We start from the raw sequence: 144,179 nt of genomic DNA, 5'->3' as shown, positions 1-144,179 counted from the left end.
CGGCTACAGCTCCAGTTGGACCCCTAGTCTGGGAACCTCCATATACCACGGGTGCTGCCCTAAAAAAATAACAAATAATAATAATAATAATTTTTCTTTGTTTTTGACAACCCTGGTCAAAACCATAGGAGACAGCATGTTACATTATTTCAGAGGTCAGGGAAAACTATCCTTCACACTCCACCACCAAGCAATTAATAAAAAGTCAGCTCTACTTGCTCAGTGAGGTAGAGAATTTCACAGGAAAAATGAATCACTTGTTTAGACTGGTGTGTTTCATTAACATCGAAAAAAATGACTATTCAATGGCAAATAATGACTATTCTTTGCCACCAATAACTCAAGAGGAATCAGTGTATTCATCCTTACTTACAGTGGAAACATTCTAGGTATAAGTATAAGGCATAGGTAAAGGGAAATCTTAAAGATAAAAAGATAAAAAATAATTTTCTGTGAAATTTTTTTGTACTATTTGTACATTTTGGGGAAAATCTAATTTCCCTTATTTTCTTACCATTATTTTCTTAGATATATAATTAATATTAAAATAAGTAAATGGTGGAAATAAATAGCAATAAAATCATAAGAAGGGTAATTTGACCAAAACAAAGCTATGGAGCAAAAAATCTGAGACCATGAAAAACAAAGTTTTTATTATCATACAAGGTTTCCAAAAATATTGTGTGTTCCTCTTTTTTTTATCAGTAGCCTCCATTCTGATGAAATTTTTGTTTTTCTTGGCCAGGGACATTTTGAAGTAGGAAATATTTGTTTATAACTACAAAGCACATTCTGTTAATCATTGTCAGGACAACCTCATTAATAAAAACACAGTTGCAGCCAAAGTAGCTCAAATGAAAATGTTTTCAAATTAATTTTTATATTTGTGCACATATTCATTTGAGCTATTTTGGTTGCAACAGCATTTTTGGGATTGCCAAGGTGGCAAGGGGAGGAAGTGGGATGGATGGGGAATTTGAGGTTGGTAGATGTAAATTATCACATTTAGAATGGATAGCAATGAGGTCCTACTGTACAGCACAGAAAACTATATACATTCTCTCAGGACAGAACATGATGGAAAATAGTATGAGAAAAAGAATGTATACATATGTATGACTATGCTGTACAGCAGAAATTGACACAACACTGTAAATCAACTATACACTAATAAAAATAAAATTAAATTAAAAATAAAATTCAAAAAAATCTGTTATAATAGAATCTATTCATTCCATTAAGAGTTTTTTTCCAAACTTGATGAAATAAGTACACATTATAGAAAGATAACCAATAAGATTGACCAGGTGAAATACATACTGACACAAATCCAGTTTATTTCAAAAGAATTGGCATGAATCAATTGCCCATAATAGAACAATATTGCACTTGAGTATATTGAAATATATATATATTTGAGACCAGTTAGGAAGCAATGCCTACCTTAGAAACTAGGCATCCTCTACATTATATATTTACTTCAAAATTTCATCTTTAGAATAACTAAAAGTCAATTATTAATAATGAAAATAAAAATACTCATAAAATATTTCAAATTTTCAACTTGGTTGATATGAAAGAATTCAAGCATAAATTAAATATCCATTAAAAAGGAATTTATTATAATTTTGATGATATTAAAGTAGTCTTGTATTAATCTTCTGAGGTATATTTTCATAATTGACTCATGCTTTTCTGTTTTGACAGCTTACAAATGATTAGAATTGATTCCTTCTGAGACTCATCAGATCATTTCCTATAAAATCCATACCTGTCTGTCTATTTGTGAAAAAGGTACAATAAAGAAAACATCTGTCACAACAGTTGCTTAACATTTAGAGACATCAGTCCACCCACATTCACTCTGCAGAAGTCCACACAGAGTGCAGATGGTTGTGTTTGGGTAGAGAAGCCAAATAGAGGGTGAAGATGCCCATGTGTCACCTGTGCTGACAGAAAGAAAACAAAGGATGAAAATACAGTAAGCATGTTCTCCCTAGGTAAGATCTCAGTATGTTAATCACCCCTCAGAAGAAAATTAAAAAGAGGAGAATTTTGAAGAAATGCTCTGTGTGATATTTTTTTTAAATTTCTACCACTGATAGTTCAAATCAAGAAAGAACTAGAAAGATTTGTTTTTAAAAATGCATTTAGAATTGGAAAACTGAGCTGTTTCAGTTGAATGATTTCCTTGCACATTGAACTTTTTATATTGACATTTAAGCTTCTGTTTTATGATTTCCTCCCACTTATAGAACAAGACCTCTTGAAACCCACTCCTCGGATCTCAGAGATTGAAAGAAGCAGGTGCTGAACCTTAGTTTTTCCCCTGAACAAGAAAAATGGTCTGTGATAGAAACTGTGGGCTCATCACTGGTGCTGTCATTGGTGCAGTCTTGGCTGTGCTTGGAGGTATTCTGATACCAGTTGGAGACATGCTTATTGAGAAGAAAGTTAAAAAGGTACAAATAGTATTGAGAATATTTCTTGTCATTCTATTCATTCTATCTTCTGTCGCTATTGGCTTAGAGTGCCTCTTTCATATTTCATTGTAACTAGCAATTTTGTGTCTCCAACACAAAGGCTGGAGAAGGAAATGCTCAGAATATGATGTATCATCTGTATGAATGCACTGCCATGTTAAGTTTAAACATCCAAGTTCTCATTTAAAAAAAAAACTATCATAGCTATAAGTAGAAATAATTGCTTTTAATTATGTCCAAAGATTATGTTGATATGCTTGTTTTGGTATACATATATACCATTTTCATTGAAAGATTCCTTAAATTATACAGCAGTTTATAATTTTCTATCATTTCACATATATAATTTAAAGTCCCATAATGACTTTTTTTTCTTTCTACATCTATATTGCCATTTCCTTTCCATGCCAGTAACCACTAGTTTTTCTATATCTGTGAGTCTGCTTATATTTTGTTGCATTCACTTGTTTGTTGTCCTTCTTAAATTCTGCATGTATTTGCTCTCATACACTATTTGTCTTCCCATATCTGACTTATTTCCCTTATCACAGTGCCCTCCAAGTCCATCCATGTACTACAAATGGCAAATTTTGATTGTTTTTTTACACCTTGGTAGTATTCCATTATATATATATACCACACCTTCTTTATGCATTTAAATGTTGATGTTCATTTATGTTGCTTCCTTACCTTAGTAATTGTAAATAATACACCTAAGGATATCGAGGTGCATATAACTTTTTAATTTAGTGCTTTTGTTTACTTTGGTATATACTTAGAAGTGAAATTGCTGGGTCATAGAGTAGCTCTATTTTTAGTTAGTTGAGTAACCTCCACACTGTTTTCCACAGTGGTTTCACCAAACCATATTCAAACTATAACAGTGTTCAAGGGTTCCTTCTTATCCACATTCTTGCCAACACTTGTTATTTGTGTTCATATTGATGATAGCCCCTTATGACAGTTGTGAGGTGACAGCTCATTGTGTTTTTGATTTGCATTTTTCTGATGATTGGCAATGTTGAACATCTTCTCATGTGGCTGTTGGCCATCTGCATTACCTCTTTGAAAAAAAAATCTATTCATTTCTTCTGATTATTTTTAATCAGGTTGTTTGATGTGGAGATGTATGAGATATTTATATATTTTTTACTAACCCCTTATTGATGATCATATCATTTACAAATATTTTCTCCCATGTGCATTGGAAAAGCATGTATTTTCTCCTGCTTTTAGATGGACTGACCTATAAGTATCAATCAAGTCCATCTGATGTGTCATTTAAGGCCTGTGTTTCCTTATTAATTCTCTGTCTGGATTATCTGTCCATTGATCTAAGTGGGGTGTTAAAATCCCCAACTATTATTATTTTACTGTCAATTTCTCCTTTTGTGTATGTTGATATTTGCCTTATATATTGAGGTCCTCCTATGCTGAGTGCATATATATATTAACAAGTATTATATTATCTTCTTGGATTGATCCCTTAATCATTATGGAATATTCTTGTCTCTCATAATAGTACTGATGTTTTAAATTTTTTTTATTAAAGTATAGTTGATTTACAATGTGCCAATTTCTGCTGTACAGCAAAGTCATATATATGTGGGGGAGTATACACACATATATATGTATAATATATTTACCCCCACACACACATACATTCCTTTCCTTATATTATCTTTCATTATGGTCTATCCCAAGAGACTGGATATAGTTCCCTGTGCTATACAGTAGGACCTCACTGCTTGTCCATTCTAAATGAAATAGCTTGTATCTACTAAGCCCAAACTCTCAGTCCATCCTACTCCCTCCCAACTCCCCCTTGGCAACCACATGACTGTTCTCTGTGTCTATAAGGAACAGTTTTGGTTTTAAAGTATATTTTATGTGATATTGTGTTGCTACTCCAGCTTTCTTATGATTTTCATTTGCATAGAATACCTTTTTCCATCCCCTCACTTTCATGATATGTGTGTCTAGGTCTATAGTGAATCTCTTGTAGGCAGCATACATATGGAACTAGTTTTTTGTTTGTTTGTTTCTTTTCTTTTTTCAGCCACATCTGTGGAATATGGATGTTCCCCAGGCCAAGGATCAAATCCTAGCTGCACCTGTGACCTATACCACAGCTGTCATAACACTGGATCCTTAACCCACTGTGCCAGGCTAGGGTTTGAACCCGCACCTCAGCAGCAACCTGAGCCACAAGAGAGACAACCTCAGATCCTTAACCCACTGTGTCATCATGAGAATTCCATACAGAACTGCTTTTGTATTCATTCAGCTACTATATGTCTTTTGGTTGGAGAATTAGTCCATTTTTCTTTAAGGTAAACATGTTCTTATTGTCATTTAGCTAACTGTTTTGGATTTGTTTTTGTAAGACTTCTCCACCCCCTTCTTCTTCTTTTGTTGTCTGATTTTTTGATTTGATGACTATCTGTAGTGGGTTTGTTTGGGGTTTTTTTTGTCTTTTTGCCTTTTCTAGGACTGCTCCCACGGCATATGGAGATTTGCAGGCTAGTGGTCAAATCAGAGCCATAGCCACCAGCCTACACCAGAGCCACAGCAACGTGGGATCCAAGACACATCTGCGACCTACACCACAGCCCATGGCAACGCCGGATTCTCAACCCACTGAGCAGGACCAAGGATTGAACCCACAACCTCATGGTTCCTAGTCGGATTCTTTTAACCACTGTGCCACGACGGGAATTCCAAGTGTTTTATTTTTGATGTATATCTATTACAGATTTTTGGTTTGTGGTTACCATGAGGTTTGAGTATAGTAGTGTGTGTATATATATACACACACACACACACAATGTATATATACATATACATATATATATATATATATGGTTGTCTTAAGCTGTTGATCTCAATTTCAAATGCATTTTTTAAAAAACTTGCATTTGTAATCTCCTCCTCAATGATGACTTTTTTGGTATCATATTTTATATCTAATTGTATTCTCGATCTCTTAAATGCCTATTTTTAATTGCATTGAATTATGTCCAAAAGTTGTGTTGATAGCTGCACACTGAGAAAAGTAAAATAATATTTCATATACATAACTTGAAATATGATTGTATTTAATCTGACACAGGAAAATGTGTCACAGGATTTTACAGCTTGCCCACGGTCAGCCTTAAAATCAACCTACAGACAGACATGTATGCAATACCACACACTTATTCTCTTCACACACTTATTCTCTTTGTAAAAAGTTAACTGAAAGCGATTGCTATGTAATTTGTTCAAAACATTTTTCTTGCAAGTATGCAACAAAGTTTCAAAGGTTCTCATGAACAAGGTTCCTAGCTTAGACCTTTTGTTGACTAACTGAAACTTTTAATTCCCACAAGTGCCTACATTTACTACAAAGAAATAACACAAACTTGTTCTCTTTTTCATAGGAAGTTGTCCTTGAAGAAGGTACAATTGCTTTTAAAAATTGGGTTGAAACAGGCACAGAAGTTTACAGACAGTTTTGGATCTTTGATGTGCAGAATCCAGAGGAAGTAGCAGTTAATAGCAGCAAAATTAAAGTTAAGCAAAGAGGTCCTTATACATACAGGTGAGAAAGTCCCCACAAATAAGTGTATCTTTCTTGATCATATGCATTTCTGATAAAGCTTCCTGTTGACAAATGCCATTGTATTGAAATGTACATATTATTTTCTTGTCACTATTATAGATTGAAATATTTTTTGTGCCTATCTAAAATCCTAATCTGGTTTTAATAATTATATGAAAGGCAGATTTTACTATAAATTTACCAGCATTGGTTAAAGGTGCTCTCGGACCAGCAACATCGACATTATCTAAGAACTAGGTAACAATGCAAATTCTCAGGCCCCGTCTTAGACCAAATAAATCTGAAACTCTATTTAGAACCCAGCAATGAGTTTTACAAATATCCTGGGGAATTTCAGTATTTACTAAATTTTAAGAATCACATAATTAGATATATTTTATGTAATTGCAATACCTGCTAAAGATCTCTTCCAGCTGTTTGCAGCTTTTGTGTGTAATTATGTTTACTCAGTAGTTTCATTCTTATATTTTCTGCAGAACTGAGACCTAAGTTATATTTTTATTTTACATGTCTTAATAGTTTAATAGATTTTTGAACACAATCTTAAGCAATAGAAATAGAAGAAAGTAATCACCCAGAAGTTTTCATTTCGTAAATTTAAAACAAAACAAAACAAAAAAACTGATACCAGAGGATGGGAAGGGTTTTACCATGTTCACATAGACCCAGGAACTGGAAACTCTTAGGACTGTTGATTTTCTCCTACCTAAATTATAGACCATGTGCCTTTTCTAACAATGTAAGAAAAGGGGAGATTGAGATACTAAAAATACTAAACTTAATTGTTAGGAATATATTAATGGTGTCCACATGACAAAAGAGTTAAGTCCTGCTATATTATTTTTTATAGAAACGTGGCTTTCTCTCAAGAATAATTCTAACTAGTTATATACCAGGATCAAGTATTATCATGCAATATCATATTTGCAGTGATCTCTTAAAATTCATAATTTTACAGTCTCATATGTTTTCTAATTTATAATTACATAATTTCTTTCCTCTCCATGCATTATGTTTGTAGATTGACAACTCACACTCAAATACAATGAAGTATCAGTAGCTGTGAAGGTAATGCCTGCTGCCAGAGCACATGATGTACAAGCTGCAGAGGCCTTGGTGCCTATTATGTCCTCGTAATTATCCCCAAGTTCCCTGTCTCCAGGCACATATCTGTGACGATTCACAATTCTGTTAAATAAGACTTGGTTTTCATTGTTACCAAAAAAAAACGCTACCATGGAAAATATTTTTATTTTTTTTCATGGTCTTAAGGTTCTTATGTTATTAACAAAAGCCTATATGAATATCTTGTTCCAAAAAATGTAGCTATAATGTATACTTATAAATATATAGAATTTTCATGTGACCTAATAAGAATCAAAGTAAAATAGACTCCAGACAAGATGGCGGAGGAGTAGGGGGACACGCTCACCCTCTCCCACAAACACAACAAAAAAAGCACATCTACAGAATAAATGACTCGCACAGAACAGCAACCAATCGCTGGCAGAAGAACCTAAACTCCAATAACGGCAAGAAGTTCGTGACATTACTGGGCAGAACAGGAGAAAAGAAGAGAGTGAGAGAAGGTGAATCTGAGCGGGACGGGCACTCCCAAAAGGGAGAGGAGAAAAGGATCCCGCAGAGGAGAAAAGGATCCCGCACCCTGGAAAGTCACCTACACGGGGGAAAGATCAAACGAACCGGAGCAATCTCAAGATGCAGAGAAGAGTGTAGCAGTAAGTTGGAGTATGGAAAAGCCGATCAAGAACCGAACGGACCATCTGAACTACAGGCACAGTCACCAAAAATTGAGACGCCTGGGTGGGGGCTGGGCACTGAGACCTTGCCTCCAAAGGTTAGTCCCCGAGAAAGGGCCGGGGGACGCCTGGGTGGGGGCTGGGCACCGAGACCTCGGCTCCAGAGATTAGTCCCCGGGCTGGGGGGGCGGGGCGGAGCGGAAACTGCTTGGGAGGTCTAGAAACCATTTGACGGGGCAGAGACTGCCTGGGAGACTAGAAAACAAAGCTGTCGCAGAGGAAGGGAACAATACTCTAGGGGCAGGGAAGTGGAAAGCTGCCTCAGAGGGAACCTGGGAGAAGAGCCTGGTCTGCGCCCGTGCTGGGGAGGGGAGAGAAGAAGGGGTGGGTCCCCATAGAATACCCCCCATGCCACAGCAAGCTTACCGGCCCACTAGCTAGCTGAAAGCTGTGCTTCCCAGTGCATCACCTCTCCCCACACCCGCCACCCCCTATGCTCTCACTGGACCTGGGGCTGCCTGCCATCCAGGAGGGCTGGCCTCAACAATTGCCTGAAGGCTACCACCGCAGGGGCTGTCCCTGCACAGGCCTGCTTGCCCTTTGGAGGGGCTACACCTCCGCAGATCAGCACCAAACACCGCCAGCCCCCGAGAAAAGGCCTGTAGCCCAGAAAAGCTAGAACAAGCCTAGCCAGGCCGTGAATAGATCTGCCTAATTCTCAGACGGTTTTTCTGAGTCAGGCTGCCCTGGGGAGGAGCCCCTTGGATCTCCAACAGCCCTGCTACCCGCCCAATCCCCCAGGGGGTGCCCTAGTGGATCAGCTGCATAGCACTGCCAGCTCCAGGCAGGACCCCCTACAGCCCAGAAAAGCTGCAACAAGCTCGGCCGAGTCGGGAAAAGATCTCAGATGGTCTTTCTGAGTCGGGCTGCCCCGGGGAGGAGCCTCTTGGGTTTCCAGTGGCCCTGCTACCCGCCCAAGTCCACAGGGGGTGCCCCACTCCCGCGGAATAGCTGCTCACCACCACCAGCCCCCTGGAAGAGGCCCTGCAGCCCAGAAAAGCTGCAACAAGCTTGGCCTGACTGTGAAAAGATCCGCCTACATTCTCAGGCTGTCCTTCTGAGTTGGGCTGCCCTAGGGAAGAGCCTCTTAGGTTCTCAGTGACCCAGATAGCTGCTCAAGCCCCCAGGGGGTGATGCACTCCTGAGGAACAGCTGCCCAACACCGCCAATCCCCTGCAAGAACCCCACAGCCTAAAAACACCAGAGCAAGCTCTGCATGACCAAGTGAAATCTGCTACCATCGTGGTGTGGAACTCCCAGTCCTGTCTGCCCTCAGGAAGTCCTCCTTTGCTTCAGAGAGACCCTGTTAGCCCCATCAACACTCCAGAAAAGCCACACTGCCTCAAAAAACATTGACCAACAACGCCAGCCCTCAGGAAATATTCCACAGCAGTGACAAGGCAAACACTGCCCGATAACGACTCCCTCAGGAGAAAGAAAACAACAAGCAAGATGAAGAAGCTGAGAAACCACCCCCAGTCAAACCAACAGGAGAACTCACCTAAAACAGTCAACAATGAAACTGATCTCTGCAGTCTGACAGACCTGGAGTTCAAAAGAGAAATAGTGAAAATACTGAAGGAATTCAGAGAAGATATGAACAGTAATGCAGATACCCTCAGAAAGGAACTAGAAAATATAAGGAGGAGCCAAGAAAAACTAGAACATTCATTTGCAGAGATGCAAACCGAACTAAGGGCAGTAAAAACCAGAATGAATAATGCAGAAGAATGAATCAGTGATATGGAAGATAGAATAATGGAAATCACTCAATCTGGTCAACAGACAGAAAGCCAAATCAAAAAACTGGAAAGCAATATAAGAGACCTATGGGATAATATAAAGTGGGCCAATCTACGCATAATAGGAATTCCAGAAGGAGTAGAAAAAGATAAGGAGATGGAAAATATATTTGAAGAAATTATCGATAGAAATTTCCCAAATCTAAAGGATACTGGGTTCAAGATACAAGAAGCACAGAGGGCCCCAAACAAACTGAACCCAAACAGACCCACACCAAGACACATCATAATAAAAATGGCAAAAGTTAGTGATACAGAGAGGATCCTAAAGGCAGCAAGAGAAAAACAGAATGTTACCTACAAGGGAACCCCCATAAGAATATCAGCTGATTTCTCTACAGAAACACTACAGGCCAGGAGGGAATGGCAAGAGATATTTAAAGTGCTAAAAGGAAAAAATATGCAACCTAGAATACTCTATCCAGCAAGAATATCATTTAAAATAGAAGGGGAAATAAAAATTTTTTCCAACAAACAAAAAAAGAATACAGCAACACAAAACCCAGGTTAAAGGAAATATTGAAAGGGCTTCTCTAAACCAAAAAGAAAGGAAGGAAAGGGAAGAAAAAAGAAAAGAAACAAAAAAAAGAAGAAGAGGAAGAACTAGGACTGAGGAAACCGCAGTAAGAGAGCAGTCACTCAAATAAGCCAGCATACAGATTTAATCATGAACATGTTTCAAACAAAATAAACTTAAAAAGAAAAAAATAAAAAAGAGTCATCAAAACCATAAAATGTGGGCAAGGGATGTCAGGAGGTAAATAACCCTTTTTGTTTGTTGGGATGTTTCTCTTCTTAATTTTAATATAGTAATGAAGTGTTTGAACTTACAGGACCATCAGGCTAAAACACACAATTATGGGAAGGGGTTAGCATACTTAAAAAACAGGGCAACCACAAGCCAAAACCAAATATTGCATTTGCAAAAAATGGAAAAAAAAAAAAAACACTCAAGCAGATAATAACAGGAGACCATCCAACAAAAAAAAAGAAAGGAAGAATGGAGAACCATAGAATCAACTGGAACACGAGGTTCAAATGGCAATAAATAATCATCTATCAATTATCACCTTAAATGTCAATGGACTGAATGCCCCAATCAAAAGACACAGAGTGGCTGAGTGGATAAAAAGGCAAAAACCTTCAATATGCTGCCTACAAGAAACTCACCTTAGGACAAAAGATACATATAGATTGAAAGTGAAAGGGTGGGGAAAAATATTTCACGCCAATAGACATGACAGAAAAGCAGGAGTCGCAATGCTCATATCAGACAAAATAGAGTTTAAAACAAAAGACAGAAAGAAAGACAAAGAAGGACACTATTTAATCATTAAGGGATCCATCCAAGGAGAGGATGTTACTATCATCAACATATATGCCCCAAATATAGGAGCACCCAGATACATACAACAAATATTAACAGACATAAAGGGAGATATTGATGAGAATACAATCATAGTAGGAGACCTAAATACCCCCCTCACATCAATGGACAGATCCTCTAGACAGAAAACCAATAAAGCAACAGAGATCCTAAAGGAAACAATAGAAAAGTTAGACTTAATTGATATCTTCAGGACACTACATCCAAAAAAAGCAGAATACACATTCTTCTCAAATGCTCATGGAACATTCTCAAGAATCGACCACATATTGGGACACAAAGCGAATCTCAATAAATTTAGGAGCATAGAAATTATCTCAAGTATCTTCTCTGACCACAATGCCATGAAATTAGAAACCAACCATGGGAAAAGGAAAGAGAAAAAACCTACTACATGGAGACTGAACAACATGCTACTAAAAAACCAATGGGTCAATGAGGAAATCAAGAAGGAAATTAAAAACTACCTTGAAACAAATAATAATGAAGACACAACCTCTCAAAATCTATGGGATGCTGTAAAAGCAGTGCTCAGAGGGAAATTTATAGCAATCCAGGCCTTTCTCAAAAAAGAAGAAAGATCCCAAATTGACAACTTAACCTTCCACCTAAATGAACTAGGAAAAGAAGAACAAAAAAGTCCTAAAGTCAGCAGAAGGAAGGAAATTATAAAGACCAAAGAAGAAATCAATAAAATAGAGACTCAAAAAACAATAGAGAAAATTAATAAAACCAAGAGCTGGTTCTTTGAAAAGGTGAACAAAATTGACAAACCCCTGGCCAGACGCACTAAAAAGAGGAGAGAAAGAACCCAAATAACCAAAATTATAAATGAAAAAGGAGAAATCACAACGGATACAGCAGAAATACAAAAAACCATAAGAGAATACTATGAACAACTATATGGCAACAAGTTGGACAATCTGGAAGAAATGGACAATTTTCTAGAATCTTACAGCCTGCCAAAACTGAATCAAGCAGAAACAGACCAACTGAACAGACCGATCACTAGAAATGAAATTGAAGAGGTCATAAAATCACTCCCTACAAATAAAAGTCCAGGACCAGATGGCTTCACAGGTGAATTTTATCAAACATATAAAGAGGAATTGGTGCCCATCCTCCTTAAACTCTTTCAAAAGGTTGAAGAGGAAGGAATACTCCCATAGACATTCTATGAGGCCACCATCACCCTCATTCCAAAACCAGACAGAGATACCACCAAAAAAGAAAACTATCACCCAATATCATTGATGAATATAGATGCAAAAATTCTCAACAAAATCTTAGCCAACCGAATCCAACAACATATCAAAAAAATTATACACCAAGACCAGGTTGGGTTCATCCCAGGTTCACAAGGATGGTTCAACATACGCAAATCAATCAGCATCATACACCACATTAACAAAAAAAAAGTCAAAAATCATATGATCATCTCAATAGACGCAGAAAAAGCATTTGACAAAGTCCAACATCCATTCATGATCAAGACCCTCGCCAAAGTGGGTATAGAGGGAACATTCCTGAATATAATCAAAGCCATTTATGATAAACCCACAGCAAATATAATCCTCAATGGGGAAAAACTGAAAGCCTTCTCACTCAAATCTGGAACAAGACAGGGATGCCCACTCTCACCACTGCTCTTCAACATAGTTTTGGAAGTCTTAGCCACAGCAATTAGACAAACAAAAGAAATAAAAGGCATCCATATAGGAAGAGAAGAGATCAAACTGTCACTGTATGCAGATGACATGATACTATACATAGAAAACCCTAAGGACTCAACCCTAAAACTACTTGAACTGTTTAATAAATTCAGCAAAGTAGCAGGATATAAGATTAACATTCAGAAAGCAGTCACATTTCTGTATACCAGCAATGAAACATTAGAAAAGGAATACAAAAATATAATACCTTTTAAAATTGTACCTCACAAAATCAAATACCTCGGAATACACCTGACCAAAGAGGTAAAGGACCTATATGCCGAGAACTATAAAACTTTAATCAAAGAAATCAAAGAAGATGTAAAGAAATGGAAAGATATTCCATGTTCCTGGATTGGGAAAATCAATATTGTAAAAATGGCCATACTACCCAAAGCAATCTACAGATTCAATGCAATCCCTAGCAAATTACCCATGACATTGTTCACAGAACTAGAACAAACAATCCAAACATTTATATGGAACAACAAAAGACCCAGAATCGCCAAAGCAATCCTGAGAAACAAAAACCAAGCAGGAGGCATAACTCTCCCAGACATCAAGAAATACTACAAAGCCGCAGTCATCAAAACAGTGTGGTACTGGTATCAAAACAGACAGACAGACCAATGGAAGAGAATAGAGAATCCGGAAATAAACCCTGACACCTATGGTCAATTAATCTTTGACAAGGGAGGCAAGAACATAAAATGGGAAAAAGAAAGTCTATTCAGCAAGCATTGCTGGGAAACCTGGACAGCTGCATGCAAAGCAATGAAACTAGAACACACCCTCACACTATGCACAAAAATAAACTCAAAATGGCTGAAAGACTTAAATATACGACAGGACACCATCAAACTCCTAGAAGAAAACACAGGCAAAACACTCTCTGACATCAACATCATGAATATTTTCTCAGGTCAGTCTCCCAAAGCAACAGAAATAAAAGCAAAAATAAACCCATGGGACCTAATCAAACTGACAAGCTTATGCACAGCAAAGGAAACCAAAAAGAAAACAAAAAGACAACTTACAGAATGGGAGAAAATAGTTTCAAATGATGCAACCGACAAGGGCTTAATCTCTAGAATATATAAACAACTTATACAACCCAACAGCAAAAAAAGCCAATCACCCAATGGAAAAATGGGCAAAAGACCTGAATAGACATTTCTCCAAAGAAGATATACAGATGGCCAACAAACACATGAAAAAATGCTCAACATCGCTGATTATAAGAGAAATGCAAATCAAAACTACCATGAGATACCACCTCACACCAGTCAGAATGGCCATCATTAATAAATCCACAAATAACAAGTGCTGGAGGGGCTGTGGAGAAAAGGGAACCCTCCTGCACTGCTGGTGGGAATGGAAACTGGTACAGCCACTATGGAGAACAGTTTGGAGATACCTTAGAAATCTATACATAGAACTTCCATATGACCCCACAATCCCACTCTTGGGCATCTATCCGGACAAAACTCTACTTAAAAGAGACACGTGCACCCGCATGTTCATTGCAGCACTATTCACAATAGCCAAGACATGGAAACAACCCAAATGTCCATCGACAGAGGATTGGATTCGGAAGAGGTGGTATATATACACAATGGAATACTACTCAGCCATAAAAAAGAATGACATAATGCCATTTGTAGCAACATGGATGGAGCTAGAGAATCTCACACTGAGTGAAATGAGCCAGAAAGACAAAGACAAATACCATATGATATCACTTATAACTGGAATCTAATATCCAGCACAAATGAACATCTCCTTAGAAAAGAAAATCATGGACTTGGAGAAGAGACTTGTGGCTGCCTGATGGGAGGGGAGGGAGTGGGAGGGATCGGGAGCTTGGGCTTATCAGACACAATTTAGAATAGATTTACAAGGAGATCCTGCTGAATAGCATTGAGAAATTTGTCTAGATACTCATATTGCAACAGAAGAAAGGGTACGGGGAAAAATGTAATTGTAATGTATACATGTAAGGATAACCTGACCCCCTTGCTGCACAGTGGGAAAATAAAAAAAAAAAAAAGTTAAATAATTTAAATATCATACCCTATAATAAGTGAATACATATGAGAAAAAAGAATAGTTATTAGAATTTGAGAACATCATGGTTTTGGGTTTTTTGTTTGTGAAGGGTTGTTTTTACTTTTAAGTGTATTAATTGGGGTATGAGAAAACATCAGCATAATATTGAATCCTATCTTAGTCCTGCTCTGATAGGTGACAACTATTACAAATTTTATCCTTAGGGAGTTCCTGTCAGGGCTTAGTGGTAATGAACCTGACTCGTATCCATGAGGATGCAGGTTTGATCTCTGGGCTCGCTCAGTGGGTTACGGATCCAGCATTGCAGTGAGCTGCAGTGTAGATCACAGACGTGCCTCAGATCTGGCATTCCCCTGGCTGTTGTGTAGGCTGGCAGCTGCACTTCTATTTGACCCCTAGCCTGGGAATTTCCATATGCCAAAGATGCTGTCCTAAAAAGACAAAAGGCAAAATTATTCTCAGATGGTTTAACCTATAGCTCTAAGGGATGAAAGTGGATGCAGTAGATATAATTAATTTATTTGAAAAAGCAAAGAGGGGACCATTGAAGAAGAGAAGTTGGATCTGCAGCTAAACAATAAACTACATAACAGTGTTAAAGGGAAATTTAATCAACTACTAGTCATCTTGTCTCATGATGTCACCAAAACAGAGAGTATCTAATCAGATAGATGCCTTAAATAATGGGAAAACAACTTTTCAGAAAAAGTTACTAGTTTGAGAGTTTTCACATGTTGAAGGGAACCTACCTCCCCATGAATTATACCCCGAATTCAGTTGAAATTAGAAGTGGAGGAGGATGTCCCTCCTCAAACAGAACAACAGGCTTGTTTGGCTTTTGACTGTTAAATTGACCTTGATGGAACTTTGATTGAAAGGGTATGACATAGGTCAAAGCATAAAAATGCCTGGATTGAGATCTTAATAGTATATATTCCAGCCTGCACCATCCCTATGAAGACTTAGTAATTCCTTCAGAATATCCTCAGATCCAGTATAATTTTTTTTTTTTTTTGGTTATTGTGCTTTGCAGGAGTACACAGAAAGCCATCTGAGGTGAAATCTGAGGCAAATTGCTCACTTTGACCTTATTAAGTAACATTTTCTAAAACCCATATAGGAGTTCCCGTCGTGGCGCAGTGGTTAACGAATCTGACTAGGAACCATGAGGTTGCGGGTTCGGTCCCTGCCCTTGCTCAGTGGGTTAACGATCTGGCGTTGCCGTGAGCTGTGGTGTAGGCTGCAGACGCAGCTCGGATCCCGCGTTGCTGTGGCTCTGGCATAGGCCAGTGGCTACAGCTCCAATTGGACCCGTAGCCTGGGAACCTCCACATGCCGTGGGAGCAGCCCAAGAAATAGCAAAAAAAGACCAAAAAAAATAAATAAATAAATAACAAATAAAACCCATATATATATTCTAATTTTTAAATAAAAAAATTATATGATTATGTTCTCTTTATAAGTATATTCTAAACTCAGGCCTCAATTTAAAGGATTTCTCTCCTAGTAAGTGCCATCTACTGGTATAGTTTTGTAAGTACAATGTAAGTAAATTAGAATTGGGTCACAATTATTTTGCCATTATCTCAATTATTATATATTCATAAATGTTCCTGAAAATAAAAGCATTTTAATTTTAAATTTTAATAATATGTAATCTAATTTTAACATACAATTATCTAAGAGAAAATAGTAATTGACTAGTAATAAACTGTACAGTGTGCTGTTTCAGATTTTTATATTCTTTGAATGCCTACCATACTCAGTGATAAAGCTTTGAAGAAATTATACTGAAAGTAAAATATATTTCTATATATGTGTGAATCGTCTTTTGAGATTATGTGAGCCATTAATTAATTTATTCATTTTAAAAAACTGTGTTGAGAACTTACCAAGTAATGGTTGCTGTGGCTGGGGAAAACAAAATACTCATAATCTACTCTACAGGAATTTATATTTTTATTATACCTGATTGAAATATGTCACCTTTTTGGTTTGTTTTGTTTTTTACATTTCAATCCCATGCATTTTTTGGTCTTTAATTAAATAATTGCAACTATCTATTAAAACCTGAAATGCAAATATATGACAGAGCAATGTCTACCTTATTTCATCTCAGTAAATATCTCATACTTGGAAGAGTTTTTTTTTTTCCATAATAATCACCCATCACCACATTCCTAATAGTAGGTGGTACTTTGGCTAAGCAGTTAGAGCCAGGAGCTTAGAATTAATAAGTATATAAAATATGGGAGCGGGATGGAGGGAAATTTATCTGTAAAGCAGAAATTATATTCTAGTAGTTATCTTAATTCTTATTAAAATACTGGAAATTATGGAAAAGCTAGTGTTGGAAAGGCTGTGTACTTTGAACAGTCTTTCTAATATAAGAAAACATGCTCTTACTATTCCCTCTCTACCCTCTCCACCTGACAATCAGGATAAAAGTTAAACATTTGCATATGGGATGCAACACTTTTATCTTTGCGATCTTGCCTATTTTAGTTGTCTTATTTCCAACACTCTCCTTACTCAGAGTCTTTTAACCAACCATACTGAAACATTTGCATTTCTAAAATTACACCATGTTTTTACTTCTTACTTCATTGCTAATTTCTACCCTATTTTGTCTAACTAAACTCCTGTTTGTCATCACACCACTTATATGGAATTGTATTTTGTCCATTATCCCCATCATAACCATCTCAAGCCTGGGTTTGTACCTGTTTTTGTGTTTTCCCACAGACTCTGTGAAAACTCCAATAATAGCACTTATTCCTTCTCCCCTGCTACATAAATTTAAGACCCCTCCCTTTTCTAGTTAGCTAGAGACCCAGCATTGGCTTATTTATCTTTTTAATCTACTTAACATAATTTCTGATATACTAAACATATTCAAAAATTATTAGTTGTAGGAATAAACAACATTTGAGACTTAATATTCACTTGAAACAATTATTTTGAATTTTATTTACTTCTGTTTTTCAGAGTTCGTTATCTAGCCAAGAAAAATATAGTCCAGGACCCTAAGACCCACACAGTCTCTTTCCTACAGCCCAAAGGTGCCATCTTTGAACCTTCACTGTCAGTTGGAACAGAAAATGATACTTTCACTGTTCTCAATCTGGCTGTAGCAGTGAGTATACAAACAGCAAAATCATTTGTTTTGATATACTCTAGAATCCATTGTAAGTAATCTCATGATTATAATATCAATAGATATCCTTTGTCATTTTTGAAAAATGTGTTCTTCTCTCATTATTATGATTTATGGTCATTTGAAAAGATGACAAAATCATACAACAATCAACTGAATTAGAACATCACTTAAAGTGTATTATTAAAATGTCGGATTTAACTTAAATTCTTCTTCATATGGCTCACACTGAGGCAGAGAAATGTATTTATTCAGAGATGAAAAAACATTGCACCCTTACTCCTGGCAAGATTTGGCAGTATTTTAAAGATACAATAAAAAGTTGTTTTAAATAAACTTAATTCTCGTATTTAGTTATTTGTTAAAAATCTGATACTGCAATTGTTGTCTTAAACAGAAATTTTTTTGTAGGCCGCACCCCATCTCTATCCAAGTGCATTTATTCAGCTGATACTCAATGTATTTATAAAAAGGTCAAAGTCGTCTATGTTTCAAAAGAGAACTTTGAAAGAGCTACTGTGGGGCTATACAGATCCATTCTTGAATTTGATTCCATACTCCACTCCTACCACAGTTGGTATGTTTTATCCTGTGAGTACCAAATATGAATGTTGATATTGTTACACTTAAATTGGGTAAATAAAATGGCATTGGCAATTCATAAATTTATAATTTAGTGTGTTAAACCTCTTTCTGATCTAGGACTACATCCTCTAATTTTTTAAAACTCTCTACTTCACATGGATTTAACTTTTCTAGTTCAGAAAATTTGCTTACCTGAAATTAACAATTAAATTTAAAATTAAGAAATTGAAATTTAATCAAGTATCCATTCTCATAAATAAATATGCAGTTGTCTAAAATAAGTTGTAAGCTGGTAAAGCTTTGAACACTGTTTTTGGTTTTCATTTCCCATCTTAAAAAAGTCAAGTTTAATGTAATATTTTTATATATTTATATTAAATATATTCATCATATATTCATCATGTCATTACTCCTTCTCTAGACCTCTTAATTTGTTTTAATGCAAATGTGTTTTAATGTAAATTTAAAAGTTAGCCAAAATTGCACACAACGATATTGATACAACAGCAATGGCATATTTTCATAGAATTATTTAATATGAACTTTGAGTAAACAACAAATGTCATGAAGTGATGGCTTGGAGATGAAGGAAATGAGAACTTGGTGATGTATTTAGTTATAACAATGTTTTGAATTATAAATAGGACAAGGTGACTACTGAACTGAAAATCTGACTATTATTTCACTTTGTATTTTATGAGATATTAGTTATATTCTCAAATTCACAGTTGCTATTTTACCCTAGATGGTTTTTAGGATTGCAAGGTTATTCACCAATTAAATACAAACAGAGAAAGCCTTAAGGGATAATAAATTAAGTTACTATACTTATCTCAAATACTCTTAATTCCTTGCTTGGGTAATACTGGTTTTAATTTTGTATCCCAAATCTTTAGTAACCACTTATTATGCATCATAATATAGAGGATTCTTCTAGAAATCTGTCATTGTTCTCTTAGGTTTTTTTCACTATTTCTTCACCTCAGTTATATAGGAAGAGTAATCAAAATGGCCTTTCTGGCTTAGTCATGACAAGGAGTTAGACCATGCCAGCTTCTGATATTAGTTTTATTCCTTTGTCTCAGCATTTAGCCTTATTTCTAAGTGCTCTGTCTTTTCTAAAGGTTAAAGACCAATGATTTTAAAACTTTATTGTAGATACATTTCAAATCATACAAATTAACTATGAACTACTAGTAATCTAGAAATTCAGAAATGAATTAATTACATATTTTATAACTTGGAAAATATGGCTCATACTAGAAGTAATTTTTTCTTGTACATATCTTTTCAGCACCACAATACTTCAGATGGAGTTTATAAAGTTTTCAGTGGAAAGAATGATGCAAGCAAAGTTGCCATAATTGACTCATATAAAGGCAAAAAGTAAGTTTCCAAAGCAAGTGTGTCTATCTCTTACTAGGGTACTCTAAGGCAGGCAAGAAACTTATTGAACAAGTGGTAAAGCGCAGGCACCAACCTATGGAACAGACCTGCCTATATCCATGACAGTGCTTTCATGACTTTCCCCTTCCAAATTTTCTTGAAATAATTTTCTGCATTGATAAGTCAGCTTGTATAAACATTAATAATACAAAAATGCAATTTGCATTTTAAGTGCTAAAACTACCTATTTTAGAATCTGAAAATAAAGAGCATGCATCCTGTGAGGTAGTAATAGAATGAGATATGTTCATATAAACATTATTTCCTTTTATTCCTTATCTCCTGCATGTTCATCTGGAGTGTATCTAATTTACCATATGCTTAAAATAGGAAGAACTCCAATAAATATCAAGGGAGAAAGCTTTTCCTCCTCAAGTAAAATGTATTTTAGATCAGGTATTTCCTGACAAAGAAAAAGGTAATCAAAATGCAAAAAGATGAAATGTTTTAAGTAACCACTGCTTCAACCTGCATCCCTACCTAAAATTTTGCATAAAACAGTCAAATGCTCACTGTGTAGTCCTTTTCCTCTAGAGTCCATAGTCGCATACTTTCTAAATAAGAGTCTAATAGAGGAAAACCAGCACTTCTAAATGCTCATTTCAGGGTTACTAGGAGTTTCTAAGTGCAGTAAGAATTTCACATTGGTTTAAGATTATAACGAAATTAATTGAACTGATCATAGCAAGACTGATCATGATTAACAGCTTATTCTGTTTAAAAAGAAGTAACACCTTGGAGTTCCCGTCGTGGTGCAGTGGTTAATGAATCCGACTAGGAACCATGAGGTTGCGGGTTCAATCCCTGGCCTTGCTCAGTGGGTTGAGAATCCGGCGTTGCCATGGGCTGTGGTGTAGGTCGCAGACGCGACTCGGATCCCGCGTTGCTGTGGCTCTGGCATAGGCTGGCAGCTACAGCTCCGACTCGACCCCTAGCCTGAGAATCTCCATGTGCTGCGGGAGCGGCCCAAGAAGTGGCAAAAAGACAAAAAAAAAAAAAAGCAACACCATGCCTTGACATATTATTGGATGGCACGTTAGGACAAACCCATTTTTCCACACCAAATAATAGATCAGAGTGCAGAGAAAATATTACAACTGTTTTTGTTGCTTACAGATATATAAATATATCCTATTAAGATACCAGTGTGTAAGTTTATGAACTGTGTCCTGCTTTAACGTCAGTTCATGCAAGAGTTAAAAGAGGGGGAGTATAAATTGATTGTCCGTATGTTTACATTCTCTATTTTTTTTGTAGTTGTTTGTGTGTGTGTGTGTGTCTTTTTAGGGCCGCACCCGTGGCATGTGGAGGTTCCCAGGATAGAGGTCTAATTGTAGCCGCTGGCCTATGCCAGAGCCACAGCAATGTGGGATCGAGCCTCATCTGTGACCTATACCAGCAGTTCATGAAGTGACAGATCCTTAACCCACCGAGCAAGGCTAGGGATCCAACCCTCAACCTTATGGTTTCTAGTCAGATTTGTTAACCACTGAGCCATGATGGGAGCTCCTCCATTCTCTATTGATTAAGCATCTGCTTCTCTTTGTTTCTTCTTCTATAGACCCCCTTTCTCCCTCGTACTGAGTATACATCACTTTTCCATTTAATATTTTCCTTCCATTCAGTTTGAACATTAAGTATACTACTAAATAATCCATTATTCCCATTGGGAAAACTATTTTCCCCAAAAAAATATAAATTTCTGTGGGGGAGGGGGATTGGTTTTATGGTTTTGTTTTGTTTTTTTATCTTTTTAGGGCTGCACCCATGGCACATGGAGGTCCCCATGCTAGGGGTTGAATCAGAGCCACAGCTGCTGGCCTATGCCACAGCCACTGCAACACAGGATCCGAGCTGATTCTGTAACCTACACACAGCTCATGGCAATGCCAGATCCTTAACCCCTGAGCAAGGCCAGAGATCAAACCTGTGTCCTCATAGATGCTAGTCAGATGTTTCCACTGAGCCATGTTGGGAACTCCCTAAATTTCTGGTAAATACTTCTCAATCTTCTTTTTGCAAAACTCTGTTCTACATTATTCCTAACTAATAACATTTGGCAGTTTTTATTTTTTAATCTGGCCACTTCATAGTATCAGGCATTTCATTTATCTCAACAAAATGAAAACTTCAACTAAACACGGATCAAATGCTTGAGAACATATCTTAAACTTAGCATTTGTCACATCTAGTCTAATCAATATTGTTTTAGAAGAAGTACTGAATCATAACAAAGTAACATAAGAATGTGTTCTTGGATTGAGAATGTTCATTTTCTTTCTTTTTTTTTCTTTTTCTTTTTTTTTTTTTTTTTTTAATTCTTAAGGAATCTCCCTTATTGGCCAAGCTATTGTGGCATGATTAATGGTACAGGTAAGGGCATTTGTTTTGTGGTAATAATCATAGTGAAACCACCTCCTTTCTTCCACAAATATACCGCCATACTTACAATATTCTGAGGGTTGAGAGTATGTTTACTAATCTTTATATCCCTACAACATAATTCAAAGTCTCTACCTGGGGTGTAAATGTCTACCTGATGTGATGGGATTTCTGAAGATTAACTATTAAGGATTAGCCTTACTGCATTCCTGGGGAAACATTTGCCTGGAAAATCTTAATGAACTCCTTCTTGGCTACAGAAAGGGATAGAAAATCTTAAAGTAGAAGTTACTGTTCACATGTTTTGTAAATACAGCACAGATAATAAGCTGTAACTAAAAGAATCAAAAATCAAGATAATTATAAAGGGTAAAGACATACCTCCAAGTGAGATTTTAAGCTGAAGTAGAATCAGAGAACTTGCAAGAAGAGCCTTCTATTTTAAATATGATGGTCAGAAGGAGAGAGAAAAGTACAGCACAGTAACAAAAACAGGGTTACAGATGTACTAACTATGAAAAATGTACACAAAAGTGAACATTCTGAGTTAGAGCTGAGAAGAAAGTACTATGAATTTAGATTTACAGTGTGGTTAGATCTGGCTTATTATTCTTCTTGATTAAAAGCAAAGCACACATATGCCTATCAGTTTAAGAATTAAGACTATAAAATGCAATGAGAATGGAATTCCATGAGGTAATTAAAATTAGAAGTCTGCTTTTAGTTACTAAAAAGCAGAAGCAGAGCATAATGTTTACAAAGCTGGTGAGGCAGTACCTCACCAAGTAATTATAATGAAGGGAAAGTGATAAAATCAAGATGAAGAAGTGTTAAATACAAAGTTACATAAATTGTAGGAAATAAAAAGGAAACATAGGGAAACTTTACTTCTCCAAAGGTATTGCTGAGCTTTGCATGTTTAAATTTTGTTAACATACTCTTATAGAAAAAAATAGAAAAACCACTATTGACTTTGGTTTCTAACACTTTTGAGTCAGAGGAGTGGGTGAAGAAATTCGTATCTAAGAAGTACATTATGCAAATAAACAGTCAGGTGTTCAAATACCATAACTCTAGCAATTTTATAAACATAAACTTCAGTGCTTAGATACAGAGAAAAATATACTGTTTCTCCGGAATGGTATTCTTTATGGGTTTAAAAAATATATGTAACAACTTTGTCCAAAACTAAGAAGTTGGAAAAAGGGAGGTAGAAGATTCATTAGCAACAATAATGTAAATATATGCATGTCAGACATGAAGGTAAAAATATCTAAGTGGAAAACAGAAAGTAAAACAAACTAGGAGCTGAGGACAGGCCAGGAAATCTAATGGAATCTCTGTGAGAGAGATTCTTGATTATGGCACTAAAAAAAGAAACTAATGAAATGTATAATGTCCATATGTGTTTTCATCATGTCTTGGATGTAACTTCTCTAACTTCCTCAATAAGTTTAAAGAGACATAAAATGAAAATATTGATTTAAGTTTGAATGTATTGAAAAGAAAAATAGTCCTGCTTGGATCGGCTCTGATACAGTCATGACTCATGGTAATTGCTGCTGGCATCATATAATCTTCAAGGTATTTCAGATAATGATTTTTAAAGCTTTTCAATGTATTCTTTTCCTTTAATGCCTAAGGTGTTGGGAAGGCTATTGTAGGCAATGTGCGTTCAAGGACCTCTCTGGGGACTTTAAGCTAATTTCCAATATCCCATTCTCTCAACATCAGGATTAACTGTGATCTTCTCTTACATATCCCTTATCACAAGAGTATAGTAAAATATAATAAGATTTGAGGGTTGGTGCACTTACCCAAGAAGAACATGTTATTCATAACAGAAGCATGGGTCTTACAGTTTTGAACAAATGCATTTAGTGATGGCTCATTTTGTTGGTATTAATGTGTAGAACAAAGGGAGGAATTATAAACTTATTTCTTCTTATGTCTAGTGTGTGGCAAGGATGAAAGCCATACTAGAGATTCAATAGACTTTTAGTTTGATTTCTTGAACCATGAGTTTAAATTCTGTTTAGTGAAAGTACTTCAGTATATGATTTAAAAAATATGAATCAGTCATTAGGGCAGATGGACACATCACTATTAAAAGTAAGGACAACACTTACAAAACAAGAGCTCTAAGTTATCCTCAAGGTAAGAAAAGTGTTATTCTACTAATGGGGTGGGAGATTTAAAACATCATGATCACAGTTTTAAGAAGTAATTCAGCCATTTCTTAAACTTTATTTTTAAGGAGTGGGAAAATTTAATATAAAACTGAGTATCAGTGAATGTGTATAGTATACAAACTTGAATGTGGTAGCTGCTAACCACATGTCACTATTAAGCACTTGGAACTGGGTTAGTACAAACTGAAATGTGTATGAGTATAGACACTGCATTTTGAGATTTTGTTTGTATATTGATTATGTCAAAATGATGATATTCTAGATATAATGGGTTAAATAAAATATACCTTATACTGGTTTCATTTTTAAAATGTGGCTAAAAAAAAAAAAAAAAGAGTTCCCATCGTGGTGTAGCGGAAAAGAATCTGACTAGGAATCATGAGGTTGCTGTCCTCACTAAGTTGGTGAAGTATCCAGCGTTGCTGTGAGCTGTGGTTGTAGGTTGCAGACGTGGCTTGGATCTAGTGTTGCTGTGGCTGTGGTGTAGGCCGGCAGCTACAGCTCTGATTGGACCCCTAGCCTAGGGACCTCCATATGCTATGGGTGCAGCCTTAAAAAAGGACAAAAAGACAAAAATAAATAAATAAATAAATAAATAAAATGTGGCTATGGGAGAATTTTGATATACATATATTTTACATATACTGTTTGCATTATATTTCTATTAACAATCCTAGAATTGAGATTTCTAGATTTGTCTAATTATACCTAAACCTAATCCCTTGCTACTGACTTTTAAACAGATGGAGCTTCATTTCCACCTTTCATTGAGAAGACCCGGGTATTGCGGTTCTTTGCATCTGAAATTTGCAGGTAATACAAACAGACAGATTTATTTCTGCAAGTCACAATTCTTTCTCCAAGTGACAAAACACAGACCTCAAAGCTCATTCTTACTAATCTTGTTATTTGATAAAAGTAAAGTATATTTAGGGACATTTTTCCTGATATATAAAGAATGACTACAATATGAAATTCCCTTGTTTATAAAGTTTTTTAAAAATTTGAAGGTTATGGAAAGATATTTTGCATAGTGAAAATCATTACCATCCTTGTCATTTTTTAAATGATTTTTATTTTTTACATTACATCTGGTTTACAGTGTTCTGTCCATTTTATGCTATACAGCAAGATGACCCAGTCACACATACATATATACATTTTTTTCTCACATTATCATGCTCCATCTATATATAGAGAGAGACTAGATATAGTTCCCAGTGCTATACAGCAGGATAATTGCTTATCCATTCCAAAGGCAATAGTTTCCATCTGTTACCCCAAGTTCCCAGTCCATCCACTCCCTCCCCCTCCCCTTGGCAACCACAAATCTGTTCTCCGTATCCATGATTTTCATTTTTGTAGAAAGGTTCCAGATATGTATATTAGATTTTAGATTCCAGATATAAGTGATATTTGATATTTGGCTTTCTCTTTCTGACTTACTTTGCTCAGTATGAGAGTCTCTAGTTCCATCCATGTTGCTGCAAATGGCATTATTTCCTTTTTTTTTTTTGGCCAAATAGTATTCCATTGTGTATATATATACCATATCTTCTTAATCCATTCATCTGTTGATGGACATTTAGGTTCTTTAAATGTCTTGGCTATTATGAATAGTGCTGCAATGAATATATGGGTGCATGTATCCTTTTCAAGGAAAGTTTTGTCTGGATATATGCCCAAGAGTGGGATTGCTGGGTCATATGCTAGTTCTATATTTAGTTTTCTAAGTTACCTCCATACTGTTTTCTATAGTGGCTGTACCCATTTATATTCCCACCAACAGTGTAGGAGGGTTCCCTTTTCTACACACCCTCTCCAGCATTTGTTATTTGTGGACTTATTAATGATGATCATTCTGACTGGTGTGAGGTGGTACCTCATTTTAGGTTTGATTTGCATTTCTCTAATAATCAGTGAGGCTGAGCATATTTTCATGAGATTCTTGGCCATCTGTATGTCTTCTTTGGAGAAATGTCCATTTGGATCTTTTGCCCATTTTTCCATTGTGTTGTTGGCTTTTTTGCTGTTGAGTTGGATGAGTTGTTTGTGTATTTTAGAGATTAAGCCCTTGTCAGTTGCATAGTTTGAAACTATTTTCTCCCATTCCTTAGGTTGTCCTTATTTTTTGGTTTCCTTTGCTGTCAAGCTTTTCAGTTTGATTAGGTCCCATTGGTTTATTTTTGCTTTAATTTAACTTGCCTTGGGAGACTGAGCTGAGAAAACATTTGTGCAGTTGATGTCAGAGAATGTTTTGCCTATGTTCTCTTCTAGGAGTTTGATGGTAACTTGTCTTACATTTAAGTCTTTAGGACATTCTGAGTTTATTTTTGTGCATGGTGTAAGGGTATGTTTCAGTTTCACTGATTTACATGCAGCTGTCCAGTTTTCCCAGCACCGCTTGAAGAGACTGTCTTTTCCCCATTTTATATTCTTGCCTCCTCTGTTGAAGATTAATTGACCATTGGTGTCTGGGTTTATTTCTAGTTTTTCTCTTCTGCTCCACTGGTCTGCTGGTCTGCTCTGATACTAATACCAAACTGTCTTGATTACTGTGGCTTTTTAATATTGCCTGAAGTCTGGGAGAGTTATGCCTTGTGCTTGGTTTTTGTTTCTCAGGATTGCTTTGGCAATTCTGGGTCTTTTCTGATTCCATATAAATTTTTGGATTCTTTGTTCTAATACTGTGGAAAATATCATGGTTAAATTGGTAGAGATTGCACTGAATTTTAGATTGCTTTAGGAATTATGGCCATTTTTACAATATGAATTTTTCCAACCCTGGAGCATGGAATATCTCCATTTCTTTTAATCCTCTTTAATTTCCTTGATTAATGTTTTCTTTTTATCAGCATATGTCTTTCACCTCCTTGGTCAGGTTTATTGCCAGGTATTTAATGTTTTGGGGTCCAATTTTAAAAGGTATGGTGTTTTTGTATTCCTTTTCTAATATTTCATCATTAGTATACAAAATGCAATTGATTTCTGAATGTTAATCTTATATCCTGCTACTTTGCTGAATTTGCTGATCAGTTCAAGCAGTCTCGTGTGGCGTCCTAAGGGTTTTCTATATATAGTATCATGTCATCTGCATACAGTGACAGTTTTACCTCTTCTCTTCCAATTTGGATGCCTTGTATTTCTTTTGTTTGTGTGATTTCTGTGGTCAGAACTTCCAATTCTATATTGATTAACAGTGGTGATAATGGGCATCCCTGTCTTGTTTCAGATTTTAATGGGAAGGCTTTCAGCTTTTCTCAATGAGTATTATATTTGCTGTGGGCTTGTCATGAATGGCTTTGATTATGTTATATTCCTTCTATACCCACTTTGGTGAGAGTTTTAATCATAAATGGATGTTGAACTTTGTCAAATGCTATTTCTGCATCTACTGAGATGATCGTGTGGTTTTTTACTTTTCTTTCGCTAATGCCGTGTATGATTTTGATTGATTTGCATATTTTTAACCATTCTTGTGAACCTAGGATGTATCCCACTTGGTCGTGGTGTATGATGTTTTTTAATATGTGTTGGATTCAGTTGGCTAAAATTTTGTTGAGAATTTTTGCATTTGTATTCTTCAAAGATATTGGCCTATAATTTTCTTGTTGGTAGTATCTTTGTCTGGTGTTGGAATTAGGATGATGTTGGCATCACAGAATGTCTTTGGGAGTGTTCCTTCTTTTTCAACCTTTTGGAAAAGTTTAAGGTGGGTGGGTATAAGTTGCTCCTTGTATGTTTGGTAGAATTCACCTGTGAAGCCATCTGGTCCTGGACTTTTAGTTGTAGAGAGTGTTTTTATTACATATTCAATTTCATTTTGAGGGATTGGTCGGTTCATTTGATCTATTTCTTCTGGATACAGTTTTGGCTGGCTATAAGTCTCCAGAAAGTAGTCCATTTCTTCTAAGTTGCCAAATTTGTTGGAATAAAATGCTTCATAGTATTCTCATATGATTTTTTGTATTTCTGCAGTATCCTTTGTGATTTCTCCTTTTTCATTTCTTATTTTAATTATTTAGGATTTTTCTCTCCTCTTCTTTGTGAGTCTGGCCAAAGGTTTGTCAGTTTTGTTTACCTTTGAAAAGAGCCAGCTCTTGGTTTTATTGATTTTTTCTATTGTTTTTTGAATGTCTATTTTATTGATTTCTTCTTTGATTTTATGATTTCATTCTTTCTGCTGACTTTAAGGTTTTTTTGGTTGTTGTTGTTTTTCTAATTCATTTAGGTGGTGAGTTAAGTTGTTGATATGAGATTTTTCTTCTTTTTGGAGGAAGGCCTGCATTACTATGAATTTCCCTCTGAGCACTGCTTTTGCAGCATTCTACAGATTTTGAGTGGTTGTGTCTTTATTATCTTTTGTATCAAGGTATTTTTTTAATTTCCTTCTTGATTTCCTCATTGACCCATTGGTTTTTTAGTAGTATATTGTCTAGTCTCCATGTAGTCAGTTTTTTCTCATTCTTTTCCTGTGGTTAATTTCTAGTTTCACGACATTGTGGTCGGAGAAGATACTTGAAATAACTTCTATACTCTTAAATTTGTTGAGGTTAGCTTTGGGCCCCAGTATGTGATCAATCCTTGTGACTGTTCCATGTGCACTCGAGAATAATATATTTTCTTATTTTTTTGGATGTAATGTCCTGAAAATGTTGATTAAGTCTAAATTTTCTAACATGTCCTTTAGGATCTCTGTTGCCTTATTAATTTTCTGTCTAGAGGATCTGTCCATTGATGTGACTGGGGTGTTAACGTCTCCTATTATGATTGTAGTCCCATCAGTTTCTCCTTTTATATCCATTAGCATTTGTTGTAGGTATATGGGTGCTCCTATATTAGGGGCATGTATATTGACGATTGTAATATCCTCTTCTTGAATGGATCCTTTTACCATCAAATAGTGTCCTTCTTTGTCTTTCTTTACGGCCTTCATGTTAAGTCCATTTTGTCTATTATGAGTATTGCAACTCTTGCTTTCCTGTCTTTTCCATTGGCATGAAATATCTTTTCCCATCCCTGCACGTTCATGCTATATGTGTCTTTTGGCCTAAGGTGAGTCTCTTGTAGACCGCAGATTTTAAGTTTTTGCTTTTTTATCCAATCTGCTGCTCTGTGTCTTTTGATTAGAGCATTCAGTCTATTGACATTTAAGGTAATTTTTGATAAATGTGTATTTGTTGCCATTTTAAACCTTGTTTTCCTGTTCATTCTATGTTTCTCCTTTGTTCCTTTATTTATTTTATTTGTTTTTTGTTGGATGATTTCCACTTATTTTATGCTTGTGTCCTCTTCTTTTTAGTTTTTATAAATGTAATGTTTGGCTTTGATTTGTCATTGCCGTGTTTTTTAAGTATATTAACCTCTTCCTATATCTTCTTGCTTTAACCTGACAGTCATATAGGCTCAGACACATTATTTAAAAATACATATATGTTCTAGATTTTCTTACTTTCCTTCCACACATTCTATGAGTTTGTGGTCCTTTTTTATATCTTCATATTTGTCCTCTTGCTGTTCCTTGTTTTTATCATCAATTTTACAGTAGTTTTTTTTTTTTCTTCCCCTTTTAGATCTGCATGCTAGCTTATTTAAGGGAATGCTTTCCAGTTGTGATTTACTCCATCCTATTTCTTCTTCTTTCTGTATTTAGAGAAGCCCTTTCAGTATTTCTCTTAGAATGGGTTTAATATTGCTGTACTCTTTTAGCTTTTTTTTGTTGGAGAGATTCATTATTTCACCTTCTATTTTAAATTATTTTCTTGCTGTATAGTGTATTCTAGGCTGCACATTTTTTCCTTTCAGAACTTTAAATATATCTTGCCACTCTGTTCTGGCCTGTAGTGTTTCTCTAGAGAATTCAGCTGATAGCTCTATGGGGGTTACCTTATAATTAACACTTTGTTTTTCTCTTGCTGCCTTTAGAATTCTCTCTTTATCATTAACTTTTGCCATTTTTATTATAATATGTCTTGGTGTGGGCCTATTTGGGTTCAGCTTGTTTGGGGCCCTCTGTGCTTCCTGTAACTTAATATCAGTTTGCTTTAGATTTGGAAAGTTTTCAGATATAATTTCTTCAAATATATTTTCAAACCCCTTTTCTTTTTCTTCTCCTCCTGGAATTCCTATTATGAATATATTGGCCTGCTTTACATTATCCCATATATCTTTTATGTTGCTTTCATATTTTTTCACTTGATTTTCTGTCTGCAGTCCTGATTGGGGGATTTCCACTATTCTATATTCCAAGTCGCCAGTTCATTCCTCTGCATCATTCATTCTGCTCTTTAGTGCCTTTAGCTTAGTTTGTGCCTCTACAAATGAATTTTCTAATTTTTCTATGTTTCTCCTTACATTTTTAGTTCCTTTCTAAAGTAATCTGCATTACTGTTTATATCCAATCTTAATTCCTTGATATTCAGCCTAATTCCTTCAATATTTTCACCATCTCCCTTTTGAAATCAGAGTCTGTCAGACTGCCAAGGTCTGTTTCATTGTTTGCTGCTCTAGGTGAATTCTTTTGTTATTTTAACTGGAAATGGTTCCTGAGCTTCTTCATCTTGCTTTTGTTTTTCTTTTTCTGTGAGTTTAGTGAAGGCAAACTGTAGTCTTGGAGGGCTATTTCTATGCAAGAGCACCCATTTGTATTTTGTGGGGGTTACTATTTATTTTTCTCATGGGAGTTGGGATATTTGCTCTTTCTTTGGTGTGAGCAGGCTGTTATCCTCAAGGTTTTGACTGTGTTTCCAAGGAGAAGGAGGCAATGGGTAGGGCTGGTAGTCAGTGCCTGGTTGCTGGGCTCTTAACAGAAGCAAGGACCTACAGGAAGGTAGTGCAGGCTGCTCCTTGTTGCAGGGCCCTGGAAAGTGGTAATGAGTCTTAGGCAGATTTATAAGATGTCCAGATCATTTGGAAGTGACATCAACGGGGCATGTGAGTTCCCAGGGGAGTAAGAGCAACAATAGGTAGTGTTTAGTAGCAATGCCTTCCTCTGTGGTTTCCTCTGAGGTGGCTGGGGGCCCAAGTGTTGCCTGTTAAGGGAACCCTAGTGATAGCGGTCCCCACTCACCTCTGGAGTCAGTGAGAACTGTGGTGATTTGCCCCTGCCAAGTGTAGACCACACAAAAAGCACCCTATCCCACTTAGGCCACACAGGAGGAGCTGCCACACTGCTCCTAGTTGTAGGGTCCTGGGAAGGGGCAGTGATCCAGCATGTGGACACTGCCCAGAGCATTTGGCAGTGGTAGCAGCAAGGTGGGTATGTTTTTAGGATACTGAGAGCAACAACTGGTGGTAATCAGTCATAATGCCCTCCTCTGTGGTACCCTCTGAGGTGATTGGGGCCACAGTGTTGCCTGTTCAAGGATCCTAGTGTCAGTGGGCCACACCCACCTGTGGAGCCAGTGATAACTATGGTGGTTTGTCCCCACCAGTTATCAGCCATACAAGAAGCACCCTGTCCTGCTTATCCCATAGATGCTGTCCTGTACCAGCTGCTTCTAGTTGTGGGGTCTTGGAAAGGGACAGCAATCAACCATTTGGGCACTGCCCAGAGTGTTTGGCAGTGGCAGCAGCAGGGCAGGTATGTTCTCAGGGGAGTGAGAGCAACAATGGGTGGTGCTGGGTTGCAGTGCCCTCTTTTTTGGCCAACTTGTGAGATGACTGGAGCCACAGGTGAAGCCTGCTCTCAGGCCTCTAGTGGTCTCAGTCCATGCCTCCCTCTAGTTTCTAAGATGACTGCTGTGGTTTGTCCTTGCTGCCTGTAGATCATGCAAGGGGCACACTGGTCCTTAGCCCCTCATGCTGTCTCCACACAGCCAACCCTAGTCCTCTCACCACAGCCTGAATCTCAGTGCCCAGCCCCCACCTCCACGTCTCAGGCTGTGGTTTCCTGGACAGTGGTGCAGATGATCTGTGTGGTTCTCACTCTACTTTGCCCTCCTCTGTCTAATTGCTGTGCCTTTTTGGCAACTTTGTGGTCCCTCCATCTCGGCTGATCTCCCCATTGGTTAGGTAGCTTCCCAGTGTGTAGGTTCCTTTTCTATTTCACAGCTCCCTCTCAGGAATGTTAGTCCCATCCTGATTCCCTTTCTTTCTCTCTTACTTTCTTTGTTTCTAACCAGTTATGTCAAGAGTTTACTGCCCTTTTTGGAGGTTTAAGTTCTTCTGCCACCATTCAGTAGATGTTCTGTGCAAATCGTTTTACATGTAGATGTGTTTTTTTGATGTGTTTATGGGAGAAGGTGAGTGTGGCATCTTACTCCTCTGCCATCTTGATCCTTCTCTCTTCTTTGTCATTTCAAAGCAAGAACTATTTTTCTTTTCTTTTACTAAACTAGAAGTATGTTTAGTAATAGTCAAGTCTAGAAGGGCATGCTCAATTTTTCTAAAGATGTCCAAAGAGGAAGACAGAGATGAATATTGCAGAGGAGAACATGGAAATCACCTCCATCCACAAATACATCAAAAACACACCTACATATGGAATAGTTCTCACAGAATACCTACTGAAAGTGACAGAAGATCTAATACAACAAAAGCTGAAAGAAATATCATTATGTAATTGGGTAGGACTAAAGGAAAAAAAGGAATTGAGATGGGACCAGTACCCCTGGGAGGGATTTGTGAAAGGTTCCCTTATCCTGGGAACCCCCTTCACATACTGGGAGATCTGGGCTAGTGAGGGTGTTTCAGAGGCTCATAGAAGAGTATAACAGCTGACTTGTGGTAAAGACAAGTCAGCTGTTACACTCCTCAGGACAGAGAGAGACCAGCACATACTCTCCTGCCACCTTGAACTTTCCAGCCAGAGATACTCATCTGCTAGCATGTAAGGAAGCTTAGTGCTGAAAGTTGGGCTTCATCAGACAAACCCAGGGATAGAACAAGATTTGTCTGTGCAGAGACAGCCCAAAGTGTTAATGTGTGGTCTGGGCCACAGGAGGATGCTTAAGTCCACCATCAGAGGCCCGCTGTCATTGTTCACAAAGGGAGAGGCTCTGCCATAGCTGCCTCATTCTCAATAAGCTAACAGCTCACTCACAGACTTTAATACCCCACTAACATCAATGGACAGATATTCCAAATAGAAAATCAATAAGGCAACACTGATCCTAAGTGATAAAATAGAAAAGTTAGACTTGATATTTTCAGATCATTACATCCAAAAAATCAGAATACACATTATTTTCAAGCTCTCATGGAACTTTCTCTGGAATAGACCACACACTAGGTCAAAAACAAGCCTCAACAAATTTAGGAGTTAGAAAACATTTGAAACATCTTTTCTGATCACAATGGCATAAAATTTAAAATCAACCACTGAAAGAAAAAGGAGAAAGAAATGATCACATGGAGACACACAAAAAGTCACTAAAACAAAATAGGTCAATGATGAAATCAAAAAGGAAATTTAAAAATATTCAAGACAACTGATTATGAAAACAGAACCAGGAGTTCCCAGTATGGTGTAGTGGGTTAAGATTCTGACTACAATGGCTCAGTTTGCTGAAGAGTTTCCGGTTCAATCCCTGGCTCAGCAATTAAAGGAACTGGCATTACTTCAGCTGTAGTGTAGGTTGCAGTTGTGGCTTATATTCAGTCCCTGGCTGAGAAACTTCCATATGTTATGGATACAGCCATAAAAGAAAAAGAAAGAAAATAGAACACAATCATACAAAACGTAAGGGATGCAACACAGTCCTAAGAGAGAAGTTCATAGAAATATAGGTCTTCTTCAAAAAACAAGAAAAATCTCAAATAAACAATCTAACTTACCACATAAAAGAATTGGAATAAAAGGAACAAAACCTAAAATCTGCAGAAGGAAGGAAATAATAAATATCAGATAGGAAAAAAGTAAAATACAGAAGAAAAGTAATAAAAAAATAATAAAACCAAGAACTGTTTTTGGATGAGTAAATAAATCAATAAATCCCTTCCCAAGCTCACCAAGAAGAGAGGATCCCATTAACCAAAATAAGGAAGATCTGAGGAAGAATAACAACTGACACAGAAGAAATATAAAAAAAATCATAAAAAATACCATGAATTATTAAATGCCAACAAACTGGACAACCTAGAAAAAATGAACATGCTTCTAGAAACATACAGCCCACTAAAACTGAATCCTGATAGATTCTGATAGATACATATTAGAAATAGATAATTTGAACAGCCTCATCACTAGATGTGAAATAGAATATATAAAAACAAACAAACAAAAAACAAACAAATAAACAAACAAACAAAAACCTTTAAAACAAAAGTACAGGACTGGATGGCTTCACTGGGAAATTCTAACAAGCATACAAAGAAGAATTTCTACTTATCCTTCTCAAGGTCTTCCAAACATTAAAGAGGAAGTAACACTCCCAAAGTCATTCTACAAAGTCACCATCACCCTGATACCAAAACCAGAGTAAGACACTGCAAAAAGGAAATTACAGGCCAGTATCTTTGATGAATATAGATGCAAAAATCCTCAGCAAAATATTAGCAAACCAAATACAACAACACACAAAAATGATCCTATACCATCATCAAATAGGATCCATTCCAGGATCACAGCATATGCAAATAATCAATGAAATAGACCATATCAAAAGAAGAAAGACAAAATCCAAATGATAATCTTAATAGATACAGGAAAGGCTTTTGATTAAATTCAACATCCATTCATGAAAAAAACTCTCACCAAAGTGGGTACAGATGGAGCCTATCTCAGCATAATAACAGATATTTATGACAAACTCAAAACCAACGTAATAATAGTCAGTGATAAAAATCAGAAAGTGTTCCCACTAAGTTCTGGAACAGGACAAGCATGCCCATTCTCATTATTTCTATTCAGCATAGTATTAATAGAAGTTCCTGCCACAGAAATCAGATAAGAAAAGGAAGAAAAGGTATTCAGTATAGATGACATGGCACTCTATATAGAGAACCTAAAGATAACACACGAAAACTAGTAAGACTAAAAAATGATTACAGCAATGTAGCAGAATACAAAATATACATAGGAAGTCTGTTGCATTTCACTATGCTAACAATGAAATATGAGGAAAAAAGTGAAATAAAATATTGCTTTTAAAATTGCATCCAAAAAATACTTAGGAGTAAACCTTACATAGGAGGTGAAAGACCTACACTGAAAACTATAAAACGTTGATAAAGGAAACTGAAGATGCATCAAAGAAATAGAAAGGCAGTCCATGCTCGTAGACTGGAAAAATTAATATTATTAAATACCACACTGCCCAAAGCAATTTACAGATTTAATGGGATTGATATCAAATTGCCCATGATGTTTTTTCACAGAACTAGAACAAATTATACTAAACTTTATATGGAACCACATAAGACTCAGAGTTGTAATACGGAAGAAAAAGAACAAATTGGAGGCACACCCCCCCCCCAGACCTCAGATAATACTACAAAGCTACAGTAATTTAAACAGTATGATATCAGCACAAAAGCAGATATACTTATCAATGGATCAGAAATAAACCAATATACCTATGGTCAATTACATCCTACAAAGAAAAGAGTTTCTTCAGCAAGTGGTACTGGGAAGCTGGACAGCCACATGTAAATCAATGAAGTCAGAACACTCCCTCATAAAATACACAAAAATAAACTCAAAGTGGCTTAAAGATCTAAATATAATTTATGACAACAGAAAACTAGGAGAGAATATAGGCAAAATATTCTCTCACAAATTGAAGCAATGTTTTCTTGGGTCAGTTTTCTAAGGCAAAAGAAACAAAAACAAAAATAAACAAATGGGACCTAATCAAACATAAGCTTTTGCACAAGGGAAACCAAAAACAAGACATAAAGAGAACCTACAGATTGAGAAAAACTATTCACGAATGCTGTAACCCACAAGGGCTTAATTTCCAAAATATGCAAACACTCATACAGCTCAATATCAAAAACACAAATAACCCAGTCACAAAACGGTCAGCAACTTCCCAGGGCCCTGCAACTAGGAGCAGCCTTAGCCACCATCCCACAGGTCCTTGCCCCTGTCAGGGGCCCAGAACCAGGCTCTGGCTATTAGCTCTTCCCATTGCCTCCATCTCACTGGAAGCATGCACAGCACCCCATTAAGGGGATAACAGCCTGCACATATGAGAAAAGAGACAGCAAGTATCCCCCCCCACCAAAAAAAGCAGCCCTCATGCCAAAAATAAATAATAAGCCCTCACAAAAATAAACAGGGGTACTCTTGCATATAAATAACCCTCCAAGAGAACAGGGTGTTTTTTTTTTTCCCCTAAACTCACAAAATAAGAAAAATATAAGCAAAATGAAGAAGCTTAGGAAAAATTTCCAGTTAAAAAAACAGGAGAATTTCCCTGAAAGAGCAAACAATGAAACAGACCTCTGCAGTCTAACAGACACTGAGTTCAAAAAGAAGATAAAGAAAATACTGAAGGAATTAAGAGCAGATATGAACAATAATACAGATTACTTTAGAAAGGAACTATAAAATATAAGAAGGGGCCAAGGAAAATTAGAAAAATAATTTGTGGAGATGCAAGCTGACTTAAAGGCACTGAAGAGCAAAATGAATAATACAGAGGAATGAATTAGTGTCTTGGAAGAGATAATAATAGAATAGAATCATCCAATCAGAACAGAACGTATACCTATCCTTCTTAAAGTCTTCCAAAGGTTGAAGAAAAAGGAATATTCCCAAAGACATTCTATGAAACCACTATCATGCTAATACAAAAACCAGGCAAAGATAGTACCAACAAAGAAAATTACAGGCTAGTGTGATCATCTATGTTTGATGAACATAGATGCAAATTTCTCAATAAAAAATTTAGCCAACCAAATCCAACAACATATTAAAAAAAACCATGTACCATGACCAAGCAGGATACATCCTAGGTTCACAAAGATGGTTCAACATAAGCAAATCAATCAGTGTCATACACTGCATTAGCAAAAGAAATGTCAAAAAACGTATGATCATCTTAATAGATGCGGATAAAGCATTTGACAGAAATCAACATCCGTTCATGATAAAAACTTTTACCAAAGGGGATACTGAGGGGACATAACATAAGATAATCAAAGTCATTTATAACAAACCTACAAACAATATAATACTCAAAGGAGAAAAGTTGAAAGCCTTCCCACTAAAAAGTGGAACAAGACACAGATGCCCATTCCCACTACTTTTATTACACAGAGTACTAAAAGTCCTAGCCATAGCAATCAAAGGAAATAAAAGGTGTCCAAATTGGAAGAGAAGAGGTAAAATGTCACTCCATGCAGATGACATGACGCTATATAGAGAAAACCTTAAGGACTCCACACAAAAACTGTTCATACTGATCAATGAATTCAGCAAAGTAGCAGGATACGAAATTAACATTCAGAAGTCAGTTGCATTTCTGTGCACTACCAATGAAATATTAGAAAAGAAATGCAAAAATACAATACCTCTTAAAATTGCACCCAAAAACATTACATACCTGGCAATAAACCTGAACAAGGAGGTGAAAGACTTATATGCTGAGAATGTTAATCAAGGAAATTAAAGATTCAAAGAAATGGAAAAATATTCTACACTCATGGGTTGGAAAAATTAATCTCATAAAAATGGCCGTACTACCCAAAGCAATCTACAGACTCAATGCAATCCCTATCAATTTACCTATGACATTTTTCACAGAACTAGAACAAACAATCCAAAAATTTATATGGAACCATAAAAGACTCAGAATTACCAAAGCGATCCTGAGGAACAAAAACCAAGCACAAGGCAGAACTCTCCCAGACCTCACACAATCTTACAAAGCTACAGTAATCAATCAAGTGTGATACAGTACCAAAACAGACATATAGACTAATGGAACAAAATAGAGAACCTAGAAATAAATCCAGACATATACAGTTAATTAATCTTCAACAAAAGAAGCAAGACTATAAAATGGGAAAAAGAATCTTTTCAGCAGGTGATGCAGGAAAAACTGGACAGGTGCCTGTAAATCAATGAAACTAGAATGCCCCATCACACCATGCCCAAAAATAAACTCAAAATGGCTTAAAGACTTAAAGATAAGCCGACACCATAAAACTCCTAGAAGAGAATATAGGCAAAACATTCTCTGACATCAACTGCACAAATGTTTTCTTAGGTCACTTTCCCAAAGCAATAGAAATAAAAACCAAAATATACCAAATGGATCTAATCAAACACACAAGCTTTTGCACAGAAAAGTAAACCATAAAAAAGACAACCTATGGAATGGGAGAAAATAGCTGCAGATGATGCAACTGATAAGGGCTTAATCTCTAAAATAAACAACTCATCCAATTCAACAGCAAAAACAAAACAAAACAAAAAACCAAACACCCAGTTGAAAAATAGGCAGAAGACCTGAATAGACATTTCTCCAAAGACATACAGATAGCCAATAGGCACATGAAAAAATTCTCAACCTCACGAATGATTAGAAAAATGCAAATCAAAACTGTAATCAGGTACCACCTCACACGAGTCAGAATGGTCATTAGCAAGTCTACAAATAACAAATGCTGAGAAGGTGTGGAAAAGAGGGAACTTTCCTACAGAGTTGGTGGGAATGTAAACTGGTACAACTACTTTGGAAAACAGTACAGAGATACCTTAGAAAACTAAATATAGAACTACCATAGGACCCAGAAATCCAATTCTGGGCATATATCCAGACAAAACCTTCATTCAAAAAGATACATGCACTCCTGTGTTCATTGCAGCACTATTCACAATAGCCAAGACCTGGAAACAACCTTAATGTCCATTGACAAATGAATGGATAAAGAAGACGTATATGTACACAATGGAGTACTACTCAGACCCAAAAAAAGAACAAACTAATGCCATTTGCAGAAACATGGATGGAACTAGATACTCTCATACTAAGTGAAGTAAGAAAGAGAAAGACAAATACCATATATCACTTATATCTGGAATCGAATATATGGCATAAATGAACCTATCTACAGAAAAGAAACATACTCATAGATATGGAGAACAGACTTGTGGTTGCCAAGAGGAAGGGGGAGGGAGTGGGATGGACTGGGAATTTGTGGCTAGTAGATGCAAACTATTGAATTTGGAATAGATAGGCAGTGAGATTCTGCTGAATAGCACAGGGAACCATATCCAAGTGGCAATTTGTTAAATGATGGAGGCTTAGGATCTGCACATCATAAACATTCTCATGCATCAGGCGAGTAGCCAGGATTGCCTCTCCAGGATTAAGTACTGGAGGACTGAATATTATTTTTATTTCATTTAACTGGACACAAATAAAGAATTTGAAGGCATCCTGAGATCCTGCTATATAGCACTGGGAACTATGTCTAGTCACTTATGGTGTAGCATGGTGGAGGATAATGTGAGAAAAAGAATGTATATATGTATGTCTGACTATCTCTTTGCTATACTGCAGAAAATTGACAGAACACTGTAAACTAGCTATAATGGAAAAAAATCACTTTAAAAAAAGAATTTGAAGGAGTCCTATAAAATATTTATATTTTCCTCTATATATTTATAGAGAAAACTAACTATGAGAAATGTCTTCAGTATAAATGTTCTATGGTGATTCAGAAGTACAAATTATTCTAGAAATTTTGAAAACCAAGATAAGAAGAGCTTCAACTCCAGTATTAGGTTCTGGTATGCCTTAAAATTTCACAAGATTTTTTTTTCTATAAATCAAGCAAGAATTCTATCAATATTATAACCAATGTTTCTATTTTAAGGCAATAATATACATTTAAAAATAAGAAGAATCTTCACAATGCAGTTTAGATTTCCAGAATGAAGCTCTATTTCATCTGTGTTTAGATCCTTCTATGCTGTATTTGGAGCTGAAGTTAACCTGAAAGGAATTCCTGTGTATAGATTTATTCTTCCATCCATGACTTTTGCATCTCCACTTCAAAATCCAGAAAATCGCTGTTTCTGCACAGAAAAAATTATCTCCAAAAATTGTACATTATATGGTGTGTTAGACATTAGCAAATGCAAAGAAGGTAAGTAAAAGTTTTTGATGACACAATCCATTACAGAATTTGCAATATTCTTTAAAATGTAAATTTCACCCAAGATTCATTTCCACCAGAAATTTTAAAGTGAGAAAGTAATAATGGCAGAAAATAAGGCTGGTATTAGATTTTTTTTGTCTTGACTTTTTAGGCTTTTGAGGTCCTAGTTATTTCAGTGTTATAAAACTTAGTTATTATTTGGTAAAACCATACTGATATCTCCCTATGCTACTTTGGAAAATGTCTCTTTAGGTCATTTGCCCATTTTTAAATTGGGTTATTTAAGTTTTTTTGAGTTGTATGAATTCCTTTCATATCTGGATGTTAATCAGCTTATGGGATAAGTGTTTTGTGAATATTTTCTCCTATTCCGTAAGTAGAATTTTCATTTTTTGATAGTTTCCTTTGCTGTGCAAAATCCGTGCACTCCTTTTATTTATTTATTTATTTATCTTTTTAGGGCCACACCTGTGATACATGTAAGTTCCCAGGCTGGAATCAGAGCTGCAGCTGCAGGCCTATACCACAGCCAGAGTAATGCCAGATCCAAGCCTCCTCTGTGAGCTGCACTACAGCTCACAGCAATGCTGGATCCTTAAGCCACTGTGCAAGGCCAGGGATCAAACCCACATCCTCAGAGATACCAGTCACATTTGTTTCCACTGAGCCAAAATGGGAATTCCCCCTGTGCTCCATTACGATTTAAGCTAAAATGAAATTAGTTTCCAGAAGACTTTGAGCATCCCAACTTATCCCTCTGACATTTTTCTTTTTATACCCTAGAAAGTGGTAAATAAAAATAAGTGTATTTCAGCATGTCTCTGAGATAAGAATTGACTCAATCATGAAATTTGTAGTCTATTTTATTTTGTTCATCTTCATATGGCAGTCGGTGTGAATAAAATAAGAACCTCTTAAATAAATTTAAGTCTCTAGACAATTACTGCCTGAAATGTGAATGTAAATTGTTATAATTTTGAGTTCAACAGATAAGCTTCATGTATTGAAAATGAACATGTGAAGATGTTCTCTTGTGGTTCAGCAGGTTAAGGATCCAGCATTAGCACTGCAGTGGCTTGGGTCACTGCTGTGATATGGGTTTGATCCCTGGCGCAGGGAACTCCCACATGCCATGGGTTTGGCCAAAGAAAAGAAAATGAACATGTAAGGAATGAAAAAGACATCAACTGACTAGTTCGCAGGATGATGCAGAAGTTTCTATTTTATTTTCATTCAGTAGCAGTCAGATGTTATAATTTTTCCTCACCATTATCCCCCAATTAATATTCAAAGCCAACTACACATTTATCTTGTTAATTTAAAAAGCTTTGTTTTCAAGGAACTTTTTCTAAGCAGTATGTGAAATGAGGAAAATGATTTATCTCACTTGTCTCTCAAAATTTGTTTTCAGGAAAACCCGTGTACATTTCACTCCCTCACTTTCTACATGCAAGTCCTGAAATTGCAAAAACAATTGAAGGCTTAAATCCAAATCAAGAAGAACATAGCACTTACTTAGATGTTGAACCTGTAAGTAAATACATTATTGATCTGACTGATTTAATATTGCTTTCTAAAATGAAGGAAAAATTAAGTTCTCCCCTTTTTGACAATCGTATTTACTGATCATATTTACTGCATCACAAATTTTTTGTTTTGCTTTGTTTTGTTTTGTTTGTCTTTTATAGCCGAACCTGTGGTATATGGAAGTTCCCAGGCTAGGGGTTGAATCAGAGATACAGCTGCCAGCCTACACCACAGCCACAGCAACACAGGATCCGAGCCACATGTAAGATCCACACCACAGCTCATGGCAACACCAGATCCTTAACCCACTGAGCAAGGCCAGCAATCAACAAACCTGCATCTTCATGGATCCTAGTTGACCCATGATGGGAATTCCCAATTGCATCACAATCTTGATAAATTACTCACTTTTATTTCAATAAAAATGACATTGCTTTTTTTCCCTATTGTTTCTTATGAAATGTCAAGGTAATTGTATTTTTGTTTTTCAGCATATGTAATTTTAAAAGGCATTTAAAAATTATTCATAGGTTAGGAAAAGCAATGATGGAAATGATTCTACTTGGCTTAAGATGATTTGGTATAAATTACAAGTTTATGCTTATTTTATACTTAACTGCAAGTATTACTTATTATAGGGAAACCTGTAGATGACAAGGGATTAAAAGAGATTTTCCGGGTATTTGTACGTTTGAGGAAAGACCTATTAGACTTAGTGTCAGGAAAAATCTATTAAATTTCCAATAGACCAACAGTTTCAACTTTTATATTATTGTTCTCCTTTTCTGAAGTTAAACAAAATGCCAGAATTTTAGCAGTTGTATTTCAGTTTAAATAATGATAGAAGTAGTATTATAATTATACTGAGGACACATGGGTTATGACTATATATATATATATATATATATATATATATATCCATGTATATATATATATACATATATCCACTATATATCCACTATATATATATATATATATATATATATCCATATATATCCATGTATAGTTCCAGATTTGAATTACTATATGAGCTCTAGGTTTCACTACTACTGTTAATTCCCAAAACCAGTTCATATAAATGTCGCAGCGCTAACTAACACCTTGGCATTAGGTGGGGCAAGGAATTGTGTGTGTGTGAATTTACATATGTGTATACAAGTGTAAAATGTAATTGTGGACCATTATGTATGTAATATGTCCAATTAAGTGTTTAATAAATTTAAAAAGTTTCAAGTAATACAGTTTCACCTTAAGTTCTGCATAATAGTAAAAATAAGATTTGCATATCATAAAAGAATGTTTAAGGAAGTTGCTAATTTTTTTAGTTTGTTCTCTTTTTAGATAACTGGATTCACTTTACGATTTGCACAACGGCTACAGATCAACTTACTGGTCAAGCCAGCAAGAATAATTGAGTGAGTCCCATAATCAGGTTCATTATGATTTTTAGTATTTGCTTGTCAGAAAGTGAGTATATGTATGAAATTAAGTGGAAAGAATATAAAATTTCAACTTCTCTTTGGCTAGATGTGATTAACTATTAAATCCTTGTAACTTTTATTTGTAATTTAGAATTATATCTATAGAAATGGATAAATGTGTAATGAAATGGTATTTACATATACTCTGGCATGAGTATTTGGTAGCATTTCTCATTTTACTATCCATGCAAATATTTCCATGACAACATTTTATAGAAATCATAATTTAGATTCCTAGGTATAATTTGTCAAAAGGGAAATATATCCTTAATAAAAGTCAATCTAATTAGAAATCTGTATCAGAAATATTTCTGAGTTGGAGTTCCCGTCATTACTCAGTGGTTAACGAAACCCACTAGTATCCATAAGGATGTGGGTTTGATCCCTGGCCTTGTTTAGTGGGTTAAGAATCTGGCATTGCCATGAGCTGTGGTGTAGGTGCAGATGCAGCTCAGATCTCACGTTGCTATGGCTGTGGTGTAGCCTGGCAGCTACAGCTCTGATTTGACCCCTCACCTGGGAACCTCCATATGCCGTGGGAGCGGCTCTAGAAAGACAAAAGAGAAAAAAAAAAAAAAAAGAGAGAGAGAGAGATTTATAAGAGCAAAAGATATCTGAGAAATAGCCAGATTAAACTTTAATTACAGGCAACAAAAATCAAAAAACTTAACCAAATTGTAAGAGCAACTAATTTCTGAACATTTATTTACAGTAGTAATTAACATTTATGTTATATATGTAACAAGTTAGTATATATTTTATAACTATTTTCAATATCTATTACAGGGCATTAAAAAATCTGAAGCAGAACTATATAGTACCTGTTCTTTGGCTTAATGAGGTTGGTATTTTTGTCTACTAATCACCAAAACCAATAAACTTCTTTGTATATAGAGAAGGCTTTTGATGTTTGAAAATTTAATATGCATGTATAGTATTGGAAGTTGTTTATGTTCCCATTACCTGAATTTATATATTATTAATTATATAATTATTTTGAGACAACAAAACTACACAGAAATATCAGGTTTGTATTAGTTTTCAATGTTTTTATTTCAGAAAAAGGGAGTATTATTTTCATAATATAACTATTATACACTCTTTCTTGTCATAGTACTTGTGTTAGGAAAGAGTCATGCATACATATAATTCCAAGTACCTCAGTGCGAATATTGTACTGCTAATAAAAGTAAATCAATCTTATAAAGACCAGGCAAGAGTAGTTGTAGGCAGTTTACCTCAGTGCCTGACAAGATATTTTGGGATAAATCATGAAATTGATTAGTCATGGAATTAGGGAATACACTGCATAAGTCTTTAGAGGAAGGAAACTATTGATCCTTGCCATTTCCCTTTGTCACCAGGAAACATATGTGGGGAAAGAGGAAAATATTTCAGTGCAATGATCATATAGATCAATAAAACCAGTGTATTGGAGAATGTTATATAACGTGACTAAAAGAAGGGCAATTATACTTTACTCACTAAATCTTCCACCTTAACCTTTATTATGTACTTTGACATGCAAAGGGAATTCCATTGGCTTGTCTTATAGATAAAGATGACTGACACCTGTAAGATGTTTCAAAATAAGAGTGATACTTAAGCGGAAGTTATGAGTATTTTATTACACTGAACTACCCAAATAATGCTATTTATTAAATTTTTTGTAGACTGGTACAATTAGTGATGAGAAGGCAGAAATGTTCAGAAAACAAGTGACTGAAAAAATAAACCTCCTTGGCCTAGTAGAAATGATTTTACTGAGTGTTGGTGTGGTGATGTTTATTGCTTTTATGATTTCATACTGCACATGCAGATCAAAGAAAGTAAATTAGGTAAGTATGGCAAAAATCATATACAACTTTAACATTAGTTTATATATTACTTGTTTTCATCTTATAAAAGGGTTATAAATTAGGATTCAAGTATGTTGGGGCATATCTAGGCAATACATACTCAAATTTTTGAGATAAATAATGTAATTAAACATAAATGAAGGCTGAATGAGTAATATGGCCTATCAATATCAAGCAGCTCACTACTTTACATCTTTATTCTGAGAGGAATGGGCTAAAAGATGAACTTGTCATCTTCGAAATTTAGAATGTTGCACAAAAGCTAACATGTACTAACTTTTGATTTCATGATTATTTCTAGCTTGTTAATTATTTTAAAAATCACAAATAACTAATTTAATATATCACTGCCTAGAAAAATTGATGTAAAATTGATATTGGTAGTTATTTGGGGAGACTGAAATTTATAAGGGAAAAGAAAATTAAAAGGGAAATTAAACTATAAATTAATGAGAACTAAAATATTCATAAATAATAGAGATAAAATAAGATAAAAATATGCTATTTGAAAATGAAGGCAACATATTAGTATAAAAATAGAGTTGCTTCATACAGACATGCTGCACAAAATCAGGGTGTGTACCCTTGATGTTTAATGTGAAGCTCTGTTGAATGATTATAATTCATAAGTTAAAATTGAATACAACAGTATAAGAAAATAGAAGAAAAGCAATGTCCAACACAGTAAAACCAAATTACTCAAAGTTTAGAGGAAAAATCAAGTAAAAGTAGACAGATCTGAATTTTGGCAAAACTATAGAGGTGGTTCAGGCCTCTGTGTTTTAAATATTAGCTCCTGTGCCCCCTTATACACAGAAGAATGAATGCCTGACTCTATCTTCCCTAAGTGGAAGCCTTTTTTTTTTTTTTTTAATAATCACAGGCATTAATATGGCCTGTGGTGAAGAATCTTCCACTTACCTATAGTTTCCATCAGTCCTCCCTTCCCAGGAACATCATAAATATATATATACAATCTAAATAAAAGCAATTTGCCTTCTATGAAAACAATCACAACTTCAAAACACATCCACGTGCTACACTTCCAGTCAGACTGTTGCCTGTAAGCTGGCATATGTAGAAATTCTGGAGGTGGCCATGATAATCGTTGAGCTTTCATTATGCATCAAAATCATGCTAAGTATTTTACATGAATTATTACAGGTAATTCCTAATATAATACAATTTTATGAGTTTCCAATAGGGATTCATCAGCATCCATTCCATCTTTTGGAGACATTTCAAAAAATTATAAATTTAAACAAAGCAAATTTGTCCATTTTTAAAGTGTGAAAGAGTTACATTGTAACCTGAGAAAATAAAGCAGAATTTTTGGAACTATGTATTTTTTTTGGAACTATGTATTTTTTTTGGATATGAGATTACAAGCTTATGTCTATGAAGGCAACTTGATCTTTTGTTCTGATCATTTCTGCCACTATTTATTCATAAAAGAAGACAGAACAAATCTGCCTACAATGTACTTGAACAGAATGTATTCAAAATGCTAACTAAATATATTCGTATTATAATAAAGGAAATATTATATCACCTTTAAGAACTGCCTACGCCCACTAACAAACAAGTTATGATTAAACAAAGTAATTCATATTCATTTGTATAACAGAAAAGATCAGCCACTGAAAAGTCAAATCAGAAGAGAAACCTTTCCTAGTGGGAAAATATGCCTTTCAAAATGATTTACAGTAGCGGTAAAAAAAAATTTCTGCTATTATTTTCAATTAAAATTACATAATTAGTTTAATCAGTGCTTCCTGAATCCTGAATATCAATTATCATGTGTCTATATGGGCCTAAATTAAATTTAAAATTTTCTACAATGTCTTTGTCAACAAGTATATTAGTTTGGCTTAACAGTTTAAGGAAAAGTTACTGCTCTTTACAAAATGATGTGTCTTTCTTTTCTTTACAAAATAGAGACCATTTTTCCTAAGTAGATTACTTGATTTACTAGATTTAGTAGAATCAAAAATAAGATTTCCTTAAAGAAGCCTCAGTTTTGAATACTGTAATAATTATGCCTTTGGGCAGATTTTTAAACAATTGAAAAATAAGGAGATGGATGTACAAAAAGGAATAAAGGAAAGATGGTGGAGCCAAGGTGTTGCTTTACTCAACAGATCACAAAGAGAATAAGCCAATAGTCCTTTTGAAAATAGTAGTTTATATACCTAAATGGAAGATAATCTAAAGGACAGCAAAGAATGCAAATGCTCATTCAGAGCAGATTTAATTAAATACCCCTCCTTGTGTGGCTCTAGGCAGCTCCTGAGGGCTGGGAAGCAGCCTTCCACGTATCCTTGAATGGGATAATTATTGCCTTAGCCATGAAGTTCATGAGAAAATTTCTCTGCAGCTTGAAAGATTTGGCAAGCTAATAGAAAACATGATATCCTCAATATATAGAATTTGAGTATTACCTGTTTTATTTTTCCACAGCTTTCTGATAAGTACTTACCTTTCTTCTATTTTCCAGGAAGCAAATGAGTCTTTACGTTTATGCACCAGCTACATCAGGACCTTTCTTAATATCCACCTACAAAATGAAGATGCAATATGCTTTATTTTTGCAAAATATACCTTATCATATAGTTGAAGAACAGGTGTCACTTTTTTTCTCTCACTGAGCAGTGGTACATTTTTAAAGGATTATTAAGATTAAAACTAAAATTCATAATTTGAAAAAGGGCACCTTTTAAAATTCAATTATGTACACAGTCAAATTGATTTCAGTTTCCACAGACCTCACTTGAGCATTATTATATTTATTTGGTACTACTTCACAAAATGGTTCTCTGGTGGAAAATCTGGCAGAAGGGTGGAGGTTCTAAACAAATCCTGAAACCTGAACTCTTTCCTTCCCCATCAATGGGAAAAAATCACTACCCTTATGAGTGTTCCTGAAACTCACAGACCCCAGGACTTCCAGTACATTGCATTTCATGAGCATCAATTATTTTGAAAGACATTTAAGAATGGAAAATAAATGATTGACCTATATACCATTTCTTGTGCATTATTGTTTCTTCCTCTATGGAATCCTTTGTACAACAACAGCAGCAATTGTAATCATGCACTTTTTACCAATATGGGTTTATTTTTCTGTCATTGATTATGCAAATGGGCATGTTTACGGGAGTATTTTCCAAGTTTTGCTGCTTTTCTGGAAGTGTGAGTAGATTTTGATCAGTTGCATACAATTTATGCTTAGCAATTTTAGAATGCTTTACTAGTAGTAAGAGATGTAAATGATAATAAAGAAACTATTGTGTGGAAGATTGCAATGAGTAGGATATTCATTAGTAGTTATTTGTTGTAATATTTCTTGCTTTCATAGTCACCTCAGAAAGACTGATTTCAATTAAAAGATGTCCTTTAAATTCCTGTGCTTTTCCTAGTTCCTGTTGTGTCACAAACCATTTACTTTAATTTTCTGTTTCAAGTAATCTATCTGAAGTTTCTTTACTTATGAATCTATATTTCATTTCTGAAATATTTCTTCCTGAAACATTCTTAAATTCAATTTTGACCACTTTTTCCTAAGCTAATATTTAAGCCAAGTTGGGAGGAAATGTAGAAAATATGATTAGTTTCATGCTTTACAGCAGTAGGACTTAAGTTCTAGACTGTAAAGGATCTTTCTATTTTTTAATATTTTTTAATAAAATATAGTAGATTTGCAATGTTGTGCCAATTACTGCTGCACAGCAAAGTGACCCAGTCATATATACATACACATATATATACACATATATATACACACATATATATATATACATACACACACCTTCTAGCTTTCTTTTTATAAGATGACATATTTTTAGGTAGTCCTGCTTTCTTTTTAGCACTTATGGCAGAGAACGCTATCCTCCTAAAATGGCTCCCTATAGAAAGGGAAGATGAACCACATTCTGTCTTGTGTCTTATACAGAGAAGTTTACAGGGCCAAGTATTAGTGACTGGTTGGTTTGGATAATAAATCAAGAATAATTTACTCTCCTCATGTTAGGTGCCAGGGTAAATACTGAAAACCCAACTCAAGATACTACCAGTTTTGAAGGATCTTTGGAAAACATGAAGATATTCAAACCTAGTGATGTAATGTCCTGTCATTTAATTGGTAGGGGAATAAAAGGGATCCTCCTAAGATATTGACATGTGAGATGCCAGATATCCTCTTCTGATATTTGAGAATACCTTCATTGCATTAGGATATTTGGGAACATGTTGATCTAAGAGAAATATAAAGGAAATTTCTTCAATCTTAAACTAAAGGATGAATGATGAAAAGTAGAAAGTATTCAAAAGGAGTAGATGAGAAATTATGTAACCTCAATATGATATTATTGTCAATGTCTCCATTTATAAATCTTCATATAAAATATATCTCATGGTATTTAGGTATCCGGTATTATGAATTATCTATGTTTAGTATTGTTTAAATACATATATATTATAGTCTTTATAATTTCTCACTGTATTTTCTCTAAATACTATAAAATTATGTAAAAAAAAGGGCAATCCATATACAAAAGTAAATGACATACATTAAAAACATGTAGAAAATGATTCTTTCTTTAAAAAATGAGAGATTATTATATGAAAAATGATATTGGACATGTGTGTATTTATGTCCACAAACACTGAAGTGGGAGTGAAGCACTTTAGGGACTGTATTAAGTGTGTGACTGTTTGCCCTGAAGAAAGTGTAATTGTACACACAGATGAATTCTATGCTTTATTCCATAGAAAAACCACACCATTTTGTAAAGACACACATTTTAATTCCCAACCAGTTTAATTACCACACAATTATAATTGTTCAAAGCTTCAGTTTGAAGATATATAACATCTGCAAAGGGGTTAATATCAGTTAGAGAATCTATGGCATCTTAAAACGGGTTAAGGCTTACTATTGCTGTCAAGTGCATAAAGAAGAAGAACAATGTGTATAGCTTTCAATTTTCAGGGGAAAAAAAGTAAAGAGGGAATTCTTTCAGAAAAAAAAAAACGAAAAAAAACATAGCTATAGGGAAATAGGTTATCCCTCAAACTTTACTCTTATGAAAATGCAGGAATCTGTCGTTCTTATCCTGTTATCAATTTCTCAGCCGCAGAGTAATTATCTTTTGAACTGCAGTTTGTTTCAGGTGTGTTCCAACTGTCAATTAAGTGTTTCTGGATGAAATACAATGTGTTAGAGACACTGCAGCTCTCTTTGTCTGCCTCTTCTGGCCCATCTACACCTCTAAATAACCACTTTACTTAAATCATCAGTGCCTCTTACATGTTTCTGCATATACTAACAGAATTACCTATGATAGTTTTTTTTCTGAGTTAATTGAAACAAAATGAGCTAATGTATTAAAAATGAATTAGTGTTTAACGTTGGTGTGAAATACATTCAGGCCTACTCTTTTGCTTTTGTGGCTCAGAGGTAGCTACATTTTTTTAAGTATTGGTGAAAGTTAATGCTTCAATAGAAAAATTATTTTAATTTTTTTATTTTGAATATGTTTGACTTCGATGCTATTTTTATATTGCTGCTATAACTATATATTAGCTATTTTTGCCTGTAGTTCTTTACATATTAAGTCCTATTTTCTTTTAACAATTATTCTCAGGTGCTAGTAAGTTTAAGTGCAGGTATTTCAGATATGCTCCTTTCTAAGCACACATGAAGGAATTCCCTCTGTGGCACAATGCAGAGGCTGTGGCATAGATCATAGCTATAGCTCAGATTCAAAGCCTGGCCTGGGAATTTCCATATGCCATGGGTATGGCCCTAAAAAATAAAAAATAAACACTCGTGAAGGAGAATTGTTAAATAGCTAGGACAAACATAAATGTTTTAAAGTTTTGGTTTTTTTTGTTTGTTTGTTTGTTTTGCCTTTTTTTAGGGCCACACCCAGGGCATATTGAAGTTCCTAGGCTAGGGGTTGAATCAGAGTTACAGCTGCCAGCCTACACCACAGCCACAGCATATCTTGTATCCTGCTACTTTGCTGAATTCGTTGATCAGTTCAAGTAGCTTTTGTGTGGAGTCCTTAGAGTTTTCTATATGCAGTATCACGTCATCTGCATAGAGTAACAATTTTACCTCTTCTCTTCCAATTTTGATACCTTTTATTTTTTTTGTTTGAGTGCTATGGCTAGGACTTTCAGCACTATGTTGAATAAAAATGGTGAGAGTGGGCATCCTTATATTTTTTTAATATGTGCACAGGGAGCACATGGCTGTAGAGAGTTGACCACATATCAATTATACAATTTTTTTTTTTTTTTGTCTTTTGTTGTTGTTGTTGCTATTTCTTGGGCCGCTCCCGCCGCATATGGAGGTTCCCAGGCTAGGGGTCAAATCGAAGCTGTAGCCACCGGCCTATGCCAGAGCCACCGCAACACGGGATCTGAGCCGCATCTGCAACCTACACCACAGCTCACAGCAACGCTGGATCGTTAACCCACTGAGCAAGGGCAGTGACCGAACCCGCAACAACCTCATGGTTCCTAGTCGGATTCGTTAACCACTGTGCCACGACGGGAACTCCCAATCATACAATTTTTAAATCACGTTTTCAGCTCTGCTAATCAGAGAATAACTAGGACAGATGAAACTAAATGTGGAAACTAGGGTGACTCATTGGATGTAAAGTAGAGCATTTGTTTGGAATTTTCTTGTAACACAGTTGGTTAAGGATCCTGCGCTGTCGCTGCAGTGGCTCAGGTCACTGCTGTGGCACAGGTTCGATGCTAGGCCCAAGAAGGTCCATATGCCGCAGGTGTGGCCAGAAAAGAAATAAAGTAGAACACTTTTTGAAAATATGAAGGGGTGAGAATACCAAGCAAACATGACGAGTAAATATGTAAGATATTACATTTATAGGAGGCAAGGCATTTGTCCCTTATCAGTATCACACAGAAAGAAAAAAACAAAAACCATGCTGTCCATCAGGTACCTTCTATTTTTTGGACTCCCTTTGTCCTATGTCAGATACCTCAGGGTTCAGGTATAGTGAGTTTTCCACCCTTTTTGAACACTGCCATAAGTTTTTAAAACTAATCCGTCTTTCTCCAAAGTTATCACTGTGATTTTAAATTTATTTTAAAATCATAGGGTTTGATCATCTAAAGTTCTCTGAGATTTTTTGTTCTAACCTCTAGGATAGTATCTGGAACTGTACTTGGAGGATACTATTACATCAAGGTAACATCCTTATATTGGACACCTATAGTTCTTATATTGGAATCAAAAACAAGTTTCTATTTAAAATAATTCAGCATGAAAAATACAAAGAACAGATTCATCAGGTTTGCTAAATAAAAAATACAAATAGTATATGCAATATAAGACTAAGATGGCACAAAGTTTCTTTCAACAACTGTTTGATAGCAATTGCCTGAAATCATTTCGTTGAGAATGACTTAGACTACTTGAGAATGATAAATAGACAATCCAAGATCTCTGTAAATCAGAGGCCATGAACAGTTAGCAAGGTCTATCATAAGAAATGATAAGAGAGAAAATCCCTGGACCCCTGCAGAAGGAAAACTCCCTAAAACTAACTATGAAATGGGTAAGTTAATGATTAGGTTTAATTATTGACATCATTAAATGGAATAAACATTCATGGTCAATGACTTTAATTCACTGTCATATTGGAGAAATATTTACAAACAAAAACTCTCAAAGTTCAGTATATACTGATAGTAGGGTTCACTTCTAAATGATAAAGCTCCATGTTTGTCTCACTTCTATATACAGGATGAATGAGATATTTATCATTGATGAAAATGTGATTAAGATACTAAAACAGGTATCAGAAAAGTTTTTCTTTAAAGACCAGGTAGAAAATATTGCAGTCTTTGTAGTCATATGGCCTCTGTGGCATTTGCCACTACTCAGTTCTGTCACTAAAGCACAAAAACAGTCATAGACAATACGCAACAAATTGGTATCATTGCATTTCAAGAAAAATTTATTAACAGAGAATGAACTAGAATTAACCCACATACCAGTTTGTAGATATATGTACCAGAAGGTGCTTAAAATTTGTAGATCTTGCTGTTGTGAGTAATCATTCTGAGTGGCTCAGTTAACCTGAAAGTTCCCTATAACACCACAATTATGCCTAGCTATCACAGCTATGGAAAGTATATATTGTGCAGAATTGGGGCTACATTAAAAAAAAAAAAAAAGATACTCTTCAGCTGACTGAATTGCTCTGCCACAAGAACAACGGAACTCTTGACTTTCAGGATTAGAGACACATGCTACCATGTGAATGAGGCTGCTCAGCTTGCTATTATGTAAATAATTAAATAAGAAGTATTAACCATATCTTAAATTGGTGAGGCCCTCCTTTCTAGTTCAAAACACATTTGCTCTCTGAGATATTTTTTATACTTGTTGGATGATAAAATTTTGATTTGTTTTACTTCCTATGAATAGACCTTTGCCAATTAAGGTTTCAATATTTCAAAACATTTTCTTTTTTTTTTTTGGTGGATCAAGATGGCAGAGGAGTAAGATGTCACACTCACCTTCTCCTACAAACACATCAAAAAAACACATGTACATGGAAAACAACTAACACAGAACATCTAATCAATGCTGTCAGAAGAACTTAAAACTCCAAAAAGGTCAAGAAACTCTTGACATAATTGGGTAGAAAAAAAGAGAGAGAGAGAGAGAAAAGGAATCAGGACAGTGAGAGTGAGCTGTGAAAGAGAAAAGGAACCCACATCCTGGGAAGCCACCTAACCAATGGGGAGATCAGCCGAGCTGGAGGGACCTCAAAGTCACCAAGAAAAGCACAGCAGCTGGACTGAGGAGGGCAAAGTAGAGTGAGAGCTGCACAGATCATCTGCACCACCACCCCTGACAGCACAGCCTGAGGTGTTCAGGTGGGGGCTGGGCACTGAGACTTAGGCTCTGGAAGTCAGTCCCAAGGAGAGGACTAAGGTTGGCTGTGTGGGGACAGCCTGAGAGGCTAAGGAGTGGTGTGCTACAGGCTGGGGAGTGGAAGGCCAAGGCAGAGGGAACCTGGGAGAAGGTCTGGGCCTGCAGGAGAACAAGGCACCAATGTTGGGGAGGGCAAGAGCAGGAGGGATGGACTGCCATAGGAATCTACCTGATGCACATGCAGGGTCTCAAAGGGCTGGGTGTCTCTGGTGCAGGCTACAGGTGGCCGGTGGCAAGAAGCCACTTTCTTGGCTATAGGAGACTGTGAGCTTCTTGTGCAGGCTGCAGGAGGTCAGGCACCTCTTATGTGGGCTAAGGTCAGCGGGGGCAAGGTGCGATGTGGTGCCTTTTGCATCATTTACAGGCGGCAAGGACAGACTGCAGCAGTTGTTTCAAGGCCAGAGGAGGACACTGCAACCAAGCACCACACACTGTTGCTCTCTCTCTGGAAACACACCCACATTGCAGCTGCCAAGGGCCAAGTGCTCCGGGCAGCACCCAGACGCTTGATCACTGTCCCTTCCCAAGAACTTACAACTAGGAACACCTGGTCCTGTGTGGGCTAAGAGGGACGGAGTGCTTCTTGTGTGGTCTGTAGGTGGCAAGGGTAAAGCACAGCAGTTATCTCTGACTCGAGAGGTGGGCATGGCCCACCGCCACTGGGAATAAATGAACAAGAACCACTTGCAGACCCAACCACCTCAGAAGGCACCACATAGGAGGACATTGCAATGGAACACCAACTGTTGTTGCTCTCGCTCCCCTGGGAGCACAGGCACCCTGTTGCTACCACTGCCAAAAACTCTGGACAGTAACCAGGTGTTTGATCACCATCCTTCCCCAAGAACCTACAACTAAGAGCAGCTGGTGCAGTACCTCCTATGGGGGGCTAAGTGGGACAAGGTGCTTCTTGTATGGTCTATAAGTGGCTGGAGCAAACCACCACAGTTATCTCTCAATCCAGAGGTGGGTGTGGCCCACCACCACTAGAGGTCATGAACAGGCACCACTTGCAGCCCCAGTCACCTCAGAGGGCACCACAGAGGAAGGCATTGTGATTGAACATGACTCGTTATTCTCGCTGTCCTGGGAGCACACTGGCCCTGCTGCTGCCACAGCTGAATTCTCCAGGCAGTACCCACATGCTTGATCTCTGTCACTTCACAGATCCTGCAACTATGAGCAGCCTGTGCAGCAGGCTAAGTATAGGCTAAGTGAGACAGGGTACTTCTTGTGTGGTCTGCAAGTGGCAGGGGCAAAACACCACAGTTATCATTGACTCCAAAGGTGGTCATGGCCTACCTCCACCAGGAGTCCCTGAACAGACACCACTTGAGGCTCCAATCACCTCAGAGGAAGGCCTTGCAATCAAACACTACCTGTTGTTGCTCCCCCTCCCCTGAGAACTCACACACCCTGCTGCTGCCACTGCCAAATTCTCCAAGTACCTTGTAAATCTGCCTAAGGCTCATTACCACTTCCCAGGATCCTGAAACTGGGAGTATCCTGCACACCTTCCTGCAGGTTCTTGCTGCTGTTAAGAGGCCAGAAACCAGGCACTGACTACCAGCCCTACCCATTGTCCCTTTCTTCCTGGAAACATACTCAGCAACCTGGGAATAACAGCCTGTTCACACTGAAAAAGACCCAGCTAATATTCAAACTCCCACACCAAAAATAAATAATGACTCCCCACAAAATACAAAGGGGTGCTATTGCATAGAAATAGCTCTCCAAGACTACACTTTGACTTCCCTAAACTCATTCCCAGTTAAAGGAAAAAGAGAATTCACCTGAAGCAGCAAACAATGAAACAGATCTCTGCAGTGTGATAGACATTGAGTTCAAAAGGGAGATAGTGAAAATACTGAAGGAATTAAGGCTAAATATGAAGGAATTAAGAGCGGATATGAACAGTAATGCAAATCCCTTTAGAAAGGAAGTAGAAAATATAAGGAGGAATATAGAAAAAATAGAAAATTCATTAGCAGAGATGCAAACTTAGCTAAAGGCACTTAAGGCCAGAATGTATAACACAGAGGAACGAATTCGTGACTTGTATATAGAATAATGGAAATCCTCCAATCAGGACTGCAGACAGAAAACCAAATGAAAAAACATGACAGCAATATAAGAGATCTATGGGATGATATAAAGTGGGCAAATCCATGCATAATAGGAATTCCAGGAGGAGAAGAAAAAGAAAAGGGGCTTGAAAATATATTTGAAAAAATTATGTCTGAAAACTTTCCAAATCTAAAGCAAACTGATATTAAGTTACAGGAAGCACAGAGGGCCCCAAACAAGCTGAACCCAAATAGGCCCACACCAAGACATATTATAATAAAAATGGCAAAAGTTAAAGAAAAAAAAGGGGATTCTAAAGGCAGCAAGAGAAAAACAAAGTGTTAATTATAAGGTAACCCCCATAGGGCTATCAGCTGAATTCTCTAGAGAAACACTACAGGCCAGAACAGAGTGGCAAGATATATTTAAAGTTCTGAAAGGAAAAAATGTGCAGCCTAGAATACACTATACAGCAAGAATATCATTTAAAATAGAAGGTGAAATAATCTCTCCAACAAAAAAAAGCTAAAAGAGTACAGCAATATTAAACCCATTCTAAAAGAACTATTGGAGGGCTTCTCTAAATATAAAAAAAAAAGTAAGAAGAAATAGGATGGAGGAAACCACAATTGGAAAGCAATCACTCAAATAAGCCAGCATACAGATCTAAAAGAGGAAAAAGAAAAAAAAAATACTACTGTAAAAGCAATTATAAATACAAGGAATAACAAAAGAACCAACAAAAAGATATTAAAAAAGAACTTCAACATCAGAGAATGTGGGGAAGGAAAGTAAGAAAATCTAGATGCTTTTTTTTTTATAATGTGTTTGAGCCGATATGACTATCAGGCTAAAGCAAGCAGATATAGGAAGGGGTTAACATACTTAAAAAACAGGGCAACCACAAATAAAACAAAATATTACATTCACAAAAAACTAAAAAGAAAAGTACTCAAGCAGAAAAAAAATAGAAATCATCCAACCAAAAAAAGAAAGAAAGGAGAAATATAGAATCAACTGGAAAACAAGGTTTAAAATGGCAACAAATACACATTTATAAAAAATTACTTTAAATGTCATGGACTGAATGCTCCAATCAAAAGACACAGAGTGGCAGATTGGATAAAAAAGCAAAAACCTACAATCTGCAGTCTACAAGAGACTCACCTTAGGCCAAAAGATACATGTAGATTGAAAGTGAAAGGATGGGAAAAGATATCTCATGCCAATGGACAAGAGAGGAAAGCAGGAGTTGTGATACTCATATCAGACAAAATAGACTTTAAAATGAAGGCCATAAAGAAAGACAAAGAAGGATACTACTTAATGGTAAAAGGATCTATTCAAGAAGAGGATATTAAAATCATCAATTTACATGCCCCTAATATAGGAGCACCCAGATACCTATGACAAATACTAACAGACATAAAAGGACAAATTGATGGGAATACAATCTTAGTAGGAGACTTTAACACCCCAGTCACATCAATGGACAGATGCCCTAGACAGAAAATAAATAAGGCAACAGAGATCCTAAAGGACATGATAGAAAATTTAGACTTAATCGACATTTTCAGGACGTTACATCCAAAAAAATCAGAATATACATTCCTTTTAAGTGCACAGGGAACAGTCTCAAGGATTGATAACAAAGCTAATGTCAACAAATTTAACAGTACAGAAATTATTTCAAGTATCTTCTCTGATCACAATGGCATGAAACTAGAAATTAACCACTGGAAAAGAAATGAGAAAAAACTGACTACATTGACATGAAACAACATGCTACTAAAAAACCAATGGGTCAATGAGGAAATCAAGGAAATTAAAAAATACCCTAAGACAAATAATGAAGACACAACCACTCTATGGGATGCCGCAAAAGCAGTGCTCAGAGGGAAGTTCATAGCAATACAGGCCTTCCTCCAAAAAGAAGAAAAATCTCAAACCAACAACTTAACCCACCACCTAAATGAATTAGAAGAACAACAGCAACAACAACAACAAAAACACCCAAAGTCAACAGAAGGAAGGAAATCATGAAGATCAGAGAGAAAATCAATAAAAGAGAGTTTCAAAAAACAATAGAAAAAAATCAATAAAACCAAGATCTGGTTTTGTGAAAATGTAAACAAAATTGGCAAACCTCTGGCCAGACTCACCAAGAAGACAGCGAAAAATCCCAAATAAACAAAATAAGAAATGAAAAAGGAGAAATCACAAAGGATTGCAGAAATACAGAAAAACAATAAGAGAATACTATGAACAACTACAGGCCAACAGATTTGACAACCTAGAAATAATGGACAACTTTCCAGAGACTTACAGCTTGCCAAAACTGAATCCAGAAGAAATAGATAAACTAACCAGAATGATCACTAGAAATAAAATGAATATGTCATAAAAACACTCTCTACAACTAAAAGTCCAGGACCAGGTGGCTTCACAGGCAAATTCTACCAAACATACAAAGAGCAACTTATACCCATTCTCCTTAAACTTTTCCAAAAGGTTGAAGAAGGAACACTCCCAAAGACACTCTATGATGCCACCATCACCCTAATTCCAAAACCAGACAAAGATACCAACAAAAAAGAAAACTACAGGCCAATATCTTTGATGAATATAAACACAAAAATTGTCAGAAAATATTAGCCAACTGAATCCAACAGCATATAAAAAAGATCATATGCCACAACCAAGTGGAATTCATCCCAGGTTCACAAGGATGGTTCAACACAGACCAATCATTCAACATCATACACGGCATTAACAAATGAAAAGTCAAAAACCACATGATCGTCTCAATAGATGCTGAAAAAGCATTTGACAAAGTCCAACATCTACTCATGATTAATAACCTTACCAAAGTGGGTATAGAGGGAACATACCTTAACATAATAAAAGCCATTTATGACAAACCCACAGCAAATATAATATTCAATGGAGAAAAGCTGAAGGCCTTCCCATTAAAATCTGAAACAAGATAATAATGCCCATTCTCACCACTGTTATTCGACATATTACTGGAAGTTCTAGCCACAGCATTCAGAAAAATAAAAGAAATGAAAAGTATCCAAATTTGAAAAGAAGAGCTAAAATTGTCACTGTATGCAGAGGACATGATACTAGGTATAGAAAACCTTAAGGACTCAAACACACACACACACACACAAAACTTGAATTGATCAACAAATTCAGGAAAATAGCAAGATATAAGATTAACATTCAGAAATCAGTTGCGTTTTGTATACTAACAATGAAATATTATAAAAGGAATACAAAACAATATCATTTAAAATCACACCCAAAAACTCAAATACCTGGGAATAAACCTGACCAGGAGGTGAAAGACTTATATGCTGAGAAGAAGAAAACATTAATCAAAGAAAATAAAGAGGATTCAAAGAAATGGAGATATTCCATGCTCCTGGGTTGGAAAAATTCATATTGTAAAAATGGCCATACTGCCCAAAGCAATCTACAGATTCAATGCAATCCCTATTAAATTAGAAGGACATTTTTTACAGTATAGAATAAACAATTCAAAAATTTATGTGGAATCAGAAAAGACCCAGAATTGCCAAAGCAATCCTAAGGAACAAAAACCAAGCATGAGGCATAACTCTCCCAGACTTCAGGCAATATTATAGAGCCACAGTAATCAGGACAGAGTGGTACTGGTACTAAAACAGAAATACAGACCAGTGGAACAGAATAGAGAATGCAGAAATAAACCGAGACACCTATGGTCAATTAACCTTCAACAAAGGAGGCAAGGGTATAAAATGGGAAAAAGTATCTTCAAGTGGTGCTGGGAAAACTGGACAGCTGCATGTAAATCAATGAAACTGAAACATAGCCTCACACCATGCACAAAAATAAACTCAAAATGTCCTAAAGACTTAAATGTAAGACAAGATACCATCAAACTCCTAGAAGAGAACATAGGCAAAACATTCTCTGACATCAACTGCACAAATGTTTTCTCAGCTCAGTCTCCCAAGGCAAGTTAAATTAAAGCAAAAATAAACCAATGGGACCTAATCAGACTGAAAAGCTTTTGCACAGAAAAGGAAACCATAACAAAAAATGACAACTTACAGAATGGGAGAAAATAGTTTCAAATGATACAACTGACAAGAGCTTAATCTCTAAAATATACAAACAACTCATCCAACTCAACAGCAAAAAAGTCAACAACACAATGGAAAAATGGGAAAAAGTCCCAAATAGACATTTCTCCAAAGAAGATATACAAATGGTCAACAAACACATGAAAATATGTTCAACATCCCTGATTATTAGAGAAATGCAAATCAAAACTAAAATGAGGTACCTCCTCACAACTGTCAGAATGGCCATCATTAGTAAGCCCACAAATAACCAATGCTGGAGAGGGTGTGTAGAAAAGGGAACACTCCTGCACTGCTGGTGGGAATGTAAATGGGTACAGCCACTATGGAAAACAGTATGGAGGTACCTCAGAAAACTAAACATAGAACTGGCATATGACCCAGCAATCCCACTCTTGGGCATATATCCAGACAGAACTTTCCTTGAAAAAGACACATGCACCTGTATGTTCATTGCAGCACTATTCACAACAGCCAAGACATGGAAACAACCTAAATGTCCATCAACAGATGAATGGACTAAGAAGATATATATACTGGTATATATACTGCATCAAAACATGTTTCTTTGAAAACTCCATCTTATCTTTCTTTACTTTATCCCATCTTCTTGCCTTACTTTATCCTGTCTTCCTGCTTGAGAAACAGTCATGGTGATGGTAAATGACTTAAGCTTAAGAACAAAGACCTAAAGGCATGGGTTATTTGCGGGGTCAGCTGAATGAGGACATAATACATTGGTCTAGGCACGCCGGACCTGGACAGATTGGCATGCCATTTGCACAAGCATGATATGTCCTCTAAAGAATAAGAGAAAGAGGAACCTCATAGCCAAGTGGTTTATGAGTGGTCGTTAGCAGAATACCCATTAGCAAAGAGAACCAAGGTGCAAACTTGGGCACACAGGGTTGCCGCAAAGAGGCATGCCCTTTGCGGAAGCACAGTGAGCATTCTCTGAAATGCTATGCATAGATAGCTAACTCAAATGCTAATGATTCTTACATGCCTAAAGTTTAGAGTAAAAGTTTAACCATCTACCAGCTAAGTGACTTTTAAAATAATAAAAGAACTTATAAAATAATTTAAAAACCCTATATCCTGCACCTACAACCCCCTTTTCACTTGACGTAATCCTCAAGAACACAATAAAAGCAGTGTGGTTTCTTGAGGCAGGGCTCTTGGTCCCTGAGATCTTGAGTCCCCCGGTTCCCACCTTTAGTTAAAATAAATGTCTCTGTGTCTTGTTTTATGTTAACTTTTTTCCTTAAGTTCTTCAGCCCCATCCTGCTGAGCTGGTCTCGGCAATATACATAATAGAATACAACTCAGCCATAAAAAAGAACAAATAATGCCATTTGCAGCAACATGGATGGAACTAGATACTCTCATACTAAGTGAAGTAAGTCAGAAAGAGAAAGATAAATACCATATGATATCACATATCTGGAATCTAACATACAGCACAAATAAAACTTTCCTTAGGAAAGAAACTCACAGTGTTGGAGAACAGACTTGTTCTCTGCCAAGGGGGAGTGGGAGGGAGTGGGGTGGACTGGGAATTTGGGGTCAATAGATGGAAACTATTGCCTTTGGAATGGATAAGCAATGAGATCCTGCTGTATAGCACTGGGAACTATATCTAGTCAGTCACTTATGATGGAGCATTATGGAGATAATGTGAGAAAATGAATGTATACATGTATGTGTGACTACGTCAATTTGCTCTATAGTAGAAAATTAACAGAACACTGTAAACCAACTACGATCGAAAAAAAAAATAATGAAATAATAATGCTTTCTAATCCCATATACAAAAGTAAACTCAAAATGGATTAAAGATCTAAATGTAAGTCTGGATACTTTAATACTCCTAGAAGAAAACATAGGCAGAAAACTCTTTAACATAAACCACAGCAATATCTCTCTCATTTTTTTTTCTTTTTTTGATCTTTTTAGGGTCATGCTCAGGGCATACGAAATTTCCAAGGCTAGGAGTTGAATTGGACCTGTAGCTGCCAGCCTACACCACAGCCACAGCTATGTGGGATCTGAGCCATGTCTGCAACCTACTCCACAGCTCACAGCAATGCCGGATCCTTAATCCACTGAGCAAGGCCAGGACTGAAAGTATGTCCTCATGGATACTAATTAGCTTCATTACTGCTGAGCCATGATGGGAAGTCCAGAAATATCTTTTTGCATTCATCTCCTAAAGTGATGGAAATCAAAATAAAATGAACAAATCAGACCTAATTATACACAAAAGCTTTTGCACAGCAAAAGAAACCATAAACAAAATGAAAAGACAACCTATGGAATGGGAGAAAATATTTGCAAATTATGTGACTGACAAAGGATTACTCTTCAAAATATGAAAAAACCTCAAACAGCTCAATATAAAACAAACAACCCAATCAAAAAATGGATAGAAAATCTAAATAGATATTTTTCCAAAGGTATACAAACGGCTAACAGACACATGAAAAGATGTACAATATTGCTAATTATTAGAGAAATGCATATCAAAACTATGATGAGATGTCACCTCACACCAGTCGGAATGGCTGTCACTGAAAATCTTCAAATAATAAATGCTGGAGAGGGTGCAGAGAAAAGGAAACCCTCCTATACTCTTGGTGGGAACGTAAATTGTTACAACCACTATGGAAAACAGTATGGGCATTGCTCAAAAAACTAAAAAACAAAGCTAAAATATCATCCAGCAATCCTACTCCTGGGCATACATTGAGACAAAACTGTAATTCAAAAAGATACATGTACCTCTATGTTCACTGCATCACTATTTATAATAGCCAAGACATAGAAGCAACATAAGTGTCCAATAACAGATGATTAGATAAAGAGTATGTGGTATATATACACAATGGAGTATTTCTCAGCCATAAAAAAGAATGAAATAATGCCATTTGCAGCAACATGGATGGACCTAGAGATGATCATACTAAGTGAAGAGAAATACAAATATCATGAGATAGCACATATGTGTGGAACCTAAAAAACTGATACAAATGAATTTATTTACACAACAGTAATAGATTCATGTACATAGAAAACAAACTTACAGTGACCGAAGGAGAAAGAGGAAGGGATAAATTAAGAGTTTGGGATTAAAATATATACACTACTATATGTAAAATATATAAGCAAGAACCTACTATACAGCACAGGGAACTATATTCCATATATTGTAATATTATATAATGGAATATTACCTAAAAAGTATATGCATACATATATATACACATATATAAATATAAAACTGAATCACTTTGTTGTATACCTGAGGCTCACACGGCATTGTAAATCAACTATATTTTAACAAACTAAAAAAAAAAAAATAAAAATGGGAAAAAAGAAAACAATAAATTGCCTAAGTCATAAAGAGATACATTTAAAGTGCTCAATATTACTAACTTTTTGTTCCATATGACACATTCCTCAACTACACAGCTAGCATTTTTAAGTGAATGTTAAACATTGCCTTAATTCTCTACTTGAACTTTCTGAAATTATTCTCTTAGTCTTACATGTGAGATGTCTTACTAATGACTGACTCTTTCTTTATATTCAATACATTCTTATTCTGTGGCAAACGCTATTCGTCATCTTACAATATTTAGATTAATTTATCATGACATTCAGGAGACATAAATCTGTTAATGTCATAACAATTTTGTTTACAATAAAAGCCGTGTTAACTGTAACACAGACATGAATAACAGACTTGTGGTTGCCAAAGAAGAGGGCAGAGGGAGTGGGATGGACTGGAAGTTTGGATTTAGTAGATGAAAACCATTACATTTAGAATGAATGGGCAATGATATCCTAATATATTGCATGGGGAACTATATCCAATCTCTTGTATAATTTGTTTTATCCCTTTAATCCTTGGAGGTAACTAACCATGGAGATGTACACATATTTATGCACATGCATAACACACATGATGAAAGACAGTACGAAAAAAACGTGATGAAAAATAGTACAAAAAAAGAATGTGTACATATATGTAGTATATATACTATACATACATATATAGACATAACATGTGTGTATATATGTATGTATGACTAGGTCACTTTTCTATATAGCACAAATGGGCACAACACTGTAAATCCACTACACTTTAATTTAAAAAAATGACTTCTTTCTCCTCCCCTTAGAGAATTAAGCTTTGCAAACAGTTCAAGTTGAGATGAAGTCTGCTAGTATTTTTAGAAGACCTATGAAATTCACATATTGATCTGGCCCTCCCCACATGAGAATTATCCACATATACAGAGGCACTCTCTCTTTAATCTCTTTTACACATAGCTCCTACCACCGCATCTATGAAACATATGGTAAGTTTATTTCATATCTTTAGAAACCTCCATTTTAACCTCTTAAATTTTCACTGGCATTACTCTATACTGTCATGTCTTTTGCAATATTATCTTTTTAGTTATGTATGAATATATTTGTTTTTATTCCTGTATGTGAAGCCTCTCCTTGCCAAATAAAGCAGGTATAACCTGACATTGATTTAACACTACTATGAATGAAGAAGGCAGCGATTTAAAAAAAAACATGTGTGTTATGCATGTGCATAAATATGTGCACATCTCTGTGGTTAGTTACGCTCAAGATTAAAGGGATAAAACAAATTGTACCTTATGGTTTTACATTTGTAAATAATGTTTTGAGATACTTTGCAACATATGTGTTTACAGGTCTTTAGAATGAATTTTGTTTTATTTAATCTCAAAATAATTCTATTACTTGCCACTTACAGAATATGTTCATCATGCATTCCTTGTTCGTTGTTTAGATATCGTTTTCTTTTCTAATATCAGGTTATTTAAAATTGTTATTAAATTTGCACCAATGTCTTCAAAAGAATATTTAAAGAAAGATATTGACCAAGATATCATTTTTTTAAAAAATAGAGTATAAGTTTTCAGTTCATCTATCTGGGGTTTTAATCTTTTTTTGGCACATTATTAGCTGTGTGGCCTCAACTAGTTGTCTAAAGAACATAGTAAAGCCGTATGATAGGTAAACAAGATAACATATGTGAAACACTTACTTTGACAATCAGCAGATAGTAAGCCCTGGATACATGCTAACTCTGTTACTGTATCATCGTCATAATTTATCTAGAATTGCAATGCATATGATACTAAAGTTGTTCTCATTTGCTCAACTGTAAACAGGGAATGACTCACTTAAAATTTTTTACCTAAAAAAAAATTTTTTATCTACTACGTAGGATCTGCATACAGCTTTACATTTTAGAATTTAAATCTACCACATGATTTGATCTTTAGCTTGAGCATATAGATAGACTCTGTTATTGTCTTGGACAAGAAAGGAAATCAGGAATATAATGAGTGTGTGCTCTCAGTTCACAAAACATACAAACAAAGTTGTGATAAGAAGTTGGGTCTTGTGATTCTTCTTTCAGAATTTTTTATTATGCGTATGTCAGATTACAAACCCTCAAGGAAAAAAGTGAAAAAATATACTATCACAAATAATTAAAAATCTAAGTGCCTATATAATTTTAAAAATAGCTCATATTTCACTCAATTAAATATTTACCAATAAAATAGATCTTTTTAAAAATTTAGAAGTTGAGTATAAACCAGTTTGATTAATATATGGAGACAGATATTTTGACACATTTTTGTATACATGAGAAATTTGGTAAAATTCTCCATACCAAAAAAAAAAAAAAAAAAAAAAAAAAAGACATGCTTTTGGCCCAGAAATTTCATTTTCTGCTGTTTACTAGTACCCAAGTGCATAAAGTCTATGAATATGAATTTTTAGTATTATTTTTCTAAGATCAGAGAAACAGACAAACTAAATTTCCATTAAACATGAGACTGATTATTTAAAAGACAATACTGCATTTATCATGGAGTATTTTTCAATAATGGACAAAAGAGAGTTTACACTATCCATGATATGAGAATATCTCTGAGGCATCTAATGTTAAAAGAGGCAACTCGTATAAAGTATGAGTCACTGTATTAGTCCATATGCATATGTATAGAAGTTTAAAATTCAAAAAAAAATTAAAAGGATTGGTACATACATACAATGGACAACTACTCAGCCATTAAAAAGAATGAAATAATGGCATTTGCAGCAACAAGGATGCCACTATAAATTCTAATGCTAAATGAAGGAAGTCAGAAAGAGAAGACAAACACCATGTGATATCATTTATATGTGGACACTAAAATATGGCATAAATGAACCTTTCTACAAAACAGGAATAGACTCATGAATATGGAGAGCAGACATGTAGTCACCAAAGGGGAGGAGGGAAGGAGTGGGATGGCCTGGGAGTTTGGGGTTAGTAGATGCAAACTATTACATTTAGAATGGATTAACAATAAGTTCCTACTGTACAGCACAAGGAACTATTCCAAACTCCTGGGAAAGATCGTAATGGAAAATAATACAAAAAAGAAATTTTATATATATATATATATGTGTGTGTGTGTGTGTGTGTGTGTGTGTGAGTCACTTTCCTATGCAGCAGAAATTGGGACAATGTGGTAAATCAATTATACTTTAATAAAAAATAAAATAAAATTCATAAAATTACTTAGGTGGGTAGTAGTGGGGACATACTAAACATAGGCCCCTTCTGAGGTATAGAATTGGTGGTGGAATGAGACCTCATTTTATAACTTTTTATAATTTTCAATAATTTTTACTTGTTGATATTACTTTAATAAATCCTCTAAAATAAAAAATTACCAGTGATCACCATAGCAATCATTTATTAAACAAATACTCTATGTCAGGCTCTGTGTTAAGTCCTTCATATTACCATGCTCCATCTTCATTAACAATTCTGAGAAGGAGCTATTTCCACTATGACTAAGAGAAGTAAGTAAGGTTGTTAGCCACATGTCATACACTTTCAGAAAGGATGAATTCCAAATTCTGACCTAAGTCCATTCACATCTATAACAAATGTTCCTCTCAAAGCAATGTATACTTATGGTATGAAAGAGCAGCATAGTAACCTCTCATTTTTGGTCATTCTTACTCCTTTCAAATATTATTTTGTTATAATCTTGAGGGTCTTCACTCATTCAGCTGATTATAGCTATGAGACTGCTCTGTGCTCTGGGGATACAGCAGTGAACTAAATAGATAAGAGCCTCCCCTCCCATGGAACCAACGTTCCAGCAGATGCAGAGACAGGACAAAAAAAAAGTCAAATATGTGTCTGGTGCTGATACGTAATCTGCAGTAACCAGAGCAGAGAATGGAAAAGGGGCAGGGGCCTGATGGGAAGGAACACATTTTGATGCCTTGTAAACAGGCCTCTGTCATGTGTTGCATACAGCTCACCTGTTATTAAGATTCTTTTATTTAGTTTTCTTCATGTTTTGATTAAGAAAATAAGAATAAGTAGTTACTATCTAATCCTCAGTCAATATAGTTAGCTCCTGCTAATATCAGGATTCCCTTTTGACTGATTCCAAACCCTGTTTGGTCTTTCAGAAAAAAAGTGTTCCCAAAGAACTGTGCCTCGCCGACATTAGTATATTGACAATTTTATCTTTTATTCTACTAATTTTGCCTAGTGCTATAGTGGATTTACATAAGGCAAGATATACCCTCCTAGAAAACCTACCCCTTCAAAATACTGCACATACGTCATCTTTTTAAAATGAAAACCCCAACATTCATTACTCAGAAATGGGTATAGATAGCATTTTTCTGTTTTATTGTTCCAGGTGAATATTTTTCTCAAAATATAAATATACGGTTGCAGATTTTATTTAGCTATGCGTTTTCTGGGTCTTGTGCACTAAGCTACTCAGGAACTGCTGTCTATGGGAATGAATGCTTAATAGCTTCCTCTGCCTCCAGACAGAGGATTCAGATGACATTAGGCCACTGATTAATAATGATCCAAGTAAGCTCAGTGTCAACTTAGGTATCTATTTTGCATGTATTTTTTTCTGAAATACCTTTAACAGTGTTCATATTTTCATTATAACTTAACTATCTTTCAAAATACATAAGATATGCTGTTTAAAATAGGTCCTATCTGAACTCCTGTATTGGTGAGCTATTTCTGAAGTGTCACACTGGAAGGTATGTGTATTGGTGTGCATATGTGAAAATTAAGGCTGAGAAGAAAATATGTCAAAGCAGCTTAACTACAAGAGATATCCTTAATCAAAATATTAATTGAATTAGCCTTTATACTACATTTTTACTAATGGAACAAAGATAAATGGTTACAATTATAAGGAAATCATCTTTTAAAATTAACTGAAATCATCATAAATTCTTAATTGAAAAACATAAATCATGAGATTACACAGTCTATTTTTACTTCATCATAATTTAGTGGTCTGATCCCAAAATTTTATAGCATTATAATTTCTAAATAAATGTCTCAGTCAAAATATACGAGGAAAAGAGCAATAGTTGGAAAAAAGTGTTTGCATTTCCTTCCTGTTGTATAGAACAGGCTGCAAATGAAAAGATTCAACATATGCCCAGAAGGGACAGCATAAGCAATCCATGAGCACTGGTTTAAATACAATCTAATGAATGGAATATATTTCTGCCTATTGTTTTCAATATCAGAATAATAAATTCTTGTCAAGTTTGTTATAATATGATCTACTCATTCCACTAAGAATTTCTCCTAATCTTTACGAAAGAACCTTATATTATATAAACATAACCAGACTGACTAGGTGAAATATATACTGTATATACTGCCACAACCTAGTTGATTTTTAAAGAATTCCCATGAGTCAGATGCCCATGGCAAAATGAACAACATTGCTCTTGAACATAGTGAAAAAAATATATGTGCGCGCACACACACACACACACACACACACACACACACACACGGAGACCAGTAAGGAAGCAATGCCTATCACAGAAACTAGGCACTGGCTATATTACATATCTTCTTTTCAACGTTAGATTATCTAAAAGTTATTAAAAATGAAATTGAAAATAAAGTACTCTTTTGTAAAATACTTCAGTGTTTTCAATGCTGTTTATAAGATAGGATTTAGGCATAAACTCAATATTCATGAAAATGGAATTTCCTTTAAATAGTGATTATAATCTTGATGATATTAGAGAGTAGTCTAGTTTTAATTTTCAGAGAATGTATTTTCCCAATTTATTCATATTTTTCTGTTTTGACAGATATCTTACAAATGATTAGAAGAATTGATTCCTTCTGAGACCTCATCAGATCATTTCCTGCAAAATCCTCATCTTGCTGTCTACTTGTGGAAAAGGTATAGTAAAGAAAACATCTGTCACCTTCTTAGAGCTTCACATTTAGAAGGAAAAGACATCCATCAACATTCAGTTTGTAGAAGAATTCCAGACAGGGTGCATATGGTTGTGTTTGGAGGGTGAAAATCCCAAGTGTCCCAGGCTGAGGGAAGGTAGACAGTGTGAGTACAGTTAGCATGTTCTTCTTCAATAAGGTTTCGGTTTGTTAATGATCACTAGGAAGAAAATTTTATAAAGGGGGATTTTGAAGAATGAAAAATGAACGTGACAATATTTATTATTTCTACCACTGCTAGGTAGTTCATAGCCAGAAAGGAGAAGACCTAGAAAGTTTTGTAAAGCAGAAAGAAAAGCATCTGTTTATTTATAACTGGACAAGTGATCTGCTTCAGCTGCGTGTTTTCTTTGTATTTGATCTTTTTTTATTTACATAATGGTTTTTATTTTTTTATTATAGCTGGTTTACTCAGTGTTCTGTCAATTTTCTACTGTACAGCATTGTGACCCAGTTCACATACATATACAGATTCTATTTTCTCACATTATAATGCTCCATCATAAGTGACTAGATATAGTTCCCAGTGCTATACAGTAGGATCTCATTGCTTATCCATTCCAAAGGCAATAGTCTGCATCTATTAACTCCAAGTTCCAAATCCATTCCTCTCCTTCCCCCTCCCCCTTTGCTTTTCCTACCGATGTTTAAGCTTCTATTTTATGATCTCCTTCTAATAACAGAAACATACCTCTTGGGAACCACCTTACTTAGACCACATAGTTTGAAAAAAGCAGGTGCTGAATCTTAGTTTTTCCATGAACAAGAAAAATGTGCTGTGACAGAAACTCTGGGCTCATTGCTGGTGCTGTGATTGGTGCATTCCTGGCCTTATTAGGAGGTATTCTAATGCCAGTTGGAGACATGCTTATTCAGAAGACAATTAAAAAGGCACAAGTAGCATCCAGAATTTTTCTAGTCATTCTGATTCATTCTATTTTCTCTCCTTTTTGGGCTTGGTGTTCCTCTTTTATATTTTATGGCAATTCTCAATTTTGTGTCTCGAACACAAGGGTTGTTATGAACAACTGAAACTGTATGATTGAGAAATGCTCAAAGTGTGATGTATATTCTGTATGAATGCGCTGTAATCTTAAATCTAATATCTAAGTTCTCATTAAAAAAAATTATTTTAGTTATGGGAGTTCCCATCGTGGCACAGTGGAAATGAATCCGACTAGGAACCATGAGGTTAAGGGTTCGATCCCTGGCCTCGCTCAGTGGGTTATGGATCTGGCATTGCTGTGAGCTGTGGTGTAGGTCACAGACGTGGCTCAGCTCCCCCCGTTGCTGTAGCTATGGTGTAGACCAGAGGCTACAGCTCGGATTAGACCCCTAGCCTGGGAACCTCCATATGCCATAGGCATGGCCCTAAAAAGGCAAAAGACAAAAGACAAAAGACAAAAAAAAAAAAAAAAACAACATTGTAATCATGCAAATTAGTGGAAATAATTGCTTTTAATTGTATTCAAAGTGTATGCTGATATGCTATTGAATAAAAAAATTAAGTGTATTTTGTTAGGATATCTCTTTCAAAGTAGTTGCACTTTTGATAATACTGAGAAAAGTAAATCGCATTTCATGTATATGCATATATAAAATGTAAATATAATTGTGTTTAATATTTATGTAGGTACATTGGCAAACTCTAGTTTTTTTTTTTGGTAAGCTGCTTTGTATAGTATGCACAATAGTATGATTGTCTTGTAAATGTTTCCTATTGAGGAAGTTTTATATTTGAATCTTAGAAAATACTTTGAGAAATGTTATGTACATATAAGTTGACTCCAGTTTTACCTTTGAAAAACTGACTATATATATATATAGACTTTGCACAACAAGCTAGAATATAGTTTTCACCCCAGTTCCTTCCGATTCCTCTGGAATTCCTTTTCCTGCCAAAACTGTTATCTGTCTTATCCATTTGATCATGTTTGACACATCTTTTCTTAGTAGGAATATAAAATAATTGTATATATTATGATCTAAATATTGTCTCCTTCCTTGGAATTTCCAGTTATCTTACTATTTTTAGTATAGTTCAGTCGAGACAGATGGGTGATTGTAAGGTAGGAGTTGTCTAACAGTGTGAAAGGGAATCAGCATTGTTCTACACCCTTTCTTCTCTATAAACTGTTTCTGTTCTGTATCTTCTGTGAAGATAAAACAGGGTCCAACAGACAGACTATAACTTATCTTTTGGAAAAATCTTCAGAATAAGGATGTACAATAATCTTCCAGTGCACAGCATTTTAGACAAAGATATTTTTTCTGATATGTAATTTATGTTCAGTAGCTGAATACTGATCATCTATTTTTATTATTATTATTCAACAATATTAGTGCATATAGACTGTTAGATTGCACAGGAGGTGTTAGCATCTATTTTAACTGTTGAATATTTATCTCCAAGTTCATAATAATTAATCTTGAGGAAATAAGAGTTCTAAGGCATCAACAGCTTGCTTTTGTACAGAGGCTAAGGGAGAATAAAATAAATTTTTTTTCATCAACATATACAAAATTTTATTAGGAAAAGCATATTTAAACAAAACATACAGACCTGAATTGAATTCTAGAATTGAATTCTAAAATGTGGAATATGGAACATAAATGTCATTTAGAAAGAGAATTTCTCAGAGTATTCAATAACTTCAGGATGAAGGTGAGACAAGTTGTATTTTGAAGTATAAAATTCTGAAAGTCTAAGAAAGGATGCAATAAAATTGTCAAAGATCTGATTACTACTATAGAAATGGGGTAGAAATGCAACTAAGTGTTGTGAAGAGGGAAAGAAGAATATAGAAAATGTGAGAAAAAATAATATTAACAAGAGAGATAGAAAGACAACGACATGTGTTTAGGTTTAGGAAGCTTTGGGCATCAGGCAGAATAACATTTAATTAATGGTATGATAGGTAAAAGTAGATGGTGTAAGTTTTCGGGTAGGTGTCAGATAGAACAAAATCTACATTTAGAGACTAATATCAAATATACTATATACTAATATACTGCATAACAATATCCTAATATACCATATCTTACATTAACATGCTAAATAATAAAGCATCTATTTAGTGTTGCTAAGAGATTCATATATACTAATCATTTAATCTTTACAAACATCTATGAGAAAATTCTATTATTTTGCCCATTTTACAGTCACAAGACTGTCAATCAAATTGCCAGTTCACCTGGCCAAAAGGAAGAAGAGTCAGTTTCCAAACCTAGGCAACCTGAAAGCAGAGAGTGAATGAGGTGCACAGTCTTGTACTCTGTAATTCTACAACACAAAGTATTGGAAAGTAAGGAGACCAAACCAGGAAACCCAGGAAAAAACTCTGTAGGACATAACCACTTTCAAGGAGAATTTAAAATGCTGTTGTAGTTTGACATAACAAAAGGCACTCTGGCCTGGTGTGGGGAGCACACAGAATTGAAGGGTGATGGGGTGCAGAATTGAAGGGACTGAATAGGAAGAGAGGAATAAAAATAACAAACTGCAAGATGTGTACCTGAGTTATTGATAGGAATCTGTATCTTAGGAGAAAAGGAGAGAGGTTTTATAAGTGTATATTTCAAAGGTCAGAGCTCAGAGAAATTTGATGATTACTATGGAGATTACAGATAAAAGCAAATAGACTTGCTTTCTAGAGAGTTTGAAGGTAGGAATAAAAGAGCAGAGAAATTACTAAAGGATTTGTGCATTCAGGGGTAGGTAGGAAAACAAAAACAGGAAAAGGAGAGCAATGATTTTATATAATGAAATGAAAACAAGAGTAAGTTTTTGGAAGTTAATGGGAGGTGGAACTCAAGGAAATAGAGAATAAGATAACTTCAGGCAGATGAAAATTAAGGAAATAAGAGAATATGGGCACTAATGATTAGGAAAGTATAATTTCAGTAGGATAATAAGCAGGAATGAAATAAATAGAGTGCTTTTTCTTGTTTTTGAAATGAGGGTTATCTGCAGTCTTGACACTGCATTGTAATCCAGCTGAATATTCACAGACTAAGACATCATTAGAATCCCTTCAGGGATCAGGGGTCATGGGTACTTTAAAGACTAAGGCTGATTTTGCTCTCAGAATTCCATAGAGCCACATAACCCTGTCCATTTCAATCACATAAAGATGCTGGAACTATTTTTATTTAAGTAAAACTATATCATTTTTATTTAGTTTACAAAAGTATTTTTTAAATGATATTGGCATATATACAGAGATATATACATATATCTATATATCTGGCATACAGTAGAAATATATATACTCCAGTAGAAGTATATATACTAATATATATGTCTGGAATGCGGTAGAAGTCAATCTCTGAATTACGTGTAAACACAAAGAGCCAAGTCTTACCTCTGCTTCGGAAGCATTTAGGTTATGCTAAAATAAATGCTGTTACTTTACAAGTGTATACAAGTTCTAGTTTACTATTGTTTATTTATTATTGAAATTCATTGTAGATTGCTCACATTATTTAACTAATAGCAAATTAGGAAAATCATTACTTGTATTCAAACACCATAAAAACTTGAACTGTGAAATTTTAAAAGATCAGAAAATCATCTCGTGTTGTAATCTAAATTTTTAAAGTATAGAATTGGGACTCTGTGATACCTACTGGTTCTAAAAGATGACACCTAATACCAGCATTTGAAAGGGCCGAAAATACCTTACAATTTACTTTGTATATACTTGGATGTATACATATACATACAAAAATACTAATTTCATGTATTTCAACATAATAATATTATTCTTATTTCCATATAATATATACAGTATGTATATATGTATTTATACATATAAATGAATTATATATTTACACATTTTCAAAGGGTGTTTTCTAAGGATTTATGACTTTTAAAGATTATAGCTGAAAACTCTCTTTCCAGTATTTTAGACTATGACTCCTAGTAGATTTGCGTGGAGCTAGCAGGTTTATGTAATCTTGCTAGAGAGACTAAAAGTCAGTGGCATGAACTGCTACAAATGTGGAATGTAGAAATTATCAAAGGACTTCAGAAAAAGGTCAAAGTTCAGGCACCATTTACAAAGGATAATTTACTACTTAACATTGTTAATATCACTTGATAAATATTTCATGAATATGGTATAACGCAGACCATTTTAAATGAATATTTATTTAATTTCCCTATGATATTAGATATACAATACCAAGAAGGGATTTGAAGATTTTTTTCCAATTAAAAGACTAATATTCAAACATGCCATCACTTTCTTCCCCCATTCTTGAAAAACATGAACTTTTAGTAGCAAAATAAAAGTTTTCTGATAAAATAAACTGAAATAATTATATTTGTGCATTAAAATTTTTAAATTAGAAGTCCATATTTAATACTAAGTTAATTTATATTCATGTAAATTTTATAATATATGCTTAGATATTTATAGATATGATAAAATAATTTATAGATTTTTATAGTTTCTAGATAGCTCTAAAAGAAACTCCTGAAGTGTAGGCTATTAAAAAATTGTAGTATTCTAAATTTAATGACAATGAGAACATGAAACTACCTAAATCAAATTGTAAATTTAAACAGCAGTATAAGATGAATTAAACACTCATATATTTGTATATTAATTCCCATAATAAAATCACTTAAAATGTTTTAAGAAGCAGCAGGTCAGCCTATGTAATCTTCTTCCTCCAGTCCAACTTTAATTTTCATGCCAAATAAAAAATCTCCCACTTTAGCTTCTTACTTAAACTCTTGGAAGCTAATTTCTGAGTTTCAGAAACAAATGTATTTCACCAAATTTTATTCTGAGGTAATTGATGACTTGATAACCTGAAACTAAAACCACTTTTGATGTTAGAGTAACTGTCACTGATACTTGAATTCACTTTTTCTCCCAGTATGCACATATATATATGTGCACAATGCTCACATATAGGAGAAAATTTTTTGAACGTGGGAAAACTGCTTGTAACTGATCCTAAGCATAACAAATTGTGGTAGTGAGTGGAGAGGATAAGGACTATTTTCAGTATGTTTCTGATTCTTAGGGGACTTGTGATTTCACTGGATGGAGAATAAATATAAAAATGATGAAATAGCAGAAAAAAGTGTCATAGGATTTTACATGAGTTATTGCCACATGACTGGTTTAGACAATTATCCTAGGAGAGAAGTAGTTAAAGAAATCTGGGAAGTAAATGAGATTAGAGTTCTTCCTCTAAAGGGAGGATAGAATTTGAATTTTAATAATAACCAACATCTATTGAATGCTTTCTCTGTGCTAACACTGTTCTAATTGTTTACATTTAGTAATTCCTATAACACCCCTAAGAGATAAATATGTAACTAAATGATGTTCCACTTTGATTTTCAAAAATACTAATGTCATGTATTTCAACCTAATAATATTATTCTTATTATCCCCATATTATAGATACGGAAACTGAAGTACAAAGAAATTACACAACCTGCTCAAGTTTAAATGGATAAAACATGACCAGACCCAGACTGGAGAGCAAACTCACAACCTCTAGTTTCATTGTTAACCACTGCATTCTAGGTTCTGAGTGAAGACAATGTACTTGGTCAGGCTGGGAGTAGGATGAGGAAATCTACTCAGAGATTAAGATATGCTATACATGATCCTGTCCCTTGGTCCTCTGCAAGATTCTTGAGACATGGGACAATGTATTTTCTATTACGTACCCTACATAGTCCACACCATAGGAGGATATCAAGGACATTTTAGCAGTTACAGTGAAGTTGCCCATCATGTTGGTGAAGAGCTATATTTCCATAGCAGCAATAATCAAGTGATCATGTGACTACATAGAAGATATTACTGCCCCAAACATGTGCTTTCAAATGAATGTAGCAAGGTTTCTAGGCTTTCAACCCAGCTGGAGACCATGTCCTGTGAGAGTCATCAGGCTGGAATCCAATCATTACCATGCGTGGATACTCTGAATACTTAAAGTCAGGGACAGATACTGCTGTTCGTATCAGCCAAGTGAGAGAAACATAAAAGTTATATTAACTTTTCTGTATACATAATTATCAATTTTGTACTTCACGTTTAGCAAAAGTTTTACAATATAGGCCAGGCAGTACAAAGTCAATTTAAAATCAAAGCCTCTTATACTCACAGTGGCATAAATACTTTGATTCATTTTAAAATTAGAGGAACTTATGATATCTTTATCCTTGGTACTCAAAGAGGCTTATACAATTTTCTAGTGCATATGTTAGTGTTACATTCTGAGGAAATGCATTCCTATTTTGTACTATTCAATATTTTTCTTTTTTCTTTTTTTCTTTTTTTTCTTTTTTTTTTGGTCTTTTTGCTATTTCTTTGGGCCACTCCCGTGGCATATGGAGGTTCCTAGGCTAGGGGTCGAATCGGAGCTGTAGCCACTGGCCTACGCCAGAGCCACAGCAACGCGGGATCTGAGCCGCATCTGCGACCTACACCACAGCTCATGGCAACGCCGGATCCTTGACCCACTGAGCAAGGGCAGGGACCGAACCCACAACCTCATGGTTCCTAGTCGTATTCATTAACCACTGCACCACAACGGGAACTCCCTCAATATTTTTCTATTTGTCTATGAACAATTCATGGTGTTAAGGAAACTATACAAAATTTTATAATTACAAGAGAAATGCCCTGATTCTCCATTATCTACTTCTATATTGTCATACAAAATAGAATCAGACATCTGTTTCTCTAGGACCTAAAAAAATGGGTGGGATTAGATGATCCTAACTCAACCTGCTGATAATTTAGTGCCTTTATTTCAAAAGTGTTTCGACTTTCACATTTAAAATAATAATAATAAAATATCTGGAGTTCCTGTCATGGCTCAGCAGTAACGAAGCTGACTAGGATCCATGAGGATGTGGGTTCAATCTCTGGCCATGCTCAGTGGGTTAAGGATCCAGCATTGCTCTGTTTGTGGTATGGGCCAGAAACTACAGCTCTGATTTGACCCCTAGACTGGTAACTTCCATATGCCATGGATACAGCCCTAAAAAAGACCACATAAATAAATAAAATAAAAATATCAGGATCAACAAATAAGACAAAGTGATTCATGGCCTGTAGAAGAAACTCATGATAGACTTGCAAGGTCTACTTAAATGAGATGCACAAGCATTACAGTTAGGGAGTTTTCTGTTCTGTCACATATATTCTATCACAATCCCTTTTCAATTCCATAAACATTTGAGTTCTACTCATTAAGAACTGAAAATGTCTTGAGAGTCACATGATAAATAATTGATATTGTATTTGTCCTTAAGATTCTTATAGTATGAGAGTAACCATGTATATGTGTGTATGTTCCTGTGAGTTCTCTCCTCCTCAAGTCGCTTGTAATGGGGTAAACTAACATAGTTTTCAGCTTCTATATATATTTCAGCTATAATACCCTCATCATTTAGGGTAAAAACTTTTACATTTACAAGAATAGCCATATTACTTTATATGCAATTTTGTCTTATTTTTGACCTTGCTACATAAATAAGACTTTTGAAGAGCAAATAAAAGTTTTTCAAGGCCAATTATTTGCACATCACATTAGCAGCTTCCTTGTATCAGTGTAAAAGGATTGCAACAGCACAGGATTTTGTAAAGGCATTTTAGTTGATGCCTTGTTCTTTTCTAAAGAATTCCCTTACTCTCTGCATTAAGTAATAAAGTATACTGAAGAAATGAAACTTAATTTGACTTCTACCAAGTAAGTGAAGAGGTGACAGGAAAAAAAAAAATTAAAAAAATAAAAGCCCAGTGTATAAGAGGACTAGCTTAAGGGTGGAAGACTAGGATCCTTGTCATGATTCTACTTGTCTAGGTTACCCGTGGGCCAGCCACCTGGTTTCTCAGACCTCAGCATGCTTTCCTAGAAAGTGTGCTTAACACTCAGTGTCCTTTCCTGATCCGTCATTCTACAAATTGCTGCTCCCAGTTGAAGGAAACAAGCAGTCCCATAGCCCGGAAGCACAAGAGCCAATTTCTCATGTAGGGTTTCCTGATTCTGTCATTGGTATTTTTTTATTTCCCTATATTCATCACAAGAGGCATCAAGGATTTTTAATGGATTTTGCAGAAGAATAATAGTACAACTTACTTATTTTATCCTTTTATCTAAAAAATAGTAACCTAATATTAATGTCTTAGCCTATTCTCATTTTTGGAAACATACTGCTAGGCTGTTGCAAATGTATTAAGAGTCGGGAAAGCCACATTGAGCAGGCTTTGGAAGGGGAGACATCAAATGTGTGTTTTTCTTAATGTAACAAGTGCTAGTGATCTTCTTCCCTTGAAGTGACTAACTGCTAAAGAAATAGAAAAGGCACTGAAAACCACTAGGTTTTTATCTCATTTTTTTTCTTTTCTGCCTCCTTAGTCCAACTCACTGAGGGCAGAAGAAGAGTTAATGGTTGTCCTGATAAGAATTTTTGGGGAAACTTTTAATAAAAGTTGCTTAATAAATCATGTTAGAAACTGTCACAATATTGCCTTAGAGTCACTCTAAAGTTTGCCAATGGTTGGCCTTAAAATCAGCAGACATGTCTGCAGCATTACACAATGATTCTCTCTGTAAGAGGTTAACTGAAAGAGACTGCTATAATTTGTTGAAAACATTTTTGTTGTGAGTATGTGGCAGTTTGCAAAGGTGCTTATTTAAAAGGTCCTTTAGCTTGGTCCTTTCATTGATTAACTAAAGGTTTTATCTCCCGCAAGTGCCCATATTTATTACAAAAAAAAAAAAAAATCGTTTTCTTTTTCATAGGAAGCTGTCCTTGAAGAAGGTACAATTGCTTTTAAAAATTGGGTTAAAACAGGCACAGAAGTTTACAGACAGTTTTGGATCTTTGATGTGCAGAATCCAGAGGAAGTAGCAATTAATAGCAGCGTAATTAAAGTTGAGCAAAGAGGTCCTTACACGTACAGGTAAGCAAGTCGCCATGGATGGGTGGCACTCTTTCCTTGACCATAAATATTTCTGAAAAGTTTTCATTTAACAAATGCCATTGTACTGAAATGTACTTACTAATTTCTTGCCACTAATATACATTGAAATTTTTTCTGCCTACCTAAAATCCTAACCTAAGGATTTAATGATGATAAGAAATGCAGATTTTTATTATGAATTTGCCAGCATTAATTAACTTCCTTAGATTTAGGAATTTACAGGTGCTGTACACTTACAGCATATATTGTCAACAACTCAAAAATATGCATTCAAAATGGAAAAAACTATCAAAATTTTAAAAACCAGAGAGTATTTTAAAAAGACTAAAATTGAATGTGTTGGTTATATGAGTGGTTTTCAAAGTACAGCTCCTGGAACAGTACTATCAGCATCACCTGAGAAATGCAAATTCTCAGGCCCCATCTTAGACCTAATGATTCAAGAGAACCTGGGATTAGACCCTGGTAATAAGTTTTACAAACATAATGGTTGATTTCAATACATAATTTTGAGAATCCCAGGAAGAAACTGATTTTAATAGCTATAATACCTGCTAAGGGTTTCTCTCCAAACTAATTTGTATTAGTTTGGAGAGAAGCCCAGGTTGTATGGGTGTTTTTATTTATTCAGTAGTTTTATTCTTATCTTTTCCTCATTACTGGGACTAAATAAACTACATCTTTATCTCATATGCCTTAATAGTTTAACGTACTTTTTAAATAGAATTTTAGGTTATTAGAACTAGAAGGAAATAATTAACCAGAACATTCATTTTGTAAATTAAAAATTATAAAAACTGATACCAGAGCATATGAAATGATTAGCATATGTTCACACAAACTTAGAAACTGATAACTCTAGATTTTATAATAGACTTTCTCCTATCTAAAATACAGAGTGTCTTTTCTAACTATCAAGTAGGAAAAGAGAAAATTGAGATGCTGAAAATCCTAACTTTATCCAAGTCTAGAAATATATTTAAATTATCTATATGGGAATAGAGTTAAGTCCTAATGCATCATTTGTTATACAAATGCTGATTTTTCCTCAATAATAATTCTAACTAGGTAAACACTGGTCAATCATGTCATAAAATTTACTATTTGTAGTGATTTCTTATAATTCAGTTTTACTTGCCCATTTGTTTTAATTTATAATTATATATTTTATTTCCTCTCCATGCATTATGTTTCTAGATTGACAACTTACAATCAAATATAATGAAGTAACAGTGCTTATGAGGGTAATGCCTGCTGCCTAGTATCATGATCAATCAGTTGCAAAGGCCTATTGACTGTTCTGTCCTAGTAACTATCCTCAAATTCCCTGTCTCCAGGAACATGTCTGTGACTATTCACAACTCTGTCAAATAAAAGTTGATTGTCCTTGTTACAGAAAAAAGTCTTACCTTTGGAAATACTTTGATTTTCTTCATGGTCTAATAGTTCTTATATTATTATCAAAAGCATATATGAATATCTAAATTCCAAAAATATGTTGTAACTATGATATGTACCTAGGAAAATCTGGAATTCACACATGACCTAATAAGAATCAAAGCATAATTGTTTTAGAAATCATGACTAATTGAGCTAATTCACGTAAGGAAAGAGAATACTTATTAGAATTTGAGAATTCATCACAGATTGGGGGTATTATGATTGTTTGTCTAGAAAGGGTTATGTTTTTACTTTTAAGTGTGTTAATTGGGGTGTGAGAAAACATACACATGATATTGAGTCCTATCCTAGTCCTGCTCGGAGAGGTGACAGCTAATATAAATTTTATTCTTAGAGGCTTTAACCCATGTCTCTAAGGGATTCAAAGGGTGTGGGATAGATATAACTGATTTATTTGGAAAAGCAAAGAGGGAGGGTCGAAGAAGAGAAGTTGGATTTGCAGCTAAAGTATGTCAACAATAAACTCTTTATCTAACAGAGTTAAAGGATTTTATGATCAACCACGAGTCATCTTGTCTCATGATACCTCCAAAAGGAGTCCTAGTGTCTGTTCAGATGCCTTAAATAATGGGAAAACGAATTTTCAGAAAAAGTTAATAGTTTGAGTCTTCCATGTGTTGAGGTGAACCAGCCTTTCCATGAATTGTACTCTGAAATCAGTTGAAACTGGAAGTGGAGGAGGATGTCCTTCCTCAAAGAGAACCAAAGGCTTGTTTGGCTTTTGACTGTTAAAGTGACCTTGATGGAACTTTGATTGACAGGGCATGACAGGGGTCAAAGCATGAAATTGCCTGGATTGAGATCCTAATCATACATATTCCAACCCACACCATCTCTATGAAGACCTAGTAATTCTTCAGAGTATTCTCAGATCTACCATAAAACATTTTTTTAAAAAAACTTTATTTTGGCAGGATTACCTAGAAAGCAGTCCTGGCCTAAATCTGAGGTAAATTCCTCTCTTTGACCTTATTAGTTTACATTTTCTAAAATCCTTATATATTCTAATTTTCAAATAAAACTTGAGTGATTATGTTCTCTTTTTAAAAATGTATTCTGAACAGGTCACAGCTTGAAGGATTTCTCTCTTAGTGGGTGCCATCTACTGATAGAATGTTTTAAGTACAACAAAGTATGTAGTGAGAATTATTTTTCTATTATTTCAACAATTATATATAAATGCTCCTGAAGATTAAACTATTTTCATTTTAAATGTTAATAATATATAGTATAATTTAAAAATACAATCGTATAAGAGAAAATAGTAAGTGACTAGTAATAGACTGTGCAGGGTACTGTTTCAGATTTTTATATTCTTTGTTATGTTTACAGTACTCCAAGAAGAATAAATAAGAAAACATTGAAGAAACTCTGTTAGAAATAAGATATATTTCTATCATTTGTGAATTTTCTTTTTAAATGATTAATTTATTCATTCAAAAATGTTTATTGAGACACTGTGCTTAGGGATGAAAAACACTCATGTTTATCCTACAAGAATTTATATTTTTATTATATATGATTGAAATCAAGTGTGGTTTTTCTGTTTTGTTTTTATATTTTGGTCCCATTTTTTTTAGTTTTTATCTTAGGTAACAACAGGTCACTACTGTAACCTTATGTAATAGACATTCAGATATGTGATAGAGCAATGAATAATGTAACATTTATATCACCTCAGAAATATATTGTGTCTTCATTAGACTATGTGGCTTAACTCTAAACTTTAATAATTGTGATATTCTGTATTTTGTCTTTAATGATGCCCTTGAAATTTTCTTTTAAAGGTGATATTAGAAACCTCCATTTTAACCTCTTAAATTTTCACTGGCATTACTCTATACTGTCATGTCTTTTGCAATATTATCTTTTTAGTTATGTATGAATATATTTGTTTTTATTCCTGTATGTGAAGCCTCTCCTTGCCAAATAAAGCAGGTATAACCTGACATTGATTTAACACTACTATGAATGAAGAAGGCAGCGATTTAAAAAAAACATGTGTGTTATGCATGTGCATAAATATGTGCACATCTCTGTGGTTAGTTACGCTCAAGATTAAAGGGATAAAACAAATTGTACCTTATGGTTTTACATTTGTAAATAATGTTTTGAGATACTTTGCAACATATGTGTTTACAGGTCTTTAGAATGAATTTTGTTTTATTTAATCTCAAAATAATTCTATTACTTGCCACTTACGGAATATGTTCATCATGCATTCCTTGTTCATTGTTTAGATATCGTTTTCTTTTCTAATATCAGGTTATTTAAAATTGTTATTAAATTTGCACCAATGTCTTCAAAAGAATATTTAAAGAAAGATATTGACCAAGATATCATTTTTTTAAAAAATAGAGTATAAGTTTTCAGTTCATCTATCTGGGGTTTTAATCTTTTTTTGGCACATTATTAGCTGTGTGGCCTCAACTAGTTGTCTAAAGAACATAGTAAAGCCGTATGATAGGTAAACAAGATAACATATGTGAAACACTTACTTTGACAATCAGCAGATAGTAAGCCCTGGATACATGCTAACTCTGTTACTGTATCATCGTCATAATTTATCTAGAATTGCAATGCATATGATACTGAAGTTGTTCTCATTTGCTCAACTGTAAACAGGGAATGACTCACTTAAAATTTTTTACCTAAAAAAAATTTTTTTATCTACTACATAGGATCTGCATACAGCTTTACATTTTAGAATTTAAATCTACCACATGATTTGATCTTTAGCTTGAGCATATAGATAGACTCTGTTATTGTCTTGGACAAGAAAGGAAATCAGGAATATAATGAGTGTGTGCTCTCAGTTCACAAAACATACAAACAAAGTTGTGATAAGAAGTTGGGTCTTGTGATTCTTCTTTCAGAATTTTTTATTATGCGTATGTCAGATTACAAACCCTCAAGGGAAAAAGTGAAAAAATATACTATCACAAATAATTAAAAATCTAAGTGCCTATATAATTTTAAAAATAGCTCATATTTCACTCAATTAAATATTTACCAATAAAATAGATCTTTTTAAAAATTTAGAAGTTGAGTATAAACCAGTTTGATTAATATATGGAGAAAAGAGAGTTTACACTATCCATGATATGAGAATATCTCTGAGGCATCTAATGTTAAAAGAGGCAACTCGTATAAAGTATGAGTCACTGTATTAGTCCATATGCATATGTATAGAAGTTTAAAATTCAAAAAAATTAAAAGGATTGGTACATATATACAATGGACAACTACTCAGCCATTAAAAAGAATGAAATAATGGCATTTGCAGCAACATGGATGCCACTATAAATTCTAATGCTAAATGAAGGAAGTCAGAAAGAGAAGACAAATACCATGTGATATCGTTTATATGTGGACCCTAAAATATGGCATAAATTAACATTTCTACAAACAGGAATAGACTCATGAATATGGAGAGCAGACATGTAGTCACCAAGGGGGAGGAGGGAAGGAGTGGGATGGCCTGGGAGTTTGGGGTTAGTAGATGCAAACTATTACATTAGAATGGATTAACAATAAGTTCCTACTGTACAGCACAAGGAACTATTCCAAACTCCTGGGAAAGATCGTAATGGAGAATAATACAAAAAAGAAATATATATATATATATGTGAGTCACTTTCCTATGCAGCAGAAATTGAGACAATGTGGTAAATCAATTATACTTTAATGAAAATAAAATAAAATTCATAAAATTACTTAGGTGGGTAGTAGTGGGGACATACTAAACATAGGCCCCTTCTGAGGTATAGAATTGGTGGTGGAATGAGACCTCATTTTATAACTTTTTATAATTTTCAATAATTTTTACTTGTTGATATTACTTTAATAAATCCTCTAAATAAAAAATTACCAGTGATCACCATAGCAATCATTTATTAAACAAATACTCTATGTCAGGCTCTGTGTTAAGTCCTTCATATTACCATGCTCCATCTTCATTAACAATTCTGAGAAGGAGCTATTTCCACTATGACTAAGAGAAGTAAGTAAGGTTGTTAGCCACATGTCATACACTTTCAGAAAGGATGAATTCCAAATTCTGACCTAAGTCCATTCACATCTATAACAAATGTTCCTCTCAAAGCAATGTATACTTATGGTATGAAAGAGCAGCATAGTAACCTCTCATTTTTGGTCATTCTTACTCCTTTCAAATATTATTTTGTTATAATCTTGAGGGTCTTCACTCATTCAGCTGATTATAGCTATGAGACTGCTCTGTGCTCTGGGGATACAGCAGTGAACTAAATAGATAAGAGCCTCCCCTCCCATGGAACCAACGTTCCAGCAGATGCAGAGACAGGACAAAAAAAAGTCAAATATGTGTCTGGTGCTGATACGTAATCTGCAGTAACCAGAGCAGAGAATGGAAAAGGGGCAGGGGCCTGATGGGAAGGAACACATTTTGATGCCTTGTAAACAGCCTCTGTCATGTGTTGCATACAGCTCACCTGTTATTAAGATTCTTTTATTTAGTTTTCTTCATGTTTTGATTAAGAAAATAAGAATAAGTAGTTACTATCTAATCCTCAGTCAATATAGTTAGCTCCTGCTAATATCAGGATTCCCTTTTGACTGATTCCAAACCCTGTTTGGTCTTTCAGAAAAAAAGTGTTCCCAAAGAACTGTGCCTCGCCGACATTAGTATATTGACAATTTTATCTTTTATTCTACTAATTTTGCCTAGTGCTATAGTGGATTTACATAAGGCAAGATATACCCTCCTAGAAAACCTACCCCTTCAAAATACTGCACATACGTCATCTTTTTAAAATGAAAACCCAACATTCATTACTCAGAAATGGGTATAGCATTTTTCTGTTTATTGTTCCAGGTGAATATTTTTCTCAAATATAAATATACGGTTGCAGATTTTATTTAGCTATGCGTTTTCTGGGTCTTGTGCACTAAGCTACTCAGGAACTGCTGTCTATGGGAATGAATGCTTAATAGCTTCCTCTGCCTCCAGACAGAGGATTCAGATGACATTAGGCCACTGATTATAATGATCCAAGTAAGCTCAGTGTCAACTTAGGTATCTATTTGCATGTATTTTTTCTGAAATACCTTTAACAGTGTTCATATTTTCATTATAACTTAACTATCTTTCAAAATACATAAGATATGCTGTTTAAAATAGGTCCTATCTGAACTCCTGTATTGGTGAGCTATTTCTGAAGTGTCACACTGGAAGGTATGTGTATTGGTGTGCATATGTGAAAATTAAGGCTGAGAAGAAAATATGTCAAGCAGCTTAACTACAAGAGATATCCTTAATCAAAATATTAATTGAATTAGCCTTTATACTACATTTTTACTAATGGAACAAAGATAAATGGTTACATTATAAGGAAATCATCTTTTAAAATTAACTGAAATCATCATAAATTCTTAATTGAAAAACATAAATCATGAGATTACACAGTCTATTTTTACTTCATCATAATTTAGTGGTCTGATCCCAAAATTTATAGCATTATAATTTCTAAATAAATGTCTCAGTCAAAATATACGAGGAAAAGACAATAGTTGGAAAAAAGTGTTTGCATTTCCTTCCTGTTGTATAGAACAGGCTGCAAATGAAAAGATTCAACATATGCCCAGAAGGGACAGCATAAGCAATCCATGAGCACTGGTTTAAATACAATCTAATGAATGGAATATATTTCTGCCTATTGTTTTCAATATCAGAATAATAAATTCTTGTCAAGTTTGTTATAATATGATCTACTCATTCCACTAAGAATTTCTCCTAATCTTTACGAAAGAACCTTATATTATATAAACATAACCAGACTGACTAGGTGAAATATATACTGTATATACTGCCACAACCTAGTTGATTTTTAAAGAATTCCATGAGTCAGATGCCCATGGCAAAATGAACAACATTGCTCTTGAACATAGTGAAAAAAATATATGTGCGCGCACACACACACACACACACACACACACACACACACACACACACGGAGACCAGTAAGGAAGCAATGCCTATCACAGAAACTAGGCACTGGCTATACTACATATCTTCTTTTCAACGTTAGATTATCTAAAAGTTATTAAAATGAAATTGAAAATAAAGTACTCTTTTGTAAAATACTTCAGTGTTTTCAATGCTGTTTATAAGATAGGATTTAGGCATAAACTCAATATTCATGAAAATGGAATTTCCTTTAAATAGTGATTATAATCTTGATGATATTAGAGAGTAGTCTAGTTTTAATTTTCAGAGAATGTATTTTCCCAATTTATTCATATTTTTCTGTTTTGACAGATATCTTACAAATGATTAGAAGAATTGATTCCTTCTGAGACCTCATCAGATCATTTCTGCAAAATCCTCATCTTGCTGTCTACTTGTGGAAAAGGTATAGTAAAGAAACATCTGTCACCTTCTTAGAGCTTCACATTTAGAAGGAAAAGACATCCATCAACATTCAGTTTGTAGAAGAATTCCAGACAGGGTGCATATGGTTGTGTTTGGAGGGTGAAAATCCCAAGTGTCCCAGGCTGAGGGAAGGTAGACAGTGTGAGTACAGTTAGCATGTTCTTCTTCAATAAGGTTTCGGTTTGTTAATGATCACTAGGAAGAAAATTTTATAAAGGGGGATTTTGAAGAATGAAAAATGAACGTGACAATATTTATTATTTCTACCACTGCTAGGTAGTTCATAGCCAGAAAGGAGAAGACCTAGAAAGTTTTGTAAAGCAGAAAGAAAAGCATCTGTTTATTTATAACTGGACAAGTGATCTGCTTCAGCTGCGTGTTTTCTTTGTATTGATCTTTTTTATTTACATAATGGTTTTTATTTTTTTATTATAGCTGGTTTACTCAGTGTTCTGTCAATTTTCTACTGTACAGCATTGTGACCCAGTTCACATACATTACAGATTCTATTTTCTCACATTATATGCTCCATCATAAGTGACTAGATATAGTTCCCAGTGCTATACAGTAGGATCTCATTGCTTATCCATTCCAAAGGCAATAGTCTGCATCTATTAACTCCAAGTTCCAAATCCATTCCTCTCCTTCCCTCCCCTTTGCTTTTCCTACGATGTTTAAGCTTCTATTTTATGATCTCCTTCTAATAACAGAAACATACCTCTGGGAACCACCTTACTTAGACCACATAGTTTGAAAAAGCAGGTGCTGAATCTTAGTTTTTCCATGAACAAGAAAATGTGCTGTGACAGAAACTCTGGGCTCATTGCTGGTGCTGTGATTGGTGCATTCCTGGCCTTATTAGGAGGTATTCTAATGCCAGTTGGAGACATGCTTATTCAGAAGACAATTAAAAGGCACAAGTAGCATCCAGAATTTTTCTAGTCATTCTGATTCATTCTATTTTCTCTCCTTTTTGGGCTTGGTGTTCCTCTTTTATATTTTATGGCAATTCTCAATTTGTGTCTCGAACACAAGGGTTGTTATGAACAACTGAAACTGTATGATTGAGAAATGCTCAAAGTGTGATGTATATTCTGTATGAATGCGCTGTAATCTTAATCTAATATCTAAGTTCTCATTAAAAAAATTATTTTAGTTATGGGAGTTCCATCGTGGCACAGTGGAAATGAATCCGACTAGGAACCATGAGGTAAGGGTTCGATCCTGCCTCGCTCAGTGGGTTATGGATCTGGCATTGCTGTGAGCTGTGGTGTAGGTCACAGACGTGGCTCAGCTCCCCCGTTGCTGTAGCTATGGTGTAGACCAGAGGCTACAGCTCGGATAGACCCCTAGCCTGGGAACCTCCATATGCCATAGGCATGGCCCTAAAAAGGCAAAAGACAAAAGACAAAAGACAAAAAAAAAAAAAAAACAACATTGTAATCATGCAAATTAGTGGAAATAATTGCTTTTAATTGTATTCAAAGTGTATGCTGATATGCTATTGAATAAAAATTAAGTGTATTTTGTTAGGATATCTCTTTCAAAGTAGTTGCACTTTTGATAATACTGAGAAAAGTAAATCGCATTTCATGTATATGCATATATAAAATGTAAATATAATTGTGTTTAATATTATGTAGGTACATTGGCAAACTCTAGTTTTTTTTTTTGGTAAGCTGCTTTGTATAGTATGCACAATGTATGATTGTCTTGTAAATGTTTCCTATTGAGGAAGTTTTATATTTGAATCTTAGAAAATACTTTGAGAAATGTTATGTACATATAAGTTGACTCCAGTTTTACCTTTGAAAAACTGACTATATATATATATAGACTTTGCACAACAAGCTAGAATATAGTTTCACCCCAGTTCCTTCGATTCCTCTGGAATTCCTTTTCCTGCCAAAACTGTTATCTGTCTTATCCATTTGATCATGTTTGACACATCTTTTCTTAGTAGGAATATAAAATAATTGTATATATTATGATCTAAATATTGTCTCCTTCCTTGGAATTTCCAGTTATCTTACTATTTTTAGTATAGTTCAGTCGAGACAGATGGGTGATTGTAAGGTAGGAGTTGTCTAACAGTGTGAAAGGGAATCAGCATTGTTCTACACCCTTTCTTCTCTATAAACTGTTTCTGTTCTGTATCTTCTGTGAAGATAAAACAGGGTCCAACAGACAGACTATAACTTATCTTTTGGAAAAAATTTCAGAATAAGGATGTACAATATCTTCCAGTGCACAGCATTTTAGACAAAGATATTTTTCTGATATGTAATTTATGTTCAGTAGCTGAATACTGATCATCTATTTTTATTATTATTATTCACAATATTAGTGCATATAGACTGTTAGATTGCACAGGAGGTGTTAGCATCTATTTAACTGTTGAATATTTATCTCCAAGTTCATAATAATTAATCTTGAGGAAATAAGAGTTCTAAGGCATCAACAGCTTGCTTTTGTACAGAGGCTAAGGGAGAATAAAATAATTTTTTTCATCAACATATACAAATTTATTAGGAAAGCATATTTAAACAAAACATACAGACCTGAATTGAATTCTAGAATTGAATTCTAAAATGTGGAATATGGAACATAAATGTCATTTAGAAAGAGAATTTCTCAGAGTATTCAATAACTTCAGGATGAAGGTGAGACAAGTTGTATTTTGAAGTATAAAATTCCGAAAGTCTAAGAAAGGATGCATAAAATTGTCAAAGATCTGATTACTACTATAGAATGGGGTAGAAATGCAACTAAGTGTTGTGAAGAGGGAAAGAAGAATATAGAAATGTGAGAAAAATAATATTAACAAGAGAGATAGAAAGACAACGACATGTGTTTAGGTTTAGGAAGCTTTGGCATCAGGCAGAATAACATTTAATTAATGGTATGATAGGTAAAAGTAGATGGTGTAAGTTTTCGGGTAGGTGTCAGATAGAACAAATCTACATTTAGAGACTAATATCAAATATACTATACTAATATACTGCATAACAATATCCTAATATACCATATCTTACATTAACATGCTAAATAATAAAGCATCTATTTAGTGTTGCTAAGAGATTCATATTACTAATCATTAATCTTTACAAACATCTATGAGAAATTCTATTATTTTGCCCCATTTTACAGTCACAAGACTGTCAATCAAATGCCAGTTTCACCTGGCCAAAAGGAAGAAGAGTCAGTTCCAAACCTAGGCAACCTGAAAGCAGAGAGTGAATGAGGTGCACAGTCTTGTACTCTGTAATTCTACCACAAAGTATGGAAAGTAAGGAGACCAAACCAGGAAACCCAGGAAAAAACTCTGTAGGACATAACCACTTTCAAGGAGATTTAAAATGCTGTTGTAGTTGACATAACAAAGGCACTCTGGCCTGGTGTTGGGGAGCACACAGAATTGAAGGGTGATGGGTGCAGATTGAAGGGACTGAATAGGAAGAGAGGAATAAAATAACAAACTGCAAGATGTGTACCTGAGTTATTGATAGGAATCTGTATCTTAGGAGAAAAGGAGAGAGGTTTTATAAGTGTATATTTCAAAGGTCAGAGCTCAGAGAAATTTGATGATTACTATGGAGATTACAGATAAAAGCAAATAGACTTGCTTTCTAGAGAGTTTGAAGGTAGGAATAAAAGAGCAGAGAAATTACTAAAGGATTTGTGCATTCAGGGGTAGGTAGGAAAACAAAAACAGGAAAGGAGAGCAATGATTTTATATAATGAAATGAAAACAAGAGTAAGTTTTTGGAAGTTAATGGGAGGTGGAACTCAAGGAAATAGAGAATAAGATAACTTCAGGCAGATGAAAATTAAGGAAATAAGAGAATATGGGCACTAATGATTAGGAAAGTATAATTTCAGTAGGATAATAAGCAGGAATGAAATAAATAGAGTGCTTTTTCTTGTTTTTGAAATGAGGGTTATCTGCAGTCTTGACACTGCATTGTAATCCAGCTGAATATTCACAGACTAAGACATCATTAGAATCCCTTCAGGGATCAGGGGTCATGGGTACTTTAAAGACTAAGGCTGATTTTGCTCTCAGAATTCCATAGAGCCACATAACCTGTCCATTTCAATCACATAAAGATGCTGGAACTATTTTTATTTAAGTAAAACTATATCATTTTTATTTAGTTTACAAAAGTATTTTTTAAATGATATTGGCATATATACAGAGATATATACATATATCTATATATCTGGCATACAGTAGAAATATATATACTCCAGTAGAAGTATATATACTAATATATATGTCTGGAATGCGGTAGAAGTCAATCTCTGAATTACGTGTAAACACAAAGAGCCAAGTCTTACCTCTGCTTCGGAAGCATTTAGGTTATGCTAAAATAAATGCTGTTACTTTACAAGTGTATACAAGTTCTAGTTTACTATTGTTTATTTATTATTGAAATTCATTGTAGATTGCTCACATTATTTAACTAATAGCAAATTAGGAAAATCATTACTTGTATTCAAACACCATAAAAACTTGAACTGTGAAATTTTAAAAGATCAGAAAATCATCTCGTGTTGTAATCTAAATTTTTAAAGTATAGAATTGGGACTCTGTGATACCTACTGGTTCTAAAAGATGACACCTAATACCAGCATTTGAAAGGGCCGAAAATACCTTACAATTTACTTTGTATATACTTGGATGTATACATATACATACAAAAATACTAATTTCATGTATTTCAACATAATAATATTATTCTTATTTCCATATAATATATACAGTATGTATATATGTATTTATACATATAAATGAATTATATATTTACACATTTTCAAAGGGTGTTTTCTAAGGATTTATGACTTTTAAAGATTATAGCTGAAAACTCTCTTTCCAGTATTTTAGACTATGACTCCTAGTAGATTTGCGTGGAGCTAGCAGGTTTATGTAATCTTGCTAGAGAGACTAAAAGTCAGTGGCATGAACTGCTACAAATGTGGAATGTAGAAATTATCAAAGGACTTCAGAAAAGGTCAAAGTTCAGGCACCATTTACAAAGGATAATTTACTACTTAACATTGTTAATATCACTTGATAAATATTTCATGAATATGGTATAACGCAGACCATTTTAAATGAATATTTATTTAATTTCCCTATGATATTAGATATACAATACCAAGAAGGGATTTGAAGATTTTTTTCCAATTAAAAGACTAATATTCAAACATGCCATCACTTTCTTCCCCCATTCTTGAAAAACATGAACTTTTAGTAGCAAAATAAAAGTTTTCTGATAAAATAAACTGAAATAATTATATTTGTGCATTAAAATTTTTAAATTAGAAGTCCATATTTAATACTAAGTTAATTTATATTCATGTAAATTTTATAATATATGCTTAGATATTTATAGATATGATAAAATAATTTATAGATTTTTATAGTTTCTAGATAGCTCTAAAAGAAACTCCTGAAGTGTAGGCTATTAAAAAATTGTAGTATTCTAAATTTAATGACAATGAGAACATGAAACTACCTAAATCAAATTGTAAATTTAAACAGCAGTATAAGATGAATTAAACACTCATATATTTGTATATTAATTCCCATAATAAAATCACTTAAATGTTTTAAGAAGCAGCAGGTCAGCCTATGTAATCTTCTTCCTCCAGTCCAACTTTAATTTTCATGCCAAATAAAAATCTCCCACTTTAGCTTCTTACTTAAACTCTTGGAAGCTAATTTCTGAGTTTCAGAAACAAATGTATTTCACCAAATTTTATTCTGAGGTAATTGATGACTTGATAACCTGAAACTAAAACCACTTTTGATGTTAGAGTAACTGTCACTGATACTTGAATTCACTTTTTCTCCCAGTATGCACATATATATATGTGCACAATGCTCACATATAGGAGAAAATTTTTTGAACGTGGGAAAACTGCTTGTAACTGATCCTAAGCATAACAAATTGTGGTAGTGAGTGGAGAGGATAAGGACTATTTTCAGTATGTTTCTGATTCTTAGGGGACTTGTGATTTCACTGGATGGAGAATAAATATAAAAATGATGAAATAGCAGAAAAAAGTGTCATAGGATTTTACATGAGTTATTGCCACATGACTGGTTTAGACAATTATCCTAGGAGAGAAGTAGTTAAAGAAATCTGGGAAGTAAATGAGATTAGAGTTCTTCCTCTAAAGGGAGGATAGAATTTGAATTTAATAATAACAACATCTATTGAATGCTTTCTCTGTGCTAACACTGTTCTAATTGTTTACATTTAGTAATTCCTATAACACCCCTAAGAGATAAATATGTAACTAAATGATGTTCCACTTTGATTTTCAAAAATACTAATGTCATGTATTTCAACCTAATAATATTATTCTTATTATCCCATATTATAGATACGGAAACTGAAGTACAAAGAAATTACACAACCTGCTCAAGTTTAAATGGATAAAACATGACCAGACCCAGACTGGAGAGCAAACTCACAACCTCTAGTTTCATTGTTAACCACTGCATTCTAGGTTCTGAGTGAAGACAATGTACTTGGTCAGGCTGGGAGTAGGATGAGGAAATCTACTCAGAGATTAAGATATGCTATACATGATCCTGTCCCTTGGTCCTCTGCAAGATTCTTGAGACATGGGACAATGTATTTTCTATTACGTACCCTACATAGTCCACACCATAGGAGGATATCAAGGACATTTTAGCAGTTACAGTGAAGTTGCCCATCATGTTGGTGAAGAGCTATATTTCCATAGCAGCAATAATCAAGTGATCATGTGACTACATAGAAGATATTACTGCCCCAAACATGTGCTTTCAAATGAATGTAGCAAGGTTTCTAGGCTTTCAACCCAGCTGGAGACCATGTCCTGTGAGAGTCATCAGGCTGGAATCCAATCATTACCATGCGTGGATACTCTGAATACTTAAAGTCAGGGACAGATACTGCTGTTCGTATCAGCCAAGTGAGAGAAACATAAAGTTATATTAACTTTTCTGTATACATAATTATCAATTTTGTACTTCACGTTTAGCAAAAGTTTTACAATATAGGCCAGGCAGTACAAAGTCAATTTAAAATCAAAGCCTCTTATACTCACAGTGGCATAAATACTTTGATTCATTTTAAATTAGAGGAACTTATGATATCTTTATCCTTGGTACTCAAAGAGGCTTATACAATTTTCTAGTGCATATGTTAGTGTTACATTCTGAGGAAATGCATTCCTATTTTGTACTATTCAATATTTTTCTTTTTTCTTTTTTTCTTTTTTTTCTTTTTTTTTTGGTCTTTTTGCTATTTCTTTGGGCCACTCCCGTGGCATATGGAGGTTCCTAGGCTAGGGGTCGAATCGGAGCTGTAGCCACTGGCCTACGCCAGAGCCACAGCAACGCGGATCTGAGCGCATCTGCGACCTACACCACAGCTCATGGCAACGCCGGATCCTTGACCCACTGAGCAAGGGCAGGGACCGAACCCACAACCTCATGGTTCCTAGTCGTATTCATTAACCACTGCACCACAACGGGAACTCCCTCAATATTTTTCTATTTGTCTATGAACAATTCATGGTGTTAAGGAAACTATACAAAATTTTATAATTACAAGAGAAATGCCCTGATTCTCCATTATCTACTTCTATATTGTCATACAAAATAGAATCAGACATCTGTTTCTCTAGGACCTAAAAAAATGGGTGGGATTAGATGATCCTAACTCAACCTGCTGATAATTTAGTGCCTTTATTTCAAAGTGTTTCGACTTTCACATTTAAAATAATAATAATAAAATATCTGGAGTTCCTGTCATGGCTCAGCAGTAACGAAGCTGACTAGGATCCATGAGGATGTGGGTTCAATCTCTGGCCATGCTCAGTGGGTTAAGGATCCAGCATTGCTCTGTTTGTGGTATGGGCCAGAAACTACAGCTCTGATTTGACCCTAGACTGGTAACTTCCATATGCCATGGATACAGCCCTAAAAAAGACCACATAAATAAATAAAATAAAAATATCAGGATCAACAAATAAGACAAAGTGATTCATGGCCTGTAGAAGAAACTCATGATAGACTTGCAAGGTCTACTTAAATGAGATGCACAAGCATTACAGTTAGGGAGTTTTCTGTTCTGTCACATATATTCTATCACAATCCCTTTTCAATTCCATAAACATTTGAGTTCTACTCATTAAGAACTGAAAATGTCTTGAGAGTCACATGATAAATAATTGATATTGTATTTGTCCTTAAGATTCTTATAGTATGAGAGTAACCATGTATATGTGTGTATGTTCCTGTGAGTTCTCTCCTCCTCAAGTCGCTTGTAATGGGGTAAACTAACATAGTTTTCAGCTTCTATATATATTTCAGCTATAATACCCTCATCATTTAGGGTAAAAACTTTTACATTTACAAGAATAGCCATATTACTTTATATGCAATTTTGTCTATTTTTGACCTTGCTACATAAATAAGACTTTTGAAGAGCAAATAAAAGTTTTTCAAGGCCAATTATTTGCACATCACATTAGCAGCTTCCTTGTATCAGTGTAAAAGGATTGCAACAGCACAGGATTTTGTAAGGCATTTTAGTTGATGCCTTGTTCTTTTCTAAAGAATTCCCTTACTCTCTGCATTAAGTAATAAAGTATACTGAAGAAATGAAACTTAATTTGACTTCTACCAAGTAAGTGAAGAGGTGACAGGAAAAAAAAAAATTAAAAAAAAAAGCCCAGTGTATAGAGGACTAGCTTAAGGGTGGAGACTAGGATCCTTGTCATGATTCTACTTGTCTAGGTTACCGTGGGCCAGCCATGGTTTTCGACCTCAGCATGCTTTCCTAGAAAGTGTGCTTAACTCAGTGTCTTTCCTGATCCGTCATTCTCAAATGCTGCTCCAGTTGAAGGAAACAAGCAGTCCCATAGCGAAGCACAAGAGCCAATTTCTCATGTAGGTTTCTGATTCTGTCATTGGTATTTTTTATTTCCCTATATTCATCACAAGGCATCAAGGATTTTTAATGGATTTTGCAGAAGAATAATAGTACACTTACTTATTTTATCCTTTTATCTAAAAAATAGTAACCTAATATTATGTCTTAGCTATTTCATTTTTGGAAACATACTGCTAGGCTGTTGCAATGTTTAAGAGTCGGGAAAGCACATTGAGCAGGTTTGGAAGGGGAGATCAAATGTGGTTTTTCTTAATGTAACAATGCTGTGATCTTCTCCTGAAGTGACTAACTGCTAAAGAAAGAAAAGGCATGAAAACACTAGGTTTTATCTCATTTTTTTCTTTCTGCCTCTTAGTCCACTACTGAGGAGAAGAAGAGTTAATGGTTGTCTGATAGAATTTTTGGGAACTTTTATAAGTGCTTAATATCATGTTAGAAATGTCACAATATTGCCTTAGAGTCACTCTAAAGTTTGCCAATGGTGGCCTTAAAATCAGCAGACATGTCTGCAGCATTACACAATGATTCTCTCTGTAAGAGGTTAACTGAAAGAGAACTGCTATAATTTGTTGAAAACATTTTTGTTGTGAGTATGTGGCAGTTTGCAAAGGTGCTTATTTAAAAGGTCCTTTAGCTTGGTCCTTTCATTGATTAACTAAAGGTTTATCTCCCGCAAGTGCCCATATTTATTACAAAAAAAAAAAAAAATCGTTTTCTTTTTCATAGGAAGCTGTCCTTGAAGAAGGTACAATTGCTTTTAAAAATTGGGTTAAAACAGGCACAGAAGTTTACAGACAGTTTTGGATCTTTGATGTGCAGAATCCAGAGGAAGTAGCAATTAATAGCAGCGTAATTAAAGTTGAGCAAAGAGGTCCTTACACGTACAGGTAAGCAAGTCGCCATGGATGGGTGGCACTCTTTCCTTGACCATAATATTTCTGAAAAGTTTTCATTTAACAAATTGCCATTGTACTGAAATGTACTTACTAATTTCTTGCCCTAATATACATTGAAATTTTTTCTGCCTACCTAAAATCCTAACCTAAGGATTTAATGATGATAAGAAATGCAGATTTTTATTATGAATTTGCCAGCATTAATTAACTTCCTTAGATTTAGGAATTTACAGGTGCTGTACACTTACAGCATATATTGTCAACAACTCAAAAATATGCATTCAAAATGGAAAAACTATCAAAATTTTAAAAACCAGAGAGTATTTTAAAAAGACTAAAATTGAATGTGTTGGTTATATGAGTGGTTTTCAAAGTACAGCTCCTGGAACAGTACTATCAGCATCACCTGAGAAATGCAAATTCTCAGGCCCCATCTTAGACCTAATGATTCAAGAGAACCTGGATTAGACCCTGGTAATAAGTTTACAAACATAATGGTTGAATTTCAATACATAATTTTGAGAATCCCAGGAAGAAACTGATTTTAATAGCTATAATACCTGCTAAGGGTTTCTCTCCAAACTAATTTGTATTAGTTTGGAGAGAAGCCCAGGTTGTATGGGTGTTTTATTTATTCAGTAGTTTTATTCTTATCTTTTCCTCATTACTGGGACTAAATAAACTACATCTTTATCTCATATGCCTTAATAGTTTAACGTACTTTTTAAATAGAATTTTAGGTTATTAGAACTAGAAGGAAATAATTAACCAGAACATTCATTTGTAAATTAAAATTATAAAACTGATACCAGAGCATATGAAATGATTAGCATATGTTCACACAAACTTAGAAACTGATAACTCTAGATTTATAATAGACTTTCTCCTATCTAAAATACAGAGTGTCTTTTCTAACTATCAAGTAGGAAAAGAGAAAATTGAGATGCTGAAAATCCTAACTTTATCCAAGTCTAGAAATATATTTAAATTATCTATATGGGAATAGAGTTAAGTCCTAATGCATCATTTGTTATACAAATGCTGATTTTTCCTCAATAATAATCTAACTAGGTAAACCACTGGTCAATCATGTCATAAAATTTACTATTTGTATGATTTCTTATAATTCAGTTTTACTTGCCCATTTGTTTTATATTTATATATTTTATCCCTATGCATTATGTTTTAATTTTAAAATTAAATAAATTATATAATTTTATTTCCTCTCCATGGCATTATATTTCTAGATTGGAATTCACCACATGACCTAATAATAGATCAAAGCATAATTGTTTTAGAAATCATGACTAATTGAGCTAATTCACGTAAGGAAAGAGGAATACTTATTAGAATTGAGAATTCATCACAGATGTATTATTATTTTTGTCTAGAAAGGTTATTTTTTACTTTTAAGTGTGTTAATGGGGTGTGAGAAAACATACACATGTATTGAGTCCTATCCTAGTCCTGCTCGGAGAGTGTAAGCTAATATAAATTTTATTCTTAGAGCTTTAACCCATGTCTCTAAGGATGTCAAAGGGTGTGGGATAGATATAACTGATTTATTTGGAAAAGCAAAGAGGGGAGGCGAAAAAGAAGTTGGATTGCAGCAAAAGTATGTCAACAATAAACTCTTTATCTAACAGAGTTAAAGGATTTTATGATCAACCACGAGTCATCTTGTCTCATGAACTCCAAAAGGAGTCCTAGTGTCTGTTCAGATGCCTTAATATAATGGGAGAACGAATTTTCAGAAAAAGTTAATAGTTGAGTCTTCCATGTGTGAGAACCAGCCTTTCCATGAATTGTACTATGAAACAGTTAAAACTGAAGATGGAGGAGGATGTCCTTCCTCAAAGAGAACCAAAGGCTGTTTGCTTTTGACTGTTAAAGTGACCTTGATGGGAACTTTGATTGACAGGGCATGACAGGGTCAAAGCATGAAATTGCCTGGATGAGATCCTAATCATACATATTCCAACCCACACCATCTCTATGAAGACCTAGTAATTCTTCAGAGTATTCTCAGATCTACCATAAACATTTTTTAAAAAAACTTTATTTTGGCAGGATTACTCTAGAAAGCAGTCCTGGCCTAAATTAGGTAAATTCCTCTCTTTGACCTATTAGTTTACATTTTCTAAAATCCTTAATATTCTAATTTTCAAATAAAACTTGAGTGATTATGTTCTCTTTTTAAAAATGTATTCTGAACAGGTCACAGCTTGAAGGATTCTCTCTTAGTGGGTCCATCTACTATAGAATGTTTAAGTACAAACAAGTATGTAGTGAGAATTATTCTATTATTCAACAGATTATATATAAATGCTCCTGAAGATTAAACTATTTCATTTTAAATGTTAATATATTATAGATAATTTAAAAATACAATCGTATAAGAGAAAATAGAAGTGACTAGTAATAGACTGTGCAGAGGGTTACGATTCAATTATTATTATTCTTGTTATGTTTACAGTACTCCAAGAAGAATAAATAGAAAACATGAAGAACTCTGTTAGAAATAAGATATATTTCTATCATTTGTGAATTTTCTTTTTAAATGATTAATTTATTCATTCAAAAGTTTATTGAGACACTGTGCTTAGGGATGAAAACACTCATGATTTATCCTACAAGAATTTATATTATTTATTATATATGATTGAAATCAAGTGTGGTTTTTTCTGTTTTGTTTTATATATTTGGCCCATTTTTTTTTATTTATCTAGTAACAACAGGTCACTACTGTAACCTTATGAATAGACATTCAGATATGTGATAGAGCAATGAATAATGTAACATTTATATCACCTCAAAATATATGTGTCTTCATTAGACTATGTGGCTTAACTCTAAACTTTAATAATTGTGATATTCTGTATTTTGTCTTTAAATGATGCCTTGAAATTTTCTTTTAAAGGTGAATTAGAAACTCCATTTTAACCTCTTAAATTTCACTGGCATTACTCTATACTGTCATTCTTTTGCAATATTATCTTTTTAGTATGTATGAATATAATTTGTTATTCCTGTATGTGAAGCCTCTCCTTGCCAAATAAAGCAGGTATAACCTGACATTGATTTAACACTACTATGAATGAAGAGCAGCGATTTAAAAAAAACATGGTTTATGCATGTGCAAAATATGTCACATCTCTGTGGTAGTACGCTCAAGATATAAAGGATAAAACAATTGTACCTTATGGTTTACATTGTAAATAATGTTTGAGATACTTTGCAACATATGTGTTTACAGGTCTTTAGAATGAATTTGTTTTATTTAATCTCAAAAAATTCTATTACTTGCCACTTACGGAATATGTTCATATGCATCCTTGTTCATTGTTTAGAGATCGTTTTCTTTTCTAATATCAGGTTATTTAAAATTGTTATTAAATTTGCACCAATTCTTCAAAAAGAATATTAAAGAAAGATATTTGACCAAGATATCATTTTTTAAAAAATAGAGTATAAGTTTCAGTTCATCTATCTGGGGTTTTAATCTTTTTTTGGCACATTATTAGCTGTGTGGCCTCAACTAGTTGTCTAAAGAACATAGTAAAGCCGTATGATAGGAAACAAGATAACATATGTGAAACACTTACTTTGACAATCAGCAGATAGTAAGCCTGGATACATGCTAACTCTGTTACTGTATCATCGTCATAATTTATCAAATTGCAATGCATATGATACTGAATTGTTCTCATTTGCTCAACTGTAAACAGGGAATGACTCACTTAAAATTTTTTACCTAAAAAAAATTTTTTTATTACTACATAGGATCTGCATACAGCTTTACATTTTAGAAATTTAAATCTAACCACATGATTGATCTTTAGCTTGAGCATATAGATAGACTCTGTTATTGTCTGGAACAAGAAAGGAAATCAGGAATATAATGAGGTGTTGCTCTCATTTCACAAAACATACAACAAAGTTGTTGAAAGAAGTTGGGTCTTGTGATTCTTCTTTCAGAATTTTTATTATGCGTATGTCAGATTACAAACCCTCAAGGGAAAAAGTGAAAAAAAATACTATCACAATAATTAAAAATCTAAGTGCCTATATAATTTTAAAAATAGCTCATATTTCACTCAATTAAATATTTACCAATAAAATAGATCTTTTTAAAAATTTAGAAGTTGAGTATAAACCAGTTTGATAATATATGGAGAAAAGAGTTTACACTATCCATGATATGAGAATATCTCTGAGGCATCTAATGTTAAAAGAGGCAACTCGTATAAAGTATGAGTCACTGTATTAGTCCAATATGCATATGTATAGAAGTTTAAAATTCAAAAAAAAATTAAAAGGATTGGTACATAATACAATGGACAACTACTCAGCCATTAAAAAGAATGAAATAATGGCATTTGCAGCAACAAGGATGCCACTATAAATTCTAATGCTAAATGAAGGAAGTCAGAAAGAGAGAACAAATACCATGTGATATCATTTATATGTGGACCTAAAATATGGCATAAATTAACATTTCTACAAAACAGGAATAGACTCATGAATATGGAGAGCAGACATGTAGTCACCAAGGGGAGGAGGGAAGGAGTGGGATGGCCTGGGAGTTTGGGGTTAGTAGATGCAAACTATTACATTTAGAATGGATTAACAATAAGTTCCTACTGTACAGCACAAGGAACTATTCCAAACTCCTGGGAAAGATCGTAATGGAAAATAATACAAAAAAGAAATATATATATATATATGTGAGTCACTTTCCTATGCAGCAGAAATTGACAATGTGGTAAATCAATTATACTTTAATAAAAATAAAAAAATTCATAAAATTACTTAGGTGGGTAGTAGTGGGGACATACTAAACATAGGCCCCTTCTGAGGTATAGAATTGGTGGTGGAATGAGACCTCATTTTATAACTTTTTTATAATTTTCAATAATTTTTACTTGTTGATATTACTTTAATAAATCCTCTAAAATAAAAAAACCAGTGATCACCATAGCAATCATTTATTAAACAAATACTCTATGTCAGGCTCTGTGTTAAGTCCTTCATATTACCATGCTCCATCTTCATTAACAATTCTGAGAAGGAGCTATTTCCACTATGACTAAGAGAAGTAAGTAAGGTTGTTAGCCACATGTCATACACTTTCAGAAAGGATGAATTCCAAATTCTGACCTAAGTCCATTCACATCTATAACAAATGTTCCTCTCAAAGCAATGTATACTTATGGTATGAAAAGCAGCATAGTAACCTCTCATTTTTGGTCTCTTACTCTTCAAATATTTTTGTTATATTTGAGGTTTCATATTAGCTGATTGTATGAGACTGCTCTGTGCTTGGGATACAGCGTGAACTAAATAGTAGAGCTCTAGGACCGTTGAGATCGAGCGGAAAAAAAAAGCAATATGTTTGGTGCTGATCGTTGCGTAACCGAGCGGAATGAAAGGCGGGGCTGATGGAAGAAACATTTGAGCCTTGAAACAGCTCTGTCTGTTGCTCGCTACTGTTATTAATTTTTTATTTAGTTTCTTCATGTTTTGTTAAGAAAAGATAATTTACATAAACTAGTCAATATAGTTAGCTTAATATGGATTCTTTGATGATCCAACCTGTTTGTCTTTCAGAAAGTTTCCAAGCTGTGTCGCCGACATTAGTATATTGACAATTTTATCTTTATCTACTAATTTTGCCTAGTGCTATAGTGGATTTACATAAGGCAAGATATACCCTCTAGAAAACCTACCCCTTCAAAATACTGCACATACGTCATCTTTTTAAAATGAAAACCCCAACTTCATTACTCAGAAATGGGTATAGATAGCATTTTTCTGTTTATTGTTCCAGGTGAATATTTTTCTCAAAATATAAATATACGGTTGCAGATTTTATTTAGCTATGCGTTTTCTGGGTTTGTGACTAAGCTACTCAGGAACTGCTGTCTATGGGAATGAATGCTTAATAGCTTCCTCTGCCTCCAGACAGAGGATTCAGATGACATTAGGCCACTGATTATAATGATCCAAGTAGCTCAGTGTCAACTTAGGTATCTATTTTGCATGTATTTTTTTTTGAAATCCTTTAACAGTGTTCATATTTTCATTATAACTTAACTATCTTTCAAATACATAAGATATGCTGTTTAAAATAGGTCCTATCTGAACTCCTGTATTGGTGAGCTATTTCTGAAGTGTCACACTGGAGGTATGTGTATTGTGTGCATATGTGAAAATTAAGGCTGAGAAGAAAATATGTCAAGCAGCTTAACTACAAGAGATATCCTTAATCAAAATATTAATTGAATTAGCCTTTATACTACATTTTACTAATGGAACAAAGATAAATGGTTACAATTATAAGGAAATCATCTTTAAATTAACTGAAATCATCATAAATTCTTAATGAAAAAACATAAATCATGAGATTACACAGTCTATTTTTACTTCATCATAATTTAGTGGTCTGATCCCAAATTTTATAGCATTATAATTTCTAAATAAATGTCTCAGTCAAAATATACGAGGAAAAGAGCAATAGTTGGAAAAAAGTGTTTGCATTTCCTTCCTGTTGTATAGAACAGGCTGCAAATGAAAAGATTCAACATATGCCAGAAGGACAGCATAAGCAATCCATGAGCCACTGGTTTAATACAATCTAATGAATGGAATATATTTCTGCTATTGTTTTCAATATCAGAATAATAAATTCTTGTCAAGTTTGTTATATATGATCTACTCATTCCACTAAGAATTTCTCCTAATCTTTACGAAAGAACCTTATATTATATAAACATAACCAGACTGACTAGGTTGAATATATACTGTATATACTGCCACAACCTAGTTGATTTTTAAAGAATTCCATGAGTCAGATGCCCATGGCAAATGAACAACATTGCTCTTGAACATAGTGAAAAAAATATATGTGCGCGCCCACACACACACACACACACACACACACACACACACGGAGACCAGTAAGGAAGCAATGCCTATCACAGAAACTAGGCACTGGCTATATTACATATCTTCTTTTCAACGTTAGATTATCTAAAAGTTATTAAAAATGAAATTGAAAATAAAGTACTCTTTTGTAAATACTTCAGTGTTTTCAATGCTGTTTATAAGATAGGATTTAGGCATAAACTCAATATTATGAAAATGGAATTTCCTTTAAATAGTGATTATAACTTGATGATATTAGAGAGTAGTCTAGTTTTAATTTTCAGAGAATGTATTTTCCCAATTTATTCATATTTTTCTGTTTTGACAGATATCTTACAAATGATTAGAAGAATTGATTCCTTCTGAGACCTCATCAGATCATTTCCTGCAAAATCCTCATCTTGCTGTCTACTTGTGGAAAAGGTTAGTAAAGAAAACATCTGTCACCTTCTTAGAGCTTCACATTAGAAGGAAAAGACATCCATCAACATTCAGTTTGTAGAAGAATTCCAGACAGGGTGCATATGGTTGTGTTTGGAGGGTGAAAATCCCAAGTGTCCCAGGCTGAGGGAAGGTAGACAGTGTGAGTACAGTTAGCATGTTCTTCTTCAATAAGGTTTCGGTTTGTTAATGATCACTAGGAAGAAAATTTATAAGGGGGATTTGAAGAATGAAAATGAACGTGACAATATTTATATTTCTACCACTGCTAGTAGTTCATAGCCAGAAAGGAGAAGACCTAGAAAGTTTTGTAAAGCAGAAAGAAAAGCATCTGTTTATTTATAACTGGACAAGTGATCTGCTTCAGCTGCGTGTTTTCTTTGTATTTGATCTTTTTTTATTTACATAATGGTTTTTATTTTTTTATTATAGCTGGTTTACTCAGTGTTCTGTCAATTTTCTACTGTACAGCATTGTGACCCAGTTCACATACATATACAGATTCTATTTTCTCACATTATAATGCTCCATCATAAGTGACTAGATATAGTTCCAGTGCTATACAGTAGGATCTCATTGCTTATCCATTCCAAAGGCAATAGTCTGCATCTATTAACTCCAAGTTCCAAATCCATTCCTCTCCTTCCCCCTCCCCTTTGCTTTTCCTACCGATGTTTAAGCTTCTATTTTATGATCTCCTTCTAATAACAGAAACATACCTCTTGGAACCACTTACTTAGACCACATAGTTTGAAAAAGCAGGTGCTGAATTTAGTTTTCATGAACAGAAAAATGTGCTGTGACAGAAACTCTGGCTCATTGCTGTGCTGTGATTGGTGCATTCCTGGCCTTATTAGGAGTATTCTAATGCCAGTTGGAGACATGCTTATTCAGAAGAATTAAAAAGGCACAAGTAGCATCCAGAATTTTTCTAGTCATTCTGATTCATTCTATTTTCTCTCCTTTTGGCTTGGTGTTCCTCTTTTATATTTTATGGCAATTCTCAATTTTGTGTCTCGAACACAAGGGTTGTTATGAACACTGAAACTGTATGATTGAGAAATGCTCAAAGTGTGATGTATATTCTGTATGAATGCGCTGTAATCTTAAATCTAATATCTAAGTTCTCATTAAAAAAAATTATTTTAGTTATGGGAGTTCCCATCGTGGCACAGTGGAAATGAATCGACTAGGAACCATGAGGTTAAGGGTTCGATCCCTGGCCTCGTCAGTGGGTTATGGATCTGGCATTGCTGTGAGCTGTGGTGTAGGTCACAGACGTGGCTCAGCTCCCCCCGTTGCTGTAGCTATGGTGTAGACAGAGGCTACAGCTCGATTAGACCCCTAGCCTGGAACCTCATATGCCATAGCATGGCCCTAAAGGCAAAAGACAAAAGACAAAAGACAAAAAAAAAAAAAAAAAAAATTGTAATCATGCAAATTAGTGGAAATAATTGCTTTTAATGTATTCAAAGTGTATGCTGATATGCTATGAATAAAAAAATTAAGTGTATTTGTTAGGATATCTCTTTCAGTAGTTGCACTTTTGATAATACTGAGAAAATAAATCGCATTTCATGTATATGCATATATAAAATGTAAATTAATTGTGTTTAATATTTATGTAGGTACATTGGCAACTCTAGTTTTTTTTTTTTGGTAAGCTGCTTTGTATAGTATGCCCATAGTGATTGTCTTGTAAATGTTTCCTATTGAGGAAGTTTTATATTGAATCTTAGAAATACTTTGAGATGTTATGTACATATAAGTTGACTCCAGTTTTACCTTTGAAAAACTGACTATATATATATATAGACTTTGCACAACAGCTAGAATATAGTTTTCACCCCAGTTCCTTCCGATTCCTCTGGAATTCCTTTTCCTGCCAAAACTGTTATCTGTCTTATCCATTTGATCATGTTTGACACATCTTTTCTTAGTAGGAATATAAAATAATTGTATATATTATGATCTAATATTGTCTCCTTCCTTGGAATTTCCAGTTATCTTACTATTTTTAGTATAGTTCAGTCGAGACAGATGGGTGATTGTAAGGTAGGAGTTGTCTAACAGTGTGAAGGGAATCAGCATTGTTTACACCCTTTCTTCTCTATAAACTGTTTCTGTTCTGTATCTTCTGTGAAGATAAAACAGGGTCCACAGACAGACTATAACTTATCTTTTGGAAAATCTTCAGAATAAGGATGTACAATATCTTCCAGTGCACAGCATTTTAGACAAGATATTTTTCTGATATGTAATTTATGTTCAGTAGCTGATACTGATCATCTATTTTTATTATTATTATTCACAATATTAGTGCATATAGACTGTTAGATTGCACAGGAGGTGTTAGCATCTATTTTAACTGTTGAATATTTATCTCCAAGTTCTATAATTATCTTGAGGAATAAGAGTTCTAAGGCATCAACAGCTTGCTTTTGTACAGAGGCTAGGGAGAATAAAATAAATTTTTTTTCATCACATATACAAATTTTATTAGGAAAGCATATTTAACAAAACATACAGACCTGAATTGAATTCTAGAATTGAATTCTAAATGTGGAATATGGAACATAAATGTCATTTAGAAAGAGAATTTCTCAGAGTATTCAATAACTTCAGGATGAAGGTGAGACAAGTTGTATTTTGAAGTATAAAATTCTGAAGTCTAAGAAGGATGCAATAAATTGTCAAAGATTGATTACTACTATAGAATGGGGTAGAAATGCAACTAGTGTTGTGAAGAGGGAAAGAAGAATATAGAATGTGAGAAAAATAATATTAACAAGAGAGATAGAAAGACAACGACATGTGTTTAGGTTTAGGAAGCTTTGGGCATCAGGCAGAATAACATTTAATTTAATGGTATGATAGGTAAAAGTAGATGGTGTAAGTTTTCGGGTAGGTGTCAGATAGAACAAAATCTACATTTAGAGACTAATATCAAATATACTATATACTAATATACTGCATAACAATATCCTAATATACCATATCTTACATTAACATGCTAAATAATAAAGCATCTATTTAGTGTTGCTAGAGATTCATATATACTAATCATTTAATCTTTACAAACATCTATGAGAAAATTCTATTATTTTGCCCATTTTACAGTCACAAGACTGTCAATCAAATTGCCAGTTCACCTGGCCAAAGGAAGAAGAGTCAGTTTCCAAACCTAGGCAACCTGAAAGCAGAGAGTGAATGAGGTGCACAGTCTTGTACTCTGTAATTCTACAACACAAAGTATTGGAAAGTAAGGAGACCAAACCAGGAAACCCAGGAAAAAACTCTGTAGGACATAACCACTTTCAAGGAGAATTTAAAATGCTGTTGTAGTTTGACATAACAAAAGGCACTCTGCCTGGTGTGGGGAGCACACAGAATTGAAGGGTGATGGGGTGCAGAATTGAAGGGACTGAATAGGAAGAGAGGAATAAAAATAACAAACTGCAAGATGTGTACCTGAGTTATTGATAGGAATCTGTATCTTAGGAGAAAAGGAGAGAGGTTTTATAGTGTATATTTCAAAGGTCAGAGCTCAGAGAATTTGATGATTACTATGGAGATTACAGATAAAAGCAAATAGACTTGCTTTCTAGAGAGTTTGAAGGTAGGAATAAAAGAGCAGAGAAATTACTAAAGGATTTGTGCATTCAGGGGTAGGTAGGAAAACAAAAACAGGAAAAGGAGAGCAATGATTTTATATAATGAAATGAAAACAAGAGTAAGTTTTTGGAAGTTAATGGGAGGTGGAACTCAAGGAAATAGAGAATAGATAACTTCAGGCAGATGAAAATTAAGGAAATAAGAGAATATGGGCACTAATGATTAGGAAAGTATAATTTCAGTAGGATAATAAGCAGGAATGAAATAAATAGAGTGCTTTTTCTTGTTTTTGAAATGAGGGTTATCTGCAGTCTTGACACTGCATTGTAATCCAGCTGAATATTCACAGACTAAGACATCATTAGAATCCCTTCAGGGATCAGGGGTCATGGGTACTTTAAAGACTAAGGCTGATTTTGCTCTCAGAATTCCATAGAGCCACATAACCCTGTCCATTTCAATCACATAAAGATGCTGGAACTATTTTTATTTAAGTAAAACTATATCATTTTTATTTAGTTTACAAAAGTATTTTTTAAATGATATTGGCATATATACAGAGATATATACATATATCTATATATCTGGCATACAGTAGAAATATATATACTCCAGTAGAAGTATATATACTAATATATATGTCTGGAATGCGGTAGAAGTCAATCTCTGAATTACGTGTAAACACAAAGAGCCAAGTCTTACCTCTGCTTCGGAAGCATTTAGGTTATGCTAAAATAAATGCTGTTACTTTACAAGTGTATACAAGTTCTAGTTTACTATTGTTTATTTATTATTGAAATTCATTGTAGATTGCTCACATTATTTAACTAATAGCAATTAGGAAAATCATTACTTGTATTCAAACACCATAAAAACTTGAACTGTGAAATTTTAAAAGATCAGAAAATCATCTCGTGTTGTAATCTAAATTTTTAAAGTATAGAATTGGGACTCTGTGATACCTACTGGTTCTAAAAGATGACACCTAATACCAGCATTTGAAAGGGCCGAAAATACCTTACAATTTACTTTGTATATACTTGGATGTATACATATACATACAAAAATACTAATTTCATGTATTTCAACATAATAATATTATTCTTATTTCCATATAATATATACAGTATGTATATATGTATTTATACATATAAATGAATTATATATTTACACATTTTCAAAGGGTGTTTTCTAAGGATTTATGACTTTTAAAGATTATAGCTGAAAACTCTCTTTCCAGTATTTTAGACTATGACTCCTAGTAGATTTGCGTGGAGCTAGCAGGTTTATGTAATCTTGCTAGAGAGACTAAAAGTCAGTGGCATGAACTGCTACAAATGTGGAATGTAGAAATTATCAAAGGACTTCAGAAAAAGGTCAAAGTTCAGGCACCATTTACAAAGGATAATTTACTACTTAACATTGTTAATATCACTTGATAAATATTTCATGAATATGGTATAACGCAGACCATTTTAAATGAATATTTATTTAATTTCCCTATGATATTAGATATACAATACCAAGAAGGGATTTGAAGATTTTTTTCCAATTAAAAGACTAATATTCAAACATGCCATCACTTTCTTCCCCCATTCTTGAAAAACATGAACTTTTAGTAGCAAAATAAAAGTTTTCTGATAAAATAAACTGAAATAATTATATTTGTGCATTAAAATTTTTAAATTAGAAGTCCATATTTAATACTAAGTTAATTTATATTCATGTAAATTTTATAATATATGCTTAGATATTTATAGATATGATAAAATAATTTATAGATTTTTATAGTTTCTAGATAGCTCTAAAAGAAACTCCTGAAGTGTAGGCTATTAAAAAATTGTAGTATTCTAAATTTAATGACAATGAGAACATGAAACTACCTAAATCAAATTGTAAATTTAAACAGCAGTATAAGATGAATTAAACACTCATATATTTGTATATTAATTCCCATAATAAAATCACTTAAAATGTTTTAAGAAGCAGCAGGTCAGCCTATGTAATCTTCTTCCTCCAGTCCAACTTTAATTTTCATGCCAAATAAAAATCTCCCACTTTAGCTTCTTACTTAAACTCTTGGAAGCTAATTTCTGAGTTTCAGAAACAAATGTATTTCACCAAATTTTATTCTGAGGTAATTGATGACTTGATAACCTGAAACTAAAACCACTTTTGATGTTAGAGTAACTGTCACTGATACTTGAATTCACTTTTTCTCCCAGTATGCACATATATATATGTGCACAATGCTCACATATAGGAGAAAATTTTTTGAACGTGGGAAAACTGCTTGTAACTGATCCTAAGCATAACAAATTGTGGTAGTGAGTGGAGAGGATAAGGACTATTTTCAGTATGTTTCTGATTCTTAGGGGACTTGTGATTTCACTGGATGGAGAATAAATATAAAAATGATGAAATAGCAGAAAAAAGTGTCATAGGATTTTACATGAGTTATTGCCACATGACTGGTTTAGACAATTATCCTAGGAGAGAAGTAGTTAAAGAAATCTGGGAAGTAAATGAGATTAGAGTTCTTCCTCTAAAGGGAGGATAGAATTTGAATTTTAATAATAACCAACATCTATTGAATGCTTTCTCTGTGCTAACACTGTTCTAATTGTTTACATTTAGTAATTCCTATAACACCCCTAAGAGATAAATATGTAACTAAATGATGTTCCACTTTGATTTTCAAAAATACTAATGTCATGTATTTCAACCTAATAATATTATTCTTATTATCCCCATATTATAGATACGGAAACTGAAGTACAAAGAAATTACACAACCTGCTCAAGTTTAAATGGATAAAACATGACCAGACCCAGACTGGAGAGCAAACTCACAACCTCTAGTTTCATTGTTAACCACTGCATTCTAGGTTCTGAGTGAAGACAATGTACTTGGTCAGGCTGGGAGTAGGATGAGGAAATCTACTCAGAGATTAAGATATGCTATACATGATCCTGTCCCTTGGTCCTCTGCAAGATTCTTGAGACATGGGACAATGTATTTTCTATTACGTACCCTACATAGTCCACACCATAGGAGGATATCAAGGACATTTTAGCAGTTACAGTGAAGTTGCCCATCATGTTGGTGAAGAGCTATATTTCCATAGCAGCAATAATCAAGTGATCATGTGACTACATAGAAGATATTACTGCCCCAAACATGTGCTTTCAAATGAATGTAGCAAGGTTTCTAGGCTTTCAACCCAGCTGGAGACCATGTCCTGTGAGAGTCATCAGGCTGGAATCCAATCATTACCATGCGTGGATACTCTGAATACTTAAAGTCAGGGACAGATACTGCTGTTCGTATCAGCCAAGTGAGAGAAACATAAAAGTTATATTAACTTTTCTGTATACATAATTATCAATTTTGTACTTCACGTTTAGCAAAAGTTTTACAATATAGGCCAGGCAGTACAAAGTCAATTTAAAATCAAAGCCTCTTATACTCACAGTGGCATAAATACTTTGATTCATTTTAAAATTAGAGGAACTTATGATATCTTTATCCTTGGTACTCAAAGAGGCTTATACAATTTTCTAGTGCATATGTTAGTGTTACATTCTGAGGAAATGCATTCCTATTTTGTACTATTCAATATTTTTCTTTTTTCTTTTTTTCTTTTTTTTCTTTTTTTTTGGTCTTTTTGCTATTTCTTTGGGCCACTCCCGTGGCATATGGAGGTTCCTAGGCTAGGGGTCGAATCGGAGCTGTAGCCACTGGCCTACGCCAGAGCCACAGCAACGCGGGATCTGAGCCGCATCTGCGACCTACACCACAGCTCATGGCAACGCCGGATCCTTGACCCACTGAGCAAGGGCAGGGACCGAACCCACAACCTCATGGTTCCTAGTCGTATTCATTAACCACTGCACCACAACGGGAACTCCCTCAATATTTTTCTATTTGTCTATGAACAATTCATGGTGTTAAGGAAACTATACAAAATTTTATAATTACAAGAGAAATGCCCTGATTCTCCATTATCTACTTCTATATTGTCATACAAAATAGAATCAGACATCTGTTTCTCTAGGACCTAAAAAAATGGGTGGGATTAGATGATCCTAACTCAACCTGCTGATAATTTAGTGCCTTTATTTCAAAAGTGTTTCGACTTTCACATTTAAAATAATAATAATAAAATATCTGGAGTTCCTGTCATGGCTCAGCAGTAACGAAGCTGACTAGGATCCATGAGGATGTGGGTTCAATCTCTGGCCATGCTCAGTGGGTTAAGGATCCAGCATTGCTCTGTTTGTGGTATGGGCCAGAAACTACAGCTCTGATTTGACCCCTAGACTGGTAACTTCCATATGCCATGGATACAGCCCTAAAAAAGACCACATAAATAAATAAAATAAAAATATCAGGATCAACAAATAAGACAAAGTGATTCATGGCCTGTAGAAGAAACTCATGATAGACTTGCAAGGTCTACTTAAATGAGATGCACAAGCATTACAGTTAGGGAGTTTTCTGTTCTGTCACATATATTCTATCACAATCCCTTTTCAATTCCATAAACATTTGAGTTCTACTCATTAAGAACTGAAAATGTCTTGAGAGTCACATGATAAATAATTGATATTGTATTTGTCCTTAAGATTCTTATAGTATGAGAGTAACCATGTATATGTGTGTATGTTCCTGTGAGTTCTCTCCTCCTCAAGTCGCTTGTAATGGGGTAAACTAACATAGTTTTCAGCTTCTATATATATTTCAGCTATAATACCCTCATCATTTAGGGTAAAAACTTTTACATTTACAAGAATAGCCATATTACTTTATATGCAATTTTGTCTTATTTTTGACCTTGCTACATAAATAAGACTTTTGAAGAGCAAATAAAAGTTTTTCAAGGCCAATTATTTGCACATCACATTAGCAGCTTCCTTGTATCAGTGTAAAAGGATTGCAACAGCACAGGATTTTGTAAAGGCATTTTAGTTGATGCCTTGTTCTTTTCTAAAGAATTCCCTTACTCTCTGCATTAAGTAATAAAGTATACTGAAGAAATGAAACTTAATTTGACTTCTACCAAGTAAGTGAAGAGGTGACAGGAAAAAAAAAAATTAAAAAAATAAAAGCCCAGTGTATAAGAGGACTAGCTTAAGGGTGGAAGACTAGGATCCTTGTCATGATTCTACTTGTCTAGGTTACCCGTGGGCCAGCCACCTGGTTTCTCAGACCTCAGCATGCTTTCCTAGAAAGTGTGCTTAACACTCAGTGTCCTTTCCTGATCCGTCATTCTACAAATTGCTGCTCCCAGTTGAAGGAAACAAGCAGTCCCATAGCCCGGAAGCACAAGAGCCAATTTCTCATGTAGGGTTTCCTGATTCTGTCATTGGTATTTTTTTATTTCCCTATATTCATCACAAGAGGCATCAAGGATTTTTAATGGATTTTGCAGAAGAATAATAGTACAACTTACTTATTTTATCCTTTTATCTAAAAAATAGTAACCTAATATTAATGTCTTAGCCTATTCTCATTTTTGGAAACATACTGCTAGGCTGTTGCAAATGTATTAAGAGTCGGGAAAGCCACATTGAGCAGGCTTTGGAAGGGGAGACATCAAATGTGTGTTTTTCTTAATGTAACAAGTGCTAGTGATCTTCTTCCCTTGAAGTGACTAACTGCTAAAGAAATAGAAAAGGCACTGAAAACCACTAGGTTTTTATCTCATTTTTTTTCTTTTCTGCCTCCTTAGTCCAACTCACTGAGGGCAGAAGAAGAGTTAATGGTTGTCCTGATAAGAATTTTTGGGGAAACTTTTAATAAAAGTTGCTTAATAAATCATGTTAGAAACTGTCACAATATTGCCTTAGAGTCACTCTAAAGTTTGCCAATGGTTGGCCTTAAAATCAGCAGACATGTCTGCAGCATTACACAATGATTCTCTCTGTAAGAGGTTAACTGAAAGAGACTGCTATAATTTGTTGAAAACATTTTTGTTGTGAGTATGTGGCAGTTTGCAAAGGTGCTTATTTAAAAGGTCCTTTAGCTTGGTCCTTTCATTGATTAACTAAAGGTTTTATCTCCCGCAAGTGCCCATATTTATTACAAAAAAAAAAAAAATCGTTTTCTTTTTCATAGGAAGCTGTCCTTGAAGAAGGTACAATTGCTTTTAAAAATTGGGTTAAAACAGGCACAGAAGTTTACAGACAGTTTTGGATCTTTGATGTGCAGAATCCAGAGGAAGTAGCAATTAATAGCAGCGTAATTAAAGTTGAGCAAAGAGGTCCTTACACGTACAGGTAAGCAAGTCGCCATGGATGGGTGGCACTCTTTCCTTGACCATAAATATTTCTGAAAAGTTTTCATTTAACAAATGCCATTGTACTGAAATGTACTTACTAATTTCTTGCCACTAATATACATTGAAATTTTTTCTGCCTACCTAAAATCCTAACCTAAGGATTTAATGATGATAAGAAATGCAGATTTTTATTATGAATTTGCCAGCATTAATTAACTTCCTTAGATTTAGGAATTTACAGGTGCTGTACACTTACAGCATATATTGTCAACAACTCAAAAATATGCATTCAAAATGGAAAAAACTATCAAAATTTTAAAAACCAGAGAGTATTTTAAAAAGACTAAAATTGAATGTGTTGGTTATATGAGTGGTTTTCAAAGTACAGCTCCTGGAACAGTACTATCAGCATCACCTGAGAAATGCAAATTCTCAGGCCCCATCTTAGACCTAATGATTCAAGAGAACCTGGGATTAGACCCTGGTAATAAGTTTTACAAACATAATGGTTGATTTCAATACATAATTTTGAGAATCCCAGGAAGAAACTGATTTTAATAGCTATAATACCTGCTAAGGGTTTCTCTCCAAACTAATTTGTATTAGTTTGGAGAGAAGCCCAGGTTGTATGGGTGTTTTTATTTATTCAGTAGTTTTATTCTTATCTTTTCCTCATTACTGGGACTAAATAAACTACATCTTTATCTCATATGCCTTAATAGTTTAACGTACTTTTTAAATAGAATTTTAGGTTATTAGAACTAGAAGGAAATAATTAACCAGAACATTCATTTTGTAAATTAAAAATTATAAAAACTGATACCAGAGCATATGAAATGATTAGCATATGTTCACACAAACTTAGAAACTGATAACTCTAGATTTTATAATAGACTTTCTCCTATCTAAAATACAGAGTGTCTTTTCTAACTATCAAGTAGGAAAAGAGAAAATTGAGATGCTGAAAATCCTAACTTTATCCAAGTCTAGAAATATATTTAAATTATCTATATGGGAATAGAGTTAAGTCCTAATGCATCATTTGTTATACAAATGCTGATTTTTCCTCAATAATAATTCTAACTAGGTAAACACTGGTCAATCATGTCATAAAATTTACTATTTGTAGTGATTTCTTATAATTCAGTTTTACTTGCCCATTTGTTTTAATTTATAATTATATATTTTATTTCCTCTCCATGCATTATGTTTCTAGATTGACAACTTACAATCAAATATAATGAAGTAACAGTGCTTATGAGGGTAATGCCTGCTGCCTAGTATCATGATCAATCAGTTGCAAAGGCCTATTGACTGTTCTGTCCTAGTAACTATCCTCAAATTCCCTGTCTCCAGGAACATGTCTGTGACTATTCACAACTCTGTCAAATAAAAGTTGATTGTCCTTGTTACAGAAAAAAGTCTTACCTTTGGAAATACTTTGATTTTCTTCATGGTCTAATAGTTCTTATATTATTATCAAAAGCATATATGAATATCTAAATTCCAAAAATATGTTGTAACTATGATATGTACCTAGGAAAATCTGGAATTCACACATGACCTAATAAGAATCAAAGCATAATTGTTTTAGAAATCATGACTAATTGAGCTAATTCACGTAAGGAAAGAGAATACTTATTAGAATTTGAGAATTCATCACAGATTGGGGGTATTATGATTGTTTGTCTAGAAAGGGTTATGTTTTTACTTTTAAGTGTGTTAATTGGGGTGTGAGAAAACATACACATGATATTGAGTCCTATCCTAGTCCTGCTCGGAGAGGTGACAGCTAATATAAATTTTATTCTTAGAGGCTTTAACCCATGTCTCTAAGGGATTCAAAGGGTGTGGGATAGATATAACTGATTTATTTGGAAAAGCAAAGAGGGGAGGGTCGAAGAAGAGAAGTTGGATTTGCAGCTAAAGTATGTCAACAATAAACTCTTTATCTAACAGAGTTAAAGGATTTTATGATCAACCACGAGTCATCTTGTCTCATGATACCTCCAAAAGGAGTCCTAGTGTCTGTTCAGATGCCTTAAATAATGGGAAAACGAATTTTCAGAAAAAGTTAATAGTTTGAGTCTTCCATGTGTTGAGGTGAACCAGCCTTTCCATGAATTGTACTCTGAAATCAGTTGAAACTGGAAGTGGAGGAGGATGTCCTTCCTCAAAGAGAACCAAAGGCTTGTTTGGCTTTTGACTGTTAAAGTGACCTTGATGGAACTTTGATTGACAGGGCATGACAGGGGTCAAAGCATGAAATTGCCTGGATTGAGATCCTAATCATACATATTCCAACCCACACCATCTCTATGAAGACCTAGTAATTCTTCAGAGTATTCTCAGATCTACCATAAAACATTTTTTTAAAAAAACTTTATTTTGGCAGGATTACCTAGAAAGCAGTCCTGGCCTAAATCTGAGGTAAATTCCTCTCTTTGACCTTATTAGTTTACATTTTCTAAAATCCTTATATATTCTAATTTTCAAATAAAACTTGAGTGATTATGTTCTCTTTTTAAAAATGTATTCTGAACAGGTCACAGCTTGAAGGATTTCTCTCTTAGTGGGTGCCATCTACTGATAGAATGTTTTAAGTACAACAAAGTATGTAGTGAGAATTATTTTTCTATTATTTCAACAATTATATATAAATGCTCCTGAAGATTAAACTATTTTCATTTTAAATGTTAATAATATATAGTATAATTTAAAAATACAATCGTATAAGAGAAAATAGTAAGTGACTAGTAATAGACTGTGCAGGGTACTGTTTCAGATTTTTATATTCTTTGTTATGTTTACAGTACTCCAAGAAGAATAAATAAGAAAACATTGAAGAAACTCTGTTAGAAATAAGATATATTTCTATCATTTGTGAATTTTCTTTTTAAATGATTAATTTATTCATTCAAAAATGTTTATTGAGACACTGTGCTTAGGGATGAAAAACACTCATGTTTATCCTACAAGAATTTATATTTTTATTATATATGATTGAAATCAAGTGTGGTTTTTTCTGTTTTGTTTTTATATTTTGGTCCCATTTTTTTTAGTTTTTATCTTAGGTAACAACAGGTCACTACTGTAACCTTATGTAATAGACATTCAGATATGTGATAGAGCAATGAATAATGTAACATTTATATCACCTCAGAAATATATTGTGTCTTCATTAGACTATGTGGCTTAACTCTAAACTTTAATAATTGTGATATTCTGTATTTTGTCTTTAATGATGCCCTTGAAATTTTCTTTTAAAGGTGATATTAGAAACCTCCATTTTAACCTCTTAAATTTTCACTGGCATTACTCTATACTGTCATGTCTTTTGCAATATTATCTTTTTAGTTATGTATGAATATATTTGTTTTTATTCCTGTATGTGAAGCCTCTCCTTGCCAAATAAAGCAGGTATAACCTGACATTGATTTAACACTACTATGAATGAAGAAGGCAGCGATTTAAAAAAAACATGTGTGTTATGCATGTGCATAAATATGTGCACATCTCTGTGGTTAGTTACGCTCAAGATTAAAGGGATAAAACAAATTGTACCTTATGGTTTTACATTTGTAAATAATGTTTTGAGATACTTTGCAACATATGTGTTTACAGGTCTTTAGAATGAATTTTGTTTTATTTAATCTCAAAATAATTCTATTACTTGCCACTTACGGAATATGTTCATCATGCATTCCTTGTTCATTGTTTAGATATCGTTTTCTTTTCTAATATCAGGTTATTTAAAATTGTTATTAAATTTGCACCAATGTCTTCAAAAGAATATTTAAAGAAAGATATTGACCAAGATATCATTTTTTTAAAAAATAGAGTATAAGTTTTCAGTTCATCTATCTGGGGTTTTAATCTTTTTTTGGCACATTATTAGCTGTGTGGCCTCAACTAGTTGTCTAAAGAACATAGTAAAGCCGTATGATAGGTAAACAAGATAACATATGTGAAACACTTACTTTGACAATCAGCAGATAGTAAGCCCTGGATACATGCTAACTCTGTTACTGTATCATCGTCATAATTTATCTAGAATTGCAATGCATATGATACTGAAGTTGTTCTCATTTGCTCAACTGTAAACAGGGAATGACTCACTTAAAATTTTTTACCTAAAAAAAATTTTTTTATCTACTACATAGGATCTGCATACAGCTTTACATTTTAGAATTTAAATCTACCACATGATTTGATCTTTAGCTTGAGCATATAGATAGACTCTGTTATTGTCTTGGACAAGAAAGGAAATCAGGAATATAATGAGTGTGTGCTCTCAGTTCACAAAACATACAAACAAAGTTGTGATAAGAAGTTGGGTCTTGTGATTCTTCTTTCAGAATTTTTTATTATGCGTATGTCAGATTACAAACCCTCAAGGGAAAAAGTGAAAAAATATACTATCACAAATAATTAAAAATCTAAGTGCCTATATAATTTTAAAAATAGCTCATATTTCACTCAATTAAATATTTACCAATAAAATAGATCTTTTTAAAAATTTAGAAGTTGAGTATAAACCAGTTTGATTAATATATGGAGAAAAGAGAGTTTACACTATCCATGATATGAGAATATCTCTGAGGCATCTAATGTTAAAAGAGGCAACTCGTATAAAGTATGAGTCACTGTATTAGTCCATATGCATATGTATAGAAGTTTAAAATTCAAAAAAAATTAAAAGGATTGGTACATATATACAATGGACAACTACTCAGCCATTAAAAAGAATGAAATAATGGCATTTGCAGCAACATGGATGCCACTATAAATTCTAATGCTAAATGAAGGAAGTCAGAAAGAGAAGACAAATACCATGTGATATCGTTTATATGTGGACCCTAAAATATGGCATAAATTAACATTTCTACAAAACAGGAATAGACTCATGAATATGGAGAGCAGACATGTAGTCACCAAGGGGGAGGAGGGAAGGAGTGGGATGGCCTGGGAGTTTGGGGTTAGTAGATGCAAACTATTACATTTAGAATGGATTAACAATAAGTTCCTACTGTACAGCACAAGGAACTATTCCAAACTCCTGGGAAAGATCGTAATGGAGAATAATACAAAAAAGAAATATATATATATATATGTGAGTCACTTTCCTATGCAGCAGAAATTGAGACAATGTGGTAAATCAATTATACTTTAATGAAAAATAAAATAAAATTCATAAAATTACTTAGGTGGGTAGTAGTGGGGACATACTAAACATAGGCCCCTTCTGAGGTATAGAATTGGTGGTGGAATGAGACCTCATTTTATAACTTTTTATAATTTTCAATAATTTTTACTTGTTGATATTACTTTAATAAATCCTCTAAAATAAAAAATTACCAGTGATCACCATAGCAATCATTTATTAAACAAATACTCTATGTCAGGCTCTGTGTTAAGTCCTTCATATTACCATGCTCCATCTTCATTAACAATTCTGAGAAGGAGCTATTTCCACTATGACTAAGAGAAGTAAGTAAGGTTGTTAGCCACATGTCATACACTTTCAGAAAGGATGAATTCCAAATTCTGACCTAAGTCCATTCACATCTATAACAAATGTTCCTCTCAAAGCAATGTATACTTATGGTATGAAAGAGCAGCATAGTAACCTCTCATTTTTGGTCATTCTTACTCCTTTCAAATATTATTTTGTTATAATCTTGAGGGTCTTCACTCATTCAGCTGATTATAGCTATGAGACTGCTCTGTGCTCTGGGGATACAGCAGTGAACTAAATAGATAAGAGCCTCCCCTCCCATGGAACCAACGTTCCAGCAGATGCAGAGACAGGACAAAAAAAAAGTCAAATATGTGTCTGGTGCTGATACGTAATCTGCAGTAACCAGAGCAGAGAATGGAAAAGGGGCAGGGGCCTGATGGGAAGGAACACATTTTGATGCCTTGTAAACAGGCCTCTGTCATGTGTTGCATACAGCTCACCTGTTATTAAGATTCTTTTATTTAGTTTTCTTCATGTTTTGATTAAGAAAATAAGAATAAGTAGTTACTATCTAATCCTCAGTCAATATAGTTAGCTCCTGCTAATATCAGGATTCCCTTTTGACTGATTCCAAACCCTGTTTGGTCTTTCAGAAAAAAAGTGTTCCCAAAGAACTGTGCCTCGCCGACATTAGTATATTGACAATTTTATCTTTTATTCTACTAATTTTGCCTAGTGCTATAGTGGATTTACATAAGGCAAGATATACCCTCCTAGAAAACCTACCCCTTCAAAATACTGCACATACGTCATCTTTTTAAAATGAAAACCCCAACATTCATTACTCAGAAATGGGTATAGCATTTTTCTGTTTTATTGTTCCAGGTGAATATTTTTCTCAAAATATAAATATACGGTTGCAGATTTTATTTAGCTATGCGTTTTCTGGGTCTTGTGCACTAAGCTACTCAGGAACTGCTGTCTATGGGAATGAATGCTTAATAGCTTCCTCTGCCTCCAGACAGAGGATTCAGATGACATTAGGCCACTGATTAATAATGATCCAAGTAAGCTCAGTGTCAACTTAGGTATCTATTTTGCATGTATTTTTTTCTGAAATACCTTTAACAGTGTTCATATTTTCATTATAACTTAACTATCTTTCAAAATACATAAGATATGCTGTTTAAAATAGGTCCTATCTGAACTCCTGTATTGGTGAGCTATTTCTGAAGTGTCACACTGGAAGGTATGTGTATTGGTGTGCATATGTGAAAATTAAGGCTGAGAAGAAAATATGTCAAAGCAGCTTAACTACAAGAGATATCCTTAATCAAAATATTAATTGAATTAGCCTTTATACTACATTTTTACTAATGGAACAAAGATAAATGGTTACAATTATAAGGAAATCATCTTTTAAAATTAACTGAAATCATCATAAATTCTTAATTGAAAAACATAAATCATGAGATTACACAGTCTATTTTTACTTCATCATAATTTAGTGGTCTGATCCCAAAATTTTATAGCATTATAATTTCTAAATAAATGTCTCAGTCAAAATATACGAGGAAAAGAGCAATAGTTGGAAAAAAGTGTTTGCATTTCCTTCCTGTTGTATAGAACAGGCTGCAAATGAAAAGATTCAACATATGCCCAGAAGGGACAGCATAAGCAATCCATGAGCACTGGTTTAAATACAATCTAATGAATGGAATATATTTCTGCCTATTGTTTTCAATATCAGAATAATAAATTCTTGTCAAGTTTGTTATAATATGATCTACTCATTCCACTAAGAATTTCTCCTAATCTTTACGAAAGAACCTTATATTATATAAACATAACCAGACTGACTAGGTGAAATATATACTGTATATACTGCCACAACCTAGTTGATTTTTAAAGAATTCCCATGAGTCAGATGCCCATGGCAAAATGAACAACATTGCTCTTGAACATAGTGAAAAAAATATATGTGCGCGCACACACACACACACACACACACACACACACACACACACACACGGAGACCAGTAAGGAAGCAATGCCTATCACAGAAACTAGGCACTGGCTATACTACATATCTTCTTTTCAACGTTAGATTATCTAAAAGTTATTAAAAATGAAATTGAAAATAAAGTACTCTTTTGTAAAATACTTCAGTGTTTTCAATGCTGTTTATAAGATAGGATTTAGGCATAAACTCAATATTCATGAAAATGGAATTTCCTTTAAATAGTGATTATAATCTTGATGATATTAGAGAGTAGTCTAGTTTTAATTTTCAGAGAATGTATTTTCCCAATTTATTCATATTTTTCTGTTTTGACAGATATCTTACAAATGATTAGAAGAATTGATTCCTTCTGAGACCTCATCAGATCATTTCCTGCAAAATCCTCATCTTGCTGTCTACTTGTGGAAAAGGTATAGTAAAGAAAACATCTGTCACCTTCTTAGAGCTTCACATTTAGAAGGAAAAGACATCCATCAACATTCAGTTTGTAGAAGAATTCCAGACAGGGTGCATATGGTTGTGTTTGGAGGGTGAAAATCCCAAGTGTCCCAGGCTGAGGGAAGGTAGACAGTGTGAGTACAGTTAGCATGTTCTTCTTCAATAAGGTTTCGGTTTGTTAATGATCACTAGGAAGAAAATTTTATAAAGGGGGATTTTGAAGAATGAAAAATGAACGTGACAATATTTATTATTTCTACCACTGCTAGGTAGTTCATAGCCAGAAAGGAGAAGACCTAGAAAGTTTTGTAAAGCAGAAAGAAAAGCATCTGTTTATTTATAACTGGACAAGTGATCTGCTTCAGCTGCGTGTTTTCTTTGTATTTGATCTTTTTTTATTTACATAATGGTTTTTATTTTTTTATTATAGCTGGTTTACTCAGTGTTCTGTCAATTTTCTACTGTACAGCATTGTGACCCAGTTCACATACATATACAGATTCTATTTTCTCACATTATAATGCTCCATCATAAGTGACTAGATATAGTTCCCAGTGCTATACAGTAGGATCTCATTGCTTATCCATTCCAAAGGCAATAGTCTGCATCTATTAACTCCAAGTTCCAAATCCATTCCTCTCCTTCCCCCTCCCCCTTTGCTTTTCCTACCGATGTTTAAGCTTCTATTTTATGATCTCCTTCTAATAACAGAAACATACCTCTTGGGAACCACCTTACTTAGACCACATAGTTTGAAAAAAGCAGGTGCTGAATCTTAGTTTTTCCATGAACAAGAAAAATGTGCTGTGACAGAAACTCTGGGCTCATTGCTGGTGCTGTGATTGGTGCATTCCTGGCCTTATTAGGAGGTATTCTAATGCCAGTTGGAGACATGCTTATTCAGAAGACAATTAAAAAGGCACAAGTAGCATCCAGAATTTTTCTAGTCATTCTGATTCATTCTATTTTCTCTCCTTTTTGGGCTTGGTGTTCCTCTTTTATATTTTATGGCAATTCTCAATTTTGTGTCTCGAACACAAGGGTTGTTATGAACAACTGAAACTGTATGATTGAGAAATGCTCAAAGTGTGATGTATATTCTGTATGAATGCGCTGTAATCTTAAATCTAATATCTAAGTTCTCATTAAAAAAAATTATTTTAGTTATGGGAGTTCCCATCGTGGCACAGTGGAAATGAATCCGACTAGGAACCATGAGGTTAAGGGTTCGATCCCTGGCCTCGCTCAGTGGGTTATGGATCTGGCATTGCTGTGAGCTGTGGTGTAGGTCACAGACGTGGCTCAGCTCCCCCCGTTGCTGTAGCTATGGTGTAGACCAGAGGCTACAGCTCGGATTAGACCCCTAGCCTGGGAACCTCCATATGCCATAGGCATGGCCCTAAAAAGGCAAAAGACAAAAGACAAAAGACAAAAAAAAAAAAAAAAAACAACATTGTAATCATGCAAATTAGTGGAAATAATTGCTTTTAATTGTATTCAAAGTGTATGCTGATATGCTATTGAATAAAAAAATTAAGTGTATTTTGTTAGGATATCTCTTTCAAAGTAGTTGCACTTTTGATAATACTGAGAAAAGTAAATCGCATTTCATGTATATGCATATATAAAATGTAAATATAATTGTGTTTAATATTTATGTAGGTACATTGGCAAACTCTAGTTTTTTTTTTGGTAAGCTGCTTTGTATAGTATGCACAATAGTATGATTGTCTTGTAAATGTTTCCTATTGAGGAAGTTTTATATTTGAATCTTAGAAAATACTTTGAGAAATGTTATGTACATATAAGTTGACTCCAGTTTTACCTTTGAAAAACTGACTATATATATATATAGACTTTGCACAACAAGCTAGAATATAGTTTTCACCCCAGTTCCTTCCGATTCCTCTGGAATTCCTTTTCCTGCCAAAACTGTTATCTGTCTTATCCATTTGATCATGTTTGACACATCTTTTCTTAGTAGGAATATAAAATAATTGTATATATTATGATCTAAATATTGTCTCCTTCCTTGGAATTTCCAGTTATCTTACTATTTTTAGTATAGTTCAGTCGAGACAGATGGGTGATTGTAAGGTAGGAGTTGTCTAACAGTGTGAAAGGGAATCAGCATTGTTCTACACCCTTTCTTCTCTATAAACTGTTTCTGTTCTGTATCTTCTGTGAAGATAAAACAGGGTCCAACAGACAGACTATAACTTATCTTTTGGAAAAATCTTCAGAATAAGGATGTACAATAATCTTCCAGTGCACAGCATTTTAGACAAAGATATTTTTTCTGATATGTAATTTATGTTCAGTAGCTGAATACTGATCATCTATTTTTATTATTATTATTCAACAATATTAGTGCATATAGACTGTTAGATTGCACAGGAGGTGTTAGCATCTATTTTAACTGTTGAATATTTATCTCCAAGTTCATAATAATTAATCTTGAGGAAATAAGAGTTCTAAGGCATCAACAGCTTGCTTTTGTACAGAGGCTAAGGGAGAATAAAATAAATTTTTTTTCATCAACATATACAAAATTTTATTAGGAAAAGCATATTTAAACAAAACATACAGACCTGAATTGAATTCTAGAATTGAATTCTAAAATGTGGAATATGGAACATAAATGTCATTTAGAAAGAGAATTTCTCAGAGTATTCAATAACTTCAGGATGAAGGTGAGACAAGTTGTATTTTGAAGTATAAAATTCCGAAAGTCTAAGAAAGGATGCAATAAAATTGTCAAAGATCTGATTACTACTATAGAAATGGGGTAGAAATGCAACTAAGTGTTGTGAAGAGGGAAAGAAGAATATAGAAAATGTGAGAAAAAATAATATTAACAAGAGAGATAGAAAGACAACGACATGTGTTTAGGTTTAGGAAGCTTTGGGCATCAGGCAGAATAACATTTAATTAATGGTATGATAGGTAAAAGTAGATGGTGTAAGTTTTCGGGTAGGTGTCAGATAGAACAAAATCTACATTTAGAGACTAATATCAAATATACTATATACTAATATACTGCATAACAATATCCTAATATACCATATCTTACATTAACATGCTAAATAATAAAGCATCTATTTAGTGTTGCTAAGAGATTCATATATACTAATCATTTAATCTTTACAAACATCTATGAGAAAATTCTATTATTTTGCCCATTTTACAGTCACAAGACTGTCAATCAAATTGCCAGTTCACCTGGCCAAAAGGAAGAAGAGTCAGTTTCCAAACCTAGGCAACCTGAAAGCAGAGAGTGAATGAGGTGCACAGTCTTGTACTCTGTAATTCTACAACACAAAGTATTGGAAAGTAAGGAGACCAAACCAGGAAACCCAGGAAAAAACTCTGTAGGACATAACCACTTTCAAGGAGAATTTAAAATGCTGTTGTAGTTTGACATAACAAAAGGCACTCTGGCCTGGTGTGGGGAGCACACAGAATTGAAGGGTGATGGGGTGCAGAATTGAAGGGACTGAATAGGAAGAGAGGAATAAAAATAACAAACTGCAAGATGTGTACCTGAGTTATTGATAGGAATCTGTATCTTAGGAGAAAAGGAGAGAGGTTTTATAAGTGTATATTTCAAAGGTCAGAGCTCAGAGAAATTTGATGATTACTATGGAGATTACAGATAAAAGCAAATAGACTTGCTTTCTAGAGAGTTTGAAGGTAGGAATAAAAGAGCAGAGAAATTACTAAAGGATTTGTGCATTCAGGGGTAGGTAGGAAAACAAAAACAGGAAAAGGAGAGCAATGATTTTATATAATGAAATGAAAACAAGAGTAAGTTTTTGGAAGTTAATGGGAGGTGGAACTCAAGGAAATAGAGAATAAGATAACTTCAGGCAGATGAAAATTAAGGAAATAAGAGAATATGGGCACTAATGATTAGGAAAGTATAATTTCAGTAGGATAATAAGCAGGAATGAAATAAATAGAGTGCTTTTTCTTGTTTTTGAAATGAGGGTTATCTGCAGTCTTGACACTGCATTGTAATCCAGCTGAATATTCACAGACTAAGACATCATTAGAATCCCTTCAGGGGTCAGGGGTCATGGGTACTTTAAAGACTAAGGCTGATTTTGCTCTCAGAATTCCATAGAGCCACATAACCCTGTCCATTTCAATCACATAAAGATGCTGGAACTATTTTTATTTAAGTAAAACTATATCATTTTTATTTAGTTTACAAAAGTATTTTTTAAATGATATTGGCATATATACAGAGATATATACATATATCTATATATCTGGCATACAGTAGAAATATATATACTCCAGTAGAAGTATACATACTAATATATATGTCTGGCATGCGGTAGAAGTCAATCTCTGAATTATGTGTAAACACAAAGAGCCAAGTCTTACCTCTGCTTCGGAAGCATTTAGGTTATGCTAAAATAAATGCTGTTACTTTACAAGTGTATACAAGTTCTAGTTTACTATTGTTTATTTATTATTGAAATTCATTGTAGATTGCTCACATTATTTAACTAATAGCAAATTAGGAAAATCATTACTTGTATTCAAACACCATAAAAACTTGAACTGTGAAATTTTAAAAGATCAGAAAATCATCTCGTGTTGTAATCTAAATTTTTAAAGTATAGAATTGGGACTCTGTGATACCTACTGGTTCTAAAAGATGACACCTAATACCAGCATTTGAAAGGGCCGAAAATACCTTACAATTTACTTTGTATATACTTGGATGTATACATATACATACAAAAATACTAATTTCATGTATTTCAACATAATAATATTATTCTTATTTCCATATAATATATACAGTATGTATATATGTATTTATACATATAAATGAATTATATATTTACACATTTTCAAAGGGTGTTTTCTAAGGATTTATGACTTTTAAAGATTATAGCTGAAAACTCTCTTTCCAGTATTTTAGACTATGACTCCTAGTAGATTTGCGTGGAGCTAGCAGGTTTATGTAATCTTGCTAGAGAGACTAAAAGTCAGTGGCATGAACTGCTACAAATGTGGAATGTAGAAATTATCAAAGGACTTCAGAAAAAGGTCAAAGTTCAGGCACCATTTACAAAGGATAATTTACTACTTAACATTGTTAATATCACTTGATAAATATTTCATGAATATGGTATAACGCAGACCATTTTAAATGAATATTTATTTAATTTCCCTATGATATTAGATATACAATACCAAGAAGGGATTTGAAGATTTTTTTCCAATTAAAAGACTAATATTCAAACATGCCATCACTTTCTTCCCCCATTCTTGAAAAACATGAACTTTTAGTAGCAAAATAAAAGTTTTCCGATAAAATAAACTGAAATAATTATATTTGTGCATTAAAATGATTAGATTTTCAAATTAGCAGTCCATATTTAATAATAAATTAATTTATATTCATGTAAGTTTTATAATATATGCTTAGATATTTATAGATATGATAAAATAATTTATAGATTTTTATAGTTTCTAGATAGCTCTAAAAGAAACTCCTGAAGTGTAGGCTATTGAAAAATTGTAGTATTCTAAATTTAATGACAATGAGAACATGAAACTATCTAAATCAAATTATAAATTTAAACAGCAGTATAAGATGAATTAAACACTCATATATTTGTATATTAATTCCCATAATAAAATCACTTAAAATGTTTTAAGAAGCAGCAGGTCAGCCTATGTAATCTTCTTCCTCCAGTCCAACTTTAATTTTCATGCCAAATAAAAAATCTCCCACTTTAGCTTCTTACTTAAACTCTTGGAAGCTAATTTCTGAGTTTCAGAAACAAATGTATTTCACCAAATTTTATTCTGAGGTAATTGATGACTTGATAACCTGAAACTAAAACCACTTTTGATGTTAGAGTAACTGTCACTGATACTTGAATTCACTTTTTCTCCCAGTATGCACATATATATATGTGCACAATGCTCACATATAGGAGAAAATTTTTTGAACGTGGGAAAACTGCTTGTAACTGATCCTAAGCATAACAAATTGTGGTAGTGAGTGGAGAGGATAAGGACTATTTTCAGTATGTTTCTGATTCTTAGGGGACTTGTGATTTCACTGGATGGAGAATAAATATAAAAATGATGAAATAGCAGAAAAAAGTGTCATAGGATTTTACATGAGTTATTGCCACATGACTGGTTTAGACAATTATCCTAGGAGAGAAGTAGTTAAAGAAATCTGGGAAGTAAATGAGATTAGAGTTCTTCCTCTAAAGGGAGGATAGAATTTGAATTTTAATAATAACCAACATCTATTGAATGCTTTCTCTGTGCTAACACTGTTCTAAGTGCTTACATTTAGTAATCCCTATAACACCCCTAAGAGATAAATATGTAACTAAATGATGTTCCACTTTGATTTTCAAAAATACTAATGCCATATATTTCAACCTAATAATATTATTCTTATTATCCCCATATTATAGATACGGAAACTGAAGTACAAAGAAATTACACAACCTGCTCAAGTTTAAATGGATAAAACATGACCAGACCCAGACTGGAGAGCAAACTCACAGCCTCTAGTTTCATTGTTAACCACTGCATTCTAGGTTCTGAGTGAAGACAATGTGCTTGGTCAGGCTGGGAGTAGGATAAGGAAATCTACTCAGAGATTAAGATATGCTATACATGATCCTGTCCCTTGGGCCTCTGCAAGATTCTTGAGACATGGGACAATGTATTTTCTATTATGTACCCTACATAGTCCACACCATAGGAGGATATCAAGGACATTTTAGAAGTTACAGTGAAGTTGCCCATCATGTTGGTGAAGAGCTATCTTTCCATAGCAGCAATAATCAAGTGATCATGTGACTACATAGAAGATATTACTGCCCCAAATATGTGCTTTCAAATGAATGTAGCAAAGTTTCCATGCTTTTAGCACAGCTGGAGACCATGTCCTGTGAGAGTCATCAGGCTGGAATCCAATCATTACCAGGGGTAGATAGTCTGAATAATTAAAGGCAGGGATAAACACTGCTGTTTGTATCAGCCAAGTGAGAGAATCTTAAATTATATTACCTTTTCTGAACACATAATTATCAAATATGTACTTCACATTTAGTGAAAGTTTTGTAAAATAGGCCAGACAGTCCAAAGTCAATTTAAAATCAAAGCCTCCTAAATTCACAGTGGCATAAATACTTTGATTCATTTTAAAATTAGAGGAACTTATGATATCTTTATCCTTGGTACTCAAAGAGGCTTATACAATTTTCTAGTCCACATGTTAGTGTTACATTCTGAGGAAATACATTCCTATTTTGTACTATTCAATATTTTTCTTTTTTCTTTTTTCTTTTTTTTTTTTTTTTTGGTCTTTTTGCTATTTCTTTGGGCCACTCCCATGGCATATGGAGGTTCCTAGGCAAGGGGTCAAATCAGAGCTGTAGCCACTGGCCTACGCCAGAGCCACAGCAACGCGGGATCTGAGCCGCATCTGCGACCTAAACCACAGCTCATGGCAACACCGGATCCTTGACCCACTGAGCAAGGGCAGGGACCGAACCCGCAACCTCATGGTTCCTAGTCGTATTCGTTAACCACTGCGCCACAACGGGAACTCCCTCAATATTTTTCTATTTGTCTATGAACAATTCATGGTGTTAAGGAAACTATACAAAATTTTATAATTACAAGAGAAATGCCCTGATTCTCCATTATCTACTTCTATATTGTCATACAAAATAGAATCAGACATCTGTTTCTCTAGGACCTAAAAAAATGGGTGGGATTAGATGATCCTAACTCAACCTGCTGATAATTTAGTGCCTTCATTTCAAAAGTGTTTCGACTTTCACATTTAAAATAATAATAATAAAATATCTGGAGTTCCTGTCATGGCTCAGCAGTAACGAAGCTGACTAGGATCCATGAGGACGTGGGTTCAATCTCTGGCCATGCTCAGTGGGTTAAGGATCCAGCATTGCTCTGTTTGTGGTATGGGCCAGAAGCTACAGCTCTGATTTGACCCCTAGACTGGTAACTTCCATATGCCATGGATACAGCCCTAAAAAAGACTACATAAATAAATAAAATAAAAATATCAGGATCAACAAATAAGACAAAGTGATTTATGGCCTGTAGAAGAAACACATGATAGACTTGCAAGGTCTACTTAAATGAGATGCACAAGCATTACAGTTAGGGAGTTTTCTGTTCTGTCACATATATTCTATCACAATCCCTTTTCAATTCCATAAACATTTGAGTTCTACTCATTAAGAACTGAAAATATATGCCTTGAGAGTCACATGATAAATAATTGATATTGTATTTGTCCTTAAGATTCTTATAGTATGAGAGTAACCATGTATATGTGTGTATGTTCCTGTGAGTTCTCTCCTCCTCAAGTCGCTTGTAATGGGGTAAACTAACATAGTTTTCAGCTTCTATATATATTTCAGCTATAATACCCTCATCATTTAGGGTAAAAACTTTTACATTTACAAGAATAGCCATATTACTTTATATGCAATTTTGTCTTATTTTTGACCTTGCTACATAAATAAGACTTTTGAAGAGCAAATAAAAGTTTTTCAAGGCCAATTATTTGCACATCACATTAGCAGCTTCCTTGTATCAGTGTAAAAGGATTGCAACAGCACAGGATTTTGTAAAGGCATTTTAGTTGATGCCTTGTTCTTTTCTAAAGAATTCCCTTACTCTCTGCATTAAGTAATAAAGTATACTGAAGAAATGAAACTTAATTTGACTTCTACCAAGTAAGTGAAGAGGTGACAGGAAAAAAAAAAAATTAAAAAAATAAAAGCCCAGTGTATAAGAGGACTAGCTTAAGGGTGGAAGACTAGGATCCTTGTCATGATTCTACTTGTCTAGGTTACCCGTGGGCCAGCCACCTGGTTTCTCAGACCTCAGCATGCTTTCCTAGAAAGTGTGCTTAACACTCAGTGTCCTTTCCTGATCCGTCATTCTACAAATTGCTGCTCCCAGTTGAAGGAAACAAGCAGTCCCATAGCCCGGAAGCACAAGAGCCAATTTCTCATGTAGGGTTTCCTGATTCTGTCATTGGTATTTTTTTATTTCCCTATATTCATCACAAGAGGCATCAAGGATTTTTAATGGATTTTGCAGAAGAATAATAGTACAACTTACTTATTTTATCCTTTTATCTAAAAAATAGTAACCTAATATTAATGTCTTAGCCTATTCTCATTTTTGGAAACATACTGCTAGGCTGTTGCAAATGTATTAAGAGTCGGGAAAGCCACATTGAGCAGGCTTTGGAAGGGGAGACATCAAATGTGTGTTTTTCTTAATGTAACAAGTGCTAGTGATCTTCTTCCCTTGAAGTGACTAACTGCTAAAGAAATAGAAAAGGCACTGAAAACCACTAGGTTTTTATCTCATTTTTTTTCATTTCTGCCTCCTTAGTCCAACTCACTGAGGGCAGAAGAAGAGTTAATGGTTGACCTGATAAGAATTTGGGGGGAAACTTTTAATAAAAGTTGCTTAATAAATCATGTTAGAAACTGTCACAATACTGCCTTAGAGTCACTCTAAAGTTTGCCAATGGTTGGCCTTAAAATCAGCAGACATGTCTGCAGCATTACACAATGATTCTCTCTGTAAGAGGTTAACTGAAAGAGACTGCTATAATTTGTTGAAAACCTTTTTGTTGTGAGTATGTGTCAGTTTGCAAAGGTGCTTATTTAAAAGGTCCTTTAGCTTGGTCCTTTCATTGATTAACTAAAGGTTTTATCTCCCGCAAGTGCCCATATTTATTACAAAAAAAAAAAAAATCGTTTTCTTTTTCATAGGAAGCTGTCCTTGAAGAAGGTACAATTGCTTTTAAAAATTGGGTTAAAACAGGCACAGAAGTTTACAGACAGTTTTGGATCTTTGATGTGCAGAATCCAGAGGAAGTAGCAATTAATAGCAGCGTAATTAAAGTTGAGCAAAGAGGTCCTTACACGTACAGGTAAGCAAGTCGCCATGGATGGGTGGCACTCTTTCCTTGACCATAAATATTTCTGAAAAGTTTTCATTTAACAAATGCCATTGTACTGAAATGTACTTATTAATTTCTTGCCACTAATATACATTGAAATTTTTTCTGCCTACCTAAAATCCTAACCTAAGGATTTAATGATGATAAGAAATGCAGATTTTTATTATGAATTTGCCAGCATTAATTAACTTCCTTAGATTTAAGAATTTGCAGGTGCCGTACACTTACAGCATATATTGTCAACAACTCAAAAAATATGCATTCAAAATGGAAAAAACTATCAAAATTTTAAAAACCAGAGAGTATTTTAAAAAGACTAAAATTGAATGTGTTGGTTATATGAGTGGTTTTCAAAGTACAGCTCCTGGAACAGTACTATCAGTATCACCTAAGAAATGCAAATTCTCAGGCCCCATCTTAGACCTAATGATTCAAGAGAACCTGGGATTAGACCCTGGTAATAAGTTTTACAAATATAATGGTTGATTTCAATACATAATTTTGAGAATCCCAGGAAGAAACTGATTTTAATAGCTATAATACCTGCTAAGGGTTTCTCTTCAAACTAATTTGTATTAGTTTGGAGAGAAGCCCAGGTTGTATGGGTGTTTTTATTTATTCAGTAGTTTTATTCTTATCTTTTCCTCATTAATCCTGGACTAAATAAACTACATCTTTATCTCATATGCCTTAATAGTTTAACATACTTTTTAAATAGAATTTTAGGTTATTAGAACTAGAAGGAAATAATTAACCAGAACATTCATTTTGTAAATTAAAAATTATAAAAACTGATACCAGAGCATATGAAATGATTAGCATATGTTCACACAAACTTAGAAACTGATAACTCTAGATTTTATAATAGACTTTCTCCTATCTAAAATACAGAGTATGTGTCTTTTCTAACTATCAAGTAGGAAAAGGGAAAATTGAGATGCTGAAAATCCTAACTTTATCCAAGTCTAGAAATATATTTAAATTATCTATATGGGAATAGAGTTAAGTCCTAATGCATCATTTGTTATACAAATGCTGATTTTTCCTCAATAATAATTCTAACTAGGTAAACACTGATCAATCATGTCATAAAATTTACTATTTGTAGTGATTTCTTATAATTCAGTTTTACTTGCCCATTTGTTTTAATTTATAATTATATATTTTATTTCCTCTCCATGCATTATGTTTCTAGATTGACAACTTACAATCAAATATAATGAAGTAACAGTGCTTATGAAGGTAATGCCTGCTGCCTAGTATCATGATCAATCAGTTGCAAAGGCCTATTGACTATTCTGTCCTAGTAACTATCCTCAAATTCCCTGTCTCCAGGAACATGTCTGTGACTATTCACAACTCTGTCAAATAAAAGTTGATTGTCCTTGTTACAGAAAAAAGTCTTACCTTTGGAAATACTTTGATTTTTTTCATGGTCTAATAGTTCTTATGTTATTATCAAAAGCATATATGAATATCTAAACTTCAAAAATATGTTGTAACTATGATATGTACCTAGGAAAATCTGGAATTCACACATGACCTAATAAGAATCAAAGCATAATTGTTTTAGAAATCATGACTAATTGAGGTAATTCATGTAAGGAAAGAGAATACTTATTAGAATTTGAGAATTCATCACAGATTGGGGGTATTATGATTGTTTGTCTAGAAAGGGTTATGTTTTTACTTTTAAGTGTGTTAATTGGGGTGTGAGAAAACATACACATGATATTGAGTCCTATCCTAGTCCTGCTCTGAGAGGTGACAGCTAATATAAATTTTATTCTTAGAGGCTTTAACCCATGTCTCTAAGGGATTAAAAGGGGGTGGGATAGATATAACTGATTTATTTGGAAAAGCAAAGAGGGGAGGGTCGGAGAAGAGAAGTTGGATTTGCAGCTAAAGTATATCAACAATAAACTCTTTATCTAACAGAGTTAAAGGATTTTATGATCAACCACGAGTCATCTTGTCTCATGATACCTCCAAAACGAGTCCTAGTGTCTGTTCAGATGCCTTAAATAATGGGAAAACGAATTTTCAGAAAAAGTTAATAGTTTGAGTCTTCCATGTGTTGAGGTGAACCAGCCTCCCCATGAATTGTACTCTGAAATCAGTTGAAACTGGAAGTGGAGGAGGATGTCCTTCCTCAAAGAGAACCACTGGCTTGTTTGGCTTTTGACTGTTAAAGTGACCTTGATGGAACTTTGATTGATAGGGCATGACAGGGGTCAAAGCATGCCTGGATTGAGATCCTAATCATACATATTCCAACCCACACCATCTCTATGAAGACCTAGTAATTCTTCAGAGTATTCTCAGATCTACCATAAAACATTTTTTTAAAAAAACTTTATTTTGGCAGGATTACCTAGAAAGCAGTCCTGGCCTAAATCTGAGGTAAATTCCTCTCTTTGACCTTATTAGTTTACATTTTCTAAAATCCTTATATATTCTAATTTTCAAATAAAACTTGAGTGATTATGTTCTCTTTTTAAAAATGTATTCTGAACAGGTCACAGCTTGAAGGATTTCTCTCTTAGTGGGTGCCATCTACTGATAGAATGTTTTAAGTACAACAAAGTATGTAGTGAGAATTATTTTTCTATTATTTCAACAATTATATATAAATGCTCCTGAAGATTAAACTATTTTCATTTTAAATGTTAATAATATATAGTATAATTTAAAAATACAATCGTATAAGAGAAAATAGTAAGTGACTAGTAATAGACTGTGCAGGGTACTGTTTCAGATTTTTATATTCTTTGTTATGTTTACAGTACTCCAAGAAGAATAAATAAGAAAACATTGAAGAAACTCTGTTAGAAATAAGATATATTTCTATCATTTGTGAATTTTCTTTTTAAATGATTAATTTATTCATTCAAAAATGTTTATTGAGACACTGTGCTTAGGGATGAAAAACACTCATGTTTATCCTACAAGAATTTATATTTTTATTATATATGATTGAAATCAAGTGTGGTTTTTTCTGTTTTGTTTTTATATTTTGGTCCCATTTTTTTTAGTTTTTATCTTAGGTAACAACAGGTCACTACTGTAACCTTATGTAATAGACATTCAGATATGTGATAGAGCAATGAATAATGTAACATTTATATCACCTCAGTAAATATATTGTGCTTGTAAAAAATTATTTTCCATAATAATCACCTTTTACTACATTCCTAAAAAATAGTTGATACTTTGCCTAGAAATTTTAGAGGTAGGAGAATAGAACTTATAAATATTCAATAAACATGGGGAATGATGGAGGGGAATTGATTTGCAAAGTAGAAATTATAATCCATCAGTTATCTTTAATCTCATTAAAATACTGGAAATTATTGAAAAGTCAGTGCAAAAAATGCTGTGCACTTTGAACAGTTGTTCTAATACTAAAAAAACATGCCTTACACGTCCTTCTCTACCCTCTCCTCCTGACACTTAGGGTAAAAGCTTAACATTTGGAGTTGTTGGCATGGCTCAGTGTTTAATGAATCTGACTAGAAACCATGAGTTTACAGGTTTGATCCCTGGCCTTGCTCAGTGGGTTAAGGTTCTGGCATTGCTGTGAGCTGTGGTGTAGGTCACAGACGTGGCTCAGATCTGGTGTTGCTGTGGCTCTGGTGTAGGCCAGCAGCTACAGCTCTGATTGGACCCCTAGCCTGGGAACCTCCATATGCCATAGGAGCAGCCCTAGAAAAGGCAAAAAAAAAAAAAGACAAAAAAAAAAAAAAGGCTTAACATTTGAGTATAGGATGCAAACCCTTTTATGTTTGAGATGTTGCTCATTTTGGTGGTTATATGTCTACCACTCTACTTCCTCTGACTCTTTAAACCAACACTATTGAAATATTTACATTTCTAAAACCATACCACATTTTTACTTTTTATCTTATACATGTTACATTCTACCCTGTTTTGCCTAAATAAACTTCTCCTTGTCATCAGACCACTTATGTATAATTATATTTTGTCCATTATACCACCATAACCATCCCAAACATGTTTGTCTCTGTTCCTTGTTTTCACGTAGACTCTGTGGAAACTACAATAAAAACACATATTACTTCTCCCCATTGCTTCCTTAAATGAAAATTTAAGGAACCTCTCCCTTCTCTAATTAGCTAGAGTCACAGCATTGGCTTATTTATCATTTAACCTACTTGTTGAACATAATTTCTAACATACGAAACATACTCAACAATTATTTCATGCATGAATGGATGGTATTTGAGGCTTCATGTTCACTTGAAACAATTATTTTGAGTTTTATATATTTGTTTTTCAGAGTTCGTTATTTAGCCAAGGAAAATATAACCCAGGACCCTGAGACGCACACAATCTCTTTCCTACAGCCCAATGGTGCCATCTTTGAACCCTCGCTATCAGTTGGAAGAGAGAATGACACCTTCACTGTTCTCAGTCTGGCTGTGGCAGTGAGTAGACAAACAGCAGTATTATTTGTTTTTTAAATACTCTAGAATCCACTGCAAGTAATCCAATAATTAGAACTATCATTAGATATTCTTTATTTTGTCATTTTTATAAAAATGTGTTCTTATGGAATTACTTTGAATGACAGTCACTTAGAAAGACAAGGTCATATCATTACCAACTGCATTAGAAGACCACTTACACTACTGTCATGAAAAAGTCAGATGTAACTTTGAAAGACTCCTCCCTATGGCTCACACTGAGGCAGAAAAGCTGGAGTAGCAATACTCATATCAGACAAAATAGACTTTAAAATGAAGAATATTTTAAGGGACAAAGAAGGACATTACATAATGATCAAAGGACCAATCCAATTAAGAAGATATAACAATTTTAAATATCTACACACCCAACATAGGTTCACCACAATATATAAGGCAAGTGCTAAAAACCTTAAAAGGAGAAATTGACAATAACACAATAATACTGGGGGACTTTAACACCCCACTTACAGCAATGGACAGATCAACCAGACAGAAAATCAAAGGAAACACAGGCCCTGAATGAAGCATTAAACCAGATGGACTTAATAGATATTTATAGGACATTCTATCCAAAAGCAACAGAATACACATTCTTCTCAAGTGCACATGGAACATTCTCTAAGATTGATCACATCCTGGGCTACAAATCCAACCTCGGTAACTTTAAGAAAATTGAAATCATATCAAGCATCTTTTCTGACCACAATGCTATACAGCTGGAAATCACAAGAAGAAAAAAAACTGAAAAAATCACAAACACGTGGAGACGCAACAACATGCTACTAAAAAACCAATGGATCACTGAAGAAATCAAAGAGGAAATTAAAAAATACCTATCAGCAAATGACAACAAAGATATGACACTCCAAAACCTATGGGATGGAGCAAAAGCCATTCTAAGAGGAAAGTTTATAGCAATACTAGCCCACCTCAGGAAACAAGAAAAAGCTCAAAGCAACAAGCTAACTTTACATCCAAAACAGCTAGAGAGAGAACAGACAAGACCTAAAGTTAGTAGAAGAAAAGAAATCATAAAGATCAGAGAAGAAATCAATGAAATAGAAACAAAGAAAACCATAGAAAAGATCAATGAAACAAAAAGCTGGTTCTTTGAAAAGATCAACAAAATTGATAAATCCTTAGCCAGACTTATTGAGGAAAAAAGAGAGAATACTCAAATCAATAAAATTAGAAATGAAAAAGAAGTAACAATGGATATCACAGAAATACAAAGGATCATAAGAGACTACTATATGCAACTATAGGCCAATAAAATGTGAAACCTAGAAGAAATGGACAAATTCTTAGAAAAGTACAATCTTCCAAGACTACACCAAGATGAAATAGAAAAGATAAATGGACCAATCACAAGAACTGAAATTGAAACTGTGATTAAAAAACTTCCAACAAACAAAAGTCCAGGACCAGATGGCTTCACAGGCGAATTCTACCAAACATTTAGAGAAACTATTTCAAAAAATTGCAGAGGAAGGGATACTCCCAAACTCATTCTATGAGGCCACCATCACCCTGGTACCAAAACCAGACAAAGATTCCACAAAAAAAGAAATCTACAGGCCAATTTCACTGATGAACATCGATGCAAAAATCCTCAACAAAATACTAGCAAATCACATCCAACAATACATTAAAAGGATTATACATCATGATCAAGTGGGATTTATCCCAGGAATGCAAGGGTTCTTCAATATTCACAAATCCATCAGTGTGATACACCACATTAACAAAATGAAGAATCAAAACCATATGATCCTCTCAATAGATGCAGAAAAAGCCTTTGACAAAATCCAACACCCATTTCTGATAAAAACCCTTCAGAAAGTGGGCACGGCAGGAACCTACCTCAACATAATAAAGGCCATATACGACAAACCCACAGAGAACATCATTCTCAATGGTGAAAAGCTGAAAGAATTCCTGCTGAGATCAGGAACAAGACAAGGATGTCTACTCTTGCCACTACTCTTCAGTATAGTTCTGGAAGTCTTAGCCACAACAATCAGATAAGTAAAAGAAATAAAAGGAATCCAAATTGGAAGGGAAGAAGTAAAACTATCACTATTTGCAGATTACATGATACTACACCTAGAGAATCCTAAAGATTCTACCAGAAAACTGTTAGAGCTCATCCACAAATTTGGCAAAGTTGCAGGATACAAAATTAATACACAGAAATTGATGGCATTTCTATACACTAACAATGAAAGAGCAGAAAGAGAAATTAGGGAAGTAATCCCATTTACCATTGCATCCAAAAGAATAAAATACCTAGGAGTAGACCTACCTAAAGAGACAAAAGACCTGTACTCTGAAAACTATAAGTCACTGATGAAAGAAATCAAAGATGACACAATAGATGGAAAGATATACCATGCTCATGGATTGGAAGAGCTAATATTATCAAAATGACTATACTACCTAAGGCAATATACAGATTCAATGCAATCCCTATCAAATTACCAAGGACATTTTTCACAGAACTCGAACAAAATATTTTAAAGTTTGTTTGGAAGCACAAAAGACCCAGAATAGCCAAAGACATCCTGGAAAAGAAAAATGGAGCTGGAGGCATCAGGGTCCTGGACTTCAGACTACACTACAAAGCAACAGTCATCAAAACTGTATGGTACTGGCACAAAGACAGAAATATAGATTAGTGGAACAGGATAGAAAGCCCAGAATTAAACCCATGCACCTACAGCCAACTATTCTACAACAAAAGAGGCAAGGATATACAATGGAGAAAGGACAGCTTGTTCAATAAGTGGTGCTGGGAAACCTGGCCAGCCACATGGAAAAGAATGAAATTAGAACACTCCCTAACACCATACACAAAAATACACTCCAAATGGATTAAAGGCCTAGATATAATACCAGACACTATAAAACTCTTAGAGGAAAACATAGGCCAAACATTCTCTGACATAAACGACAGCAACATCTTCTCAGGTCCACCTCTTAGAGTATTGACAACAAAAACAAAAATAAACAAATGGGACCTAATTAAACTTAGCTAGGAAAATATAAATGTTTTAATGTCTGCTTCTTTGTTTGAAATCTGATTCAGTAGCCTCAGCATCAACTGCCAACTTGTTAAAAATGCATAATCTCATATGCTAACACAGACCTACTGAATCACAATCTGTAGTTTAACATGACCCCCAAAGTCTTTTGTCTTTTCAGGGCTGCACCCACAGCACATGGAGGTTCCCAGGCTAGGGGTCTAATAGGATCTGTAGCAACGGCCTACACCAGAGCCATAGAAATGGCAGCTCCGAGCTGCATCTGTGACCTACAACACAGCTCACAGCAAGGCTGGATCTTTAACCCACTGTGCAAGGCCAGGGATGTTGGTTCCTAGTCAGATTCGTTAACCCCTGAGCCATGACGGGAACTCCCAATAAAAGGTTTCTTATCAGGAATTTGTAAGTGCCATATGCACAAAGAAAGTGAAGAAAATTAACTTGAATTTATATTTCTCACTTAAGAAGGGTCTCTACATTGGACTAGTCTACAGAGAGAACTACTGACTTCAAATTCATCCTAAAACAAGGCTCTAATAACAAAAACAACAAAGCATGGACAAAAAGAATGAGAAGTAACAATGTCTTTTCTATCAAAGGAAATCTTCATTACTCCATTTTGCTCCGATTTCGGCTGAAACGCCCTCTTGCAACCCCCTCCTCTTTACCTCTTCTTCCAGCAACAGTTTGTTTCAATTAGCCAACCAGGAAGAATGTGCACCCTGACCTGACCATGGGAAGGGGACAGGTACATCACCTGTGTTAGGGATAAATAGGGAGGGTCTTTTCTTCTTTGAGCACATGCTTTTTTGAGTACCCACATCCTTCTGCAGAAGTAAAAAGGCTTGTTGAGATCTCCCCATGGTCATGTGTCTCATTTTCCAAAACTGACAATCCTAGCCATTCCCCAACAAGAAGACAACATCAGAAGTAGACTGCTATCCCAAGATTGTCACAGCTTACATGTATGGTTATTTGTTTTACTTCTGATTTACACTGGTGGGTTTCTCCCCTTCAAGGCTCTTATTATTGATGTTACTAGATGAGATCCCCTCACCTGGCTGGTTAAAATCTGCTCTGACCCAGACCATAAATACATTTTCATATAATGTTAACAGGATGAAAGCTTTTAAAATTTTGTTTATGACTTTACTAATACTATGTATATTATTTTTATTAACTGTTTTCACAAAATTGCTATTTCTTGCATTGCTGAATTTGTAATTGAGTCTCTGATAGAATGATATACAGTTCCATATGAGGTCAGTGATCTCTAGATATGGGAAAATGCAACAAGAGGGAATATTTTCCTGGACTATAACAGACTAAGAAGATAGGTGGTCCAGAGACTTTTGGCTACTGATAATAAGGCCTAGTCCAGTAATAGCACATTGAGTTGCCTGTCAGTGAAATCTTTGCCAGATCTAGGAATATTCATTCCCAGCACTGTGGGACAAAATGGTAATGAAATGCCTCCCAAAACTATGGTCGAATCTATGACCATGGGAGAGCACTGTGAACTGAAGTTTGGCACTTGCCATCAGGCTCTACATGGAGTAAAACATGAGCCACTGCAGCTGCTGACCCACAGCACCCCTGAGCAGAGTTCAGTGTGGAGCCCAGGAGTGAGGCAATCTGTACTCTGGGAAAACTGACAAGACAGGCTTTCAGTTAGATTTCAGGTAAGGATTTTTATGGGCCCAGATTCTTGCATTTTTCTCATATCTAGAAAAGCAGAAATCATTAACAGTGGCATATGCATTGGCCATTAGAAAGAAAAGGCAGAATGGAGTAGCTGTGCGTCAGACATCCAAGACAATACTAGGAAATATTATGGGATTAGCTTTAGACGAGTTTAGACAAGTCTTTGTATTGCTAAGACCATAAGGTTTATGTGCCCTGTCAGACTTGAGGCCACCAGGTATTCTCAAAGCAGCATCAGCTGACAGCTGAAACCTTATATTTTAAAAGTCTCCTCTGCTAACAACAGAAAGGAGACAACATGTATAAGGACTAATAGCTCCTGTTCTTTATGTCTTCATACCACATCAAATATTAAAACCTACTTAGATAACACTACAATCCTCTTTCAACAGTACCAGTATCAACCAAAATTCCAACTCTGTTTAATTTTTTCTCTTCTTCCCGTCCTCTATTGTAGGAACCTATCATGTCCAGCCACCCAGCACATCACCTCTAACCAACAGGAAGTAGCTACAGAAGAGAGGTCCGTCACCCCCTATCCCATATAAAATCAGCTGGAATGACAGGTTCCCAGGAGGAAGGAGACAGACCCCTACCCAATAAATGTAACAGTTCACCTTGAAGACCTGCTATGGACATGGTCTCCAGAATTGGATTGATCCATAGAAACCACATAAATGCCCTGCAGTCAGTATTTACTATGACTGTTCTTATGCAACAAATAAATAAAAAACAAGGAGATGTTGGAGATCACTGAACAGCTCAACTCTGCTGAAGGCAAATATCTGCTGACACAGAGTTCTAGAATATACGGATCCTTCAAAGATATTATGCATAAACTATGCTATTCTGTAAGTAGCTGCAGTATATGCAGTTAGAGGTATGCACCAGTGCTAATAGTTTCCTTTATTATTCACTAAGAGGTAGCCTTGTCATTGCCTACAGCTGCTCCTGCCTACTAATCTATATATGGCACCTTCCTTAATAAAAGTTGTGTGGGCTAAAGCCAGGGCCTTTTGTTCTCCGGAAAAGAGTGCCTCCTTGTCCCCCACTTTGTCTTGTATTTTTTTTTGTTTTTTTTTTTGTTTTTTTTGTTTTTTTTTTTTATACTGTGCCATCCCTGTTCCAGGATTCCCCATATCCCTGCAGCAAAGAACTGAGTTTGGAACTATTTTGGCTCAAAGAGCCAAGCTGACAGCTACTGCTTTTTACTAATCCTGCCTTCAGTGTATGCAGTTGAGGACTATAGTCTTAATGGAAAGATGGACCTATATGAATGAGTATAAGTAATTTGTGGTGGATAGTTTTATAAACTCCACCTCCTAAGCATTAAAAGAATTCAGTTATCAGGGACTTCTGATACACTATCTTAAAATGGAAATATATTTGTGATAAAATATAAATATTTGTCACTTCTGATATAGACAAGGAGCAGGATTCTAAAAATGTTCTCTTTTCTGAAACTTGTTTGAAATATCAATATATGTTAATGTTTCATATTTTCCTACAGTTAACTGAGTAATTATTTAAAATTAAAGATCCTAAAAGATTGTGAACACTCTCTGTATTGATTTTTATATTATCTATGTACAAAACTTAAACTGGCTTCTCTCTCTCTCTGCAAAGAGAACAAATTTTTCTTAAAATGTTACATTTGACAACAGATTATGCGAAGTTATTTGCCTTTAGGCAATCTGTATTTGCTTTTGAGTTTTTTTGTTTTGTTTTGTTTTGTTTTTGTCTTTTTGCCTTTTCTACGACCGCTCCCGTGGCATATGGAGGTTCCAAGGCTAGAGGTCCAATTGGAGCCGTAGACACCGGCCTATGCCACAGCCACAGCAACATGGGATTCAAGCAGCATCTGCGACCTACACCACAGCTCATGGCAACACTGGATCCTTAACTCACTGAGCAAGGTCAGGGAT

General features: G+C 34.5%; 3 protein-coding genes across 19 annotated transcripts in view; all 3 read left to right on the top strand.

Annotated features, from left to right (window-relative positions):
* Nucleotides 1–48,863, top strand: part of LOC100511343 (platelet glycoprotein 4-like) — a 68,413-nt gene extending 19,550 nt beyond the window's left edge. For 3 of the 4 annotated variants that reach the window (XM_005667697.3, XM_003130227.6, XM_021063491.1), the window contains 13 exons: nucleotides 2,256–2,462; nucleotides 5,906–6,066; nucleotides 17,867–18,014; nucleotides 18,447–18,626; nucleotides 19,915–20,006; nucleotides 22,393–22,439; nucleotides 25,384–25,453; nucleotides 40,500–40,687; nucleotides 42,111–42,229; nucleotides 43,568–43,641; nucleotides 44,494–44,548; nucleotides 45,381–45,545; nucleotides 48,064–48,863. In XM_005667697.3, coding sequence (XP_005667754.1) covers nucleotides 2,343–2,462; nucleotides 5,906–6,066; nucleotides 17,867–18,014; nucleotides 18,447–18,626; nucleotides 19,915–20,006; nucleotides 22,393–22,439; nucleotides 25,384–25,453; nucleotides 40,500–40,687; nucleotides 42,111–42,229; nucleotides 43,568–43,641; nucleotides 44,494–44,548; nucleotides 45,381–45,545 — 1,419 coding nt within the window. In that variant the 5' untranslated portion in view covers nucleotides 2,256–2,342 and the 3' untranslated portion in view covers nucleotides 48,064–48,863. Of the gene's footprint in view, nucleotides 1–1,707; nucleotides 1,795–2,255; nucleotides 2,463–5,905; nucleotides 6,067–17,866; nucleotides 18,015–18,446; nucleotides 18,627–19,914; nucleotides 20,007–22,392; nucleotides 22,440–25,383; nucleotides 25,454–40,499; nucleotides 40,688–42,110; nucleotides 42,230–43,567; nucleotides 43,642–44,493; nucleotides 44,549–45,380; nucleotides 45,546–48,063 lie in introns of all 4 variants that reach the window. The other variant, XM_005667698.3, reaches the window with a different exon arrangement.
* Nucleotides 69,968–87,903, top strand: LOC110255497 (platelet glycoprotein 4-like). Of its 3 annotated transcripts, none has more exons than XR_002335896.1 (3): nucleotides 69,968–70,063; nucleotides 79,906–80,066; nucleotides 87,847–87,903. XR_002335896.1 is itself a non-coding variant. In XM_021063490.1 (3 exons), exons 1-3 carry the CDS (start codon nucleotides 70,969–70,971, stop codon nucleotides 81,307–81,309), a joined length of 228 nt encoding a protein of 75 aa, XP_020919149.1. In that variant the 5' UTR covers nucleotides 70,960–70,968; the 3' UTR covers nucleotides 81,310–81,491. The 3 variants fall into 3 exon arrangements, 1 of the variants encoding a protein (XP_020919149.1); XR_002335895.1 differs by lacking the exon at nucleotides 87,847–87,903 and adding an exon at nucleotides 82,613–82,707; XM_021063490.1 differs by lacking the exons at nucleotides 69,968–70,063; nucleotides 87,847–87,903 and adding exons at nucleotides 70,960–71,010; nucleotides 81,285–81,491.
* LOC106504983 (platelet glycoprotein 4-like) lies at nucleotides 87,905–143,850 on the top strand. 12 transcript variants are annotated; one of them, XR_002335889.1, is made up of 8 exons: nucleotides 87,905–87,940; nucleotides 97,647–97,807; nucleotides 105,072–105,166; nucleotides 114,920–115,080; nucleotides 122,882–122,976; nucleotides 132,826–132,986; nucleotides 137,317–137,464; nucleotides 142,712–143,850. XR_002335889.1 is itself a non-coding variant. In XM_021063489.1 (4 exons), the coding sequence occupies exons 1-4, from the start codon at nucleotides 123,882–123,884 to the stop codon at nucleotides 142,748–142,750; spliced, it is 390 nt and encodes a 129-aa protein (XP_020919148.1). In that variant the 5' UTR covers nucleotides 123,873–123,881; the 3' UTR covers nucleotides 142,751–143,850. The 12 variants fall into 12 exon arrangements, 1 of the variants encoding a protein (XP_020919148.1); XR_002335891.1 differs by lacking the exon at nucleotides 87,905–87,940 and adding an exon at nucleotides 97,489–97,530; XR_002335890.1 differs by lacking the exon at nucleotides 87,905–87,940 and adding an exon at nucleotides 97,495–97,545.

This window comes from Sus scrofa, chromosome 9, assembly GCF_000003025.6.
Source record: "Sus scrofa isolate TJ Tabasco breed Duroc chromosome 9, Sscrofa11.1, whole genome shotgun sequence".
Taxonomy (NCBI): domain Eukaryota; kingdom Metazoa; phylum Chordata; class Mammalia; order Artiodactyla; family Suidae; genus Sus; species Sus scrofa.
Note: the sequence above shows the minus strand (reverse complement) of the source record. Positions and strands in the feature narration are given on the sequence as shown.

Excerpts from the sequence above, each read along its gene's own strand:
- LOC110255497 (XM_021063490.1), top strand. The coding sequence starts at position 70,969 with ATGCCAGTTGGAGACATGCTTATTCAGAAGACAATTAAAAAG. Across the intron at positions 71,011-79,905 it reads TTCAGAAGACAATTAAAAAG|GAAGCTGTCCTTGAAGAAGG; the intron begins GCACAAGTAGCA and ends TCTTTTTCATAG. Across the intron at positions 80,067-81,284 it reads AGAGGTCCTTACACGTACAG|ATTGACAACTTACAATCAAA; the intron begins GTAAGCAAGTCG and ends TTATGTTTCTAG.
- LOC106504983 (XM_021063489.1), top strand. The coding sequence starts at position 123,882 with ATGCCAGTTGGAGACATGCTTATTCAGAAGACAATTAAAAAG. Across the intron at positions 132,987-137,316 it reads AGAGGTCCTTACACGTACAG|AGTTCGTTATTTAGCCAAGG; the intron begins GTAAGCAAGTCG and ends TTTGTTTTTCAG. Across the intron at positions 137,465-142,711 it reads TTCTCAGTCTGGCTGTGGCA|GAACCTATCATGTCCAGCCA; the intron begins GTGAGTAGACAA and ends CCTCTATTGTAG.